This window comes from Rhipicephalus sanguineus, chromosome 9 (assembly GCF_013339695.2).
Source record: "Rhipicephalus sanguineus isolate Rsan-2018 chromosome 9, BIME_Rsan_1.4, whole genome shotgun sequence".
Lineage (NCBI taxonomy): Eukaryota > Metazoa > Arthropoda > Arachnida > Ixodida > Ixodidae > Rhipicephalus > Rhipicephalus sanguineus.
In genome coordinates, this window is record NC_051184.2 from 128006227 (window position 1) to 128150405 (window position 144179).

General features: G+C 47.4%; 1 protein-coding gene across 1 annotated transcript; it reads right to left on the reverse strand.

Annotated features, from left to right (window-relative positions):
* Positions 1-86217: 86217 nt before the first annotated feature.
* LOC119405846 (uncharacterized) lies at positions 86218-87561 on the reverse strand. Its single transcript, XM_037672676.1, has one exon. The coding sequence runs from the start codon at positions 87559-87561 to the stop codon at positions 86218-86220; it is 1344 nt and encodes a 447-aa protein (XP_037528604.1).
* Between the last annotated feature and the right edge of the window lie 56618 nt (positions 87562-144179).

Here is a 144179-nt window from a genome sequence, read left to right on the forward strand (position 1 = left end):
GATGGGTAGTATCCCAGCCTGTCGAAACAGTTCGCCAGTGTGAGCATCATACGGTAAGTTGAAAATGATTCTAATATACTTCTTTTGTATCAAGTACAGTTTTTGCAAGTTCGTGTTTGTTGTAGTCCCCCACACCAAAAAACAATACGTAAGATTTGAATAGAAAAGAGATATATAAAGCAAGAGCTTTACCCTGTATGGTAGCACCGTTTTGCCACTGTACACCATACCCACTACGCGCGATAACTGCCCCAGCACACTTTCAACATGCAGTACATATTGCGATGGATGCCTTATTAAATGCTGAACACTTTTTGAGGCGGCTTCTTGTTTATCTACGAAGCCCACGTGGCGCAATCGCGCTCACAGTACAACGCTCAATACCGGCTATAACAAGTATTGGAAGGCTCAAAACCGGGTTAAAATGAACGAACGAGGTGTAAAAGAATATAATTAGGGTAACTAACCAAGAAGTAATCGCGATAAGTAACTTAAAATCGTCAAACGCTTCGGAAAGATGCGACTTACTTCCGTGCCGCACAAGAGATAGTGCCACCACCTCGCCAAAAGCACGGCAGGCCCTCCCACGTGCACTTCGCCGACGCTTGGTCTCTACATCTGAAGGGAAAAAGAACCTGGCGAAACTCGCTGCAGACGATACGACTCTCTACTGCAGTAACAAGAAGGAAGTGGATATGGCGCATCAAAAAGCATTAGGCATGTTGCACAACAAATTTGCGAATCTTCCTAACAAGCCGCCTTAAATCGTGCGGGGAAAATCTACATGCTCCCCTCCAACATAAAGGTAATTGTCAGTGTGGTAAACGGACCCGTATGAACTCCACGAACGGGAACGCTGCGTGATCGTTCTAGGCACTTCCTTAGCCTTCACAGTAGTGAAGCTCCATGTCGTTTTAGGGGACGAAGCTCCTTAGGGTGCGGGTCTGTCCCTCCTATGTGGTATGTAGTAGTTGTAGTAGTAGTAGTAGGTTGCCACGCATAGTGAGATGTATCCTCTCCATGTGATAAAGATGGCGATGATGACTGATGACCATGAAGAATAAGCGCGTTCCAGTATAGTGGAATGTAAGCACTACACGTGATAACGATGGCGCTCATAACCATGAAGTATGAGCGCGTTCAAGACCACGCATTCTCTTTCTGCCATGGATGAAAACTATCGCGAACGCGCTCTCGCCCTCGAAAGCCAAAACGGCAACGCCGACAACATACGTTTCCCTCAGCTTAACGTCATATATCAGGACCCCCGCGTTTGTGTGTCAGGTATGATGATCGAGTGGGCAAAATTTACGGGGATTGACGGTTTACCAGATTTCCTCCGGAGCTTCGCCCACTCATCATCATTCATTTCGTGGATATGGCGGGAAGTTTTTAGAGCCCAACTTTTAGGCGCCCATTTCTGCGTTCAGCGGCGTCGCCGTTGTTGTCGCCGTCGGTGACGTAACCGATAGACATGAAAAAATGAAAAAAAATACCCAGGATCGAGTAGTATTTGAACCCGGACGCTCTGCGTGCAGTCGAGTATTCTACCAGAGTTGCACGCTGGCGCTTGAGACTGCTTAGCAAAAAGACCCTATACAGGCGTAATGTCGGGCAAGGAATCACATTAACCTATATAGTATAGTGTGGCAGAATAATAAACTACCAAGCAGTCATCACACGATGCTAATTGAACAACGTGTGTATGGTTTACTGCTTCCTACCCACTGCAAAGTGCTCAGCCATAATTTTTCACCGCCACCAGCGACATCCAGCATCAATAAAGTGCACATAAGACCTTACACATGTGTAGTGGCTACCTCGCTTATCCGCAGAAAGATGAATATTGGCGTGGTGGGTGCTGTCGTATTTCACAAGAGCCCACGTATATGCACGAAGTGAATGATGATGAGTGGGCCAAGCACTGGGGATCATTCTGTAACCGTGAATCTCCCGCGAGATTGCCCGCTCACGCATGTACATGAGTGACCACGCGTGTGTGCAGTTATTTACAATGTGTACTGCTTTGTGGTCCGTGAAATGTAGTCAATGGTTCTTCGATCGGTTCTAGCCTGAACTTGGCAAAGGTGAGGTCGCGTGGCGCCGCGTCCGAGAACGGTCTCTTTTGGGAACATGAGCGCGCTACGCGAACTTAGTAGTCGGTTTTGCGCATATGATCACCTATTAATCGATGCGCGTGTTTTCGAACACGTTTCCATTTTTAAACCGTATGCGTGCCATGCTCGCTCGGTAGAAGGTTTATGCAAACCTGCCTTGCAGCTGCGCTTCGACTGTGAACTACGGCGGACGGATGGACATTGTGACGTCTTAAGGTGCTCCACCCCTCAAATTTTGGTTTATGGCGTAGTCGATATTTTGCGGAAAGTCAAAACTACAAACACAGTTTCCCTTTCCCCAACACAAAGATGCGCTCAGAATTGACATTAGGCAGTATCGTAACTGTCTGTGACTGTTTGAAAGTAAGAACGTTTTCGTTTGTATTAATTTCTTGCATGCTCGAACTGAAGGGAGCATTTAGGGGCGCAAAACAGACTCATTCAGCATATGATGAAACAATTTCTAAATAGGGGGTGGGTGCTCGAGCTCGAGCACCCACCCCTGTTTACGAATTTGTTCATCGCAAGCTTCCATCTTACACTTCCTGTCATTTAGCATATAAATTTTTACACAAAATTCGCCCAAGAAACTGCGTGCGAAACATATGCATGAATAGTTAAAGCTGTAGATAGGTGTGTAAGTGGTACCGCTCACTCAAAAGTTTGCGGAAAGTGAAATTTCCGAGAAAGCTATATTGCCGGTTTTTTCGAGAACATAGCTTCCAAATAGTGTTCTAGGTCCTAGTAATTCTTGCAGCCTGCGCAGTTTGCAGTGGAGCCCACGTTCCGCAACGTTTTGTTTACGGGGTAACGATAGTTAACGGATGCCGCCATGAAGGAAGGAATAAATATGTAATGCTAGCCGAGTTGGAGACTCATGAGACCGAAAGCATGACAAATCCTAATAGCGGGGCTGTTTAAGCTCGGAGAAGCCCTGTTAGTTGAGAACACCGATTACCACCATCGTGACCCGGCACGCCCTCTCTTCTTCCTCTTTATCTTCTGCGTTTCTCCAAGAATAGTGCGCCGATTTGTCTGGCTTGCAATGCAATTGCCCTGATGGACGAGAGAGCGAGTACAGAGAGAAATAAAGAGATAAAAAATTGGCCGCGTATCTGCATGCTTTGCTGTCGTCTAAGGACGATAGAAGAGGCGCTGCGTGAGATATGGACGACATCTGGCCATACGTCGGGAAACATGAGTGCGTCGGGAAACATGAGGCGAAGATCGGCGAAGATCGGCCAGCCCGAACACGCGGTTTGGCGCGAAGCGCTGAAGCAGAAGAAACGTCCGCACTCAACGAGTACTCTCCACACACTCTTTTATTATTGAGACGCCGCCTGGGTAAAACAGGAATGCCAGAGTGGCGCCCCATGGCGTTCGTACAGTGCAATGCAGAACCGAAACCGAAACACAACAATGAGCTCGTGCAGAGGGCATGGAGGAAGGCAAGTTTCAGCGCAGTCGAATTTTCAGCGCAGCTTAAGAAACTAGGGTCTTTAGAATTAAGTATGTATGCATTTTCTGTTAAAGGAACACACCACCTAATACTTACCTAGTGATGTTGCGCCTCATATATGCGTAATGTTTGCTTTTTGATCGACAATATACACAAGTATGAACCTAGTCAGCCGTTTAAGGTGGCTGGCCCTTGGGCAAGTGGTTCAACTTTGGCCGAGTGGCTGAATCGAGTGACGTGGCGACAAACAGAAAGACAGACAGACCAAAAGTTCTCCGTTTAAGTATCCCAAGAAAGACTATCGTCTTTAAAAGAAAAGCAAGAGCGAAATTCATGGCGAAAATTTTCTTGGCGAGGCGGGATTCGAACCCTTGTGCTCACGATCTTAAGGCGAGCATCTTAACCACTCAGTTATCCAGGCACGCTAGCAGAACAAGTATTTATAGAACCACACGATTTCGTTGCTGTGGGCGAGAAAACGAGAAAACAGAGAGAAAAAGTCAGAGGGAGAGAAATGATTGCATATCGATGTAAAGTATACATTAGGATTAATGGTGGAGGGAAGTGAGGGTAAGGAGGAGAATAAGGATTAGGGTGTGGCGACACACTGCGCACAAACCGGCGCAGATTCCGCCTCGTCACCAGGCCCTATGTGCCTCTGTCCCAGCACCATGGTCTTTTCAGCCAGCTCCACAACCTCAGCCAGCCCGGCAGACGCGCCTCTACACGCCTCGTGGCTGACCGCTATGTCTGGCTTTCCAGTGATATGAGGGTGAAGAGGGAGGGGGGCAACACGAGAGAAAGTAAATCTAGCACGTCCTTGTGTAGTATATTAAAACAAAGAATGAAGAAAGAATGTCAGAGTGAGGAGAAGGAAAAGGAGGAGAGGAAGGCCACCAACTCCGCTATTTCCTTAGTATCTGCACGAGTGTCCAACCTGGACACCTGTGTGTAGCTACCCCACTTGTTTATTCTGCTCCGTTCATCCAATCTTACTGCGTAGTCATCAGTCCACGCTTCCCTCGGATAGAGATGCCAGCGCGCTGGTTAGCTGTAGTTACGGTGTCGCGCGGCGGGTAGCGGGTGCGAGATGCGCGCAGATAGCACGTACTACACTTAGAAATGAAGCTGTCTGGCGACGCTTTACGACCTTGAGGGGAAGAAGTATTTCGAAATATGTTGTCTGGCTCACTTGCGTCAAGCTTAAAATACAGTGGTATGTTGTCCCTTTTGTGCCCATGTCTTATGTCGGGTGACAATAGATGGTGCAACTAAACTCCAATCGCGTCGACCTTGTATGCGTCTGTTCAAAGTGTCAGTGAGCCCACGAGTAGTAAAACGGTATGTGCTAATTCTGACTGCTACTTATTATTTGTGCAGGCAGGGGTGGGATGTTCTGTGTGGCTCCCGCCATTGCTTGCGCCCCACAGCTTATTTGGCTAATTAGGTGGTTTATGCAAATAAATTTATTTAAGCTACTTCGCATACATGGGTTTTTCTTAGGTAGCTCGCACTTCCAAGCCAACCTGGACTTAATTAGCTATTTAGTTAATTAGCACTGTTTGCCTTACCCTTAGAGCTTATTTATATTAATTAAGCTTCGTTCAGTGAGATAAATCAAGCTCGACCTCACAAGCTCCACAAAGATCTCAACACGACTTAATTAAGGATAATTAGCTTGCTTATGACTTATTTGGTTTATAAGCACACCTTCCTAAAATATTATAGCGCTACCTTTGGCGAGGGCAAGACAGAGAAGTACATCACAGGAAGTTCATTCATATACTTGTCTGTCTTGTCCTAGAAAATGTACGCTATAATATTTTAATTAAAAATGTATCACCAACTAGCCCCGAAACCTGTTCTGGTAAATGCTTACCTTCTTTCGTGTTACCATACTGAACAGTGCTTAATTAGACGTGGCTATGATTACCATGGCTTATCTAGGCTCAAGTTAGCCTTACTTGGCTTGACGACGAGAGTGTGTGCCGGCTCATGACGACTGTTTTCTTTTTACGCCCCATGGACAAAGCTCGAGCATAACAGATTTCTTGTAAAAACTTTTCGTCTGCGGTCGAGGACGAATTTTTCGCCAGCTTCCAAGGCTTGCTATTTTTTTCAAAACTATGTGCGTTTCCTTGTAGCTTTGGGATACAAAGCGGTTGACGCCGACTTTCTCTTTTATAGCGCATATGAATGGGCGCAGTTTACTTGCACCGAGGACCAGCAGCAATTTCAGAGTGCATGTGTTACGCGATTGAAATCTGATGGCTAATATTATCACAAATGTCGATTTGAGAATAGCGTCGCAAAGTATATTTTCCGCACAACGGAGTGCAAGGATGGGCAAAGATACATTGAAATTTTATCGCGATACGATACAAGATACTTGGGCAAGAAGTATTTGGGATACAGACAAAAGATACTTCGGTAATAACTGTATCTGATACAATTATAGATCAATACCAGGCAATCAAAATTAACCTTGATGACTTTCTTACAATGCCACCTCTCCAAATAAGTTGTGTGGTCAGGGGGACACAAAGTTAGATCGTGATTATCGCTGTCAGCCGCGCAGCTTACATGCAACGACGGACTTTTTATTGGCTGCAATGAGCATGCACGTTTGTATGGAAAATTTAGAGGCAGTCGCTTTTCTACACAAATCAAGGTAAAAAAAAATATTCTAGCATATCTGTGCTCCGACATATCCAACGTTTAATTGCGGTTCGAATGATTACGCATGCAAGGAAACGAGGATGGGCGCAAGGTTTCTCGGCTATGTGACACACAGTCAGTCTTTCATATCGCCAGTTAGTAATAAAAGGGTAACTGTCATCTTTGCATAAACGCCGCACGAAACTTCCGCGGTACTTTGGGGCGTTGCTTTGCGCCAGTCTGTATATTGTCTTGCGTGCGTAATCGTGCGAACCGCAAATAAACTTCGCGGCCGGATATCAAGGGGCACGGATATGCTTGAAGAACTCTGCCAAGTCGAAATGAGCAAAAACACGACTGACTAACTTTTCAATACAAACGTGCCCACTTACTACTAAAAAGTTCATAATCAGATAATTGGGCGGCTGTCAGCGATAATTATCATCCTACGTTTTGTCCCCCTAGATACGTAACTTTTATGGAAATGTGGTCTTCACGTGCCTTCCCATGGTGAATGTTAGGAAAATCATAAAGCTTAATTCTGATCACCATCTATGTCGTTGCACCAAATGTATGTGCACAAAATTATTTTTATTGAACATTTCTTAACTGCGACCAGCTTTCTTTCAGTTCAACTAAATACCTACAGGTATCTCAAAAGTTTTGTACTTCTTCCTCAAAGTATATTACTTCCATTCCAAAACAACTTATTGGGGTTGTTTTAGGTGCTTAACGTGGCATTTGTTTATACACTGAGCTGTCAGTGGTTTTTGCTTGTCGCTTTCATAATAGAAAGCTAGGGGCTGCCATAGAATTACAAGCACTTCAATAGGAAACCTCCACATGATGGTGCAAATACCGGTGTGTTGTACCTTGTCCATAAACGCATATCCGTATTCTCTATACCGGATCACCGGGTAGGTGTACATCATCCAGGACTGTTAGCGACATACTCACTAACGTGCAGTCTTTTAACATTTATTCTTCTACGACATGACATGTGTTGAGCTAGAAACGTTTCAGACGCAGTGTATAGTCGCACGAAGAATCACAGGACACCATCGCTATTCAAACTCTTGCCACTTACAGCTTCCATCCCATGGTGATTAGTAACAAAAAAAAATTGAGGAGGCCTAAAAAAGGAAAACAAATCTAAGTAAAATAGAAAGGCGGCTACAAAACTATCACATTGAATAAGAACAGAGACACGATACAGGCGGCACATCTAATAACCATGACAATTAGGCATAAATTATCCTCAACTTACCTGCGAAGGCTAGACAACAGAAAACTCATTGACTATAGAAAATATCATCAAATAGCTCATTGGGAAACTCATAATAAAAACGGCGCATTTAGTATAACAATTCTTCTCGAATCTTCTTCTTAACGTCTCCAAGATGGTTTATAATAATTTCCGTTGTAACTAACCTCAGTTTCGCTATTTTACGAAGTAGTGTGCAGAATTTTTTATTACTGTACACTCAAGGCACCCCCGTGTTATTGTATATCTGTCCTCAACATCGTCTTGACATAGCAGTAAACTCGAGTAGAATGTAAATAATCAAACAGCTGCAGATATCGCGCAGACAGTTAGAAGTAAGAATATGGCCAATATTTTCTTTCGGCAGCACGTTACAAAAGACATATAGCTGTGAGAGACCTGAGTAATGTGTGTCATTCAAAAGAAAGCCAGCTAAGGAAGCCCTAATGATTTTAAAAACTATTTGAATAAATAAAGCGGGAAGAAAAAGATACGGTACGCCAAGATGTTTTCTGTTACGTAAATGCTATTTTTAATTACATCTAGCATCGGGTACAATAATTGTTAAAATCTCTTTTTCGTATAAGTCAATCTCATCTAATATGTAAGTCAAAATTAGATCAAGAGATCATTCAGATCGCTGATGTGTGAAAGCCACGAGACGCAGAGCAACCCCATTCTTCGATCCTTAAAGGGACACAAAAGAGCAAAGCGATTTTTCTCATATTAGTAAAGTGCTCGTTCACGATACCAAATACACCACGCTTGCCGCGAGAAGACGCTTAGACAAAATGTGGGTGGTGACGCCACCTTGAAGTTTCCGCACCATTCACCGTGACGTCACCTGTTTTGACGGCGTCTACTAGGGACTACGTAGTTACTAATGGGTAAAAATGAAGTACATTATCCTCTGAGGGGGCCATAGTCTTGACATACTAAGTATGGGGTAATTTTGTTGATCTAATGGCGCCAAAATACGATAAATACACTTTGCAATCCGTGACGTCACACGGGGAGATTTCGGCGCGAAATTTAAAATTGAAACTTTGAACTTGATTTTCTCCTCCATTAATAAACCTATGATGGTAAAATTAACCACATTAGAGTTCTCAGGGCACAATTAATCGATCTAAACCGATTCATTATTTCCATTTATTGTCCCTTTAAGACATCGTAATGAAGCACCACGCAAGAACTTTGATAACGACTCTACAGCGGCAACGAAATTTGCGTGAAAGACGCTGCACGCATTGGAGTACGCACCACAGCAAGTGTCACAGCACTGACGAAAGTAAAAACAAATAAAATTAGGAAAACAAAAGGTCAGCAGGGCATAGACGTTCGCGAGCTTGGTTTTGTCTGAGACGGCGCGAGCACCACCATGTGTCTGTGCTCCACCAATGGGGACGCGGAGACACCTTCGCCTAGGCTCGCTAGAAGACTCTGGCGGAAAGATCAGAGAATGTTACCGCGTTTAATTTTATTCAGGTGACCTCGTGCCAACAGTATCAGTATGAGAAACTGAGTTCAGCCATGGTTTCTTGTTTCGCACGGGGGTGTTGCGATGCAGTATCTTGTATCTTAAGATACACGATACATTATTGAATGTAACGGAAAATGCAGATACTGATACACGTCTTGCGAAACGTATCGCGATACAGATACAAGATACCCAACGAGTATCTAAGATATTATCTAAGATACATGTATCTTCGATACTGCCCAGCACTGTCGGAGTGTATGAGGACAAGGCGTGCAGAACACAGAGCACGGTCAGTACAAAATACATATTTTCGTCACGATATTGCTTTGTGTAGGCAACGCTTCATTTCAGGAGTCTCAAACACGCGGCCCGCTGCTCTCTAAGGCAAAACTACCCAAAAGAGCAGTAACGGAGCTTAATAGGCGCGCGCGATGAACGAATAGACCCTTGAGGAGCAACTACAGAGGGATGCCTGCTCTGTGCAAACCAGTTAGTCTGCGAAGGGACAAACTGCATGGGAGATGCAGGCCGTGCGCATAGATTGGTTCGGTGTGCAAACCGTTGTCAAGAAAACTAACCGTTTTCCTCGTGCTTGGGTCAGTCTTCCCACATACGTTCGTGGTGGCGTGTCGGCGGTTTTCTCGCACTCGGAGAGTTCGACGATCTAGGAACTACGCCGTGGTGCTTTTGATATATACGTACGAATGGATGAGCATGAAGTGCTGGTTTTGCGTTTCGCCACATCCATGTAGTCTTGAGCTAGTCCCGACACGTCGCGATGCCCAGCTGTATACCTCTGGCGTATTCACGGCACTGCGTTGCCACTGGCTGGGAAGGGCGGCTGAGAGGACAGTAGGCTTATCGGATGCCTGATTTGAATGTCACTCTGGGCACAAATCGGCGCTGGATTCCTTCACATGTAAGTGATCGCACTTTATTCTGTACCTATCGCGTGCGCGAAACTGATCGTGATTGCCGGCATCGGACTTGATCGTGTTTTATATCGCACGCACGAATTGTACCACGAGCGCCGGTTTGGGCGTCTGCTCGCCTGTGCTTTGGAACCACCTGGACAACGGCCGCCAATGTCGTCGGCCGCCCGGACGCTCGCCCATAGAGCATTCGCTGTGGTGTTGACCTGCTAGCTCGCGATATTGGGCAGATGCACCACCGCTGCTTTGCGACTCGTCGAAACGCATTGCGATCGGCGGCAACGAGCTCCATTGTATGTATGTTGCACGCTTGAAATGCACAGGCTTGGTAGGCGGGTGCTTTAGCTCACCGACTTTTGCTGCGCTTCCGAACTCTGTGGAAATATGGCGAGGAAGTCGTCATAACCGTTGAATTCATCGACACTTGCCCGCAAGCATCTCGGCGCCGTTCGTGGCGGAGGCTTCGAGTTAGCTCGCTTTTCTTCTCGAGATTCGTTGGTGGCAGCGGCGGTTGACGGGCTTGCTCGAACTGTACCGCGCCGCTCGCAGAAAACTCGCCGACTCGTTGATGGCAGGGTGCTTGGTGGCGCCTCGTGTCTGCGGCTGCCGCACTGGAGCTGTTGCGCAATGTGGCTCGAAATTCGTCTTTGATGATGTATGGCATCACGGTGAAATTATTTGCATGCCATAATTTAGACGTGTCTCTTCATTGCACCTTGCACGTATTTTTCATGTGCGTGCCTCTCCATCCTCTCTGTCACGTGTGACTAACTATTTGCAATCTTTTTGTGCTTTGTAGGATGCAGCCGTCGTCCGCAAAGTGCATGATACCGTGTGCGCTGGCGCGTGCAATCCCAGTCATCTATCGTTTCCGTTGCAGCAGTTTCACCAAAACGAGTGTACTATATATGCCCCGCCACGGTGGTCTAGTGGTTACGGCGCTCGACTGCTGACACGAAGTTCGCGGGATAGAATCGCGGCCGCGGCGGCTGCATAGTCGATGGAGGCGAAAATGTCTGAGGCCCGCGTACTTAGATTTAGTTGCACGTGAATGAACCCCATGTGTTCGAAATTTCCGGAGCCCTCTACTACGGCGTCTCTCATAATCATATCGTGGTTTTGGGACGTTAAACTCCAGATATTACTATTTTATACGAGATATCACAACGCGGCTGGAGCTGTACTGGATATTTTCAAGTGAATTACATAAAAGAAAACTGAAACTTCATTTGTATAGAGAAACATAAAGTGTTTTACTGCGTTACTTTTGTTTTTCGTTGTTGCATTGACTGCAAAAACAGTGATACACGCAAGACTAAATATTTCCTTCGCGTGTTCTTTTTTCGTGCCATATGTCGTTCACCGCGGAGAAATACATGCGAAAAAAAGTATTAAGCACTGCGGATAGTAATTGCAGAAAATCGTCCCTCAGGACTAACGGATTATTGGAACTGGGGAAAAAATTGGCCGCGTGTCTGCGTGCTTCGCTGCAAATGCCGTCGAAAGATGATAGAAGAGCGCTGCGTGAGATATTGGTGCAATCTGGCAATACGTCGGGAAACATGAGCTTGAGCAGAGGGTTTCCTTCCTCCGTGGCAGAGGGCGTTCGTCGGCGCTGCATAGCGTCACATTTTTAGCGCAGCCGCATTTTCAGCGCAGCTTAAAAAACTAGGGCCCTTAGAAATACGTATCTATGTATTTTCTATTAAAGGAACACGCCACCTAATATTTACCTAGTTATGTTATGCCTCAAATATGCGTAACGTTTGCTTTTTGATCGACAATGCACATAAGTATGAACCTGCCCACCAGTTGAAGATGGCTAGGCCTTGGGCAAGTGGTTCAACTTTGGCCGGGTGGCTGAATCGGCTGACAGACAGACAAACAAAAAGACAGACAGACAGGCCAAAATTTCTGCGTTTATGTTCCCCAAGTAAGACTAGCCTCTTTAAAAGTTCATCCCAATGGACCATGTGAGGGGACCGACCGTTTGTACGGCGAGGTGAAACTGCGGGGACTAGCGGTTGCCCGGTAAGGGGTAAATGTGAGCACTGAATCTTGGTCCATTGAGGTAATCTATGCGGGCTAACAGTTGTGCGGTAAGGTGGTAAGTGTGAGGGCTAATTGTTAGTCCATTGAGGTGACATGTGTGGACTAACTTAGCTGCCTGGGGACTAAGGGCTAGACCCAGTGCCGTTAGTCCTTAAAGGGATTAATGGTTCTGGCAGCCCCATTAGTCCCCAAAGGTACGAACCACACACCCTTTTAACACAATTTTGCCTTAGATTGTAGAATATATAAGTGACCACAATGTTCTGCTTTGAAGACCATGATAAAGGTAGTAAAGCCAGAAAAACAACAAATGTTGTACGAATATAAGCTGGCTTACTTAGAGTACCTTGTGTCCGACTTGTCATCTCTCTGTGATCACAAAGTTGGCGACTGAGACACGGACAGAAGACAAACAAGATTAGATACACAAAGCGTTGCTCTTTGTGTGTCTAATTGTGTCTCTCTTCGGCCCGTGTCTCAGTCGTGCAACTTTGCGTATTCTAATTACAAACCAGCAGGTGTTAGTGAAATACATTTATCTGATCATTTTCTCAGCGAATTCCACTTTCGTGATGCTAAATAAGACGGCGAATGGTTCACGGGACACTCTTACAACTAAAAAATCAATATACTCCTAAAATCCCAATAGCATCTTCCAATCCCAGCTCGTGGTTCATCTCGCATGCCAAGCAGTGCATAAACAATAAAAAGAGCTAGTATTCAAAAGCCAGTTTGTCGGGCGCTGATAGCGATTGAGTAGAGTACAGAAAGCGTGCGAAGCTTTGCGGTAAAGAAATAGTAATAGCTAAAGAGACATTCTGTGTATACTAGCCATGACGTGCAGGCAGCCAGATGGGACGATAAGAGGCGCGCGCAGACACATAAAGGACGTGAACATGCATATCTGCCTCCTAGAAATAAAAGCTTTGTACATGCTTGCGGTCTCTTGTTGAACACGTGGCGGCTTCTTGGGTACCACCGGCGTCCATTGGGACCGCCGGGATTTTTAGTGATGCAGGGTGTGTAGAACAAGCATCACTAGGGATGGGCCGAGAAGACATACTTTCATGAGCAAGGTCTCCTACTGCTCCGTCCTGAAATTCTGCGCCGGAATCAGAGGCGAGTTAATTTTGGAGGACCTTAATTAACATTCCCAAGTAATGTGAGAAAGGGTTGGCTGTCCTCCACACCACGGGTAAGCACCCGTTAATGCGGTTGGGTGGATGGCATGTTTTAAACGCAGGTGCAGATATATGTTTGTCTGCAGGCGGCGCCACTCATGCGCTTCTTTAACACCTAGCCGAGAGTGGGGCGGGAAGTATCGCCGTCGGTGTCGACGCTGGTGTTCTAGGATATCCCGAGGAGTGTGGGGAGCCTGGAGAAGAGGACGGGTATCGGGACGAGGGACAGTCGCTCGGTGAGTAATGGATCGAGCTGCACTGTACGTACTATCGTTACCCGTTTCTGCTATTCCGGGGCACCATGTGATGCAAACAGAGGCGTACCAACTCGTTCGCGAGTGGGGGGGGGGGGGGGCTGGCGTCGCTCACTCTGTCCGCCGTATATATATATATATATATATATATATATATATATATATATATATATATATGGGTGATTCCACGTAAGATCGAGCAATCGATGGCTGGTCGACCTCTCGAATTTATTGCAAATATTTATATATTATTGCCTGATGAGTGGAAAGAAGAGATCCGCAATTTTTTTTGCCGCCAAAAATTTTTTCGAAGCACAGGAAATCAATAATGACGAAGAGCTGGAATGAAGCGCTCATCCGCTCTGCTGTATTGGCCAACTTTCGTTCTGAATTGCACAAAATATATTAAAGTCAGATGGCTGAAATTCCTTTAACTCAATATATGCATGTTTTTGCTTCTGCTCAGGTATTTTTAGTTTTGATGTGTAGTGTAGATGTTTTTATAAAAAACCTCAAAATTGGCCCAGGGAACGTTATTCTCTATACTATAAAGGTTTTTATCTAAAAAAAGTACGTTCTTCGCATGCTTATCTACCACACTGCCGAATCTTACATTTATGTAACGTTTCAGTAAAGAGATGATCGGGCTAAGTAAAAGAAAACACCGGACAATGGAAACTTCTGACGACATTTAAAAAAAACCATTTTTTATATTTCTTAAACTTTGTCCACTTATTCTCCTCTACATCAGCTTTCATGATCATTGAAAACATGTTGCATAATGTCGTTGCACTAATAGTTACGACCCCTCCAATGAGACCCTTAGGCAAGGATTGGCAATTCCAACTTCTTGCCCAGCAGGTGCATAAAATAAATGCAGGCAGGAATGAATTTCTTTATATTAAAAGGCCAGCAGGTACCGAAAAATGTGTCCCCGGCACTGAACACGTTAATTTTGAAATTATTTCGTCACTGCAGCAGCCACGAGCGCGTTGCTACCGAGCAGGCGCGCGCGCGCCCGAGATGCTCGTTGTAAGAGCTCGGCGCATTGAGAGCTCGTGTGTGTGTGTTTGTTTGATTTGAGGCGATTTTTGATATTCATAGAGCTGATCAGATGACTTGCTTTTGAAAACTCTGCTGTTAATCAATGAAGAAGCTGCAGAAACAGATTGTTCAGGCTGGGCCGCGCCACAACACAGCAGTGTTTAATAACATTTTGTAAATATTACCGTGAAGTTTAAAAAATACACCCAAATTCTGAACATTGACCATTGTTTATCTGCAGGAAAAAAATAGAAATTTCCTTGCGGGAGGCAAGGACTAAAGGCTAAATAGCCTGACCAGGTCTTGACCTCCTTGTATAGTCTGCGTCAGTGCCACATCATACACATTTACGTATCAGTAACATACACATATACAAATAAGTGACATATTATACAAATATTATACACATTTCAGTAGTATGACATATTACTTGGTTTAACATGCTATCATATTCATATTTTTTTTTCATACACATACATTCACAACGTGCTTACTTCTGTACGCATGCACAAAAATGTTCCACAAAAAACAGGCTTCATTCTACATAATATACATTCGGAATATAATTTTCATAAAGTGAAGGCAACATTGGAGTCAAACGATTCTGTTTTAGTGTCATTGTTCACAGCAAATAAAAAAAAGGAATCAACTAAATATATAAGTATTCCTAAATGTATATTCCTATGGATCTACTATGACGTTAGTCGAAAGAAGAGATGCTTTATGATGACATTTAATTTTTTTTTACTTTTCAGCGTAAAGTCTATATCCGATTCATGAAGGTTTAGCAAATGTATAATGCTATAATCAATAGCCTCCTTGCCATAGTTCGTGCGTGTTTTCTTGGATTTGCGGGTAGAATTTCTGAAGCCGTATTTTGTTGATACAATGCGTGGGAAGGTATCCTGTAGTTTATGCTTATGAATGTGTTGCATCAGCTTAAGATTATACACTTTCCTAACAGATAGCATTTCATATTTAAGAAAAAGCGGCTGAGTGTCTAGGTCCTTGGGATGACCTTTATATTTTTAATTATACGGAGCATGCGCTTTTGCAAGATTAATATTCTGTCGTAATTGGTCTTAGTTGTTCTCCATACAAGCATTCCGTATAGAAGTTTGGAGTAAAACATGCTATAATACAATGCTTTAGATAGCCATGAAGGGAGGAGGAAAGCGATCTTACTCAAGCACCCTACAGAACGAGCTAGATCTGCCAAGAGACTACTGACGTGCAGGGTCCATGATAAGCGCTCGTGAAACCAGACTCCCATCTGATCATCCTAGCATTCCATCAGCAAACTTCCCAGTCTTTGTTTGGCGTTGTAGATACGATGAGTATGAAGAACCTGCTATGACTCTAGTACCTTAAATTCTCACTTAATAACGCGACAGCGTTAAAGCGCTCGTTTCGCGGAAATTCCGGTGTCGGCGTCGGTGACGGCCACGTTTGTTGTGGGCGAAAAATTATCTTGTCCGTGACCGAAAAAGTGAAAAGACGCAAATTTTTGGGTCCATGTGCGAATCGAACCCACGCCGTCTGTGTGGCAAGCAGGCGTCCTAACGCAGAGCCACGTTTCTTCTTGAAACTGCTTCGCAAAAAAAAACGCTATATGGATGTTACGCACTGGGAGATTTTTCTGACGTATGCAATATTGCGTGGCAGAAGCGTAGAATCGCTCTAGGCGTCAAAACATGTTAATCACGCAACGAGTGGGTGTTTTAAAGGCCCACCCATCACAAAGCGCTTAGACATTTGTAATAATCATAAACAAAAGCAAAAACATCAACAAAGTGAACAGCTGCGTAAGTTCGCGTATTGGTTTACGGACGCGTAGTGGGCCCTTCATTGATTAGCAAAATGAATAATTATGGCGTAATGAGCACTTCAACAACTGTAATTGCAGTAGGCAACATAGGATACTTTGAAACTGCCAATGTTACGCGCACACTCGTACGTTTCCTCACAGCATGGTTGAGGCGTACACCAAGAGCCGAAGCCAGGCTACCAATTGAGAAAGCGATGCGCACGAGGCCCGATTACGCTGTCTCGTTCTACTCTTGAAGGCGAAGCTCAAGCGCCCTGCAAGTTTTTAAACACAACACGTGGCTGACAAAGCAAGGTACTTCGCAGAGTCTTCAGGATAAGGCGAGTGCCAATTTCTTTACTGTTACAGCCCTCTAATATAAAGTCTTTCTTCAGAAGAAGACCGAGTTCATTCGATTAACACTTAAGCAAACCACATTAAGCTGGCTGTGTATAGTTATCAGATTATAAATGACTACGAATTTATATACTAGGTGTCGTTCCTTGCCCTCCTACTTTTCTCAGCTTGTGTGGGGGGTGGACGGAAAAGCGGTGAAGTGGTCCTTTACTCCTCCCCTCCGGTTCTTCCAATTAAATAGCCTACGTTAACTGTGTAAGCTCAAATTTTCTAGTTAAAAAATATGGGCGATTATAACGTTAAACTACCCGCACTGTTTCCTTCCTTATAGGTCATTCTGGTAATGGTTGGTCGAAATTTTCTGGGTTATGCTCACAGCGCCCGCTCGTAAAACGACGCAACAAATGACGCGTAAGTGATCCACCGCCTAATTACCACGTACGCATGAGTGCGTAAAAAATAATAATAATGAACTATTTTCAATAGGGTGTGGTTCTTCGCTATTCGTCAAAAATTTTCATTCTGCCATAAAATCGCCTCCAATTGTTACACGACGTCACAAGTCTGCGAAAACTCGCGGCGTTAAAAGGAAGTCTGCACAATAAGCAGCATGTTACTTTGCTGCCCTATTGCAAAAGCCGGCGCCGTTACAGTACCCCCAGCGTGATACCAGTACGTTTCTTGGCGCTGGACCGCACTGGGAACACTGGTACACGCTCGAATTCACTGGGACTCCGGTGAAAGCACTGTGAAAGCGTTGGGTCGCACTGGTAGAGCCACTGGCTTTGCCGCTGTGACGCTGGGGCTCACTGGGAAGCGCTGGAGATGCTGGAATTATCACTGGCGTGCGCTGGCACATGCTGGAGCCTGCACTGTTCTGCCAGTGCCGCGCGCTGCTTTCAGTATCGTGCGCGGCGGAATGCTTTGGTATCGTTGAATATCGAATGTCTGATTCTATGGTACCGACAGATGCTATCCTAAGACCAGGGGATGCGCACTATTTTCATGGTATACGTGATATGATATATATGTGAAATCACGGTCACTTTTAATCTTTCCCTGTGGAATGGGGAGAAAAATATGTTAATAACCCAAAGCAGCCAACACTGATCATTTTGCTTTCTACCAGGCTTTTTTTATTCATGCAGTACCAATAACGTCGTTAATTTTTGCGAAGCACGTACGTATAGCAGCAATGAATACACATTTTGTGCATGCCGCGATATATATTTATATATATATATATATATATATATATATATATATATATATATATATATATATATATATATATCAATTTTGCCTCCGTGATGTGTTGCGGTAATGACTTCATATTATAATGTTTATAAGTCTGGAGGCGTTGGTCTGAACATACAGAGCAAATCGTTACATCGCCGTGCAGTTGGCAAGAAGTAAATGAGCGCTGGCTTCGTGACCTCTCCCAACGGAGGCCAGAAAAACAGCTGTCGTTCGATATCGCCACACCGGAAACGCATCTCGGGCAATTCTTGCACTTCCACTTACTTCAGCTATACGTTAGGTAACAATTAAAAAGGTTTCGAGGCTAAAATGCAGAAACTTCAACCATCGCAACTCATCTGCGCCGAGATCGTTGCTACCCAGTGCGGCTCCCAGCGAGGGTTAGGCCTAGCGTACCGGCCGAGTCCGTCTACATGCCACAGGCGCTTCTTGGTTTAGGCACACGCAATTCCAACGTGTAAGAATTACTGTAAAGTATAGTCTGGACATCCGCTAACATAAATTAACTATTTTTTCTTGAGTATGGTGTCCGCACAAGGAACGATGACCATCGATGCGACGCGCTTTCAGCAACAAACGCAGGCTCACCGAAAGCAGCCGGCCGCACTCGCCGGTACTTCCCTGACTCATACGTCACAACACAAACCTGTCAACCGGTACGCGTTAGTGAACTAACACACCGGCATCTTTTTTTTCAACTAATCGTATTTGTTTTTGCGGAGCGGTTTTATAGTTGTAGGTATCGATAGAACTGCAAGTCAGAATACAGACACGCCCGCCCCACAGTAATATCGTCGCTCGCGCGAGAAAACTACTCAGAATGAATTCATGTAGGCGCGTGTTTATCGAACGAGTCATCATAAAGCTTCTGTGCATGTTCATCATTAGCAAGGGCGAGAAACGGCTGTTAAAAATCGGTAGTAACAGCCGTCAAACTGTACCCTGCTCCTCGATCCATTTGATATGTTTCGGAGTTAAAAAGAGAATGCTTAAAGAAACCTAGCGCTCTTCCCATTTTGGGCATTTCATTCGTTGCCGGCCACCGTTTGTTTGTGCGTAATAAAGAAGCAAGCGTGATTTGGAAAGGAAGGTTGCGCCTTCCTTGAATACGCGACACCGAAATATGAAACAAAACGCTGTCTTACTGTACTGACTAGCCCTTTTACAGCGACGTTGACGTGTTTCAGCGTGGTGCATTGGTAGAGTACTCGTTTGGTGATTCAGAGGTGGCGAGTTCAAATCCTGGTGGAGGGGTTTTTTTTTTTCATACGGTTCTTTTTTTTATTGCACTGATGCTTTCTATACAATTTTTCTTTACTAATATATTTAAGCAGGAAACGTAGGGACCGCCGTTTTAACGCTGTAGAGCCGTTTTGCGCTTGAGTACCAGCGCCTCCCAGTAAAACGCCGCTCCAGCGGCCCAGTATACAGCGCGACGCTGGGCCCATAATCAGGCACGGCACTGGACGCTGGTACCCAGTGGCGCTGGGTTTTGCAATAGAGTGAACAATTACTCATTTTTTTTTGGAATAGCCAGACAGTGTCTCTCTCTGAACGTAATGTAAGAAGGCTGCCCGCCAATCACATTGGCAGCCGCTGCTTATACCAGCGGGCGCCATGGATTCATATGTGTACGATAGATAGTGTGAGTTGTAATATAACGATGCTGAGCTGTTTTTGCGCGTCTACAACTCTCTGTCAATTCATCGTTGCTGACAAAGAGGTAGAGAGAGAAATAAACATTATTAGGAACAGACGCAATCCTTTTCAGGTAGGCAGCCATTTTGTCCAGAAAACCGTGGACGCTGATCATTTCCCTGGTGAGGTAGATCAAGTAACGCAGCAAGCTTGAAAGCTGGGCTTCTCAATTTACTCGAGTCCACTGCCTTCTTACAAGCCGCTACGTTCGCTCCAGGCCACCATATGATAAGCCAAGTGAAGCAGGCTAATCGGGGACTAAAGTTGGAATCTATTTTAGCCGTCCTGGCTAGGCACTACTAAAATAATGGACACTTCTGCACGCTCAACTCACAGCAGCTTGAATATGGAGCAGTAGCGATGCTATTCGTTTTCAAAGAACTGAATTTTCTGAAAGACGAGAGCGTTTTATCGGGCTATAAAACGTTTACTCGTTCCCGCCCATATTTGCGACGCAGATTACTTAAATTTCAGGCCAGGCAGGACAAAATAAAATCATGACAGATTGCTGCAATGTTATAGAGCCCCTGCTGAGCGATAGCCTCCTCTGCAATGCTCGAGCGCAAGACGCACGAGTGTGGAATATGCTGCCCGCACCGCAGGTAGCCTACAGTGCGTCGTCGTGACACGGAAGACAGTCGTGAAAGCAGAATCGTAGGACAAATTTTATTACAAAATTACGTTATTGCTGCGTTCAAGTAAGTTTGCCTGACTTGTTAGTTTCCTAGTCTGCAGCCGCCAATAACCACTGTCGAAAGTGGGGGGGGCTCCGCCCCCCTTGCCCCCCCGGGAGATACGCCTATGGATTCAAAGTTCCTGGCCTAGTGTTGCACCTAAGAGGCGGGCGACGCACGCAGGTACACGGCCGTTAGTGAAATAACGACACGCTATTTGCGCGTCCGTGAGGATATAAGGTCGCTGCTCCATAACGTATTTGGTTTTTATGGCGAGAGCTGCCGCCAGGGCTATCGCCGTGTTCGCTGAGCTCGTCTTGGCTGAAGCGCAGGTGAACAAACCCGGGCTGTGCACCGAGCCAACAACGGCCAGCGAGAAGCCATGGGTGCCGCAGCGGGCGGCGTCTGTTTAAATCGTGTCTGGGTCCGTTCCGAACTGTTTGTGGAGTTGCCTTGCTCTCGCGTTGCGACGCGCTCGGTGGTTCAAGGGATTCATGCTTTTCGGTGTAGGAGCAATATAGAGTTGTGCACGGATACAAGAGGAAATGGGCACCAGATCCCCGTCGCTGTATTGGGGCCGTACTGTATATCCTAAGCCACGTAAGATTTCCCTACCCGAGGGCCTGAAGCAAAGTCTTTCTCGCTGCGAAATGAGGACTGCGGCCCTAAGCTCCTCGAAGGTGTTGTAGATCCCAAAGGCAAGAAGCCGATCTGTGGATGTTCCGTTTGGTAGACCGAGGGCAGCCTTGTAGGCTGTACGAATGAGGATATCCGCTTATTCAATCTCAACCATACTGATTTCTTGGTAGGTGAGATTGTACGTTGCCCTACTAATTGCAAAGGCATGGATTATGCGGAGCATGTCCGCCTCTCCAAAGCATTCGCGATGGTGCGTGACTCTGTGGATCGTGCGTGCGATTTGTTTAACAGTCGTGCGAAGAGTTTTAAGTGTGTGGACAGGGTGCCTTATTTCCTGTACCCAGAGACCATGTATACGTGTTCGTGGCACCTCTCGTATCATATGGTCACCCACCTTCAGTGCAAATGGTGGTTTACCTCGGTAACCCCTACCATGTACCCGAATTACTTCTGATATTTCCGGGGAGCAGCTCATACCGCTGCTCTCCGCAAAGAGGTGCAGTGTTTGAGCTGCTTCTTGGAGAGTAGTTTCCTTGTGGTCGAGAGAGCCACGGGTCGCCCAAAGCGTTATATCGTCGGCGTATAGGGCGTAGCCCAAGTCTGGTATAGACTCGAGCTGGCGGGCAAGGCCGGCCACCCCAATAATAAACAGTAAAGGAGATAATATGCCTCCTTGAGGCGTTCCCCTATTGGGCATGTGAAAAGCCGATGATGTAATGTCTCCTAAGCCGATTGTTGCGGTGCGATCAGTGAGAAAAGAAAGGATATAGGAAAGAAAGAATATATAAAATCTTGCAGGAGATGGCCCATGGTATCAAATGCGCTTTTTAGGTCAAGAGCAACCAAGTTGTGTTCCTTGCCCCAGAGAATGTCGCGCATTACTTCGTACTGAAGCCGAAGGAAAACGTCCTGTGTTGAAAGGCCGTGGCGGAAACCATACATGTGGGCAGGGAAAAACCTAGATCCTCGAAATAGTGTGATAGGCGGGTGTGAATGACTTTCTCGAAATGCTTGACGAGACCAGTTACTTTGTCAACCAGCTATTTCGCTTTCAATGCTCTTTCAGTTACATTTGAAGACGTATTTGTCTGTTACACAAGGCACACAGGTTAAGCACAGAAAACAAATTAACTCCCACATTTCGTTCCAAATGTGTTATCAGGCAAAACAGACACCAAAATACCATGCTTGCACTAAGCAACATAGAGACTGGCTCAGTGAATAAGTTTATTCCCTTTTCTACATTTCTTGATGTTGTGCTTACTCCTTTGCCTCGTCAAGCAGCTTCTGCAGAAAACCGTTGTGGAAAACCCTCACCACTACATCACGGTATTTCCTCGGTGACACTAATTAAAGCGGGAACAGAGATGAATTTCTCCAAGGGACCTGAAAAATATTTAGAAAGCATCATTAATAATATAAATGCTTTGTTTAGGTAATCAACATATTGATGCGTCTTACACTGATTCTTTCTGACAATAGACAATAAAATACATACTATAGTGAGTCCTTCTTGCAAGTATGGCATGTTGTTGGGCTAGTTGGTTCATAGGTACAGCAGACACGTTTAAACTGGGCGAAGACACACGTTAGAACACAGAAATAATCACACACACAAAGCGTACGCTGTGTGTGTTCTCTGCGCTTATGCTGCGTGTTTCTATGTTCTAATGCGTCGTCTTCGCGCAGTTTTAACGTGTCTGCTGCACTTACAACTAAGTGACAGTAAAATTGCACTACAAATCACTACAGCTGGTCAGGTATTACCGGCTGTTATATTATTTTGTGTCGCGAGCTGCCGCGAACGCAAGAGTGTCGGCATTCCGTGCGGGGACAATAGGCAGCTTTAGGATAGCGTAAACTAAGTTAGCATTTACGGCCCGATATTTCCGTAACTTAACGGGAGCCCGCAAGCGATTAGCGTACGACGCATGCGCAGCTTCGCGAAAAGCTAGAACAAGGGTTTGCGCACGCGATTGATGCGCGGCCGCGGCGGCTGTATTTTTGACGGAGGCGAAAATATCTGAGGCCTGTGTACTTAGATTTAGGTGCACGTTAACGAACCCCAGGTGTTCGAAATTTCCGGAGCCCTCCACTACCGCGTCTCTCATAATGATATCCTGGTTTTGGGACAGTAAACCCCAGATATGACTATTATTATTGTGTGCGTACGCCATTCTAAGACTGCCTAATTACTTGCCCTCGCAACAGCTCGGCAGCGTTCGCTTGATGGTAGCTCTTGAAAGAAATCCTATTAAAACCACACGTGGGTTAGTTTTGTCGGCAAATAACCTTCCCCTCGCAAAATGAACGCGCATTTCGCTAGACCGTGCTGGACAAGAGAAAAAAAAGCATGACGAAACCACAGCCTGAACTTTCGAACGTTGCAGCGGCAAATAAAATCCACATTGGACGATGGCGGCAGCCAGCCAACGGGGATACACAGCCGTCCAGTTGCCGCTCGCCCTGCAGTGCCGAACACCCCCCCCCCTCCTTCCCTTCCGCCTGCCCCCGGAAGTCCCCCGGCCACATTATATCACCCTACAGGGGCGTATTCTGAACAAATTCCCGTTATTTCAGACGTAAAAACTTATGAGTGCACAAGGGTGCTAGCATAGTTAGTGTTCATTATTGCATTACCAAATATCACAAAATAAACAATAAGAAAACATCGGCAAAGTCAAGTCATCGCGCCTTACCGATTCCCAGTCACAACACAACCCGGGGGCTGTAGCAATAATTTTTTTTTTAAGTTTTGGTATTACAAGTGCAGTGACGATTGCTAAATACATGTGTAAGACGAGCGCCTTTCTGACGAAAATATTATTTTTGCTTTCAGTTTTACGGCGGGTATTGCGTCCTGCTCACATATTCCAGCACTTTATAACAGTAGCCATTAAGCCTTTCAAAACGTTGTGCGGGAGCAGGTTCAACACAACTGCAAAAACATTGAGCACCACCGTATTCAATATCCCTTGGCAATAATGCTCAATGTGCGCACCAGTAGCACTCACAGCCACCAACCTTTCTCAAGAAGACATGCTGGAAGCGTACATATATCGACATCCGCCGGTATTCAGGTCATGTGACGAGTATGCGTTGGCTGAACATCCTCTTTGCGGGCATGCGTCGGTCTAGAGGCAATGAGGTGTGTTCCCGATGTGCACGAACTGTCACGTCGATCTCCATGCCACAGCGCACGTTGCGAGAAACTATTCCGGCGCTGTTCATCGATGATGATCTCCAACAAAGAAATCGTACTTTGGAAGCTGGCGGCTGCTGCTCACTTAGTGTGCCGCGTACCGCGCATCATTTAGATTCACTAACCTCCGCCTAAGTCAATGACGGCAACATAAAACACACAACAAGGGCACGCACAAAAAGTCACGCCATATCCACGAAGTGAATGATGTTAGAGGAGCTTGCTCATAGGTGATCGGGTAACCCCTGAATCCTCCGTACAAATTCCTCTATCGTCACAGCCGTTCCAACGTTTCGAGAAGTCGGTTCCAGTGCAGTCGCGCTGCAGAAAACGTCAAGAACGCGTAGGGCTTACCAAACTGGCGAATCATAGCGAAGAGTTCTTTTCGAAGGTCTTGCCAGTATTGAACCGTGTAGGGTATGCCCCGCATCAACGCCAGGTTTCTGTTGAGTACGTCGTGGAGGAACTCGCGTCCACCTGTCTCGAACTGCTGCCACGTGAATGCACTGGTGGCGGCGTTGGTTTCAACGTTGTGCCTCATTACTTTCATCGCCATGTAGAGCACGTGCTCCGGTCCTACTCCACGGCGATCGGTCCGACGGATCTCGCTGCTCGCCTTGTCGAATGGTGTTGGTCGAGGCCCGTGATTTGACGAGGTACGCCGAAGTAAATTTGTGGGGAGGACAGTTATTCGGCGTACCTGTCAAAGAGCAGCGAGATTGGCGTTTGACCTTCGCCGGGTGCCAGATGGAGACTGTGAGTGCCTGTCGTTAAACCGCGCAGTTGTTGCTGTTCTTTTTCTGCGGCGCCGAGAGCACGCGCCGAGTGTGCAGCGGTTGTTCTTCTTGTTCGGCGCCGAGAGCACGCGCCGAGTGTGCAGCGGAGTGTGGCTCTACCGGGATCACTGAGAACTAGCAGATACGGTGCGATGGACAAGGCGGGAGCATAAGGAGCCAGCTCCTAAAATCGACCGCATAAGCACAAGCACAATCACCACGGCATGACCTTGTATGCAGTGCGCCGTGAGAGGACGACAGCACGACGCCAGTGGCCACGGCCTGAGCGCCTAATCAAATTTCGCATCTGACGCTGTCGGACGTGACCTCATTGCAACCATTGAAACAGCGCCTATAGCGAACGTGGCCTCTGAGACCGCAGTAGACGTTGTTCTTGGAGGCAAGGTTGTGAGGCGCTACTACCGCCGCCGCATGCTCGCAGCGAGGAGGAGGTAGCTGGGACAAAGCTGCTTGGCTGGGGTTTTAGGACGTCCCAAATCACGATTTGATTTTGAGAGACGCCGTAGTGGGGGCCTCCGGAAATTTTGACCACCTGGGGCACTTTACGTGCGCCACAATCTAAGTACACGGCTGTGCTTTGCACTTTGCCACGGTCGAAAAGCGGCTCTCTGCTCAAGCCGTAAACTGTTTTTGCAGTACAGTACATTGTCAACCTGTTTACGCGAGGTGACACGGTTGCATCATGCATTTCGTGGACGTTTTAGATGCGAACCAGCTTTTGTGCTGGGCTTTATTGGCGACCGTCCGGTTTCTAAAACCTACCATAGCCACCTGTAACATATTGAGCGCGCGCTCGCGCCAAGGATAAGTGTTGTTCGTCTTGTTCTTCGACCGCCTTGATGATGATACGTGCAGAGCGCTTAGGGGCCCGGGCTGCCGTATGCTGTCCTAGCTTGGCATAACGCAGACAAAACCACGTGTGCTGGCACGCGATTGCGCATTCGAGCCTGTGCGAGGGGCTGGGTAAGACGCTGTGGCCTGTCCCCCTTACACTCTCTCAGCAATCATGTGATGTCGTCGGCTAACGAGAGTCTACAGACGCGCGATGAACCAACGTGTTGTATCCTAGTCAGAACGCGCTGGCACGCGCTAGCGCGTTCGGGCCTGTGTCAGGGGCTGGGTAAGGCGCTCTGGCCTCTCCCCCTTACGCTCTCTCAGCAATCACGTGGTCGCGTCGGAGATCGAAATTCTGCAGACGCCTGATGAACCCACGTGGCGTGCTCCAACAAGAGTTCGGGAGGAGTAACATCAACAGAAACTACAGTGAATTTATGGTGTGCTCCACATGCAAGGACACGTTAACACCGGGCAAGGTGCCCGTGATCAATGAAACTTTAAGTCGACCCATGCGCTCCTTCGCGTCCCCAGATGATTCCGTTTAGTGGGAGATGGTGAAATTTGATTCTCAACGTTTACTTCATTAGCGCATATGATGTTCACTTTCAGCCTTATCGCAAATGGGAGTGAACCGCTAGTTTCCGTGCGAACGTTAAAGGGGCCCTACAACACCTTTCTTAGTTATATTGGAATGGTCTCATTATTGACGTATGACTCTTCACGAGTCATATGCCGCAAAAATTTTTCGAATCCGTCAAGTCTAAGTGGTGTTACCAAATTATTCAGATCACGTTCCGCAGCTTTCTCCTTCAACTCAACGCCGCGAGAGCGCGGAAAGCTGCGCGGTGCGTGAAGGGAGCGAGGGCGGAGGTGCGAGGAGGCGCCGAAGAGTTACGTCAGCGCCGGCGGCATTTTTTTTTTCTTCATTTTTTTCTCTCTGGCGTCTCGACGCAACCACGTGGTCTGTGGCGCCACTTCCGGTCGGCTTGCGTGCTCGTCGTCGAGCAGAGGCCATCGCACCGTGTATCGCGCGTGCTTGAAAACTGCGAGTCGGTTTGGTAATGTTGGGTGTGCACCTCGAACTGCCGTAGTGTTTTCATCGCTCTGCCAACCATGGACGCAAACCTGCGTGCACGTTTGGAACGAATGACAGCTGAGATAGGTTTCGACCCACACTCCGATACACCGCCTCGTCGCACTGCTCGCGCTTGAATTGTATTCAACGCGGCAAAGCTGCGTGCACCCTTCTCCCAGTGGCGGTACTTCGATGCTGTTTGCTCTTCGAATGCGGGCCCACAGCGAGTGCGGGCTGACAACGAAGAACTAAAGATTAGAAGAAAGGATCTTGGGCCATCGGGCCGGCGCAGACCCATCCCCCGGCTGTCTGCAGCTACCGTGAAAATGCGAGTCTGCTTGGTTGCTGTGTCGCGGTTTCTCGGGAACCTGAGACTACGGGGAGGATACGTCGAGGTACGGCTCGATGACATACTGAACAGACACCGAACGGGACTCTCGCCATACAGCGAACACAGGTATCCTAAACTAGCCGGCGCCAGCTTTGTTATCGGAGAAATGCTGCACCGCTGCCTCGGTCGGTCGTGAGAACGTGCCGACGATGCAGTTTCCAGCTGACGAGGCTACACTCGAACGGCTGGCACTCTCAACGGCAACCGGCGATGGTCAAAAGCACAGAAATATTCAAGATTTCGGCACTGCGCATGGTGAAGAAAACGCAACCACGCAACTATCTGCAGACGTGCTGTCGGTGAGACCGGAAGTACTAATATTAATGTTTGTTCGGTGTTTTAACGGCATAACACAATATAAACATACATATTATCTACTTATTGAACTCAAAATTAACAACGAAGGTAATAATGAGGGTGTTATCGTGATTATAACATCAGCCAATGGTGGAACTGCCGACAATCGCGTCATATATTGCGGACTAATACATCATTTGCCGAGAGAAGAGGAAGCGATTTTCAACTGATTTTGAGAATTTATTGTAAATTCCAGGCCGCTCGCATCGCTATTATATTTGGCTCGCGTGTTTTCGGGAGCCTCGACTACCGATTGGCAGCGCTTTTTGACCCTGCTGTAAAAGTGTTGCAGGGCCCCTTTAAAGCGCAACACACGTGGTCTCGGGTGGGTGCATCCAACGGAGCCCAAAAATTAGCTGCTGTACAGTGATCATTATTTCTACTTGTTCTTCGTGCTCGAATTAACATTCTCAACTTCGAAAATTGTATTACAATTGAGAAATATTTTAGCATTGCACTCTTGAGCATTTTTCATGGACCACCAAGTTGGCGCCGCGCGAAGTATTGTAGTGCAAGCGCAATCAGTGCCAGAGGCACAGTTAGCTGCGCGTCGTCTGCTACGGTTTTTTCCACTTCCCCGCGCGCGCTCTGGTAAAGTGCGCGCAATCTATTTCGCCGCTCGCGGTGAAAAGGGAGGAAGCGTAAAAGGCAGGAACCGTAACTCCGCCTCTGGCACTGATAGTACTTCCGCCGAAGTTCATTGCGCGGCGCCAGTCGTGGAGCTCCGCGGAGAGCGGCCTCCCGCTCCATGTTACCTCCAACGGTAGTCTCGCCGTACATACATTTTGATTCTAACCTGCAGGCTAATCCTCGTGTTGAATCATCGGTCAACGAAAATTAGGTTGTACTCGTTGCAGCTTTGTGACATCTTGTGTATATAGATGAGGCGCCCTCAAGATTTCTGTTGATACTGAAGTATTGTTTTTGTTTCATGACACTTATCACATAATGTGTTAAACCTCAACATGACCGCTGTTGCCTTATAGTGCACCTATTTCGCAATTTCTCATCGACTATGGGATAAAATATTCGCTGTTAATTCATATTGAATCATGCTATAGCGAAAATAGTACACAATTCGGCCAGATGTCCTGGTACCACTAATGTAAAGCATGACAACTAAAACAATATTACATGAGTGCAAACTCGCGCCTCGGTACACATTGAAAATGAGGGAAACGGCAGTCTATACCTCGCTAATTGTCGGATATGTGAGGCTAAAAGCCACATCAGTACTGCCTGCGAGGCGGGATCATTTTATTTCTAATGCTCATAGTCGTCGTTCTGTTTGGTTGGCGATGTTGCTGGTGACGGCAGCGCCGGTATAACCGCAAGCGAAAACAGCACAGCGGGTGCCTTTACCTCGGAATAACGCTGGTCTTTCGCTCGGTGTAAATATAGTTTCATAGACAATACAGATTCTCTAGTCATTCCGCGAACCAGATTTTCATGGCTTCGAGGAACACGTTTCTGTTGGGTGCATGTTGGAAGTTGCAAGTCTAGCGTCGCCAGCACGAAGGCGGCGGCGAGAAAATGACAGCAGATTAGGTCGTTCGGTACGCGAGCAGACACAGTTAGAGGATCAGAGACGTATTTAGAAACAAAGCAAGAACTTTTTTCTACTGGTATTGCAGCACAAGCCATCTAACCACAGCATTTACAGGAACTAAGAAACGTACACAAATATCAATCAATAAGCTTACAGGTGACAATTATCACAAATTTAACACATATTGGAAGCAATCATGGGGACTGTACATAAACGTTAACCATCGAAATGATTACAGCTTACAGCGGCTAAATATGTGAAAATTGGTAAGTATCAACAGATGAAGGCATACTTGAGATAACCGAAAGCATTGAGGCCATGATGTTCGGATGCGAGAAGTCACAGACGCTTCTGGCAGGACTGCGATGTCGGCGGAGTTGCAACGCTGATTTCTTCGAGAGCTAGTGCTTAAAGGGGATCTCAGGAAAGCTGAGCCATGGCTGAACTGGAAACGGTCGCTAGCGTTTCGTTTTACAGCCTTCCCAATGCGTCTGTTCCCACCTCCCGCCGCAGCACCGTATTGACACTGTGACCCTTCCATTGCTAGCCGTCGCGTTGGCGACTGCGGTCCACGCAAAATTAGACGCACAGCGGAGAAAAAAAAACTAGTAGGTTTTCTATGTAGGAAGAGAGAGAGGAAAGAGGGTGAAAGTTCCGTGTACGAATAGAACCGATGAGCGAAGCTCCTTAGAAATGGGACGCAAACGATTATGCTGCCGGCTTTCATAAAATCACGTCGAAGTCTGGGTCAGTTTGTACATGACGCTGAGGCACAAACCAGTCAAAAAAAACGCCGGACAAGGGGAAGAAGTGACACACACAAGGACTGGAAAATCCTTGTGTGTGTCACTTCTTCCCTTTGTCCGGCGTCTTTTTGTCTGGTTTTTGCCTCGGCTTTCATAAAGGCGGTAGGGTGAGGTGAGCGTTTGCTGCGCTCGGTGGCGAGGAATGGCTGAGCGAGTGGGTGTGCTGCGCGCGCAACGTAGAGAGGGAGAGGGGTGCGAGCGGTGATGCAGTGGGGCGCTTCGACGGCGGCGACTGAACGCCGCGTGCGGCGTTCGGCGCGCGCGGCGTTTTATTGTCTTTTTGCACCGGCGCCGGGTGGGGAGAGCATCTGCCACTATATTCGACAAAGCGCGTAGTGCGCTAGAATGATGGTTGTCATTTGATAATCCACAATAAATTTGATGAAAGTGAAGATGACCATTACAACCAGTTGTGCACAGAGCCTGTTTCTTTTGACCTCGAATTTCTGGTGCGCTAGAAGCAAACCGCTCAAGTACTAAACATTTCCTCTTAAATCACCAGCCACTGCAACCTAAAGCGATGGTTAAGATAAGCGAGCTTCGACGGCGATGGCGGGATGCGGGCCTAATGAGCTTCGCTCCAAATAAAATCGTCACAGCCCAAGCAGAAAGCAAAAATGCCTATAGCTACGGCAGGGTCACTGGGCCGCTCGCGTTGCGCAGTGGCTCTTACAGCGGAGGAACGCTACCTTTGCGTTGAACTCGATTGCGAAGGCAGTGAGACGGAAGGCTTGTGCGCCTTTCTAGTCCGGCCGTGGTTGAGCTAACTTCACATTCATGTCCCGATGCCTACGTTGCAGACGTGAATTACGCGTCTCTAATAGACCATGTCTAGAAGGCCAGCCGATACAGAGCCACTCTAAAAGCTTCTAGAAGGAATACGTGTTGATGATCTGCTTCTCACTATCTGGACACGTAACTAGACCGATTGACAGGACGACATCCCACGCCTAAAAACCATTCGTGTCCTCAGATTATCTCCCTGAAAATATCGGGACCCCGACATGGGTTCAGTTATGCGCGTTTCATTGTTACAAACTCCGGCAAGAAAATACATTCGCCACGCCCTATATTAATCATAGGAGCGTTCTCAATTGAGTGAAAGTGCAACCTGTTAGGGAGATTGTATACGGATGCCCAGCTTTTCCTTTTGAAAGCCCGTTTCTATGGCTATCATCTGGTGCGTCTCGCTGTCTATAACTGTTTCGGGGTACTCGCGGCCTTCAACGACCCTTTCGTCAGCGTTGGTACAGGTACGACGGATCAAACCTCGGCAGCGAAAGTTTGAAGAGGAACAGCCCTTACAGCACTTCCCGGCTCTAAAGAAAACCCTGCGTTAGTCAAGCGGTCCCGCCAGTCAGCGGGGGAGCGCAGCGTTCGCTAATCAGCGGGCTGCCGGCTTGCAAAAATGGCAGTCCGCGACAGGGCACGTCCGCATCCCTGGCAGTGATGTATTCAAAGTCACGTCGCCTATTCGGAAGCTTTTACATAAAGAAGAATAGCCAGAGAAGAATACTTCTGTCTAAAGGCACTGTGCGTATAAAATTGTTGACTATGTTGCCGTGTCCGTCAGCAAATACTGGCGGATACGCACGCTAAATACCGCATCTTGTATGCTTCCTCTTATTACTTTGGATAACAATTTGAGTTCCCGCTGAACTATTACGGGACCCTCTGAATTATTGTTAAAGCTAAATTAGGAAAGACAGTGTTGACTTTGAGCCCAGGAGGGCGGAAATGTTCATTGCCATACAGACTCATTCATCAGTTCTCGCGATTGGCTGCAGCACTCCGTGTTCCCTCTAATCGTAAAACAACGGTAGAAAAAGTGGACGAACCAGGAGTTCACAAGGTACGTTCAATGAATGACTCGCTGGACATAAAAGGGCTAAAGACAAGATTTAGCAGGGCGACCACCCTATCCACGTAATTCATTGAGACATTAACACATCACACGCCATCCCGAAGTCTTTCAAACGTGGTGGTTTGCCGTGTTAGCTCCACAAGTAAGTAGGGGTCCAAAACCCCTGCTTCAAAATAGCCGTTGACCGAATATGAGGTGTGCCGCCTAAACTGTGGTACAAATATATGAACAACCTGTCAAATCAAATCAAATCAAAATGTTGTATTTTATTCGGGTGTAACTACAAGAATGCGTACAAAAACTTGGAACATAGCCTACGTGGCTAGTAGTTGGTCCAACAGCCAAAGTATATCAAGTTTAGCAACGGACATGATTGTTCATGAAATTATTGGTTCTATACATATGCGAGTTCTAACGATGTACATGTCTACGAAAGAAGGAGTGTTGCAATCCACAAGATAATAAAAACGGTTTACAACAATGTCCAAATTACGCGTAGTTTCCATTTCTAGAGCCACAGTATTCCAGGTTACAGCTCCGAGATATGCTAACAATGCTACATTCTAACTATTCTAGCCATCAGGTCCAGCCCAGAAAATAACATGTCGGAAAAAGCGGCATGGGCAAAGCTTGATCATAGTAACATTTGCGTCATTTATTATTTTGAATGTAAGGCGGAGGTTATGAAATAGCAACGAAGAATATTTATTTAAAGCCGCCTTTATGTAGCTGCTATGTAACAATATTGTTCGTACCATCTGCATCGTTTGTTGATTCACATTTCGCAAAAACAAGGTTGCATGAATACTCAGTTCTCATGGTTATCCTTTTGTCTCTAGTAAAGATAACAAGTCACAAGCTGAAGGCTATATGTTTATTGAAGACCCCGATAGTGTTACTGTATCCAGTTTGAAACGCATCATAACATCGTAAGTAGACTTTTATTTTCAAATATTCGGTAGTTCCGCATACGGTTGGAATAGATGTTATGCGAAGCATGCGGCGGGATGGTGAGTGTGGCATAATTTTATACATTGAGCGAAAGTTTACGAAATCACGCCAAAGGTATGTACAAACGGTATACGCATAGACAATATTTGAAGAGTCACACATGTGTTATTTAACCAGCTGTTTACAGTTGCGTAACGATGGCAACAGTAACGTGGATATTAACAACAGCAGACGCGGTAAGCTGTTACGTAGTGCTTATACTTGTCCGTTATGATGGAGAACGCACGCACGTTTTACGAACAAGCATGCATGTGTGGAAGGGGTTTTTTAGAGTTCTCAGGTAGATGGTGGCGAGCGGAATGTCTTCGTTATTGTAATTGATGTGTGTACGCAGACCTCGCTGATTCCGCTGATTGTGTGGGTTCCTTGTCTGGCGGCCAGCGAAGTGGGATGCGGCCTATCTTGAAGTTGTGCATCGCCGTGTTCATATATGTTCCCACGCTACCGCATCTGCAATGAAGCTGCTTGCTGTGCAGCGCACAAAGGGCTCATTGCTCCAGGTTTCAGAAAGTACTAACACGTCAGTTTCTTTGAGCAGAAAGTCTTTTTCGACGTCGTGCACGTGCGCGCGGACGGATTTTACGCAGAAAGCGGCGAGCCTGAGGCGATTCTTGTTGTTGTAGCATCCAATGAAGGTGGTAGCTTACCCCAAGGCAAGGTCAAGAGACCTGTTTGCTAGCCGGCTCATGCCGCCGACAGACTTTCTGTCGATAGAGCCGGCGACTGTCTGTCGATAGGCTGGTATCCCTAGAAAGTGCTACGTAAATCAACTTCAGTGGTTGGCGCTTATCCTATCCCTAGACTACCTGGGCGTACACGGCCCTTTCTGACTTATATGTACCTATGACGTCTACTTGCGAAAGGGGACACTATGTCCTCTTACACCACATAATATTCCGGCGTATATCGTGGTTGTGGTGGCTTGCATTACCACGGACACACATTTGAATCATATTGAGGGATGTGCGGTAGTGATGTGCTTCGTCCTGGCTGGGACGACAATGCCTACCGTGGAAGTCGCAAATGGCACAGCCACACGAAGTTCCTGTGTTCGTCACGCTCGATGTACCGCAATGTGCCTATGTTTCCATTAACGAGGCCGTCGCTTACATCTATGTTCACCGTACCATATACGGCTTGCCGATGCTCAGGCAAATTGAGGCCGGCAGGCCACTTATGTCTCTTGCTTTCATCCTGCCCACCTTGGTCAGGGCATCACTGTGTCCCTGCTCCTTCTTAATGGCAGTTATGTTATTGCCTGCAGGATGACATAGCCGTTCTCCGCAGCGTTCAGGCGACGTGTGTTATAGCTGTTGACGTCCGCATTGCCGTAGTATAGGCACCGGCGCGGGGCGAGTCTGGACTGGTGGCGCCTCTTTCGGTAGATACGCGGAACAAATGGCATGTGAGTGCCAGAAAGGAGCAGGCGCTTGCTGCGGGTACGCGGTGCTGGATGTTGGCTGCGCTTCATTGTACTCTCGTCGCCTGTGTCCTGCGCTGCCGAAAGGCCCCGGGAACCAAGCCCGAGCAGACAGGCTGCGCTTTAGGCTGCACAAACCGCAATGCAAACATGGATAAAGCTGGGGAGAAGATCCAGTTCCTATGGTTCCCGTCTGTAATCGCCGTCGCCGACGGCCTTGTTTGCGCACCGGCCGCCAACGACGGCCCTCGTTGCGTCAAGCTACATGAAGTACATAGACTGAAGATAGCTGTTGAAATATTAGAACCGGCGACGTATCGAAAAGAAAAGGAAAGCAAAACGGGAACAGGAGTTTGCAAGATGTACAACGAAGAAACAGCATGTATATTCGCCCAATTGCGTAAAGAAAGCCCAAAATCGAATAGGAGACGTAGGGTATCCTTTTCAAATGTTGGGAGACAATGTTAACGTGTAGGCAGAATGAAAAGGTACTAAATATTTGGCAAATCCCACGCCTTGTGGAAATCGGTTTCATGCGAACCACTCAGCGAGTAGTTCTATGCTGCATTTTTTTTCGCGTTGAGCCAAGCGTTACGGGGTGGATCGACGTGTCTTTGTAAGTGCAGTAGTTGTGTACACATCGTGGTCTTACCAGGAACGTCAACTACACTGGCGTTGAAAGGGTAACTTATGGTCTGACGTAACATCAGCACCCACGTTACAGCACATACGTCAGTATTTTCGCAGTGAAGTGCACTTTACTGTGCAATTATGTGAACATCATACGTAACTTTCGTTTGCGTATTCCCCCGGGCTCGAGAAACGCTTGAATATAGCTTGCTGAATCATATAGTAATACAAATGTAACGTTTATTACACTGCTATAAAAGCAGAGCGAACACTGGAACCACAGACGTTAACCTGACATGACGCCTGCATCATAGGTGTACATATGTAGTGTTTATTGCATTGTTATAAAATTAGATAGCCAGCACCACAACCACAACTGACGTTGCACCGACATTACGCCTGCGTAGGGTGTTTTTCCAAAGCAGGTTCTAGACCTGGCGTGGCTCTGTGGTAGAATACCTGACTGCCACGCAGAACCATTGGGTTAGATTCCTGCTGGGATCTTAATTTTTATACTCTGCAATCGTCGGGTCAACGCTGACGTTGTCGGTTTTCCTTAACGCTCTCGCATTTTAATTACCAATGTATGTTCTCGCCGTTCCTGGGTAGATATAAACTATCAGTCACCTGTGGCGCTAGACCATATTAGAATTCCAGCATTTAAATCATCAGTGGAATAGTAAAGTATGTCAATCACGAGCAATAGAAGTCGCAATCACAAGACTACGTTGTCAAACTCCCTATCTAAATTTTTATCTACACATAGCTGGTCTGGCAGCATCGCCTAATTGTCCTTTTTGCGGAATACACGAGACAACGAAGCACTTTCTCATTTCCTGCAAGAGGTACTCTACCTTGCGCAAAAATACCTTAGGTGTTGTTTTCCGTCTGCTTAGATTAGAATTAAATGAACAAAATGTACTGTCCTTCGGGGCTTTTTCTCTGGGCCACAGTGACGGGAAGATTGCTGATGCATTGCAGGAGTTTCTTAAAGGTTCAAAAAGATTTAGATTGTAAAATTTACCTTTCCAAAGTATTATTTCTATTTTCCCCCAAAATTATCGGTTTTATTGATTCAATTCTATTCTATATTATTAGTAGTAGTATAATTTTAACTCTAATTCATTTATACTTCTTTCGTATTAATTAAACAAAGTTTGAACTTCAATTTCAATTTTTCCTTTAAAAACTAACCGGTTCTTGGCCAATCCCCCAGTGTGGGTATGAGCCACAGCTTCCAGGCTCTACTCTACTATACTCTGTACCTGTACACCGATCCCCGTGGTAAACGGGTATGTGCCACACGCGTCCGGAGGAAATGGTTTGATGACGTAAGCGACAGGATTTTCACTTTATTCGTGCCATGAACAGACAGTCATATTCGTCAAATCCGCTTACCCTCCCATGCCAATTTTGGTCTACACCACATTAACGAAGCGATCACGAGAGCACCCGGACGTAGGCGGCTAGATAAACAGGTACCTTGATAGAAAAGCTCAAAGTGCCTAGGGTTCGCTAAGAAATGCTTCGCATTTAAAAAATGAAAATGGTGCTACTTACATCTAGCTCGACATCGTAGCTTATCGCGTTAACCCATATATGCCCACTGTGCTACATATAGAACGCTTCTTTGATTCACTCTTACATAGCTATTTCTTTAGCTAACGACTAGCGCCACCTACAGCACACCAAGGAGGCCTTATCCTCAACGTCTACAAGCCTAGACAATGCTTGCTGGAGAGGAAGTGCACGTAAAATGCCGACCTCTTTCGCCGGGCAAACGCGTGCTTTGCATGAATGACTTCATGAAGAAAAAGAACTGCAATGTTGGTGTGCACGTGAAATGTTTCGAGGCATACCACACCAGCATATAGCGTCCCTAATGCCCAGTGTCTTATATATATATATATATATATATATATATATATATATATATATATATATATGTCGAGAAAAGATGATTCTAGGTCCGGGTAAATATACGCAGTGAAACAGACGCGCGTACGGAGCGATTTATTGACGTTTCGGCCGCGGGTCCGGCCTTCATCAGAATACAATGCATGGCATGAGTCCAGTTTATATACGTGTGCATATCAGAAAGAAGAAATGAAACTTACATGAAAGGCGATATATTGGCTTACAAAAACGCATGTCACTCGCTTTGAGGTGCACCTGATACATGTGTAAAACGATTACATTTTGCGGGCACGCCGTTTATAAGTACGAAACATGAAACGCATATCATGGCATGGAGCACGACCGGTAATAGCAAGGTGCAAAAAGAAACAAATATTTAAAGATAACCAGACAAAGAGCTATACACAAGACGCTGTTGAATAGGTGCTGCGTAACAAACTGATACAAACGATATACTGAGCAACTCGCAGTAACTAGACAAAGTGATACAGATTACGCAGATAGGCAACTCAGTCTTCCTACGTTTTCATTCAGACCAGAGGCGACGGTATCAAACTTATAAATGAGGAATGATTCACGGGCTTCTCTATCATAATTTGTGCGGAAATTAGATTCGAGTAATGTGACTTGTAGATTTTCAAAAGAGTGGTTGGGGAGGTGCACGTGTCTTGAAATAGGCAGGTGGGGCAAGGTGTTAGCATGAGATTTATGATTGTTAAAACGCAGTCTAAAAGGCCCTTCTGTTTGCCCAATGTACTGTTTTTTGCATAGCACGCATTCGATCATGTATATTACGTTTTTAGTGTCACAATCGAAATTGCCTTTGATACTTAAAGAAAAGTTCGAACCTGTACTAGTGACTTGTCGCGATGTGCACATGTATGGGCATACTTTACATCGCGGTTTTCGGCAAGGATGGCATCCGATCGTGTCAGGACAGTCTTTTTTCGATGATGATGCTGCTAGTATGTCTCGGATGTTTTTAGCCTTGCGATACACTGCTTTAGGCGGTTCTGCAAAAATGGTTCTGAGGCGTTCGCTTTGCATTAAAATACTATGGTGCTTTCGTAGCACATCAGAAACACGCGGAACTGACGCCGAATGAGTGAGGACAAGGTTTGTCTGGGATGAGGGAGTCGATTTCTTTGTCGTGCACAACAGCGTTTTACGATCATGCATATCGGCGCGTTTTATTGCGTCGTCAATTAATAGTGATGGGTAATTTTGTTTGACGAGAGCGTCTTTTAGTGTTCTGCAATTTTTGTCAAACTCTGATTGTTCGGAACAGATTCTTTTGAACCGCAAGGCCTGACTATAAGGAATGCTAGTCTTGCAATGTTTCACGTGGCTACTATCAAAGTGCAAATACTGATACCGGTCTGTGGGCTTCCTGTAGAGGGCAGTGGATAGCTTATCATTTACTGCTGAAATGCTGACATCCAGGAAGTTAATAGTAGATGCAGAATACGTGTGCGAAAATGATATTGATGGGTGAGCATCGTTAAAGTCAGATATGAAGGAAAGCAACTCCTGTTCACCGTGTGGCCAAATAAGAAAAATATCATCAATGTAACGTTTATAATAAAAAGGTTTTAGCTCGCGGGATTGCAAAAATTTACTTTCAAGCTGGCCCATAAATATATTGGCGTAGTTGGGTCCAATCCGCGTACCCATTGACGTGCCGCTAACCTGGACGTAGTGCTGTTCTTCAAATTGGAAGTTATTTAGCTCTAAAATAAGCCTTAGCAGTGTCGCCAATGTGTTGCTATCGATAAGTTTATCGGTTGATACTGCTTCGTAGGACTTGGCGACAGCCGCGATTCCGTGTGCATGAGGGATGTTAGTGTATAAGGACGCCACATCAAGTGTGACCAAAAGAGAACCTTGAGGAATTGTGAGATCGGTTGTACCTGACACAAAGTCGGTAGTGTCCCTTACGTAAGACGGAAGTGATGGTGGGATACAACTAATCAGAGAATCAACGTAGCTGGACAAGTTTTCAGTGACAGTACCTACACCAGAAATAATGGGACGGCCGGGGTTGTTTATTTTATGTATCTTAGGCAAAAGGTAAAAACGACCTGGGATCGGACTTAGGGGAACGAGAGACTGAATTACGTTGTCAGGCACCTTTTTGTTTTTGACAAGATCTAGCAAAGTGCTTTGGACAAGAGATTTGTATTGTTCTGTGGGATCATGATCCAGGTGTTTGTAAAACGTCGCATCGGCAAGCTGTCTTTGGGCCTCTGCTGTATAATCGGACTTGTTCATTACGACAACGGCACCACCTTTGTCTGCAGGCTTTATGACGATGTCGTTGCGGGAGGACAGATCATCTAGTGCTTTCATTTCCCTGGCGGACAGGTTGCGGCGGAAGGGTTTTTTGTTTTGATACACTTGCAGTACATCTCGTTGTACTGCTTTGATGTACATATCTAAGCATCTGTCGCGTTGTGAAGGAGGGACCCAACGTCTGCCGGGAGGTAATGCGCTTTTCGAATCGTTTGTATTGGGCCGGTCATGAAAGAACTCGCGCAAGCGTAAGTTGCGGGCAAAATTATCTAAATCTTTAAGTAGTTGAAATTCACTGTGTCCGCCTGTGGCTGGACAGAAATTAAGACCACGGCGCAGAACGCTACACTCATCAGCTGTTAGTACAATGTCCGAAATATTTACTATATTGTTCTGCTCTCGAACGGAACATTTCTCGATAGAAGGTGACAAAGTGTCGGGGTAAGCATCTACAGGTTTCGTTTGTAAAAGGACGGGATCGCATGTGTCGTTCTGGCTTGCAGAAGGGCACCACACACCATCACGGGACAGTTTCTTGGCTTTTAAGGCGTTAATTTCAGTACGCTTTTTAGATGCGAATGCCTCTAGCGCGGCGGATTGACTAGACGACAGGTTTAAACTCGCGGAAATTTGATTTTCTTGGTTCATGAATTTTTTGCTGGAAAAACGATAGTGATCAAGGGCAACTTGGGTGAGTTGTAGTGAAGCATCTCTTAATATGTTGTCCCACCTATCTATATTGCGCTGAGACATGTTAGACAGAGCAGGTTTTACCATGATACGGAGGCCCTTTGGTGCAACAGACGCGGTTAAGTAGGTGTTCAACGTATCTACATGTAGATCATTGCGAATTCGTTTTTCTACAACTTTCCTTAGCCTTAAAAATTCCTTTGAACAGAGATACGAAATGTTGTTACCGGGAGACACAGTCTTTAGTCAATTTGCCGGTCCACGCTCCACAGCTTGCGAGCGGCTGCGAAGCTCGTAGCGGCGACCACTGGTTGAGGGGCCTGTAGTGTCCTGTGCTGAATTCGAATGTCCGGCTGACGAAGCTCTCGTAGCGGAGTTTTTCGGGCCATTTTTTGAAGCAAACTTGCCGCGGTAGTCCTGCGTCACTCGATTGCGCTGCGCTGGTGGCGTCTGAGGGGAACGACGATTTCTTGTTTGGTCAGTCATAGGTGCCGGGTCAGACGACTCGCACGCAACGGGCGGTCTTCCTGTGCAATGCTGAGGTGGATTGATGGGCACACTGTCTAACCAGGAGTGGGACGTTGCACTGGACGGCTTGTAACAGAGATGCCGAATGTGGCTAGCCATGAGCGAGACTCCTTCAAAGTTTGGATGTAAGCCGTCGGCGGCCAGCACGCGGTGCGGAGGCAACCATTCGAACCCGTGGTCCAGGAAGGATACGAGTCGAGAGCGGTTGCACAGATCCTTTAACATAGTGTTAAAATAACACGCTTCTCGGTTAAAGCAACGAACGAACGTAGCACTGGGGTACCATCGTCGGCGGTTCATTGTCCTTGGTAGTATAAGAGTGGCGTAGATCCTGGTGACTTCAGGACGTTCCTTAGCAATACGGTTAACAACTTCACAGTAGCTGTCGAAAGCTTTTCGTGCTGAGACTCGAACTATGTCATTGGTACCTACGTGTAGGACGATTCTTGTGGTGTTCCGAGGCACGAAGTCCAATAGAGCTGGCACGTCGGAAATTAGTGCACCACACTGAGACACAAATGCTGGAGTATCGCTGAGCGTTGGATCGAAGTACTGATAGATATATTTCGTCTGGGAGTCACCAACGACAGTCAAGGATGGTACACTCTTTGGGTACCTCCAGTAGACGTGCTTCGACGCGGTCTGCTCCGGAGCCATTGTTTCAGTATGTCGAGAAAAGATGATTCTAGGTCCGGGTAAATATACGCAGTGAAACAGACGCGCGTACGGAGCGATTTATTGACGTTTCGGCCGCGGGTCCGGCCTTCATCAGAATACAATGCATGGCATGAGTCCAGTTTATATACGTGTGCATATCAGAAAGAAGAAATGAAACTTACATGAAAGGCGATATATTGGCTTACAAAAACGCATGTCACTCGCTTTGAGGTGCACCTGATACATGTGTAAAACGATTACATTTTGCGGGCACGCCGTTTATAAGTACGAAACATGAAACGCATATCATGGCATGGAGCACGACCGGTAATAGCAAGGTGCAAAAAGAAACAAATATTTAAAGATAACCAGACAAAGAGCTATACACAAGACGCTGTTGAATAGGTGCTGCGTAACAAACTGATACAAACGATATACTGAGCAACTCGCAGTAACTAGACAAAGTGATACAGATTACGCAGATAGGCAACTCAGTCTTCCTACGTTTTCATTCAGACCAGAGGCGACGGTATCAAACTTATAAATGAGGAATGATTCACGGGCTTCTCTATCATAATTTGTGCGGAAATTAGATTCGAGTAATGTGACTTGTAGATTTTCAAAAGAGTGGTTGGGGAGGTGCACGTGTCTTGAAATAGGCAGGTGGGGCAAGGTGTTAGCATGAGATTTATGATTGTTAAAACGCAGTCTAAAAGGCCCTTCTGTTTGCCCAATGTACTGTTTTTTGCATAGCACGCATTCGATCATGTATATTACGTTTTTAGTGTCACAATCGAAATTGCCTTTGATACTTAAAGAAAAGTTCGAACCTGTACTAGTGACTTGTCGCGATGTGCACATGTATGGGCATACTTTACATCGCGGTTTTCGGCAAGGATGGCATCCGATCGTGTCAGGACAGTCTTTTTTCGATGATGATGCTGCTAGTATGTCTCGGATGTTTTTAGCCTTGCGATACACTGCTTTAGGCGGTTCTGCAAAAATGGTTCTGAGGCGTTCGCTTTGCATTAAAATACTATGGTGCTTTCGTAGCACATCAGAAACACGCGGAACTGACGCCGAATGAGTGAGGACAAGGTTTGTCTGGGATGAGGGAGTCGATTTCTTTGTCGTGCACAACAGCGTTTTACGATCATGCATATCGGCGCGTTTTATTGCGTCGTCAATTAATAGTGATGGGTAATTTTGTTTGACGAGAGCGTCTTTTAGTGTTCTGCAATTTTTGTCAAACTCTGATTGTTCGGAACAGATTCTTTTGAACCGCAAGGCCTGACTATAAGGAATGCTAGTCTTGCAATGTTTCACGTGGCTACTATCAAAGTGCAAATACTGATACCGGTCTGTGGGCTTCCTGTAGAGGGCAGTGGATAGCTTATCATTTACTGCTGAAATGCTGACATCCAGGAAGTTAATAGTAGATGCAGAATACGTGTGCGAAAATGATATTGATGGGTGAGCATCGTTAAAGTCAGATATGAAGGAAAGCAACTCCTGTTCACCGTGTGGCCAAATAAGAAAAATATCATCAATGTAACGTTTATAATAAAAAGGTTTTAGCTCGCGGGATTGCAAAAATTTACTTTCAAGCTGGCCCATAAATATATTGGCGTAGTTGGGTCCAATCCGCGTACCCATTGACGTGCCGCTAACCTGGACGTAGTGCTGTTCTTCAAATTGGAAGTTATTTAGCTCTAAAATAAGCCTTAGCAGTGTCGCCAATGTGTTGCTATCGATAAGTTTATCGGTTGATACTGCTTCGTAGGACTTGGCGACAGCCGCGATTCCGTGTGCATGAGGGATGTTAGTGTATAAGGACGCCACATCAAGTGTGACCAAAAGAGAACCTTGAGGAATTGTGAGATCGGTTGTACCTGACACAAAGTCGGTAGTGTCCCTTACGTAAGACGGAAGTGATGGTGGGATACAACTAATCAGAGAATCAACGTAGCTGGACAAGTTTTCAGTGACAGTACCTACACCAGAAATAATGGGACGGCCGGGGTTGTTTATTTTATGTATCTTAGGCAAAAGGTAAAAACGACCTGGGATCGGACTTAGGGGAACGAGAGACTGAATTACGTTGTCAGGCACCTTTTTGTTTTTGACAAGATCTAGCAAAGTGCTTTGGACAAGAGATTTGTATTGTTCTGTGGGATCATGATCCAGGTGTTTGTAAAACGTCGCATCGGCAAGCTGTCTTTGGGCCTCTGCTGTATAATCGGACTTGTTCATTACGACAACGGCACCACCTTTGTCTGCAGGCTTTATGACGATGTCGTTGCGGGAGGACAGATCATCTAGTGCTTTCATTTCCCTGGCGGACAGGTTGCGGCGGAAGGGTTTTTTGTTTTGATACACTTGCAGTACATCTCGTTGTACTGCTTTGATGTACATATCTAAGCATCTGTCGCGTTGTGAAGGAGGGACCCAACGTCTGCCGGGAGGTAATGCGCTTTTCGAATCGTTTGTATTGGGCCGGTCATGAAAGAACTCGCGCAAGCGTAAGTTGCGGGCAAAATTATCTAAATCTTTAAGTAGTTGAAATTCACTGTGTCCGCCTGTGGCTGGACAGAAATTAAGACCACGGCGCAGAACGCTACACTCATCAGCTGTTAGTACAATGTCCGAAATATTTACTATATTGTTCTGCTCTCGAACGGAACATTTCTCGATAGAAGGTGACAAAGTGTCGGGGTAAGCATCTACAGGTTTCGTTTGTAAAAGGACGGGATCGCATGTGTCGTTCTGGCTTGCAGAAGGGCACCACACACCATCACGGGACAGTTTCTTGGCTTTTAAGGCGTTAATTTCAGTACGCTTTTTAGATGCGAATGCCTCTAGCGCGGCGGATTGACTAGACGACAGGTTTAAACTCGCGGAAATTTGATTTTCTTGGTTCATGAATTTTTTGCTGGAAAAACGATAGTGATCAAGGGCAACTTGGGTGAGTTGTAGTGAAGCATCTCTTAATATGTTGTCCCACCTATCTATATTGCGCTGAGACATGTTAGACAGAGCAGGTTTTACCATGATACGGAGGCCCTTTGGTGCAACAGACGCGGTTAAGTAGGTGTTCAACGTATCTACATGTAGATCATTGCGAATTCGTTTTTCTACAACTTTCCTTAGCCTTAAAAATTCCTTTGAACAGAGATACGAAATGTTGTTACCGGGAGACACAGTCTTTAGTCAATTTCATTTAAGTTTCATTTCTTCTTTCTGATATGCACACGTATATAAACTGGACTCATGCCATGCATTGTATTCTGATGAAGGCCGGACCCGCGGCCGAAACGTCAATAAATCGCTCCGTACGCGCGTCTGTTTCACTGCGTATATATATATATATATATATATATCTTATATATACAGGGCGGCTTGAAAAACAGTGTTGCGTTTACCTGGCAGTAAATTAAAAACTTGTGCTTTCTTTTGAGGGTGGAAGTACACTTCTTGTGACAAAAAAGTATTTGTTTTGTCATTTTTGTTGAGTTCGGGCATATATGGGTTAAGCTTCGTCTGCGGGGCGCACTTGCAACGTTATTTGCACTCGTTGTCGCCTTTATATTCCGTGATGTCGTGCACGTGACCTGCATCGTGCAAGTGGAGGCCCTTTTCTAGAGCAGACGCATGAAAACGCGTACGCCAACTGGACAAGTCTTTGAAACTTCAGCGCAAAAAAACTGGCAGTGCCATGAGTGCACTTGCGCTGTCAGGACTCGCCTTCGCGCCAGGGACCCTCCATACAATAATGAGGAACAGCGAGTTCGGCATTCAAAATGCAAATATGCTTATCTTACATCGTGTCGCCAATCGGGCCTGCCTCATTTGCAGTCCCGAAAGGGAGGAGGCATCGTGCCCCCTCTGGTCCGCCTCCGAACGAAAACAAACGCGTACAAGCACAGGACCACGCAAAGAAGTTGACTCGTTTGATGTTCCGACAGCGCTCGTCGGTGTTTACATGAGAGGAACACCGTGTCATTATTTCTAGATGACTTGGTGGCCATTAAAGGCGTCCACGTCCGGAAATGACTGCGCGGGAGTCTGCCTGAAGGCAGACAACGGGCCCCGTTGCCTGAACACATGTTCGAGAGTCGAACGCTTCGTGCATTGTTCAAAAGAACACTGTTCCTGCCGCTTCTCTTTGCCTCTCGGCAACAGAGGCAACAGCATACAGCTTCGAATTGCTCAAAAAAATAAAAACGCCGCCCTCCTCTTCGAATACGGGACGAAAGTAGCAGAGCCTGCTCCGCGTCGTCTGCTTCACATGCCAGTGCTGTCCCTGCCGCCGCTTGGGGCGCTTTTCGGGAGAGGCGTACGCCAACTGGACAAGTCTTTGAAACTTCAGCGCAAAAAAACTGGCAGTGCCATGAGTGCACTTGCGCTGTCATTTTTTAAATATTTGTTTGTTCGGCCACCACGTGGCTGAAAGGTGCACAGGTGCTTTGACGTGTAACGTACTTGCGGAGTTTTGTGATATCATTTGGCTTTAAGTGTATCTAATCCACCGTGTGAACGATCTATAGCCATGGTCAAAAAGACCGTAAAGTGTTCAGGATGCGGAATGGGGCGGAAAATAGAGGTTTGTGAGGATGAGACGACAGAGACAGCTGACGCCAAGTGTAAGCAATGCGAGTTAGAGGCGAAAATGGAAATAATGATGGCCGCCCAGAATGAGCTCATGGTGAGAATCTCCGAGCTGGAGAAAGCGGTAGCGACAGAGCGGGAAAAAACGATGGCTATGGCGGAAAGGCTTAAGTCAGCCGAGGAGGGATTAGCAAAGGTAGCCATGCCAGCAAAGGTGGCAAGCGACAGCGGCAACAATGGGGCATCGACCCCGACAGTGGTAGGCGCGAAGGGGGAAACAGGTTTGGAAAAGACAGGTGCAAGGGTCACAGGACCCACTTTCCGCGAAGTAGTCTTGGGAACGGGAGGGGACAAAACAACAGCAGTAGCACGCGCTAGTAACGGGGCCAGTGGCCAGGTGCGGGAGAGTCCAGCAGAAAAGTCGGATCACGTGATAATCGCCGGGGACTCGAATTTAGCTACATGCGCAGAAGCAATCGAGGAAAGGGTGAGAGGCGACAAACGAGTTTTAATAGGGAAGTTCCCGGGACATAGGCTGGGATCAGTGATGAGACAAGCTAGCGCAGAACTCGCAACTAAGTCTAATGGACGTAACCTCGTGATAATCGCGGGAGGTCTAAACGACGTCTTGAGTAAAGAATCAGCCGAACTAGCAACCACATTGGCGAAAGGGGTCAATGACATGCGCGCCATTTCCCCTCAGGTGCAGATAGTGGTATGCACAATACCGGAAGTACCAGTGCGAAATATCAGCTTGCAAAGAGCGGTTGTCGTCGCAAACAAAGAGATATGGCGAATTAGTCGAGAGAAAGGCATCGAGGTAGTGGAAATAAACAGAGAGGTGCACAGGTGGGGTGGTTTTCGAAGAGACGGAATACACTTCGATAGGAGGCTTGGCCATGAGGTGGGTTGGCGTCTTGCAGGACGCGCAGTAGCTTTTTTGGGGGGCACGCGGGCCCTTCGGTGCCCAAGGTAACTTGTAATGAGGAAAACAACCAGGGGGACTCTTTGACAGGTAGTATAGCGAAAAAACAGAGAAAAGGTAAAAGAAGGGAGAAGGCGCGTGTTGCAATTAGTTACATTAACATGCAGGGTGGCAGAAAAAAGGCAAAATGGTTGGAGATTGAGAGACAGTTAAACAAGGAACAGGTAGGTGTTTATGCGGTTACAGAAACACACCTTAGAGACTTGGAAGAGCCACCACATATTGAAAATTATGTTTGGGAAGGATGTAACAGGATCACATCAGAAAGGAGAGGTGGGGGGGTTGGAATGCTAATTCATAGCAGAACAAAATGGGAGAGAGTGAAACAAACGTGTTCAGAGCACATATGGGTTTCGGGCACAGTAGGTGGAAAGAAAACGTGGCTAGGTGTAGCTTACTTGTGGACGGGGAATAACTGCAGAGAAAAGAATCTGGAGATAGTGAAATGCATAAGCACCGATATTAAAGAATTTGGTCATGATGCCGAAATAATCCTTCTAGGGGACATGAACGCTCACATTCATGACCTTGACGGATATTCAGACACCAATGGCAAGTTATTGCTAGATCTCTGCGAGCAACATAGTCTTGAGATAGTTAACGTGGGGCCTAAGTGTGAGGGGCAGATCACGTGGGAAGTCGGAAACAGGCAATCGAGCATTGATTACTGTCTCATGACAGAAGGAATATATGACAAACTTAGAGACATGAGAATAGACGAAGAAGGCATTAACAGCTTGGGTAGTGATCATAAACGCATAATATTACAAATGGGATATAAAACTGAAAATAAGAACATAGAATCAAAGTTTGGCAGCTCGTATCTAAATGACAAACAAATAACAAATATAGCCGCAAGAGTCGAGGAAAAAGTAGACGAACTACCAGGCAAAGACTGGAAGTATAGTGAGCTGCTACATGTAATCACGAAAGAAATGGAAATAGAGAAGAAAACTATTTGTTGGAAAGGAAAGAAAAAGCCAAAAAGTTGGTGGAACAAAGAAATCCGGGAAGCGATCGAGATGCGACGTCAGGCATCACGGGAGCACAGACAGGAAAAAAAGGAGAAGCGGCCACAGGACGAAGTTAACCAAATATGGGAACTATATTTAGAGCAAAAATCCATTGTGCAGAAATTAGTCGAGGCAAAAATTAAAGGTGAAAGTGAACGCTGGATGACAGAGATTCGCGAAAAGAAGAAGGCCGCGCCTAGGATATTTTGGAGCCACCTAAAAGCGCTGGGTAGGAAGTCTGTCACAATGCAACAACATATGGTAGATGAAGGAGGCAATAAATTCGAAGGATATGAAGCGCTAGGTTACATTCGAAAGATAACAGCCGATTCGTTTAAAAAGGTCCCCCAGGGGATTCCCCCGGTGAGTAAAAGTACGCAAAGGAGAGCAACCGACGAAGATGTAGTACTAGAGAATTTCAATTGGAAGAAGGCCGAAGGAAAAATTCCTAAGCGCACTACTCCGGGCTTAGATGGGGTTCCCGTCAGCCTCATTAACGAACTCGGACATAACACTAAAGAAGCACTGCTGAAAGCCGTAGAAAAGTGCTTACAGGAGAGGGAAATACCAGACAGTTGGCGAAAAAGTAGAATGAACTTAATCTATAAAGGCAAGGGAGAAAAAGATAACATTCGCTCGTATAGACCCCTAACAATTACATCGGTGCTATACAGGTTGGCGATGCAGGCAGTAAAATTAAAAATAGAAGCGTGGGTAGAACAAAATGATATTTTGGGAGAACTTCAGAATGGATTTCGAATCGACAGGCGGTTAGACGATAATCTGTTTGTTCTTACCCAGTGTATAGAAATATCTAAATAGAAAACAGGCCCTTATACGTAGCTTATCTAGATATCACCGGGGCGTATGACAACGTTAATCAGGAAATTTTGTGGGATATATTGAAGGAAGTGGGCATAGGTGACGACTGTGTACAGCTTTTGAGAGAAATATACCGAGAAAATACAGTTTGTATAGAATGGGAAGGAATAAGTAGCAAGGACAGCGTTGAAATTAGCAAGGGGCTGAGACAGGGATGCCCTTTGTCCCCGCTGTTATTCATGCTGTACATGGCGAGGATGGAAAAAGCGCTAGAAGGTAGCAACATTGGATTTAATTTGTCACACAAACAGGTCGGAGCGATGGTTGAGCAGAAGCTTCCAGGTCTATTTTATGCTGATGATATTGTCTTATTTGCGGACAGTCAAGATGATATACAGCGACTGGCAGATATATGCGGAAGGGAGGGTGAGGCTCTAGGACTAGGATTTAGTGCAACAAAATGTGGATTGATGATATTCAATGATCACGGAGACCATACGGTCTTAATACAGGGCCAAAAAATACCGAGGGTAAGCGAGTACAAGTACCTCGGAGTATGGGTAAATGAGGGGGATAGATATATGGAGGTACAAGAGAAAGCATCGGTAGCAAAGGGAAAGAGGAATGCTGCAATTATGAAGCACAGAGCTTTATGGGGATACAATAGGTACGAGGTGCTTCGAGGGCTGTGGAAGGGTGTGATGGTTCCGGGGCTTACATTTGGGAACTCAGTGGTGTGCATGAAGTCAGAGGTGCAATCAGGAATGGATGTAAATCAAAGGACGGTGGGCCGCCTCGCCTTGGGCGCTCACGGGAAGACGACAAATGAGGCGGTGAAGGGTGATATGGGATGGACAGGCTTTGAAGTGAGGGAAGCGCAGAGCAAAATGAGATTCGAAGAGAGGCTGAGGAAAATGAAGAAGAGTAGATGGGCAGAGAAGGTTTTCAGGTATTTGTATAGAAAAAGCGTTGACACGCAGTGGAGAAAAAGAACTAGGAGGCTCACCAGTAAATATACGGCTGGCAGTGCGGGCGATATGACAACAAGGAGCATTAAGCGGAAGGTCAGAGAGGCGGAGAAGACTTATTGGATGACAGCGATGGAAAAGAAGCCGGCTCTGAGTAACTACCGAAAAGGAAAAAACGAAATAAGGAGGGAAAGGTTTTATGATAATTCAAGGGGAAGCGCTTTACTGTTTGAAGCAAGGTCGGGCTGCCTGAGAACGCGTAGTTATAGAGCGAGATTCAGTGACGAAGAAGAACTATGTACATGCTGCGGGGGAACTAAGGAAACGATGGAACATGTACTGATTGAATGTGGCGATATTCACCCAGGTATACGTGTGGGCACGAGTCTACATGAAGCCTTGGGTTTTAGGGACAACAATGGAAAGCTGAACACGCCCGCGATAGAAATAAGTAAGAGACGGTTAGAGTATTGGTGGCAGAAAAGTAGAGATAAAGTACAAAAATAAATAATTGGGGGAAAGGGGGTTATTCTGTCTTAAGAGGCAGAGAGATGGACTGTGAATTTATATTTTTTGTTATAATAACATAGATTTAATCAATGTAGATAAGGCATTAGGACAACATGAAACAAGGAAGTTTTTTTCTTTTTTTATCCTTCGAGCCTGGTGGCAGACATGTCACCGCCCCGTTATAAAGGGGACGCTCATAGCATCCATCCATCGTAGCTGGCGCCTTACGACGGCCGCCCGGTGCCTATAGGCGTATGCCATCAGGGCGCCCAGCGGAGGCTACTTCGCGTGTCACGAAGTTGCTCCGAATCTATCTGACCTCATCCTCGGTCGGCATGAGGCCATCGCCCAGCCTTATATGAAATGAAGCGAATACTGCGTCATTCTGGTGGCCCACGTGGACGAGTGGATGGCAGTCGAGCCAGCTCCCTCACTTGCCTTGCGTTTCAATGTGTATGTTCGCTGTTACTGTGTTGACTCAGATTGGGAATCAGTTGTGGCGCATACCCGCATTACATGCACCATGGTATGGGGGTATGCGCCACACGTGACTGAGGGAAATAGTTTCATGACGTACGCAGCAGGCGTTTTGCGTTATTATTGCGATAGCAATTATCTGGACACAGTCGGCTGATTTTCGCCGTCGTCGTCATGTCCCGGATATGTATATATATATATATATATATATATATATATATATATATATATATATATATATATATATATATATAAAATGTGCAAAGACGAATAAACGAGAAGAAAAAATTCCCCAGCGCGCTGCGTTAGACAACTCAACCACGCGCCTTGTATGTGCCGGCGAAATGACTTCGAGCTAATTATGTTCACCATTTACCACTGGTCGTACGCAGGCCTCGGAGGAGGTTGAGCGTGTTTTCTATCACGCCACGTTCCTACATTTTCTTTCAATTTGAAAACTGCCTTGAGACGCGCACGACAAAGTGGCTCCTTTCTGTACCCACTCGTGATGTGGAACGAAAAGAAAAGAACACCGGATACACCTTGCGCTAGACGCCCCCGTGTGACAGGCCACGCAGAGGGGTGACTCCACGCGCCGCAGTTTAAAAGAAAAAAGATACATCTAAGAGCGTCTTATTCTCCATCGTCGACACGCAGTCTTGGTCAATCCCCCACAGTGGCTATGTGGCATAAATTTGAGTAAAAAACAAACAAACAAATATTGTCGACACTTGCAGCACGTTGCTCAAGCACAAAAACGTAACGATTGTAACAGTTGTTAGTTCAACCTCGTCCGGTGTATACCTAGGCATTCATTTCGGGCGTCCATTGTGCTTCAGCGGCGCGCTGCAATTGTGTGGCTGCTTGTCGTTCTTCGTGGGACATTACGATTTCTTGCTATCGCATTCATTGCTTCGCCCTTGCGGCGAAACTGACTTTTAATGTCATGACCAATGATACGTGTTAATCCTACACTGGTCGACTGTTATACAAATCTGATATATTACATGTTATGGAGACGACCAGGAGAGTGCCAGGACGTAGGCGGCTAGTTATATGCTTAGATAGAAACGGCGAAAGTGCCTGAGGTTCGCTAAGAAAGTATTCGAATGTAAACACCATTCGGCCAGTTTGTAAAACCAATCCTCAAGTAGTTAAGGTTTCAATACTATGCCGCAGAGGCTTAGGTTCTTACCGTGAAAAAAGTCTTCCCATATCGCAGTGTAAGAAGCAGCGTGTTAAGCCTCTGACCATATAATTTGCCGCTAAACTGCTGGCAATACCTTCTTGCGTTCTAATCACTCTGTCTCTTTTGAATGAGCAAGCATTTCCGGGCCAACTAATATGAAAACCTGTTGGGCAATCAGCCCGTCACTTCAAACGAATTGCTAGAATTTAATAACGCATACACCAAAATAATTTTGGTGTATCCCGACTGTCTTAAGCACTTGACTCTACACTAGCGCTTGCAGGAAGGGCTCATACCAGTGCCAATTGAATGTATTGTATGGCAGGGCATAATAGCATTTAAAGGAGGCCACATTTACATAGGGCTGTGTTCAAGCTCGATGGGGCGACAACTACATCTGACTTGACGGAGTGCACAGATCAGTAAAAGTCCAACTTTGTGCAAATTTATTAACAAGATATTCCTGGCGTATTTCAGTAGTTGCGGTAAAGACCTTTTCATTAGGTCGATCGTAACGCTGCCACCCGCTAGAAAGACTATCAATACGCCATGATGATGTCACCCGGCAACGACGTTCTACGGGGTAGCAACTTAGTACAAGCGCACGAAATACAAATAAATGGTACTATACGTCATCAGGAATAAATAGCACTAGTCGCCTTGATACGTAGTCAGAGACGCTAAAACAACCGCAGATTAGCCTCACACGCTGAGACAGCATTGCGGGTATGTCGTTTTTTTTTTTCAAAATATATTTTGTATTCTGAAAAGCCGTGGCATTTTAGCACGTAGGGTGTCGTGTTACTAAGTTCGACGATGCGGGTTTGATTCTTGACCGCGACGGCCCCATAACCATAGGGGAGAGAAGTAAAGGACACCTGTCTGCTTTGGCTGACGTGCGCTTTAAAAAGCCCTAGGTGGCCTAAATTAGTCCGGAGTCTCATATTACGGTATGGGTCATAATCAAATAGTGGTTTTGGAATGTAAAACCCGAGCAATTATTATTAGCCTTATATTTTGAGAAAAAAATACTGATCTGCGTCTGCCTTCAGAAGGAGAGCTTAACCCTTTTTAAGACTGTGGTATACACTCCGTGCACTGCGACTGGCAGGCCACCGCGCGGCCGTCAGAGAAGGCAGACGGCGAGAGCCCAAGCAGAAGCGAACGCTTTCCCGCGCCCGCTAGCACGCAGTTGTACGTGTTTTTTGACGCAGTCATGAACTGCTGCGCCGTCGGTTCTAACAACGGGTACATGTCGTGCCCCGCGGAAACGATGTTTCACCGTTTCTCAACTCGTCCGTGCTTTATTGGGCAGCGGCAGAAGTGGATCACGGCTGTGCGACGAAAAAAGTTAGCTTGGTTCCCGCTCCCTCTGCCGTCTCGGGTTCTGTGGTTTTGTTTTCCTTGTGCCTCTAGCATCAGTACATTTCAGCCATGACGGAACAAACTGGGAGCCCTCTCGGCACTCGAAGATATGCAGTGCACATTTCGTTGGGGTGTGCCGTCCAAGGATGTGTTATCCCCGTGGTACGTGCCAACGACATTTCCTGACGACTATCGTAAGCGGTCCGTGCTTCCCGAAGGTAAGTTTAGAGTCAGCGCTCGGGTCGTCGTAATGTTTCTTCTACGTCCCATGCTTTACGTTCGCGCTGTTCCTGCAGACATGATTTTAGTGTTGGCGGAAGCGCAGCTGTTCAAGTAGAGATGGGCTAACTGGGAGTCGATCCCCTTCCGCCGAGATGTTGAGGGAGAAAAATGTCAGGTGGGTGCGGCTCTTAGGAAAGATCCTAGTAATAAAGCAGAAAGACTACGGCTGGTGTAGCCCTACGGCACTCGGAAGCTTCGAGAGGTCATGGTCCGGAAAATGTTAATATGGATAAAAAAACAGTGGTAAACACAGGACACAGTGAGAGGAAACGACGGGACACTCACTGTGTCCTGTGTTCACCGCTGGTTTTTTTTATCGATTTTGACAATGTACACTAGCCCAGTCCAACTCCTTGGCACCGAAAATGTTTGCGCACCTCTGCGCTAGAGCGTAGCTTGGGTTACACCATAGTTTGCGCAAATTATAAAAGCGTATAGTGAGCTCGCGCAGACGAGAGAGCCAAAAGCGCAAGCACTTTAAGTGGTTGATACTTGTAGTAAACATCTCTGTAATCATTCGGCGTTGATGAAACGAAGAAAGTTTGCAGCATGTAGACAAATGTGCGCATGGAAATAAAATCGAGGCTGTTTATTTTCATCTTAGATCTGGCCGTCGTTGCAGTTTTCTGCGACCGCTATTGCGACGGAAGCGCAATGTTTGTTTCGGAAAGAAGCATAAACAACGAAAGAGGTTGTAGCGAATGAGGGAGACTGATGGTGGCTGAAGTGACCGTGCCGTCGTGGGCGCCACATCAGTTTATTTCTCGCCCGTACTTCAAGCTCTTGGCATGAGCCGCGCGAGCGCCGAGGTAGAAACGATTATGATGAACGATGATGATGCTGGAATAAGGTCGTTGCTACGCGCGACAGTTTTAAGTAAAATACTCGGTGGCTGCGAATCGACATGACACGAAGCCACCAACATATAACCACGCCGCCCAGCCACTAGCCGTAGTTTCCACGGCGAGCGGCCGTGGATATTTCTAAATGTTCTTAGCATTTTGCAAGTACACGGGTAGTGGGCATGCACCAATAATGTTCTAAGCTTGAAAGAATGAGAACTTACATCGATAGCTATGGAGTAAGCCTCTTGTTTGACGCACGCCTGATGCACGCATTTAGCCGTCAGTGCTGACGACGCTGTAGGAAAGCGTTCACCTGCGTCAAAAACGTGGCCGCTCTCGTGCAAGTTTTCCCCTTTTTTAATGGTAGCATCGCGGAAGAATGATCCCACTACGATATCTTTAAATCCAGCTCGAAGCACTAACGCGCCAGCCACGGGCGCTTGCGCCGCCATAGCTGTCAAAGCAATGAAGCACTCTTGTCTGCTAAGGCTCTCGCCTTTGCACGCTCGCGGCACCGCAAGTGGCGCTGCGTGCGTCTTTCAAGGCGCCCTCTATAGGTCCCGAACGGAGTACATAGAAAGAGTGATATATAACTTTATTAGGCCGAGCGGCAACCAGCCCTAAGCCTAAATGGCGACGAGTAGCCAACACGCCCTGTCAGCATTGTCAGCCAGATGAACGGCCAAGAGTTGCTCTTCCGGGTCCGAGGTAAGGTGTACGGCCTCCCATTGCTCCTCATATAGTATTTTATGGCTTCTTTGAGGCACCAGAGAGGAAGCCCACATGATGTGTTTCAGATCCGTTCGTACCATGCTTAAGTGGTATTTTCAATCAATCAATCAACCAATCAATCAATCAATCAATCAATCAATCAATCAATCAATCAATCAAAGAAATTTATTTTCACCAAAAACAAGAATATTTACGGTGAAAAAAGGTGGCCGGGAAAAAAGCTGTCCAATGACAGTTTGACAAAGCCCCACCACCCATCGGCGGTGACACGACAGGGTACAGCACTGATAAAAGTGAAGAAAAAATGCATATTAATAGTTGCTCAGAATTACACATTCGTACCGTAGTGCATTCATTACGGGCGCAGGTACACTAGTTTGACGAGGTTTTATAAGAAGAAAAAAAAAGTGGAAGAAAAATGCAAATAAATATACTAAGCACTTCAAGTACGTTAAAATGTACAATGCGCACTTATGTACAGATATGCATGCGCATAGTATACACACACACACACATATATATATATATATATATATATATATATATATATATATATATATATATATATATATATATATATATATATATATATATATACATACAGCATATGAATAACGAAGGAAAACACAACTTGCGAAATACGTGTACACTCCAATATTGGAAAAGGCAAGTTTGAATTGTTACGTGAACAGACCTCTAATTTCTTTTTTTTGTGTGAAATAAAACATCTGTTCCTTGAGTTTCGAGGTAGTTTAATGTTCTTGGGACGGTCTTGGATGCGTTGCGTTCCATAGTGTGTGCGTGAGAACGGAACGTGCCAAGGCGGTTGATATCGGACATGACAGGAAATTACGTTTTGTTTAAGGTTCCCGAGTTTAAGAAATGTGTCCGATTTCCCGAGTGCTGCCTTTTTGTAGCAGCACATCAATTTGTAAGTATATAGATCCGATATTTTCACTATATGGTGCAGTTTGAAAAGAGGGGCGGTATGTTCTAGAAAGGGAGCATTTGAAATAAGTCGAACCATTTTCTTTTGTAACACGCTCAGTTTTGACATATTAAGAGCTGTAGTTTTACCCCATACCAGGAAGCAGTGACATAGGTGGGAATTAAAAAGCGCGTCGTAAAATAATCTCTTTATTGTAGTTGGCAGTATGTGTCGATGACGGCTAATTAGTCCTACACACTTAGCCAATTTCTACGTGACCGCGTTTACTTGGTCATTCCATGACATGTGCTCGTTGAAGATGATGCCAAGTATTTTAACGCATTTTTCAATGCGAACAGTGAACGGACCTAGGACAAGCTCCTTAGGTACTACAGCCAGCGCTCCGCGAGCACGATATATAATACACTTAGTTTTGGCTTTATTCAATACAAGGCTGTTTGCCTTGCACCAGTCATTCAGCTTCGCGCAGAACGCACTTGCTTCAGCTTGAATGCTACATAATTCATGGCCTTTAAAAAATACGGTGCAATCGTCGGCGTAAATGCTGAAGTGACACGTGGTGTTTAATTTCATTCTATCATTAATGTAAAAGAGTAAAAATATTGGCCCTAAAATGCTGCCTTGTGGTACTCCACAAGAGATACGCCGCAGACGTGATCTGTGAGTGCCTATTTCGGTAAATTGAAGTCTTTCATCTAGGTAGGAGCGAAGAAGTTGTGATGCAACTCCCCGAAAACCATAGCATTCCATTTTCTGTAAGAGAATAGCATGATTGACACGATCGAAGGCTTTGCTAAAATCGAGATATAGTCCTACTCTCAATGTTTTGTTTTCTATGTTTTCTAATATGAGCTCTTTTTGAAGCAAGAGTGCGTCCTCTGAGGAACGATTTTTTCTAAATCCGAATTGATAGGTAGTTAAGAGATTAAATCTTCTACTAAAGCTCTCGATGCGGGTATTAATAACTTTCTCAAGGCCTTTCGAAAAAACCGGCAATATTGAGACTCGACGGTAGTTGGGGAAGCTATTTTTGTCGTCTCCTTTATGAATTACTGTGACTCTAGCAACTCGCATGCTACTTGGAAAAACACCACATGAGATTGCTTTGTCAAATATGTGTGCGATGACAGGGGCAATCAAATCTAGTACGTATTTAGCGGGTTTGATTACTAATCCGTCAGCATCAGGGCTACGACTGTTCCGAAGGCCGTAAAAAAGGGTAATCACCTCAGAAACAGAAGTAGTCTGAAAAAGAAAGACTGTGATGCTCTTAGAACATCTACAGAAGTAACCGGGGAAGTATCAGTGCTTCCTATCTGTACAAAAAATCATTGAAACTGTTCGCGAGTGTTTCGCCGCTTAGTAACACATTATCAACCACCATACTGTCAACGGCGTCTGATACTGGCTTTCTATTCAAGAGATTATTTAATTTTTTCCAGACTACGTCACTCTTTCGTAGGCAGTCATTGTCGAAAATTGTTCTAAAATAATCTTCCTTTGCTTTCAAAATAGCTTTGTTCAATTTGTTTCTAAAACATTTCAATTCCCGCAGCGTTTCGCTGTTGCGCGTCTTAAGGAATACCTCAAACATCCTGTTTTTCACGTTGATTAATTTTAGCAAGTCTCGAGTGACCCATGGTTTGCGAGCTCTCTTGCACCCGTGATGTGTTTTAACTGGGAAGGAAGCGCAATAACACTGTTTAAATATGTGTATACACTTATCGTACGCATTATTCACATTTGTAAGGGCCGTTACCTCACACCAATTGATGAGCAAAAGTCTTTGCCTAAAATCCTCAAGTGTACGTGTTGATATGTCTCGGCATGTTTTCTTTTCATTTCGTTTTTTAAGCGTTGATTGCTGTTCAAGTATTAGCATGATAGGCAGATGATCGCTCAAATCGGAGATTATGACGCGGGAAAATACGTTTTCAGCAACTGTGTTTGTGATGAACAGGTCAAGCAAAGATGTGGATGTAGGGGTAACATGGGTTGGCGCAGTGATTTCATTGCGGAGCCCGTTACATTGCAGTGTGAGCAGCAAGTCAACAGCAGGCGCTGAATCTTTCAATACATCAATATTCAAATCACCACCTATCGTTAGGCTATATGCATTGTTGCTCGCAAACGAGAGCAGTTTGTCGAAAAAACCAAGAAACTCGCGTATGATACCCATGCGGTGGTCGATAAATAACCCCAAACATTTGGGAGTCTCAGTGTCATCATCGTACCATGTTTCGGTAAACATAACTACATTGAACGCCGTATTACCAGAACAGATAAATGTCATTATGTCATCACTTTTTGATCTGATTGATCTAGCGTTAATATGCAAACGTTTAACCGATTTACTGGTTTTTATATCTGCTGTAATTTGCGCAACGTGCGCAGGGAGAATTCCACCGTTCGCCATCGTTCGGACGCAGCAGTGATGGTTAGAACGTCACGGGATGTTACGCGGTGATCTTGACAAGATCGCTTTCGCGCTGAACTAGCAGGACAGGTGATGTGTCAGTTTGACGAGCGTAAATGGATCCGTTTTTGGACCATGCGTATTTCCACCCACATTCGCGCTTGCGCGCAGTCGTCTTTCCTAAGAGTTTCTTGAGATGTGGGCAGAGGTGCTCATTAATGTAAATTGGTGGGTCTTCGGGGGCTTCTCCTGATGATGACAGACCAAGATGATTGTTGGTCAATCGCTTCTTTCGTGCTTTCTCTAGCACTTGGTCGCGCTTGCTCCGCCTTTGAAATTGTACAATAATGTTAGTGTTCTTTTTATCTCTGGTGTTTACTCTGTGGCACACTTCTATATCAGCACTTGTGATAGCTTCGCCAACAGCATCACCTAAATTCTTCAGGACATCTGGAATGCTTTCATTGGGACTTTGCAACACGCCCTTGATTTCCAAATTTCTGTTTCTGGAATATTGTTCGGCTTTGACCAGGTTTGCTTGGCATTCACCAAGATTCTTTTCAAGCAGGTTTACTCTCTGGTGAAGTTCTTCGTTTTGTTTTAATAAAGCTTTGTTTTCAGCAACCGCGGGTGTAACCAGACGGTTGGATTCCTCGTAGCTTTTACTAAAGAATTCCAGGCTTTTCTTTATTTCCTCCAGCTCCCCGTGAACTTTGCGTTCCTCTGTGCGCATGTTTCTTTCCATAGCTTCTTTGAACGTTCTAAACTCTGTTTTGAGCTCTTCCTTGAAATCCTGAAGAAATCTTACGTATTCTTTTGACATAGTGACTACGTAGTAACTCTAATGCGGTACACTAGTACAAGGAACACTAGTATAATGCACTGGTACAATAGTAGTGGCAGTGGTGGCAGCGGTACAGCATCAAAACAACCGTGGAAGTGACGACAGTAAAGTTCTAACCTGGAACACGGAGAGGATGCGATCAGGTAATGGCCTTAACGCCACCGCCAAATCGCCCTATCGGAAAAAACCGCCTCCCAAACCGCGTCCCAATTTACATTTACTAAGCAAAGCCAAGTAACCAACTTGCAGTCAAGAGGCAGTAATTTGTGTTACCTCAATAGTTTCGTGTTTTTGAACTCCCGGGCTTCATTTTGCCTGGCACTGACCTAATCCACTAAAGCTAGCTCTAAGCAGGCAGCCGTCGAATAGGTAGACTGGAATATATACAATGTCTTCATTCTTGATTGTAGAGGAGGTTAAATTCGCGAAAATGGCGGCACTCAGTCTGATTTAGGGGCAACTAATAGCTGTAGTCGAGATATCGCGCTGGTTGATGTATATGCCAGTCGCAGGTCACCTTCGGGGGCGATACGTTAAAAGAACAAACTCATTGTAGTGGCTACCTCTGGCTAATAGAGAATCATACATGACTTACTAATCACAATAAAGGTTGTAGCCTCTCACAGAAAGAGACTATTGCCTTTTTGCTTATGGCTTCACCACCCTGAACTAACTAAAGTAGAGCAGGACCACACATGCGAAGAACTCACCAGAAAGCTCAAGTTGTTCGATGAGGAACAGGCCGACAGCAGTGGCTCTTGTTATAGTGCTTCTGTTTCGAAGTGAGAACGCACGTGCTCACCGAAATGATGAGTGAAGCACAATACTGCACAGTATGCACAAGTTTGTTTAAGGTGGTCGTTCGGGCGGATACGACGACGCTTCGTCTAAAGACCTGAATAGCGACATGCCTCCGGTCTAATCACGGTCACGTTTAGAATAACATTTCACGGGAAGTAACTAATAATTTATTATTAGTTACATGTCTAGTAAAACGATTTGATATGTGTGTTTGCTTCAAGTCCCCCTTACATACAGGTATGAATACAGAGTGGTATGTCATTATAAAGGCAACCTCACCGTGACATGCGATGTAACCTTCAGATTGTAAATTTAGAATTGCCTTGATGAATCCTTCAGGGGACCTACATAATGAACTGGAGGTTTATTAGATGCGAAGTATCTTTAGGCGGAGTTCAATCCGGTGGTGGTGGTGTGCGGCGTGACCACCCTTACTGCGCATGCGCATACCCTCTCCCCTTCCCCTCTCCACTCGCCCTTTCCCTTCCCCCTCTCCCATAACCATCTCCACTTTCCATCTCCCCTTCCCATCTCCCCTTTCCCTCTCCCCTCCCCCTCTCCCCTCCCACACACCACTTACCCTCTCCCCTCCCCCTTTCCACTCTTCCTCTGAAACGCGGGCTAGACCGCTAGACATGCAGAAATTCTCTCCTGGCAACGCCGCGATGAGCTCCAGCGCATGCGCGTCCCCTCCTCTTCTCTCTCCTCTCCTACGCTGCCCCCGTCTCGCCCGCCTGTCGACCGCGTTCCCCGCTCGCCCTGTGAGAATTAACGGCCAGGCTAGATGGAAGATACGACGCGCGTAGCGTCCCTCTTCGCGTTCCACGACGCGAGGTCGGTAGGTTGCCCAACGAACGCCAACGGAACGCGATTGTGCAAGTGCTCCGGCTTCGCATCGCCTCATGGTCCCCTTTAGCGGGAGATGGTGTAATTTTTAGTGGTTGATGTGTTAGATTGCGATCCGGATTTAGTGTTTTGATTGCGATCCGGATTTAGTGTTTATTCTGTAAAAGGGTACTCGCAAGACGTGTACCCTTTTTTAGAGTAAGCGAAAAAACTCGGGATCTTGCACAATTAACCGGAAATCAGTCACGAGACAAAGCAACAGGAACATGTTCAGTGCGCTGCGCGGCTGTTGCAACGAGCCGCATTTTTTATTATTCGCTTATCTTACACAGGCAATCGTACAGTGTGTTGCATCTGTTGTCACCTTTGCTGAAGAAAGTAATAAATCCGATCTAAAGGTAACCAATTTTCTCTCTGCAGTGCGCTTTCTGCTTTTGCGTATGTGTTTGTCGCGTCTTTACCTGAATTCATGCTCATGCTTACGCAAAGGTAGAGATGGGTCGCTTCATCAAAATAAAAATATACAATGCTCTTATGCCACTTATTTTTATTGGAAGTGCCGGCTGTGTGCTAGACTTTAAACGGTGGGCGTTGGGTGGATTTTATATACATCCGACAAACATAAATGTTTATGTTTTGCATTTAGAGTCCGTTTGAGGAAATATTTGGTTAGTCTCAGTCCGAGTGAGCTCTAAGCACAAAATATATTTCTTGAGTGAGTGTGGGTGAGCTCCAGACCTCTTTGCTGACCTATCGGTATATATACATCACTGCAGCGTCACTATCATTCTTATGTCGGCTCACGTTTATAGTCTCATCGACTCACACATCCTTCAAAGCCCTAGAGTGCAAATGCCAGCTGAATATTTATTGATCAGAGGCGTGAGAGACAGAAGTGGGGGGGGGTGCCATGTCCTGCCCCCGAAAGCTCTTTCACAGGAAGTGCTGGATAGAAATATTTCGTCTGAGTCATCGCTTTCAATAAAAATGTTCTTACTGGATTGAAACCACTGAGAAGTCATATTTGAAGGTACGAGATCAGAAGGCTCCAAGTAGAGCACCAATTACGCGACATATTGGCGTGAAAGAGCATTGACGCCATAGTAGATAAAACCAATTATACGATAACAGACTCACGAGTCGACTCACTCAGACTCTGATAGAGCCGTGAGTCTGAGTCTGAGTGAGTGCGAGTGAGTAATAATTTCTTGAGTTTGAGACCCTGCGAGTCCGGCTGAGAAGCTTTTCAGCGAGTCTGAGTCCGAGTGAGTCCGGTTGAGGAAAAGGTTCGTGAGTCCGAGTCCGAGTGAGCTCTAAGGGCAAAATGTATTTCATGAGTGAGTCTGAGTGAGCTCCACATTTTCTGCCGACCTATGGTCACGGGTATGCCAAACGTCGGTTTTCCTTGGTGCGTAGCGCTGGCCGACAGGAGGACGGTGTGTCGGCGGCGGTGGCGACGTTAAGCGGCTGTGTGGCGCCTTTACTTGGGCGACGAGAGAGAACGTCGCGGCGGTCTACAGCAGCGCAGCTCATGGCTTGTGGCTGAGGATGTGGCTGTTCGAGGGTGACCAGGGACTGCTGGATTTCTACACGACCGATGTCTTCGATCGAGTGCCCTTGAGGCTGTCGTGACGGTAACAGCTTGCGCAGTTCCTCCCGCATGATCGCTCGGATCGTTTCGCGCAGATCGTTGGAGCCGAGGGCATGTGCAGCTTGGCTGTCTTGAAATGCTCGGCGACTGTACTGGCGCGTTCCCATTTCTAGCGTCGATTGTCGTTGCTTCCGAGACGAATTCGTGAACTCTCGATGGGGGGGTTGCGCATATGCCCGGCGAAGAGCTCCTGCTTGAGTCCTCGCTAAGAAAGCGAACTTTCTTTTCTTCGGGCATGACAGGGTCTTTATGACGGAACAGCCTTGTCATCTCTTCCGTGAAGAGCGCTACATTCTCGTTCGGCATCTGCACGCGGGTCTCGAGCAGAGGCTCAGCCCTCTATTTGCGAACGACACTCGTGAATGTCGTGAGCAACCTGGTGCGAAAAATGTCGCACGTTGTCAGGGCTCGTCCTTGGTTCTCGGACCAGGTACGAGCGGCGTCCTCGAAGGCAAAGTACACATGTCGTAGCTTGTCTTCGCAGGTCCAGGCATTGAAAAGGGCGTCTCGGTCGTAGGCTTCGAGCCAGCTTTCAGGGTCATGACGACCCGCGGAAGGTTGGCGGCTCCTTGGGCTGCCGGAGAAGCATCGGCGCAGGCTGAACGAGGTCGGTCATCGTCGCTGCGGTCGATGTTAGGATCTGGGGCTGCCTGGTTTTTTCAGGAAGGAGCCCGTACTCTGGCTGCAGTCCCTTCTGCCTGCGGGTCCCTTCTGCCTTCTGCCTTCGAGTGGGCAATGCGGGTTTTCTTTGCCATCGTCCTCGTCGCAGCTTGCCTGGCTTTGGGTCAGCGCTTCGCGTAGGCGTCCAGATCATGGAAGAAGCAACACCTCCACCAGATGTCACAGTGTCGTGGCGTCGGCGAAGGCAGCAGCCGGCGTGTCGAAGATGAAACTCTCTATTTAACCGAACTTGCGGCAGGGAAACGAAAAGTCAAACTACAGCAATACACACTATACACTGATAGCAGCGAACAGAGCGTCGGCTGTCAAAAAACTGCCCAGCGGTAAGGCGTGTCGGCATATATACATACCGAATCAAACATTCGAGCCTTGTCGCTGGCGGCCGCGCTGGTTCCCAAAATGTGAATTTATTGTAACGGGCTGAATAGTCCGATGAATAGGACAGGAATGAAGACGATATCGAAGCCCCTGCAAGCTGGGTGCCAACTTATCACCCGGTGATTTCATTGTGTGTATATACATTGTAAATATAATATCCCTGTAACATCTTGGTGGAAGGTGCTGGATACTCACTTCACGAAAGACGAAGCTTCGCATCGGACGCCTAGTTTCTTCTTCAATGACAACTGGAGTCAGCAATGCCTACCCTTCACAGACTACTGTGCATTCTCCAACCAGCCCTACAACCCTCATATTGGATCCCCATTGAGACCCAGGTACCTTTTCGGGCACCTGCGTTGTCGACGTAGAAGTTTGGCAAAGCCACACGAGCGTGTGGGCGCACGTATGCGATGGGACCCACCCTCATGCTGGACGATGCCATTTTCTATTTAGGAGACACCGCCAGGGTCCGGTATGGAACTCGCGAGCAAGAGCTCACTAGCTGGAATTTATGCAAATAAGCAAATGCTTTCGGATTAATTTCGCAGGCCTGTGGGACGTCAGCGTTCCAGCCAAAAAGAGTTCGCGCCTGGTGTTCACATATGCACCGAACGCTACCCTATGTAGGACGCGCTAGCTCTGTGCCGCAAAGTGGAACATGAGCCCATATCGCAGTTGTCTGAAGCAGATAAGATTGCCCATGTCATAAAGGGTGATGCATTTCACCTTCTTGTATTCAAGAATTTACCTATTGTACAAGACATCATTTCTGAATGCTGGCGCTTTGACGAAGCTAAGAGCCGCCGTGTTCTCCACTACTTATCACGCCTACCTAGCATAGCTGTTACGTCCACCTGCTAAGACCCCCACCTGCCTTGTACGGAACGTTTCAGGGCCAGGGATGTTGTGCGCGTTGTCCGCCGGTAAGTGGAAGCCGCGGCTCCACTCGCGTCAGCAATCCTCAACTCCAACAAATGTCACACAACCGCCTCCCTCATCCAGACCGCCGTACGTCAGGAATTGGCCAACGTCGGCTTGAACAACAATTGCTTTATTCCTCCACCTCATTACACTCCAAGGACTCCACCTGTCACTGTCGCATCCAACCGCTATTCTTCTGCTCCCGCACGTGATCGCAACCCGCCATATTTGCGCACAATACAAGATCGGCCAATATGCTTCAACTACAACCATGTAGGCCATATTTCTCGTCACTGCCGATCTTAGTCTAACTCGATCCCATGACTTTTCCTTCCTTCCCATCGCCTACCTCCCGATTATTCGATCTCATTGCCACCAACACAGCCGATAACGCCTGTCGACACGTCTGCCCACTTGCCACAGCCACTCACCTTCGCCGCAACGCCGTTTTTCCCACTCGCACCCATGTCGTCGATTGCTCCAAGCTCCTTCCGGCGCTCAGCTCGGAAAACTGATGGGAGCAGCTCTTACAGGCGATGCAGAAATAGCGTCCTCTGTTGACCCTGCCTGCAAATTCTCTGTTGACCATGCCTGCACACCGGAAACTTATTAATGTAGACGTGGACCATGCACCATTTACGACTCTACTTGACACTGACGCGCACCTGTCTGTTATGAACGCTGACCTTCCAGAACCCCTCAAGAATGTCGTTATTCCTGCCCCAATTCATGTGGTCCGAACTGGCGATGGTGGAACTGATGCCGTAATTGGTGTAATTTCAGCTCGTGTGAGCGTCACCCGACATCACACATCAGTTGTTTTACGTCTTGGAACAGTACCCTCACGACCTAACTTTGGGACTTCATTTCTTGTGAGAATATTCGGCCTTGATAAACTGCTCTGCTGGCGCGGTGCAACTCGCTCTACATACTGCTGTTCATCCTTCCAGTTGCCCTCGAATCTTGCTCTGTTCTGCAGAACACATTTGTCTTCCACAACAGAGAGTTACGTAGGCGTCTCACCCATCCCAACTGTACCACATGGCGACTATATTGCCTCCCCCACTCTTCACGTCCTGGTTTCAAGGTCGTTACCATAACAGACAACGCAGCCTGCCTCACCGCTTGTGAATTTTTGCCTACGTACACATGTTCTCTCTCGTTGCATATCACTCGCGGAAATCATGTCGGCGGCAGACTGCCATATTTCAGCTGTAGGTGACGACAGAGCTTTGTGTGCAGAGAACCTTTCACGTACTACTTCATCAGAACAAAGTGCCCTAACGTATATGATTGCGCCCGACTTACTGACCCAACATTCTTATGAACTGCGTTGTCTCCTTGGATCCTTTTCGGCCATCTTCGACATTGACGACCGCCCTCTCCATGAAATATCCGTTGTTAAGCACGTATTGACGGAGACGATGCAAGAACAATCCGTCAGTGACCCTACTGCGTCTCTCGTACTGAACGTACATCATCTAACAAGAAATCGATAAAATGCTTTCTCGAAATATCATCGAGCCTTCCTGCACTCCATGGGCGTCCTCTGTTGTACTTGTTACGAAAGAGGACAACAGCTGGCAATTTTTCCTTCATGAGGAAGGACCTCTATCATTTACCACGCATTGACGATGCGCTAAGTTGCCTTCACGGCACACAATATTCTTCTTCCATAGACCTCCGCTCCGGGTACTGCAAATTGCTTTAGATGACAAGGACCGTTAGAAGACGGCCTTTATCACTTCCGCGGCATTTACCAGATTAAAGTGATGCCATTCGGTTTATGAAATGTGACCACTACGTTTGAACGTAGTATGGATGCCCTTCTACATGGCTTCAAGTGGTAAATATGACTCTGCTACATGGATGACGTATCGTTTTCTCCATCCTTTTCAACGAACCTTGAACGGCTATCGAAGGTCGTATCTGTCTTCCGTTAAGCTGGACTGCAGCTAAATTCGGCCGGGTGCCACTTCGGCCGTCGACACCTCATTGACACCTGCGGTGTTCGTCCTGATCAAGATAAAATACCGGCAGTGAAATTTTTTGCAAGTACGCTGGCAGTTTATTTGGCGTCTGCTCTTACTTCCGTCGCTTTGTCAAAAGCTTCCCCGATGATGCGCACCCTCTCACTCAGCATTTCAAGAAAGACGCTGCCTTCTTCTAGGGCCCCGAGCAAGCAGATAAATTATCCCACCTGGTTACACTGCTTCATCTATTCTCGCTAATATTGACGTCTCAGCTCCAACACAAGTACATACCGATGCAAGTGGCCATGACATCGTGAAGTTCTGGCCTAGACACAAGGTCGAGAGCGCGTGGTTGCCTATAGCAGCCGCCTTCTTTCTCTAGCTGCATTGAAGTACACAATTACTGAACGCGAATGTCTCGCGCTCGCTTTGGCAGTCTACAAATTTCGCCCCTATTTTTAGGGCCGACCATTCGAAGTCATCACTGATCACCATGCTTTGTGCTGGCTTTTCTCACATTAGGACGCTTCAGGCTCCCTTGGTTCTTGGGCTTCGGGCCTCTAAGTTAAATTCCACTACTCAGTTGTGACAAAAAATCAGCCGCTTCAACCAACATGCCGACTGCTTGTCCCGATTTCCTGTCAACACACCAGAGACTTCTACCGCCACCGTAGCTGCTAACGTCATCTCTATGTCCGCTTTTCGCGACATAGGAATCAAACAACTGCGGGACACCTTCTTGCACGATATAATTCAAAGTCTAGCCCCGATGGCGTCTGACCATTCTCTTCATTTGTTTGAGATCCACGAAGGTGTATTGTACCGTTGCAACATGCGTCCTGACGGCCCCCGCAGACTACTGGTCGTTCCCCCTCATCTGCGTAAGAGTGTTCTCGCCCAGCTTCATGATGTGCCGACCGCCGGTCACCTCGGCGTGTCACACACTTGTGACAGAGTTCGCCGGCACTTCTGGCCTGTTCAGTATCGAGATGTCTGCCGTTATATTGCTACCTGCGACCTTTGTCAACGACGGAAAAACCAACCACCAATTCTGCCGGACGCCTTCAGCCACTCGATACACTATCAGAACCATTCTACCGTGTAGGTGTTGATCTTCTTGGCCCCTTTCCTACGTCTGAGGCCGGAAGAACTTGGAGGATGCTTCAGCTTCGCATTCAAGAGTACAACACGATAGCGTAATCGAGCCCTCTGCACATCGCCTTCTCAAGTGCAAGCATAGCTTCGGTTCTCGGTGCATGCCTCAGGCGTGCCGTAACGAAACGAACGACTATGCGCGTAAAATTGAGGGTTCCAAGATACCCCAGAACGCCTATAAGTAAGATTGTTAGGTGTACCAACCAAAAGGCGTACCAACGCAGCTGTTTTGTTGATGTTTTTGCTGCTGATGACGAATAAATACGTCTGAGTGCTCTGTAATGGGCGGGCCTTTAAAACGCCCACTCGTTGGGCAATGCACATGTTTTGACGCCTGCGCGATATCACGCTTCTGCCACTCAATATTACACGCGTTAAGGAGACTCCTTCCACTACAAAATATTCATATAGTGTTTTGTTCTGAAGCAGCTTAAAAAATTGGCTCAAAGCTTGCACTAAGCCACGCATAACTCGATACACAGCGATGCTTAGCGGTCCCATGCTTATTTATTGCTGTTTCGGGGCAAAACTTGGCTGTAGCGAGGTTGAACTTGGCTTGAACTTGGATGTAGCGGGGTTGAACCACCCTACCCTAGTAGCGAGGTTGAACTCGGCTGTAACGTTGTTGACCTTGTGATTTGACGTAGCTGCAACTTGACTGTAAAATTGTTCAACTGTTGCTTGAAGTTCGCTGTAGCAGGGTTGAACTTCGCTGTTACGGCGCATGAGACCGGTCAGCTTCTGGCTAGGACCAATCTTCGTCGTTCGAGTGGAAGAGCCGGACGGCATCGGGCGCCTTCCTTCGTCGATGGCGTAGGCCTTCCATCCCTTCGAGGTATTCTCGCATCCGCCGTTGCATTTACCATCACCTAGTATACTCGCGTTGTACTTACTCGGAATCTTTGGTTCGACTGCCGCTTCGCAGCCATTTGTAGAGTAGAGTAGAGTACATCCTTTAACTGAGCCACACACCCATGCTGGGTGATTGTTGTTGGGCTAACTGTTGCCTTCTTCAATTTTAGTGGGCCAGTGGTCAGTAGTGCGATTTACCCAATTTCTGTGGCACATACCCATTTTTTATGATAATTTTTTTGGTTCGTCGGACAAGGAACGATTTGCCAAACAGCTTCGCTGTTAATAGCGTTGCAAATGGAAAGTCAGCCAGAATGGCATATGACATTAGCGAGGTGCTTATCCTTACCGCTGTTTTAGCGTATAATAGGAAAAGGCCTTTACTTGATGTATTCGCTATAGAGATGATTGCGCATTTTATTGTGCCTTCTGTTCGTCATTGTGTCGCGATAATAGCATAATCAACATATTGTCGCGGTGCAGCGTCGACAAAAGACAACACCTTGAGACAGCGAAATAGCGTGTTCAAGTCAGCTGAATAGGGAAACCGTCTTCTTCGTCCTTGAATATCCACAGCCCCACTACGGTGTCCGTTAAATCCCCCCATCGTCGTTGTCGTCCACATGTAGTATACACACGTCATTTGTCTCCCTCAAAGAGCATCGCCCCGATGCTAAATCAGAAATACAGTTTTTTTTAAAAGCTCAAACAGTCACTCGCTGATATATGGCTTCATGCGCACAACATGCACGAGTTCCGGACGTTGCTGGCGACGCCTCGTACAAAAGGGACTGTTGGGAACGACTTCGTAAGTGACATCACTCAGTCGTCGCAGTACTCGGTATGGTCCGAAGTATCGCCTTAACAGCATTTTGGATAGTCTTCTTTTCCATATAGGCGTCCAAACCCATACTCTGTCGCCGACATGGTAAACGACAGTTCTACGGTGAACATTGTAGCGGCCTACGTCGTAGTCTTGCTGCTGGCGGATGCGCAAATGCGCAAGTTGTCTAGCTTCTTCCGCGCGTTCCGTAAACACTTCGGCGTCCGTGTCAAAGTCTTCACATGCGTGTGGCAACATGGCATCCAACATAGTCCGTACCTACCGTCCGTGAACGAGGCTGAACGGAGTCATGCGAGTAGTTTCCTGCTTGGCCGTGTTGTATGCAAACGTAATATACGGCAATATTTCGTCACAATTTCTGTGCTCAACATCTACGTACATTGAAAGCATGTCTTCAATCGCATTGTTTAGACGCTCTATCAACCCGTTCGTTTGTGGGTGGTAAGCGGTGGTCTTACGATGAGTTGTTCCACTCAGCATCAAGACGTGATCCAAAAGAGCTGCCGTAAATGCGGTTCCTCTATCGGTGATCACGACGGTTGGTGCACCATGCCTCAGTACAACACTCTCGATGAAAAATCGCGCCACCTCTGCCGCTGTACCTCACTGGATAGCCTTTGTTTCGGCATAACGGGTGACATAATCAGTCGCGATGATAACCCAGCGGTTCCATGCAGTAGAAGTAGGAAGTGGACCCAAAATATCCATTCCGATCTGCTCAAATGGTCTTCGAGGGACCTGAACAGGTTGCAGGAGGCCAGCTGGTTTAGTCGGGGGTGACTTCCGTCGCTGGCAGTTGAGGCAAGTACGAACGTGGTGCTTCACGGCTGTGGTGAGTCTTGGCCAGTAATACCTTCGCCGAACTCTGGCCAATGTTCGCGTGTACCTGAATGGCCAGAAGTCACCTCGTTGTGGCATGCTTGAAGTACTTCGGTGCGGGGGGCTGCCGCGATGACGAGCAAATAGGTGGATTCAGTAGACGAAAAGTTTCTTTCGCAAAGCACTCTGTCGCGTAAGCAAAATGATGACAACACTCTTGCGAAAACCCTGGGTGCCTTTTGAGATCTGCCGTCCAAGTGAATATTTAGGCCAAGCAACTCGGGGTCTTCACGTTGATGCTGCGCAATGGTGGTCGTATCGAGAACACCAAGGAATGCTGTTTCCTATTCATCGGGTAGAGCAGCCGACTCAATCGGTGAGCGGGACAGACAGTCAGCGTCCGTATGCCGCTTCCCCGACTTGTGCACGACCGTCATATCGAACTCTTGCAATATCAGACCCGAATGCGCTAGTCGCCCGGAAGGATCTTTAAGATTTCTCAACCAACAAAGTGAATGATCGTCGCTAATAACTTTGAAAGGACGGCCATATAAATACGGGCGAAATTTCGTAACCGCCCATATCACGGCGAGGCATTTCACGGCGCCCATATCACGGCGCCCATATCACGGCGAGGCATACTCAGTCGTGGAGTAATTCGCCTCTGTGCGTGTTAGCGTTCTGCTTGCATAGGCGATTACTCTTTCCGTGCCATCTTGCTGCTGAACAAGCACAGCTCCCAGACCTACATTGCTGGCACCCCGCATGGGCGTCTGCGCAAGCAGGCGTTTGGTGTGTAGCGACACCACGGACCCGAGCTAAGGGGGGTCTCGACCCTTCCCACGCCTAGCCGTGCGTGGCATTGCCGTGTCCGGGGAAAAGGGGATCCTGGGGGTTGAGCCGACGCCGGGTGATTGGGCCTTTAAGGCCCCCCGGCAAAAGCAACACACCCCTTTGGCCCTGGCTTCACGTAGACGGCACCCCTGGGCTGACCCACCCAGGGGAAATCGGCAGTCGCCTTTTCCTGTCTCGCTCTCCCCTCTTCTTCGCCTTTTCCTCACACTTTTCATCTGTCCTGTCCTCTATAGCGGTGGTTATAGCGCTGGTGTACAGCTGGCGCAGGCAAACTTGTCCTCGCACATTTCCTGTCGCGTCCCCTTGTTGGGCTCGGTGGTGGGTGGTTGGCACCGCCGCCGAAACATAACGCGAATGCTATGTTAAGCACATCTTTTTCGAAATCCGATCGTACCCTGAAAAGGGTACGGACCGAAGAACCTCTCCAACTCTTTTCAAAGACAGATGAACACTTTCCGAAGTACACGTTATTCACAGTGAGCAGTCAGACGAAAAAGCGAGAACGATCTCACCCTTTTTGGTGGCAAGAAGCTTAACTGAAAAACTGGGACCTGGTTACAAGGCATCTAAGATGGCTAGTGGCGATCTGCTCCTTGAGCTCAAAGATAGAAAGCAGTATGAAAACCTCTCTCAGCTCACATCATTTGGAAGTATCCCTGTCACAGTCACCCCACATAGGTCCATGAACACCGTTCGTGGTGTCGTCTCAGATGAGGATCTGTTGCACATCTCCGAAACTGAACTTCTTGACGGATGGAAACATCAAAACGTCGTCAATGTACAAAGAATTAAAATAAGAAGGGACAACCAAGAGAAGGTAACCAAGCACCTAATACTGACATTCGGATCGAGCGAGCTACCAGAAACCATAGAAACAGGCTACACAAAACTTAGAGTCCGTCCATACGTTCCAAACCCACGAAGATGTTTTAACTGTCAAAGGTACGGACATAGCTCTCTAACATGCAAAGGACAACCCACTTGTGTCAGGTGTGCCTCTAAAGACCACATGTCAGACAAATGTGAGGCTGCAGCTCACTGTGTGAACTGCGGTGATGACCACCCAGCGTACTCACGGTCCTGTGCTGTGTGGAAGAAAGAAAAAGACATTATTTCATTGAAAGTGAGAGAAAACATTTCTTTTAGGGAAGCCAGAAAGAGATGCTCACCATTCCATGGCACGACTTCTCACCAGGCCAGGCCACATCTCACCAGGCGAGGCCCGAAAACCGAACTGCCAGCTCGCGGATGCGGGCATCCAGTGCCTCGCAAGAGGCAATGGACACGACGTCGGCACCTCAGTTGCCTAAAGAACGGCGCGGTTCTTCCGACCGTGCCAAGAAAACAAAACAGCTCATCAGGGGGCCGGACGGAGGTCCTGCCTCCTGAAAGAGAAAACAATGCACGTGAACACTCACCAATTTGTTCCAGTACATACAGGACCATTTCATATTTAATATGGAGCCACATATAATACAATGGAACATAAGAGGCCTTCTTAAAACCCTCGATGATATACAGGAACTTATACACAACCTTAGTCCAAAAGTGCTGTGTGTACAGGAGACACACTTAAAATCGAAGCACACGAATTTTCTCCGCCCTTACGCCATTTTCCGAAAGGATCGCGACGATGCTGCGGCGTCATCAGGTGGCATAGCCATTATTGTAGACAGAAGCGTAGCGTGTGCACAACTAGAGCTTCAAACAACCCTTGAGGCAGTTCCCATCCGAGCCGTTCTTTTAAACAAACTAATTACCATTTGCTCACTTTACATACCACCACAATTTCAGCTCCACAAACGGGACCTAGAATTATTAATCGCTGAGCTACCACAGCCATATTTGATTCTTGGGGACTTTAATGCACACAATGTCCTGTGGGGCGACTCTCGCTGTAACGCCCGAGGACGTGTTATTGAACAGCTTCTTTTCACCTCTAAATTATGTCTCTTGAACACGAATGAGCCCACATATTTTAGCCTCGCAAACAAATCATACTCCGCCATAGATCTTAGCATTTCGTCGCCCTCGCTTTTAACCTATTTTAAGTGGAATGTTTTTAAAAACCCTTACGGAACTGACCATTTCCCGATCATCCTGAGTGCACCAACTGAAAACGAACCTATTCCGCAGGCGCCTCGGTGGAAGGCTGACTCAGCCGATTGGGAACTTTACCAAACCCTGACGCACCTGTCATGGGCTGACATGTCTGCTCTAAGCATAGAAGACGCCGTAAATTACTTTACAGCTTTTTTAGTTCATGCCGCTTCCAAGTGTGTTCCTGAAGCGAGTGGTGCAGGATCAAAACGCCGGGTTCCTTGGTGGTACGATGAATGCAGAAGAGCGCGAAGAAAGCAAAACAAAGCATGGGGTATGCTGCGCGAATCTCCAACAGCAGAAAACCTCGAAAACTCCAAGCATGTGAAATGACAGGGAAGGAGAACGCGCCGACAAGCGCGGCGAGAGAGTTGGGCAAAATTTATAACAAGTATCAACTCTTACACAGGCGAGGGGAAGTATGGAACAAGGTAAAAAAGAGTCAAAGGCCAACAAACATGCTCACTGCCCTTGGCAAACACCCAAGGAGAAAGCTTGGAAGACCAAGCTAATTTTTTGGGCGCACACTTCCAACACACATCCAGTTCATCACACTACTCTCATACATTCCATAGGTACAAAGCACAAATGGAACAACAAAAGTTAGAACGAAAATGTACAAAAACGAAGCATATAATCAACCATTCTGCTTAGCAGAACTTCTGGCATCACTAAACAGTTGCACTAAGTCTGCTCCTGGTTCCGATCGAGTCATATATAAGATGCTGAAACACCTGCCCTCCGAAACACAGAAAACCCTCCTTTCCTTATACAATGTTATATGGACCTCTGGAGAGATGCCATCTACTTGGAAGGAGGCCATAGTCATTCAAATCCTGAAACAGGGAAAAGATCCATCCTGTATTTCCAGCTACCGACCTATAGCATTAACAAGTTGCCTAGGCAAAGTGTTTGAGAAAATGATTAACTGCCGCTTAACACATTTCTTAGAATCAAACAAGCTGCTTTATCCATATGAGGCGTTTTTTTTCGAAATGGGTCAAATCCATCCAAAGAGAATTTGAGAAAACGACAAAAATTTCCTATGCAAACTAAATACAACGCTGTCAAAGCTATTCTATGATATGTTTTACATGTCGGCTAGGGGAATTTTCTGGCCACAATCAATTAAGAAATATGTAGCGGATTTCACCAATATTAGCATGATAACTTTGGATTTGGCTCATTTCGAATTAAGACATGGAATTCCATGCGGTATTCTTGAAAAAACTTTATTGAAATTCGGGCAGTGGCACATTCTTGCTTCGTCGGCGTCGACATTGCTTCTGTTCACGCTGTCGTCGACGTCTCGGGATCGATCTCTCGCCGATCTCTTCACTTCCATCAGAATACATGATAATCCAGCTCCGAAAGGGCAAAAAAAAAACTTGCACAAACACCCAGAAAACAGGCAGAGTAGTCAGGCTAGGCGGGAAATCACACGGAGGCTTCCACGTTCGCCGAATCACGTGATCGCCGAAGCGCTCTACTATCGGCATACTGGATTTGATTCATTTCGATCCATACAGCGCATGGATCTGGCTCAATTTCGTTTTGAAACGGGATCTGTGAGCACACGTAGCTGTTGGTATTTGACTCATTTCGTTCCGGTCTCTCTTTTAGAGGAAAGTTGAGAGAATGTACTTGCCAATGGAGCAATATTTTAGCTAGTTTCGGTTTCTGGATTTAGCCCATTTCGAAAAAAACGCCACATATCAGTGCGGCTTCCGAGAAGGTCGATCTACCACTGACCACCACGTACGTATTGAGTCACAAATTCGCGAGGCTTTTGTCCACAGACAATTCTTTCTCTCATTATTCCTCGACATGGAAAAGGCATAGGACACGACATGGAGCTTTGGAATACTGAGAGACCTCTCACACTTAGGCATACGTGGCCGGATGTTAAATATAATCGAAAGTTATTTGTCGAACCGCACATTCCGTGTTCGTGTGGGCAATGCGCTGTCACGACCGTTCGTGCAGGAAACGGGCGTACCACAAGGTGGTGTGCTTAGCTGTACGCTTTTTATTATAAAAATGAACTCGTTGCATCTTTCCATCCCACGAACGTTTTATTGTACATATGTGGACAATATCCAGATAGCATTCAGATCATGCAATTTAGCGATTTGTGAGCGGCAGGTTCAGCTTGGGCTGAACAAGGTGTCGAAATGGGCAGATCAGAACGGATTCCGGTTAAATCCACAAAAGAGCACCTGTGTTCTCTTCTCTAGAAATATAGGCCTCCACCTGATCCCGAAATTGACCTGCATAGTCAACGGCTACCTGTAGAGGCGGAGCATAAATTTCTAGGATTAATACTCGACTACAAGCTCACATTTATACCACACATCAAGTATATAAAAAACAAATGTATAAAAACAATGAATATCCTAAAACTACTGTCACGCACTGCGTGGGGTAGTGACAGGACGTGCCTGATGAATCTGTATAGAAGCCTCATCCGCACGCGCCTCGATTACGGGGCCGTTGTTTATCACTCCGCGACACCAAGCGCATTGAAGATGCTTGATCCTGTCCACCATCTGGGCATTCGCCTTTCGACGGGTGCTTTTCGGACAAGCCCGGTAGAAAGCCTGTATGTGGAATCCAATGAGTGGTCACTCCACTTGCAGAGATGCTACATGACTTTCGCATATTTTCTCAAGGTGAACGCGAACAACGAACACCCCTCAGACTCCACTATCAATGATCTGTCCAGTTGTGCCCTCTTTAAGAATCGTCCGGCGGTGAGACATCCCTACTCACCTCGTGTGAGGGGCCTGGCTTAGGAAATTGATGTGCCACTTCTTGAACACCGTCTGATGGCTCCCGCTGTGCATCTCCCGCCGGGGCAGTGGCAGGTCCTAGATTGTGTTACATCCTTCGAGGAAGTTACAAAGCACGCGCCTATCGCACATATCCGTACGTACTTCCTCGAACTGCAGCACAAGTACACTTGTCCGGAATTTTTCACCGATGCTACGAAGTCTCATAGTGGTGTGTCCTATGCAGCGGTCGGCCCATCGTTTTCGGATGTCGGCGCTCTGCACCCGAATAAAGTATCTTTACAGCTGAGGCTTATGCGATATGTGTGGCTGTTAAACACATTAAACATTTAAAACTACAAAATGCAGTTATATACACGGACTCCCTAAGCGTCGTAAAGGCTTTCAAAACATTGAAAAGACATAAAAATTCTGTCCTTGTCTCACTGTGTCTCACTCCGTGTCTCACTTTTCTCACTGTTATGCACTGTCTATGCACTCGGACAGCACGTCGTGGTGTGCTGGGTGCCAGGGCACCGCGAGATTCAAGGAAACGTGTTGGCGGACCAATTAGCTGCATCCGCCCACGACAACGCTGCCGATACATCTATAGCTGTCCCTGTTCTAGACCTAATACCGTTCCTAAAACGAAAGCTCAGGGCTTACTGGCAACGCTTATGGGACAGTGAAACACAAAATAAATTGCACTTGGTGAAGCCATACCTAGGACACTGGCCACCCATATCAAAAACACGTCGTACAGATGTCACATTTTGCAGACTTAGAGTAGGACACACACACAGCACACACGCACACCTTCTATTCGGTGGCGACCCACCGAGGTGCGATAGATGTGGTGGGCCACTAACAGTGCTGCGCATACTCGTACAATGCTCAGGACTGGAGTCTTACAGGAAAAAACACTTTGCATTATTATACCAACAACGCATACCACTTCATCCATCAATGCTAATAGGAAATGAACCTCTTTTCAAACATGAAGCTCTATTAGAATTTCTAAAAGATGTAGGGACTTTTAACGTTATATGCCCAGGGACTCCGTAGCACGGCCTCTCAGCAGAGGGTGCTGCCGCGGTGTGTACAATTGAGAAAGCACTGACCTCCCATCCCTTGGAGTCAAGGGTATCGACGAGGTAGCAGTGCTAATGCCACACTCTGTCACTTTATTACCACGATCGCTTATCACTCATCTTAATCACGCATGTTTCACATCACTTTCATGATTTTAACAATTATATATTTTTACGTACCTTTAGTGCGCATAATTTTAGGCCCTTATACAGCCACTAAACACCATCACTGATCACATCGTCTGTCCAATGACCTGGCGCTCTTTGGCCATCATTGGTCCTTGCGCCATTAAATACCATATATCATCATCATACATTGCTGGCATCCGTGTGAAGCATTGTAGGGGCTCTCTCGTGAAAGTGAGCAAGCGATGGAGGCGTTCGTAGTCGCTGGCGTAGATAATTAACAGCAGCTTCCTGTTCGGTGTTCCACTCAAAGGCAACGTCTTCTCTCGTGAATTGAGTAAACGGTGACGCAATGCGTGCGAAATCTGCGATAAACCGCCGATAATACGCACAGGGGCCGAGAAAGCGCCTGACAGCCTTCTTATGGGACGGTACGGGAAACTGTGCAATGGCTGTAATTTTTTCAGGGTCTGGACAGGTTGATCTTGGCAACACGCTCCTAGTGCTCAAGCCAGTCGTCAACGTCTTCATGGGGACCACCACTAAAGTGATCGGGCACCAATGGCTGGAAGAATGTTACCTTGGATGGGTTCGGAAAAGAACTGCTGTGGGGCAGCTGTTGTGGGTTGGCGTTGGCCATTGGTAGATGTAAACGGCGCCTGAGTGAAGGTTCCTGCGAATGGGTGAGCTCTGGAGCGAGGCCTCGCAACCGCCGACTGAAGCGATGCACGGGAGTCGCAGTAGATGATGATGCGGCCGGGCTGGATGAACGGCTCCCAGTGGGAGTGTGGAGCATCGGGCAGGCTTCCGCTCCGGCACCTCCACCAGTGTCGCGGTGCAACGCGAATAAAGACAACACTTTCAGAGAGCGAAACAGCATGTTCAAGTCAGCTGAATAGGGAAACCGTTTTCTTCGTCCTTGAACATCCACAGCCCCACTACGGTGTCCGTTAAATCCCCCCATCGTCGTTGTCGTCCACATGTAGTATACACGCGTCCATATTATCAACGTTTTTTGCGTAAACTTTACAAAAACGAACTGAAGACGGCGGTGAAGGACGTACAAAACATATCAGCGGAAACTAAAAACTGTTTAATGCGTAGATGAATATGAAATATATACAGTGACTCCACGCGTGCGCAGAACTGCTGAAGCTACCGACGCCCCCTGTCCTCGACATATTAGTTGTCCTCAACATATTTGTTCTTTGTCTGTATTGAATTGCGTTCAAGCCTCATTTCTATGTTGAATAAATACCATAAAATAAATAAAAATTGCGTGGCTCTGTGGTAGAACACCTGCTTGCCACGCAGATGGCCGGGATTCGATTCTCACTCGCACATGATGAATTTTGTTATTTATTTTATTTGCAACTTTCTCGCTTTTTTGGACAAGGACAAGATCATTATGTTTCGCTCACAACCAACGACGCCGTCACAGACATCGACGCCTGAATTTCTGCGAAACGTGCTTTTCAGTCTATTGCGTAGTGGAGGTGGATTGCAGTAGCCACCGCTAATGCAACCCGATACGCGATCACACGGGCTCTTTCAGCAGCAACTGTCGTTGCCACATTTGTCCTAGAGAACGCCATTCTACACCATAGCGCCCCTCCGCAGCTCCTCACCGACCGAGGCAGCTACTTCCTTTCCAAAGTGGTTGATGACCTTCAACGTTCCTGCACAACTAAAGAAAACTTTTAACTGATTATCATCGGCAAACAAAGGGTCTAACCGAGCGCCTCAATCGAACTCTTCCTGACGTGCTCTCCATGAATGTCTCCGCCAAACATTGCGGCGGGACACTAAGTTACCGTTTGTCACATTTGTCAATAATTCATGTTGACACGACATACCTGGGTTTTCTCCATTTTTTTCTTTTGTTTGGCCGTGACCCTACGATACCTTTCGACACACTCCTCCCGGCCAGACTAAGGTATACGTCGGAGTAGGCGTCGGAGTAGACGAATGCCCAAGAGGCGCGCCAAGTTGCTCGACGCCGACTAGCGGACTGGCAGGACAATCAAAGGCACATATATGACTTGCTTGAAATGCGAGCGCTTAACGTAGACAAGCACGTAAAAAAATAACACACGGACATGCGCTTGTTTATGTGTTATTTCTTTACGTCCTTGTCTACGTTAAGCGCTCGCATTTCAAGCAAGCAGAATGAATCACCAACTAGCCCAGTCAGCCATTTTTGCATATATGACGGCTGCCATCGTGACGTTCACTATGCACACGGCGAGCTGGTTCTGCTTTGGTCCCACTCGCGGTGCCTTGGTCTTTCGGATAAGTTACTTCCACTTTACTGCGGCCCTTGCCACGTCTTACGCGAACTGGCCGACGTCACCTGCGAAATTGCCTGTAGTGACACCGCCCTCGTTCCCCCTAGTACTGACATAGTGCATGTTACGCGTCTCAAGCCACATCACTCGACTTCTTCCTCATTAGCACCGCATTGAGACGGGCGTCCATGCGGGCCTCTAGACGGGCCTCAAATTCAGCTTCTGCACTCAGTATTGCCTTGGGTGCCGCGGGATCACTCTCTATAGCCTCGGTTACGGGGGGCGAGGGGGAGTGGTAGGCTGTTTTGATTACGATTCTAGAGATGACTTGACAAGAACTTTATTGAAGGCCTGAGGAACTCGAATCAAGTTGATGGCTCCGCCCACGATGGGACTGGAAGTTCAAGTTCCATCGCGATGTCGTGGGCCCTCTAGACGGCCTGGAGTTGGGTGTGTAGATCGCCATGCTTCAGGGATTCCTCCCATTGCTCATTCGTGAAGGGTGGAGAGGCATTCTAGAAGCGCGATTTTTTAGCAGCATCTCAATTTAACCATTGAGAGCTGCTATCTTGGTTTGCTCGGCACTGCGTGCTCCAGAGGGGGAGGTGGGGGCTGCCCTGCCCGTACCGCGCACTTGCGTTCCGTGTTTTCCAGCGTTGGCCCAAGCCCTGGTGTCGCCGCGTGGTGGCGTTCTCGACAGTTTTCTTGTGCCACCGAAGGGTGGCTGCGTTGGCGGTCCTTGCCTACTTTTCCGGTTGATGGCGCCGCATTCTCGGTGAAACAACCAGGAGGACTCTTTGACAGGTAGTATTGCCAAAAAACAGAAAAAAGGTAAAGTAAAAAGGGAGATGGCGCGTGTTGCAATAAGATACATAAACATGCAGGGTGGCAGAAAAAAAGGCAAAATAGAGATTGAGGAGCAGTTAAACAAAGGACAGATAGGCGTTTATGCGGTTACAAAAACACACCTTAGAGACTTGGAAGAGCAACCACATATTCAAAATTATGTTTGGGAAGGGTGCAACAGGATTATATCAGCAAGGAAAGGTGGGGGTGTAGGAATGCTAATTCACCGTGACGCCAAATGGGCTAGAGTCAAACAGATGTGTTCAGAACACCTCTGGGTTTTGGGCACAGTAGGTGGAAAGAAAACGTGCCTAGGGGTTGCCTACTTGTGGACGGGAAAGAAATGCAGAGAAAAGAATCAGGAGATAGGGGATTGCATAAGTGGGGATATTAAAGAATTTGGTAATGGCGCCGAAAGCATCCTTCTAGGGGATATGAATGCCCACATACATGACATTGACGGATATTCAGACACCAATGGTAAGTTATTACTAGATCTCTGCGAGCAACATAGTCTGGAGATAGTTAACACGGGGCCTAAATGTGACGGCCAGATCATGCGGAAAGTCGGAAACAAACACTCAAGTATTGATCATTGTATCATGTCCGAAGGAATTTATTACCAACTGAGAGAAATGAGAATAGACGAGGAAGGAATTAAAAGCTTGGGTACTTATCATAAACGAATATTATTACAAATGTGATATAAAACTGAAAATAAGAGCATGGAATCATAGTCTGGCACCTCGTATTTATATGACAAATAAAAAAATTTGGCAGATCCCACGTACCGTGGGAATCGATGTTATGCGAAGCATGCGCGGGATTGTGACTGTGGCGTAATTTTTCACATTGAGCGAAGCCTTACGGATTGACGCTAGAGAAATATGATATACACACACTCATATGTTGAAAAGTCGCATATCTGTTATATAACCAGTTGTTTACAGTAGCGTAATGATGGCACCGGCAACGTGGGTGTTACCAACACCACACGCGGGAAGTCGATATGTAATGCTTATATTCTTCAATGCTAAATAGCGCGAATCCGAACAGGACAAAGAAGGAGCACAGACGCACAGGACAGACGACTCGCAACTAAGCTTCCCTAGATATATACACAGCCGAGTGGCTCGCGCAGGCCGGCACACTGCACGTACGGTACAGTCCCAGTTACAGTTGTAATGCTTATACTCGTCCGTTATGACGGATAACGTGCGCACGTTTCATGAGACCATGCGTATGTGTAGAAGGGGTTCTTGACAGATCTTGAACAAGGTCATCATCACTGTGATCAGTGAGCACCAGCAGCTGGACCGGACTTGTTAATCGGATCCTTTGTGATCGCGGTTATGAGGAGTCTAAGTGTAGTGAAGCGCGAGGTGTAGTGCAGCTGGTGGAAATTTTGGACGCCTCTTACGACGCAGTGATCTATGATGCCTCCTGTCGTGGACATGGCAGCGACGTCTTTTGATGCCTTCTCTACATCCAATCCGTCTTTCATGCAGTATAAACCAAGCGTTGTTGGGTCTTGATAAATCAATGTTGAAGTCACCGGTAATGATGAGAGGCCTGGTTCTTCCAGCGGATATATTTTAGGAAGCATTGACGCTGGTTTTTGCGTAATCCACGTTGCGGACCACGTGGACGAGTGGATGGTGAGTGAGCGTCCTCCAGGTGTGTTCTGTCTTCAGTTTCCTTACTCTTCATGCGTCTGCTACGGTGGTGTAGCGGTTAGGGTGCTCGGCTGCTGACCCGAAGTTCGTAGGTTCGATCCCGGCCGCAGCGGTCGCACTTCGATGGAGACAAAATGCTAGATGCTCGTGTTCTGTGCGATCTCGGTACACGTTAAATAGTACCCGATGGTCAAAATTTCCGGAGCCCTTCGCTACGGGGACTCTCATATCATATCGCGGTTTTCGGACACAAGACACCAATAATTATTATCATTTTCCTTGCGTGTCTTGGAGTGTATTGGCGGTTGCTCTCTTGGTTGAGACTCTATCACCTATGGCACATACCCGCATAACATTAACTCTGGTCTACGGGTATGTGCCACACGTGACTGAGAGAAAGGGTTTCATGACCTACGCGACAGATATTTTGCGTTACTCATGTCGTGACCAGTGAATCGTGCTCGTCATACAATGATCCCCGGCTTTGCGAATTTTGGTATATTAGAAATTATGGAGACGACCAGGAGAGCGCCCAAACGTAGACGGCTAGATAGATAGATAGATAGATAGATAGATAGATAGATAGATAGATAGATAGATAGATAGATAGATAGATAGATAGATTGATTGATACGTGGATAGAAACGGCCAAAGGGCCTGAGGTTCGCCAAGAAATGCTTCGCATTTAAAAACTAGGACCATCTCCCCGAACGGAACCCTGATGGGATGCGAAGCAGCAGCGGTGCGCACGGCGTTGACCCGGTTGAAACGGGCGTCGACGCGGGCGCTGGACGAACGGTTTGAAGTGAAACTCGGTGTAGCGTGTACTCGAGTAAGCGATTGTTTGAAACGCAAATACACGGGAGGCGGGTTGGGTTTCGTGTAAGTTTCATTAACGCGTTTGGCAAGACTTCGTAGTCGTTGTGTCTTCAGTCGAGACACGGGCGATGGACCGGAGCGGGCGCGCGTTTCGCCTTGACAACCACGGGTGAAGCGAGAGAGAAGTGACACGTTCAGAGGTGTTGCGAGTGGGTGGAGCAGGCGACAGCTGCGAGCGCTACGGTGAGCATGCTGCGGGTCAGGGACAGAGTGACGTCAGCGCGCATCTGCGAGGGTAGCTTGCGCGGGGAGCGTGACGTCAACGCAAAGCTGTGGCGTGACCTACTTGGAAACGCTCCAACACCTACGGCGAGGGGAACGCGTTGCGGTGCATTCGTACGGACGCACGTAACGTACGGCGTTACGCACGTGGGTCAAATATCTGCTTCGCATCTAATAATAAATATAGCCGCAAGAGTCAACGAAGAAGTAGGCAAAATGCCAGGCAAGGCCTGGCAGTATAGTGAGCTGTTACATCTAATGACGAAAGAGATAGGGAAAGAGAAGAAGACTATTTGCTCGAAAGGAAAGAGGCGCCAAAAGGTTTGTGGAACAAGGAAATCCGGGAAGCGATCGAGAAGCGGCGTGAAGCATCACAGGAGCATAGAGGGGCAAAAAAGGAGAAGCGGCCGCTGGACGACGTCAACAAAATATGGGAAATATACTTAGAGAAAAAAATCCATTGGACAGAAATTGGTCGAGGCAAAAATGGAAGGTAAAAGTGAAGGCTGGGTGACAGAGATTCACGAAAAAAAGGAGGCCGCGCATAGGATATTTTGGAGCCACATAAAGGCGCTAGGCAGGAAGTCTGTCCCAATGCAACAACATATTTGAGATGAAGGAGGAAATAAATTGGAAGGGTACAAAGCGCTAGGATACATCTGAAGGGTAACAGCCAATTAGTGTAAATAGAGCGTCCAGGGGTGTTGCCCGGTGAGTAAAAGTGTGGCGGAAAGAGCAACCGAGGAAGAGCTAGTACTCGAGAATTTCAACTGGAAAAAGGCCGAAGGAAAAATTCCAAAACGCACTGCCGCGGGTTTAGATGGGATTCCCGTTATCCTCACTAACGAACTAGGACATAACACGAAAGAAGCACTGCTGAAAGCCGTAGAAAAATGCTTACAGGACAGGCAAATACCGGCCAGTTGGCGAAACAGTAGGATTAACTTAATTTATAAAGGCAAGGGAGAAAAGGACAAGATTCGCTTGTATAGACCACTAACCATTACATCGGTCCTATACAGGTTGGCCATGCAAGCCGTAAAATGAAAATAGAAACGTGGGCAGAACATAGTGGTATTTTAGGAGCACTCCAGAATGGATTTCGAGTTGACAGACGGTTAGACGATTGAGCTGTTTGTTCTCACTCGATGTATATAAATATCTAAAATAGAAGATATGGCATTGTACTTGTCTTTTCTAGACATCACCGGGGCGTACGACAATGTTAATCAGGAAATTTTGTGAGATATATTGAAAGAATTCGGCATTGGCGACGACTGTGTACAGCTTTTGAGCGAGATATACCAAGAAAATACAGTTTGCATAGAATGGGAAGGAGTTTGTAGCAAAGAGAACGTTGATATTAGCAAGGGGCTGAGACAGGGATGTCCTTTGACCCCGCTGTTTTTCATGCTGTACATGGTGAATATGGAAAAAGCGCTAGAAGGTAGCAACTTTGGTTTTAATCTGTCACACAAACAGGGCGGCGTGATGATTGCGCAGACGCTTCCAGGATTATTTTATGCTGACTATATAGTCTTATTTGCTAACAGTAGAGATGATATACAGCAGCTGGTGGATATTTTCGGAAGGGAAGCTGAAGCTCTAGGACTAGGATTTAGTGCAACAAAATGTGGATTGATGGTATTAAATGACCCTTGTGATCATGCGGTGCCAATAAAGGGCCAAGAAAAACCGAGGGTGAACGAATACAAGTACCTCGGAGTATGGATAAATGAGGATGACATGTACATGGAGGTACCGGAAAAAGCCTCGGCAGCAAAATGAAAGAGGAATGCTGCAATAATTAAGCACAGAGCCTTGTGGGGATACAATAGGTACGAGGTGCTTCGAGGTCTGTAGAAAGATGTAATGGTTCCGGGGCTTACTTTTGGGAACTCAGTGGTGTCGCTGAGGGCAGAGGTGCAATCGGGAATGGATATAAATCAATCAACTGTGGGACGCCTCACGTTCGGTGTTCACGTGAAGACGACAAATGAGGCTGTAAAGGGCGATGTGGGAAGGGCAGGTTTTGAGGCGAGGGAAGCTCAGAGCATAATAAGGTTCGAAGAAAGGCTAAGGAATATGCAGGAAAGATGCGCAGAGATGGTGTTCCGTTATTTGTATAGGAAGACTGTGGACACACAGTGGAGAAAGAGAACTAGGAGGCTCACTAGTAAATATACGGCTGGTAGTGTAAGCAATATGTCAACAAAGAGCTTTAAGCGAAAAGTCAGAGAGGTGGAGACGATTTACTGGACGGCAGCTATGAAGAAAAAACCGGCTTTAAGTAATTCCGAAAGGGTATTTTTGCCCTTTCGGGAGGGAGGAATTTTACAATATAAGGAGGGAGGCATTTTACGATAATTCAAGGGGCAGCGCCTTACTGTTTGAAGCGAGATCGGGTTGCCTTAGAAGACGTAGTTATAAAGCGAGTTTCAGTAAAGAAGAAGAACAATGTACATGCTGCGGGGAAGATAAGGAAATGGCGGAGCATGTTCTCATTGAATGTGGAGATATCCACCCAGGTGTATTTGGGCACGAGCCTTCATGAAGCCTTGGGTTTTAGGGATAACAGTGGAAAGCTGAACACACCCGCGATAGAAATAACGAAGAGACGGTTAGAGTATTGCTGGCAGAAAACTAGAGAAAAGCACCAAAATGAATATTTGAAAAATATAAGGCCATTCTGCCGTAAAAGGCAGAGAACTGGGCTGAGAATTTACTTGTTTTTCCTGTAGTAAGATTGAGGTAAGTGAAGTAGAGACATTAGGCCAACATTAAGAAAAAGAAAAGAAAAATGTATATGTATGCATATATGCTTGTGCATATGTATATATACATATATGGTTTCGAAAGAATGTTCCTGGCTATTGGTTTTATTATATGAAATAAAACTAGTCACAGTGAAAAACATAACATTTATTCTGAGCTTTCGGCCGGGGACGGGCCTTTATCAGAGAAGGCCGGTCCCCGGCCGCAAGCTCAGAATAAATGTTGTTACGTTTTTCATTGTGACTAGTTTTCTTTCATATATATATATATATATATATATATATATATATATATATATATATATATATATATATATATAGGGAATGAAGAAAGAAACTACGACTTTCGTTGGTTTGGCACTGTATATTTTCACTAACGTTTCGTCTGGTGGACCAGACTTTGTCAAAGTCACTTTGACAAAGTCTGGTCCACCAGACGAAACGTTAGTGAAAATATACAGTGCCAAACCAACGAAAGTCGTAGTTTCTTTCTTCATTCCTTATTCTATCGGGGTCCGCGTGATTCTTTTCCCACTACTATATATATATATATATATATATATATATATATCTATATATATATATATATATATATATATTGTGGGGTTCGCCGTCCACACCAATGAAAGGCGCTGCTCGTCGGAGTCGGGGTGGCTCAAAAAACCATTTATTAATAAAACTTTAACCTTAGGGCAAGAAGGGTAAAACACAAGAACAAGCTCAACCAAGTTCGAAGCACAACGTCCGCGCCGGTCCCCCTATCCTTGGCCCCAGTGGACCGCACGCCGCGCACACCCACGCAACTCACGGCAGTTCGCCGGCCACTCCCCCAGGGCCGCTCGCTGTGCTGGTTTATAAAGCATTCCCGCATGGAGGCACATGCGCAGTGGCGCTCGTCGCTGCTTGCCATCACCGCCGCTGAAGGCGAGGGCGAGGATTGTTATCCGCGATCCCCACACATTCCCCGCCTCAAAAGTGAAAGTTCGCGATGATAGTCTACGCCGATTTTTGTCTTTGTGGCCTTTCACCACCGTCGTTTGGGTCTCCGTGGGTACCGCCTTTTCCGGTGCATTGCCCAGAGCCTTGGCCGGAGCCCTTACCGCTGCCTTTCCTTGGCCGCCTTTGCAGCAGCTGCCTTTGCTTTGATGGCGGATGTCTTGCCTTCCTTGACCATGGTTCTCGTGGCTTCTTGCGTGGTTGTCTCGGTTGCGGTCGAGTTGGGAGTGGTCGTCGTCGCTCTCGTCGCTGCCCTCGTCGTTCTTGCCGGTAGCCACTGCACCTTCTGCTGTGCCGTTCTTTGCTTCGACAGAGGCACCACGTCTTTGCGGCCCTGCTACTTCATCGCCTTCGGTACTTAGTTCTCGGGCATCGCTCGCAGCCTCTTCCCACAACACGTCCATAGCTTCACCTTCCAATGCATCTGCCAGGCTCTCTGCCTCCACCACTCTGTCGTTTTCCAAGTAGTCCTTGTCGCCTTCTTCCTCCTGTTCTCCTTCCACGGCCTTCTCTTCTAAGCATTCTGCACATTCTTCGGCCTCACCGGAGCAGACACCGGTCCGTTTATCGACGAACTCGACATCGTCGAGAACTTGGGCGGGTACACCTGCTCCTACGTCATCTCTATCGCCACTCACGCCTTTGCTCGTCGAGGCACCTTCCACGTTAGCCGTGAGCCAGTGTTCGAGGGTCTCCTCGTTCTGCGCCAGTGTGCTTCCTCGAATAGCTGGAATCGCCGGTTCCTGACCAGCGGCTGGTCCTTGCCCGCCATCTGCGTTCGAGTCGGCATCCCATGCGACGTCGGCAGCTGTGGTAGGTGTCGAAGTCTCCGCGCTCGTACTCCCTCCAGTCGCAGTGGCTCGGTCCACCTCGTCCACGTTGGCGTCCGAATCGTTCTCCTTGCTGCCGACAGTCCCAGCCTGCTCAGCCCCGCAACCAGCGTCCTCGTCCGCTCCAGCCGCTGCATAGCCCACAGTCGGGACCGCAGCGCACCTCGCTGCCAAATAGGCTGCGGACGCGGCGTCTCCACGCGCCGCGCAGAACGCTGCCGACGCCAGGTCGAGGCGCTCCATCGTCTCAAGAAGATTCTTGAGAGCAGCCTCCATTCTTGTCGGTAGCAGACGTCGCCGATTACACGTTGGGCGCCAGTTGTGGGGTTCGCCGTCCACACCAATGAAAGGGGCTGCTCGTCGGAGTCGGGGTGACTCACAAAACCATTTATTAATAAAACTTTAACCTTAGGGCAAGAAGGGTAAAACACAAGAACAAGCTCAACCAAGTTCGAAGCACAACGTCCGCGCCGGTCCCCCTATCCTTGGCCCCAGCGGACCGCACGCCGCGCACACCCACGCAACTCACGGCAGTTCGCCGGCCACTCCCCCCAGGCCGCTCGCTGTGCTGGTTTATAAAGCATTCCCACATGGAGGCACATGCGCAGTGGCGCTCGTCGCTGCTTGTCATCACCGCCGCTGAAGGCGAGGGCGAGGGTTGTTATCCGCGTTCCCCACAATACATATATATATATATATCTATATATATATATATATATATATATATATATATATATATATATATATATATATATATATATATATTGTAAAGGCGTTTATTGACGGCTGGATTGACGGCGACGATGCACGACAGTCACGACGAAGCGCAGACTCTCACGAGCACGAGGAGCTCTTCGTCTCCGAGAAGAGACGAAGAGGGCGACCCACTAGAAGGCGCTGAAGAGGACGGCCCATTACAACGTTCCAATGCTTCTCTACAATTACCCCGGGTACGAAAAGGGAGCCGTCCGGCGACCTAGCAGCTGGTCACTATGAGCGGGTCATGGTAGGGCTTGAGGCGCTCCACGTTGACAATGTCGCGCCCTCGACGGCGCATGTCGGAAAATGGGTCGATGGGTTCAATCAGGTAGTTGACCGGGGATGTGCATTCGACGACACGGTAGGGGCCTTCGAATTTGGGCAGCAGTTTCGAAGAGAGGCCAGTTGCAGTGGTAGGGACCGAGAGCCACACGAGTGCTCCAGGTAGGAACGTGGGTGCAGAAGTGTTGGTCTCACCGCGGATGCTTTTCTGCCGCTCTTGGTCCTGCGTAGTAAAGGTCTTCGCAAGCTCGCGACACTCCTCAGCAAGTCTGGCTGTGGCAGAAATAGGCGCACACTCAGATCGATCCGGCTTGTATGGAAGGATTGTGTCGATTGTGTGCGACGGGTGCCTGCCGTACAATAGGAAAAATGGTGAGAAACCAGTGGTGCTTTGAGGGGCGGTATTGTAGGCGTAGGTGACGAAAGGTAGAATGGAATCCCAATTTGTGTGATCGGCGGCGACATACATCGAGAGCATGTCGCCGAGCGTGCGGTTAAAGCGTTCCGTGAGCCCATTCGTCTGCGGGTGGTAAGCAGTAGTTTTGCGGTGAACAACGTTGCACTCTTTGAGGATGGCTTCGACGACTTCCGACAGGAAGACACGGCCTCGATCGCTGAGCAGCTCCTGGGGTGGAGCGTGGCATAGCATGAACCGGCGGAGCAGAAAGGAGGCTACATCGCGCGCTGTAGCCGCTGGGAGGGCGGCAGTTTCGGCGTATCGCGTAAGGTGGTCTACAGCGACGATGGCCCAGCGGTTACCAGCCGAAGTCAGAGGGAGTGGCCCATACAAATCGATGCCAACGCGCCCAAACGGCCGGTCAGGGCAAGGTAAAGGCTGCAGACCTGCTGGTGACTGGTGCGTTGAAGTTTTGCGGCGCTGACAATCGATACAGGAGCGAACGAACTTCTGCACGTAGCGGTACATGCCTCGCCAAAAGTACCGTTGGCGAATGCGGTGGTATGTTTTCGATACCCCAGAGTGCGCACACTGCGGATCAGCGTGGAACGATTCGCATATTTCAGAACGCAGACTGCGGGGTATTACTAGTAGCCACTGGCGGCGGTCGGCGTTGTAATTGCGTCGGTGGAGGAGGTCGTCGCGAATGGCGAAATGGTGGGCTTGACGACGCAACGCGCGAGTGGATGGTGTTGCCGAAGGATCAGTGAGCAAGTCTAGCAGTGAAGCGATCCATTGATCCTTGCGCTGTTCGGTAGCGACAGTGTGAACGTCGATGGAACAAACGGCATTGTGAGACATTGAGCTGTGGGTATTGTCGTCAGGCAAGGGGGAGCGCGAGAGTGCGTCGGCGTCAGCATGCTGGCGTCCGTTGCGGTACAGCACGCGGATATCGTAGTCCTGTAGGCGAAGTGCCCAGCGGGCGAGGCGGCCTGATGGATCCTTCAATGATAACAACCAGCAGAGTGCATGGTGGTCGGTGATGACATCAAATGGGCGACCATACAAATAAGGTCGGAACTTCGTAAGGGCCCAGATGATCGCCAGGCATTCCTTTTCGGTGACGGTGTAATTGGTCTCGGCTTTGGTGAGCGTACGACTTGCATATGCCACGACATATTCAGGGAACCCTGGTTTGCGTTGCGCAAGAACAGCTCCGAGGCCTACACCGCTGGCGTCCGTGTGTACCTCCGTTGGGGCCGTAGGGTCGTAGTGGCGTAGTATGGGAGGAGACGTCAACAAACGACGGAGCTTTGCGAACGCGTCGTCGCATTCGGACGACCACGAATGTAGGGGCCCGTTACTTCCAAGGAGCTTCGTCGATATGATGGTGGCAAAGTTGCGTATGAAACATCGAAAATAGTAGCACAGTCCTACGAAACTGCGGAGTTCTTTGACGGACGTTGGTTTGGGAAATTCGGCCACGGCCCGAAGCTTGGCCGGATCGGGAAGGATTCCGTCCTTGGACACGACGTAGCCTAGGATTGTCAGCTGCCGTGCTGCAAATCGGCACTTCTTCAGGTTCAGTTGGAGGCCGGCGTTGGTCAAACGCGTCAAAACATGCCGCAGACGTTGAAGATGCGTAGAGAAGTCCGGAGCGAAAACGACGACGTCGTCCAGGTAACACAAGCACGTGTGCCATTTCAAGTTGCGCAGAACGGTGTCCATCATGCGCTCGAAGGTCGCGGGCGCATTGCACAGACCAAACGGCATGACGTTGAACTCGTACAAGCCGTCGGGCGTGACAAAGGCTGTCTTCGGTCGAGCGTCATCAGCCATGGGTACTTGCCAGTACCCCGAGCGCAAATCGAGAGATGAAAAGTATTCTGCTCCTTGGAGGCTGTCAATTGCGTTGTCGATTCGCGGCAGCGGATAAACATCCTTGCGAGTGATCTTGTTGAGCCGTCGGTAGTCCACACAGAACCGCACGGAACCGTCCTTCTTCGCAACGAGAACAACGGGAGACGCCCATGGGCTGTCCGAGGGCCGAATAACGTCGCGTCGAAGCATATCGTCCACTTGCTCATTAATTACCCGACGTTCTGTGTGAGACACGCGATATGGACGTTGCCGCAGTGGCGGCTGGGCGCCAGTGTCGATGCGATGCGTAACGGCGGAAGTGCGGCCGAGAGAAGTTTGAGCGACATCGAAAGAAGAGCGAAATTCGTCCAATAGGCCCAGAAGCTGGGAGCGCTGGACCGGTGTAAGATCGTCAGCAATGGAGGACCCAAAGACATCAGCGGGTGATGAACCAGACGTCGAAAGAGCGCCGAGCGTACTGCAACTGCGGCAGTGCATTTCATCTGGTTCGTCCATAACTTGTGCGTCTTCGAGGGGTTCCACGCTGCCGAGACATTCCCCTCGGACCAACGTAACACTGTACGGAGATGGGTTGATAACAAAAATTGACGTACTGCCCTGCGTGACTTGCACGGTCGCGAAAGGCACCAGCATGCCTTTCCTCGTGCAAACACGGTCAGATGGCGAGAGAAGTGCAACGGTGTCGGAGAGACTGGCGCAGTACACTGACACCGCCGTCGATGAGTTTGCAGGCACCTTCGTGTCGTCTTTGACAAGTACCTTGCCCGCAGCCGACGGACTGTCTGCCGGCGCCAATTCAGAGAAGGGTGAGAGCTCTATTTCGGCTGGTGCGCAATGAATGACGGCGTCGTGGCGGGAGAGAAAATCCCATCCTAGGATGACGTCGTGAGAGCAGGCAGGAATTATGATCAATTCGACGGCGTACAGAGCATCCTGAATAATGACGCGAGCTGTGCACACCGTTGTTGGGTGAATACTTTGGGCGCTGGCTGTACGGAGGGAGAGCCCGGAAAGCGGCGTCGTCACTTTTCGCAGTAATCGGCTAAACTTGGCGTCCATGACGGATACGGCGGCTCCAGTGTCGATAAGGGCAGATGCGCGAACACTGTCCACAAATACGTCAATCACGTTCGAGGGGCTTCGCTGAGGGCTTTCGCAGTTCGATAGCGTCGCAGCCCTTGCCTCGTGGACTGCGACGACTAGTTTTCCTGGTCACGTGTGACCGGCCGTGGCCGCATCGGCGACAGTGATCGGCGTCGTGGTGACGGCGAACGGCGGGTAGATGGAGCTGGGCGAGACGGCGGTGACATAGGCGGCGCTTGGTCATAATAAGGGCTGCTTGATGAGCTGGTCAGAGTTGATGCGACCCGAGGCGGCTGCACGCGATTGCAGTAGCGTGCGACTTGACCGGCGCAACCGCACGCAAAGCAAATGGGACGGTTGTCGGAAGTGCGCCAGCGGTTCGCGGGTCCCATCCATGTCGCAGAACGGGATGGACGAGGCGGCTGCTCATATGAGTGCATTGTGGGCAGCAGTCGGGGCCTGGGGACGACGTCGACGTATGTAGGCGGCACAGCCGCGTCGAAGGCCTGTGGTCCGAAGACGGCTTCGGCGTAACTCCGCGGGCCAGTCACAGGAATCGCTGGGGGCGGCCTGGCTACAGCTTGCGCGTAGCTTAGTGGTGCAGGCACTAGAGGCGGCTGGTGGTATTCGGGAATGACCTCCGAGATTTCTTGCTGAATCGCTCGGCGGAGAGGAGGCAGAAGCGTAGTTGGCGGCTGGTCAACATGCTGCGGTGGAGTGAAAGCCAGTAGAGAGACCTGGCGGGCAATTTCCTCACGCACGAACGACTTGATTTCGGCGAGCAAGGTGGAGTGGTCAGGAATTGCCGACAAGCCTGCGAGATCAGCATCGCGTGATGGCGGTCGATGGGTCATCAAGCGCTGCCGGCGCAGCTCCTCGTAGCTTTGGCACAGGGTAATGACCTCTGCCACTGTGCGAGGGTTTTTGGCAGCAGCAGCAGCATAGTGGCAGCAGCATAGTGAAGGCATCGTCGTCGATGCCTTTCAGAACATTCCTGATTCTGTCAGACTCCGACATGCTCGCGTCGGCTTTCTTGCACAGGTCAAGGATGTCCTCGATGTAGCTCGTGAACGATTCCCCTGCCTGCTGAGCTCGTTCACGTAAGCGCTGTTCGGCTTGAAGCTTACGAACGGCAGGGCGGCCAAACACGTTGACAATGGCGGTCTTGAAATCGGACCACGTCGGGAAATCGGATGCATGGTTGTTGTACCACATGCCTGCCACACCCGCGAGGTAGAAAACCAAGTTGGTCAGCTTGCCTGCTTCGTCCCATTTGTTGGGGACGCTCACACGCTCGTAGATCGCGAGCCAGTCCTCGACGTCGGTGCCATCCGCGCCGGTGAAGACAGGAGGGTCGCGGATACGGGGGACACCGGGACAAGCGGTCGGGGCAGGAGGCGGCGTTTGCAGAGCGGCGTCTTGCGGCATGGTAGATGGCACGGTACGGGATCGCAGCTCCAGGGGCATCGAATGGAGACCGGAGTTGTGGTGACGGTACAGCACTCTCCACCACTTTGTAAAGGCGTTTATTGACGGCTGGATTGACGGCGACGATGCACGACAGTCACGACGAAGCGCAGACTCTCACGAGCACGAGGAGCTCTTCGTCTCCGAGAAGAGACGAAGAGGGCGACCCACTAGAAGGCGCTGAAGAGGACGGCCCATTACAACGTTCCAATGCTTCTCTACAATATATATATATATATATATATATATATTGTTACGTGTTGTTGTAGCCAACTGGATGACGAGGAAGAAAGCCACACGGTACGGGCAGGCGTACTACAGGAAGACGAAGAGGATGAAGTGAAGCTGAGGCGACGGTGCCATGTTTGTGTTTGAAATATAGCGTTCTTTTCTGTTGTGTGGACGTCGTGTGGTGTCAGCGTTACATTTGGTGACAGCGGTGGGATGCGAGCGATGGATGGACTGAGGGACGAGTTGGTAAGTTCCATGGAGGAAGCGCTGGAGGAGCTGGACCGCAGGCAGCTGCACAGGTTCGAAGAGTTTCTTCGGTGTGTTTTGGGAAAGGAAGTGCAGTGTGCTGACGATAACATAGGTGAAACGTCAAAGGTTCAAGAACGGGGCAGCGTTGAGGAGCAGAGCATTGTTGACGGAAGCACTGGTCTGTGGGAGCGAGGGGGGTCAGATAGCGGAGCCTGTGTGAGAGTGCACGACGATGGGGAGAGAGAGTATGAGGTGGCGCCTTCGCCGTTGGTCGAGAGCTGTGCTGTCAGCGAGTCTATTGAGAAGACATCAACGCCATCACAACAAGGGCTGGAACCAGATGACGAACAGCCCAAAATTCCTTTTGCGGCCTCTTCTCAGCAGCTCTTCATCGTTTCGGCGGAAACTACTCAAGGTAACTTCCCAAGTCAAGTTAATGATTGCAACAGCCGAGACTTGCTGCTGTCCACTACTGTGACAACAGTTGCCAACGAGGATAGCGCACGGAGGTCCAAGCCGTCAGACGGGAGTCTCAGTGGGATGATGACGGAGCGACAGCAGGATGCCTGCGGTAGCGGTGAACCAGTCAAGGCGCAGCTTCTGTCGCAATCTGCACCAATTTCCTACAAACCCTTCGTTCAGAAGCTGTTGTCACAGACGCGCTGCAATGACTTTCTGCTGGACCCGCGCAGTGAGTGCGTGTATGCGAGGAGCCCAGGTGAGGAGCATGCGGATGCCACACAACTGAACGAGATCTATGGCGGTGATAATTCCAAGCTGAGAAACTGCTTGGTAAGGAGGACTGTTCACTTTTACAGCCGTGTGAGCGGTGCACTCATGCTTGACCCGGACAACCATCTAACCGTAGATACTGTCGCACTGGGGACCGAGAACAGTCGCACGCATGATTGGCAGAGCTACGCCGACGATCTCAAGAACGTTCGGCGTACGCAGGAGCGCGAACACGAGGCGGCGGACACTGTCACTAACGTTCTGCCCATGGACTCAACGTCATCTGTTACATACAGCAAGGTGGCTCGACACCGCAAGGAAAGACCGCTGCGCGTGACTGTCCCGTCAAAGAGCGCATTTTCGAACTGTGGTCTACTTATACGACAATAATGCAGTCATTTGCTAAATGGAACTGTCAACCTTCCGAGGAAGGGTACAACCTTCTCTGCCAAGCTGCTCCGCCACCAATTATCGCCCCGTTCCCCCCCCCCACCCCCGGAGGAAAGATGACGAGGAAGAAAGCCACATGGTACGGGCAGGCGTACTACAGGAAGACGAAGAGGATGAAGTGAAGCTGAGGCGACGGTGCCATGTTTGTGTTTGAAATATAGCGTTCTTTTCTGTTGTGTGGACGTCGTGTGGTGTCAGCGTTACAATATATATTTATATATATATGGGTATAATACAACGGAGGCGTTGTCAACAGTAATATAAATATTTAATTCCCAACAGTTTCGGGAGGGGTCCTCCCTTCTTCGGGGGATGAGTTAAAACTGATGTCGAAGTTCGGTCTTGCTTCTTGCCGCGTCGATCTCGCCTTCAAGGACATTTGAGAAAGTGGGGGAGATAGATTACGAGAAAAAGAAAGAAAAGGGAAAAATAAAAAAAAAACAAAAGAAGGAGAGAGAAGAACACCGACGATGTCAGAAAACGAGGCGAGGAAACGAAGAAAAAAACGCTGTGAATGGCATGAAATCGTTGAAGGTGTTTCTCGGTTCGCGTCGGGCGCAGGGCCAACCAAAATTGTTGTCGCGGAGGGCAGAATGAGGCACCTGAGGGAAGAGCGTCCCCTTAATGGGTCGGCATACCGCCTTTCATCTTCGCCCGCTCCCCGTGAATAGGCTCCAAGTGGTGGAGGAGCGTAAGCACTTTACATTGTACAAGTAGTGAAAAAACATGAACAAAAAATAAACAAAAAAGGGGAGAAAAGAAAAGCAAGAAAGTAAACGACACTGCACTCGTACGAGCCAGTCAAGAAACAGGCATGGTCACAATTATGATTCCGTGTTGCCAAATTCATTTCGGCTTATCTCTCGGAGGCAGGAGAGTCTTCCAGGGTCCTCATTGATGCCGGTTGTTAATGTTCTAAATTTAAAGATCAAATATGCCTCACGTTGTTCGCGCGCGCGCGTGTTTTGGAAACCGGACTGTAAAAGAGTTACGCTGATATTTTCAAAGCTGTGGTTTGGTAAGCGCAGATGTCTGGATAAGGGTAGCTTCGGCAGTGAAGTGGCGTGGTACCGGTGATTATTAAACCGCAGCCGAAATGGCGTGTCTGTTTGGCCGATGTATTCTTGCCCGCAGACGTTACAATGTAACATGTATATCACATTGCTGGAGTCACAATTTAGGTTTTGGGTGATGTTGAATTTGAAATCTGAGAAGCTTGCCTTTGATTCACGCGTTGTGACCATGTGTGGGCATACCTTTGAACGAGCTTTTCCCCAGGGGCGGCGCCCTGGCTCAATTTTGGCGGGGTTTGTTTTTGCTCTGACAAGAATGTCCTTCAGGTTTTTATCCCTGCGGTACACCACGCGAGGTGGCTCCGCGAAGATGGAAGTCAGTCGTTTGCTTTGCCTAATTATGTTGAAGTTGCGGGAAAGTATGTTGTTAACTCGCGGCAACGATGAGGAGTAAGTTAGTACAAGATTTGTTTGGGAAGTTGTTTTGGATACTGTTTTTGGCTCCTGAATTATGTCATTCCGGTTCACGTTGCGAGCACGTAGTATGGCATCGTCAATGATGTCTTCGGGATAATTTTGTTGTGATAGGGAATTCTTTAGGCGTTCTGCGTGTTTGTCAAATTCCTGCATATCGGTGCATATTCTTCGATACCGGTAGGCCTGACAATATGGAATACCCGTCTTGCAATGCCTTGGATGGCTACTGTTGAAATGTAGGTACATTTGCTGGTCTGTAGGCTTTCTGTAAAGGTTTGTTGAAAGGCGTTCATTTTTGACAGAAACAGTCACGTCCAAGAAGTTAATGCTAGTTTTAGAAATGCTATGCGTGAATTTAATTGATGGGTGGAGCTCGTTGAAATCCCATATGAACTGTTGAAGGCTCCCCTCATCGTGGTTCCATATAATGAATATGTCGTCCAAGAATCTTCTGTAATACAAAGGTTTCAAGGCGCGCCCCTCAATAAATGGGATTTCAAGAGATGCCATAAAGGTGCTCGCAAAGTTCGGGGCCATTTTTGTGCCCATTGCAGTGCCACTGACCTGAAGGAAGTGCTTGCCATTAAACTCAAAATGGTTATGGTTTAGTACAAGATCGAGAAGTTTAGACAGTACCTCGACACTTACACCGGTCGATGAGTCAAAATTCACATACTCAGAAACCGTAGCCCCAATTCCGTCGCGGTGGGGTATGTTAGTGTACAGTGAGCAGACGTCCATGGTCACCAGGAAGCTATCAGCTGGGATGTTGAGACTAGAAGTTCCGCGGATGAAATGGTTTGTGTCGTTTAGGTAAGAGGGAAAAGTCGGTGGGATGTTTTATCAGGGAATTAATGAATTATGATATATTTTCTGTTGATGTACTGTTACTGGATACTATCGGACGTCCCGGATTGCCTGCTTTGTGTATTTTAGGGAGTAGATAGAAGCGACCGGGAACAGAATGGGCCGGCAACATCGCTTTTAGCATTTTGGCGGTAATTTTCCCCTCCCGGATGAGAATATTTAGCGTTGCTTTTATCACACTCTCAAATTCGGGAGTCGGGTCTTTTAAAAGTTCTTTGTAGAAGTTTGTGTCTGATAACTGTCGCTCCCCTTCTTTTAGGTAATCCGATGAGTTTAGAATTACTATGCAACCCCCTTCATCAGCAGGCTTGATGGTAATGTCGGCGTTTCTTCGGAGTTCATCGAGTGCTTTTAGTTCTGACTGTGATAGGTTGCTGCGAGATGGCCGATTTTTTTCGTACGCCCTGATTATATCTTTTTGGACAGCTTATATATACATATCAAGGTGTTTGTCCCTCTGCTCACTTGGACACCACAATTTGTCACCACCAATCAATCTATTCTCGCCTGGACTGTCTTTCCGATCACGAAATTATTCACGGAGGCGGAGATTGCGCGCAAAGTTATCGAGGTCCTGGTAGAGTTCAAACTCATTGAATCTACCGGACGATGGACAAAAGGCTAAGCCCCTCGATAAAAGTTGAAGCTGCGTGGGTGTAAGCATTGTAGTGGACAGGTTAAGGACACTGTTCTCACGAGTTTCTGAGTGCGCCCGGCTATCTTGTGGCGCGTGAGTGTCAGCTCCATGTTCGAGAGTCGGGCCGGTTTGGTCTAGTCTACGCTGTTGTTTTGGTTGTTCATTTTTCTCTTCATTGTTAGGCTGATGTGGGGCAGATTTCCGGCCTTCTTGTGAAGTCCCACTCCTATTTTCTGCATGCAGTTGAGCAGTGGAAGTTCTACTATCCCGTTGAAATTTGCGCTCTTTTACTTTTGAAATTTCCTCTCTCTTTTTCGACTCGTACTCCTCCAATTCTCTTCTCTCATGCTCTCCGAGATGAAACAACAATTTCTGCGAGGTCTCCGCGACACTGTACTCGGCAGCCTTACGCTCACTGCGGTCCGCAATGACCTGCGTCAATTTCAAGGACGCTTCAAGTATGATTGCTTCCCACTTCCTCTTTTCGGTTTCACTTAGCGTTGACATTGAGGAGGTGCAAGCTAGGCGGAGGCCCTTAAGTGCAATTTGGTGAGATAAACATTTGCTTAATTGTTCCGCATGTTTTTCGTATTTTCGTTTTCGTACTTTTCCTAATCGAGAGAAATAACTGGGACCATGCGTGTTTGACACCGGCCGTACCTTTTGCGCCCTTGTGTCAATTGGAAGTCGCCGCCTTGGTCGTCGCCACGTACGTCCTCCTGGTGTTGTAGCGCCGCGCTGGCGGGAGCGGTGATGTTGTGACTGCTAGGGCCCTGGGTGGCTCTGTGTTCCTCGGCAGTCCGTTGTTGAGTGGGCTGATGACCGGAGTTGGGCGTGCAAGGGGTTGGCGCTGCTCTCCATGCCGCTGAACTCCTTCGGAGCTGAACTCTGGTGTGTTGAGCCAGCAGCGCGACTCCCTCGAAGCTCGCGTGTAGGCCATCTGCAGCCAGGAAACGTCTCAGTGGGAGGGCTGAGGATCCATGTTCCACGTAGAAAACGCCGGCTCCCAACATCCCGCAGTGGCAAAGACGACGGGCCTCTTTGTTGAAACGCTGCACTTCCCGATTGAACCAGGACACGAAGCACGAGTTCGAGTCACGACGTCGGCGATTCGGTGCACGGGGTAGTGGTAGGCTTATGTGCACCGTTGTAATATCCGAGCGCACCTGTCTCACTCGTCGCAACGCTTCCCTCAACGAGTCCAGTGATTTCGAACATCCGGTTTTCACGATGTCAGTGGTGCCAACATGAAGCAACAACGTCTCCACATTCTCCGGCAGGTACTCCAATAGTGCAGGCACATCAGAGTACATGGCACCACCGTATGAGATGAAGCACGGAGTGGCTGGATCGTTCGGACTGAAGTGCGTATGAACATATCGCATGATGGAGTCTCCGATGACGGCGCACTTGGAGGGGTAATTTGGGTATCTTCGCGACAAACGCTCCATTGATGATGTGCTGGCAGCCATGGTTCAACGTAAGTGTAGATATGGTTCAATGGGCCAGTTATTTTCGGGTAATGGGTATAATACAACGGAGGCGTTGTCAACAGTGATATAAATATTTAATTCCCAACAGTTTCGGGAGGGGTCCTCCCTTCTTCGGGGGATGAGTTAAAACTGCTGTCGAAGTTCGGTCTTGCTTCTTGCCGCGTCGCTCTCTCGCCTTCAAGGACATTTGAGAGAGTGGGGGAGATAGATTACGAGAAAAAGAAATAAAAGAGAAAAAGAAAAAAAGAAAAAAAGGAGAGAGAAGAACACCGACGAAGTCAGAAAACGAGGCGAGGAAAATAAGAAAAAAAAACGCTAACTGTGTCTGGCATGAAGTCGTTGAAGGTGTTTCTCGGTTCGCGTCGGGCGCAGGGCCACCCAAATTTTTGTCGCGGAGGGCAGAATGAGGCACCTGCGGGAAGAGCGTCCCCTTAATGGGTCGGCATACCGCCTTTCATCTTCGCCCGCTCCCTGTGAATAGGTTCCAAGTGGTGGAGGAGCGTAAGCACTTTACATTGTACAAGTAGTGAAAAAACATGAACAAACATAAAATAAAAAGGGGAGAAAAGAAAAGCAAGAAAGTAAACGACACTGCACTCGTACGAGCCAGTCAAGAAACAGGCATGGTCCCAATTATGATTCCGTGTTGCCAAATTCATTTTGGCCAGGGTGCCGCCCCTGCGGAAAAGCTCGTTGCAAGGTATGCTCACACATGGCCACAACGCGTGAGTCAAAGGCAAGCTTCTCAGATTTCAAATTCAACATCACCCAAAACCTAAATTGTGACTCCAGCAATGTGATATACATGTTACGTAGCAACGTCTGCGGGCAAAAATACATCGGACAAACGGACACGCCATTTCGGCTACGGTTTAATAATCACCGGTACCACGCCACTTCACTGCCGAAGCTACCCTTATCCAGACATCTGCGCTTACAAAACCACAGCTTTGAAAATATCAGCGTAACTCTTTTACAGTCCGGTTTCCAAAACACGCGCGCGCGCGAACAACGTGAGGCATATTTTATCTTTACATTTAGAACATTAACAACCGGCATCAATGAGGACCCTGGAAGACTCTCCTGCCTCCGAGAGATAAGCCAAAATGAATTTGGCAACACGGAATCATAATTGGGACCCTGCCTGTTTCTTGACTGGCTCGTAGGAGTGCAGTGCCGTTTACTTTCTTGCTTTTCTTTTCTCCCCTTTTTTGTTTATTTTTTGTTCATGTTTTTTCACTACTTGTACAATGTAAAGTGCTTACGCTCCTCCACCACTTGGAGCCTGTTCACACGGAGCGGGCGAAAATGAAAGGCGGTATGCCGACCCATTAAGGGGACGCTCTTCCCTCAGGTGCCTCATTCTGCCCTCCGCGACAACAATTTTGGGTGGCCCTACGGCCGACGCGAACCGAGAAACACCTTCAACGACTTTATGCCATACACAGTTAGCGTTTTTTAAATGCGAAGCATTTCTTAGCGAACCTCTGGCACTTTGAGCGTTTCTATCTACGTATCTATCTATCTATCTATCTAGCCGCCTACGTCTGGGTGCTCTCATGATCGCCTCCTTAACTTGGTGTACACCAAAATTTCCATGGGAGGGTAGGCGGATTTGACGAATATGACTGCCGGGTCATGACATGAATAACGTTAAAATCCTGTCGCGTACGTCGTCAAACCCTTTCCACTAGACACGTGTGGCACATACCCGTTTACCATGGGCCGCGGTGTACCGGTATGTGCCACAGGTGATTGACAGTTTTTATTTAACCAGGAACGGTGAGAACAGACATTGGTTACTTAAATGCTAAAGCGTTAAGGAAAACCAACATCGGCAGCGCTGACTCACCGAATGGAAAGAATGAAAATTAGGATCCCAGCAGGAATCGAACCCAAGCATTCTGCGTGGCAATCAGGTATTCGACCACTAAGCCACGCCAGGTGTATAAAATGGTTTGGAAAAATAGCCTACGCAGGCGTAATACCGGTTCAACGTCAATTGTGGTTGTGGTGCTGGCTATCTAATTTTACAAGAAAGCAATAAACACTACATGATACTCCTACAATATGTACTCCTACGATACAGGCGTCATATCAGATTAACGTCTGTGGTTCCAGTGTTGGCTCCTCTTTTATAACACTCTAATAAACAATACGTTCGTATTCCTATGATTCAGCAAGCTATATTGAAGCATTGCTCGACCCCGGAGGAATACATTAACGAAAGTTACATATGATATCCTCATCACCGCACCGTAAAGTGCACTTCGTCCACCAGAACGGCGCAGTGTCTTCATTTCTTACAAGGCTGGGCGATGGCCTCATATCGACCGAGGATGATGCCACATTGATTGACAGCCGCTTTGTAGACTAGGCTACGTAGGCCACATACGCCCAGGTAGTCTACGAATGCGACAAACACCATCCACTGATGTTGATCTACGTAGCACTATCCACGCCTACCAGCCTCAACGGCCTATACCTCACCAACGCGATGGGTGGCTTCAGGTTCCGACATGTCGCCGGCTCTGTCGACAGACAATTTGTCGACGAAATGACCGAGGCATCCACGAATTCCAACAGCTCTACTATACCACATACTTCACTACACATGGACCCCGCGTCACCACGATCCCGACCGGATCCTATAACAAGTCATGACCAGCTGCTGGTGCTCACTGATCACAGTGATGATACCCTTGTTGATGAACTGTCAAGAACTTGCACACATGTACACGGGTTCGTGAAACGTGCGTGCCTTCTCGGGACACATATAAGCACTACATATCAGCTTACCGCTTCTGGTGTTGGTAATACCCACGTTGCATACCCAACCGTAAACTGGTTATATAGCACATATGCGGCTCTTCAACATATATATGTGTGCGTATAAAATTTATACAAATCTTTAGCGTCATTTTGTAACGTGTCGCTGAGTAAAAAGAGTTACGCCACAGTCCCCTAGCAGCCGCATGCTTCGCATAACATCGACTCCCATGGTACGTGAGATCTGCCGAATTTTTTTTTTCTTCTTTTCCTCGCCTCGTTTTCTGACTTCGTCGGTGTTCTTCTCTCTCCTTTTTTTCTGTTTTTCTTTTTCCCTTTTCTTTCTTTTTCTCGTAATCTATCTCCCCCACTCTCTCAAATGTCCTTGAAGGCGAGAGAGCGACTCGGCAAGAAGCAAGACCGAACTTCGACATCAGTTTTAACTCATCCCCCGAAGAAGGGAGGACACCTCCCGAAACTGTTGGGAATGAAATATTTATATCACTGTTGACAACGCCTCCGTTGTATTCTACCCGTTACCCGAGAAGAATTGTCCCATTGAACCGTATATTCACGTATATATATATATATATATATATATATATAACAATAAAGTGCTAACAAAGGACCCGGAAGTAACAGTTCAAAAAAAATCAAGCACGTAGGAAAAATTGTTCAGTAAAGGACTGACGTTTCGGCCGCGGGACCGGCCTTCGCCGTAGGCCGGTCCCGCGGCCGAAACGTCAGTCCTTTACTGAACAATTTTTCCTACGTGCTTGATTGTTTTTAACTATATATATATATATATATATATATATATATATATATATATATATATATATATATATATATATATATATATATATGAATAAAAAGAAGACACACGTCGAAAAACAGAATGGTTTCTTTACGTTTCGGCCGTGGGACCGGCCTTCGTCAGAATAACAGAAGTGACAGTGTCACTTCTGTTATTCTGACGAAGGCCGGTCCCACGGCCGAAACGTAAAGAAACCATTCTGTTTTTCGACGTGTGTCTTCTTTTATTCATACTATTTACCGGCGTCCAAGAAGTTATTCGCTGCAATTATATATATATATATATATATATATATAAATATACATATTTTTCAAACCTGGTGGCACACCTGTCACCACCCCATTATAAAGGGGACGCTCATAGCATCCATCCATCCATCCATGCTGTCGTCCCTGCTCGGTGACTCACCGGGGGAGACAAGATGGCGTCTCTTCTTCTTCGTTGCCGATTTCTTTTTTGCCCCACCCTTCAGGCGTAACATCTTGTGTCTGCGGAATTTTGTCGCAGAATCCCGCGAGTTTGTTGCATGTCCACCAACACATGCAGAGCATCGCGGAACACACTTGTAAAGAGCCCGCAATCCCTCCACAAGCGGGGCTCGTTGAACGCAGAGGCTGCACGTGTTGGGCTGCGTGTTGGGACAGGCATCCGCTCGGTGGCCGATGGCCCCACACAGACCGCAGGCTGGAGTTGTCCAGTAGTAGTTTTGCACTGGGATGAGCATGTTCTCATAGTGCACAAAACGCGGTTTCACCTTTCCGGCGAAGGTGACCCAAGCTTTGTTATAGGAGCTGAATTTTCTCACCTTGACGATGGTGCTTTCTCTCCATTGCACATGTTCTCGAAGCGATTCAGTGGTGTCCGAGTCGCTGACGACGATGACGCCGTGGCAGACATCGCCTCCGTCTTGTCGAAGGTATCCGTGTAGCGGAATCGCCCCATGCTCGGTATTGACAGAAACCTCCCCGAGGAGCCGATCTGCCGCCGCCGGGTTCAGGGTGTGGATCAGTACGATGTTTTGGTAACGGAACGGCAGAACCGTGACAGACTGCCAGCTCAGGCCCGAGGTAGGCCATAAAGGCGGCTCTGTAGCGCTTCTACGAAAGCCTTTGTGAAGCGACATGTGTTCGCCTGGCTTGAGCACGACGACGATGTTATGTGAGCCCGGTCTTGGAAATGGGCGAGGCTTCCAGTTGGTAATAGCCTCGCCTTTGCTTCCGACACGGCGCGATGCAGCAGGCTGCATCTTGCCGACCGGTGTGCCGGAGGTCTGGATGGCATTGGGCCACGCTATCTTGGCTGGAACGAAGGCGTGATGCGCGACCGCTTCATTCAGGGATTGCTGCCGAAAATACGGAACAGCGGAATTTTCGTCTTTACATATTGAAATTGTGGTCCAGCCCATGCCGCCTTCGGGATCGTATCCCCTGAGGAAGGACACGGCGGCCGTCGTGTTACCTCGGGAGGCCGGTACTTCGGCAGTACTTCTGCCATAAAATATTCAATCAGGTAAAATCAGGTGTTACGTAAGGTACCGTGCTAGGGCCAATCTATATCGGCAACGATATAGGCAACCACCTGTCATCCCCAATCAGACTTTTTGCAGACGATTGTGTCATTTGCAGACAACCAACTAACCATACCGATGTGACTGCACTGCAGTCTGACATAAACTTAATCGCCCGCTGGTGTTATAATGGCAAATGGAAGTTAATGTCTCAAAAATGAAGTACATTCAATTCACGAAAACTACCAACCTTGATCTGCATTGTTACATGATGAACAATATGATAGTTAAAAATGGGTCTACAAAAAATACTTAGGCGTCCATATCACACACAACCTCTCATGGAATGCTCATGTTGAGACAATAACTAGTAAGGTTTCAAAAGCTCTATCATTCATTAAACGTAACTTGCACTGTGCTAACCACTCCACCAGACTTCTCGTGTACATTACTTTAGTTCTCAAAAAATGGAATACGCCGCCCTTATTTGGAATTTCAACCAGCAGTACCTAATTCATAAACTTAAGGCCATACAAAACAAGGCAGCCCGCTTTATCACAGGGAAATATTCACGGGTCTATAGCATCAGAGCTAATAAAACGTCATTGAAATTACCTGCACTAGAGTAGCGTAGGCTTATCGCACTGCTGTCTCATTTCCAAAGGTTTATTCAGTGATTCATACTTCTTACAGTCACAGATTACCAGCTCATCGCATTTTTTTACGTCTGAATCATGCATACAAAATACAAGCCATGTTTGCGCGCACTAACTTCCTTCGTGACTCACCACTGTTTCTGGCAATTTATCATTGTAATAAACTACCAAACGATGTTATAACATTAAGCGATCACGACACATTTCTTGTAACGTTCCTTCTGGGAACTAATACATAAAAGAATTGGCCTAGATCAGGCGGGTGTCGTCCGCCATTTTATTCAAAACTTCTTCCTCCTTCACTCTTACGCTATTCCACTTCATCTGCTTCCGTGCGCCTATTGCAGACCGCTTCATTTCTTAGACAATTAAAGGAGATGTTGAATATCCAAGTGTAAAATTTTGTTGCTTTCTTTTGTTTAGTTTAGTTCCAATATTACCTGTATTATTGCATGCCTTGTCTCATGCCTTACTGAGTCCTACATTGTATTACCATGTTTTCTTCTTATGCAGACTTGTGCTTTTTGGATCTTTTTTTTACAGTTGTCTATAAATCTTTCTTTTATAAAGATAACCCTATAGTATTATAACTACCCCCCCAGTTTAATTCCCCCATAGGCCCCTCGGTTATATGAATAAATAAAAGTGGGCCTACCTGGTGAAACTTCATTTCAACGTGGTCTAGATGAGTTGCTGCGTCGATTAACGTTGGTCTTGTTGGAGTGCAGAGGATTGAGCCGTCGCTCTGCCGAATATCGACGGAGCCGATACGCCGCACGTCTTCCTCTGTCGCACGCTCGCAGCGTCTCCGCTTTCCACAATTACCCACATGGTGCCCAACCTAGAATTTTCAAGACTTACCAGCGCATTCAATAGTGGTATTGCTGGAGGGGGATGTACCGCTCCGTCCCGAAAAATGTGGGCACTTGCCGCGATTGCCAGCGCCGGAAATCTTCACCCTGCCTCTCGCCCACTTGTCTAAACCCTTTAACCTACCCTGGAAGGCCCTTCGAGTGTATAGGCATTGATTTGTACGGTCCTTCCCGGTGAACGCTCCTTGAACCCGCTGGGTCATTGTGGCATTTGATGAACTCGAGCAATACACTGTGACTGCTGCGCTTCCGGCAGCTACAGAACGCGGCGTTGCCTCCTTCCTGTTTCGTCAATTTATCCTACGACACGGCCACGCCAGGAGCTGCTCAGTGACCGCTACCGTGTCTTCCTATCCAACGTAGTCGAAGCTATTCTTCAAGAACCACGTGGTTCATCGCACGATTCCGGCGTTCCACTCTGAAAGTAATGGCCTTACAGAGCGCTTCAACCACACTGCTTCCAGCTGCGTAATCTACAACCACACATATTGGGACGTTAGTCTCTCTCTTGTCATCTACGCGCACAAGACCGTGACTCAAACCAACACTGACTTGACACCCTATTTTGTTCTGTACGGTCGGCACCCCCCACACATTATAGGCACAATTGTACCAACTTTGCATCCCACACTCCCGAACTTTGCATCCACAGCCCGTCGCTCCGTCACCGCCCCCGATAAGAAAAAATGTACAGCCCTGTTCGATGTGCTTAAACGAAATGCTTCCCCGCAGTTGGGTTTTCGGGACAAAATGTACATGGTTAGACATCAGCGGGCACGGAAAATCTGAAGCAGATGCCATCCCCTCACCACGATCTATAGTACTCAGTTCTTTTTGCATTTGCCTTGTCTGGCTGGCTGCATTTATCTATCACATTATCTAAATCGTGCCCCACCCCAGAAGTAGTAGGCATTTCCAGGTGACGCAGAGCTTGAGTGGGTCCTTTGAGCACTTTTCCTTGTTCAGTCTTGATCGTGTGAGCCCGCACCAGTCCAACACCACCAGAGTAAACTTCCGGTATTCGAGCAAGTGACCAAAAACACCGATTCCTTCTGTCGTCTTGGAGTAGTACGACATCGCGTAGCGTTTAACTTCGGTTAGATTATTGCGGACACCAACGTAGTGACCGCAATTCCAGGACATACATCTTACTCCATCTATGCCACGCAATATTCAATAGCTTTAACGGTACTCTACCTATCGTATAACACCATTCCTGATAATCTGAGGCCAGGTTGATGTTTCACATGGGGTGGCGTGTGGATGATTGAGGATTAAACTCCCGACGAGAACATGATCCAGGCACACTGATGAAGTTTCTCCTGCCTGCGCGTGTCTGTATGCGAGAGGACGGGAGTTGACCACAGCTTCCTCTCGGGGAAACGAGCTGGTCGTTAACAGAGAAGCATGTGCAGATACCCCAGAGCATCGTGAGACGATATGCCACTCTGAGCTATCGTGTCGACGGAAGGATGAATCGCAACATTAAAACGTAAGAGCTGTTTATTCGCTAAGTAGCAGGAGCGGTCGAGCATACCGATACCACGCTCATCTGGGGAGCCGAGGAATAAGCTTTGAAGCTTGGCTGCCTGTTTTAGTAGCCACCGAAGATGACACTTACCTCAGGTGGCGCAGTGCTGGCGCTGTGGGTTATCGGCAAGCGATGCAGCGTGTAGCCTTGTCATGCCGAGTTGAAAGATAGCCAGGTGGAGGCTGCGTGGGAAGGTGCGCACAGTGCGTCTCCACACCACCATTGGATGATTTCGATGGTCCCGCTCGTGGGCACACTTAACACACTTAACACGGCCTGGATAACACTAAGTCGCTTAAGCTTGACAGCGCTGCTATTGTTAGAGTATACTTTGAGAATGTGGTTTGTCGGTAGATTCCGTCACCCCTCACGCAGTTGGCTGGAAGACTAGCAAGAAAGAGAAAAAGAGGAGACCGTTAGATGACGAAATAACAGTCGCCCAAGCAGATCACTCGGTGATCATAATATGCCATGGAGAGATTGGGTAAGAACACCCAAGGCAGTAAAACGTGACTCCAGGCTCCCCGCGGCGTTTCCTTTAGCCAGAGTGGTGCTCTGCATTTGGGCTCTGCCGGATTATGTTGGGACAATCCCACTGTAAATACCTACCTGTGTAACTGTGCATATATATTTCATATAAAGTTTTGTTGTTTGCTAACCAAGGCTGGTCTCCATCTTTGGGAAGAGGTACCAACAACGAGGAAACAGTTGAGACACATTCCACTCCCTTCTACACTGACAGCGGCTACGCCAGCTGGGAATGCTCTGCTCTGAAAAAAATAAGTGGAGAAGGTTATTTACTGGCGCGGCCGAGCAACATCGCAGCAATGACGGCAAGGAACGCTGTCCGTTCCAATGAAGATGCTTCTGCGCGATGACACTAGAAAAGACCTTCTCTCATTAGGCCTTCGGCCAGTCAAAAATCAGGCATTCAGGAAGCAAGTCATTGAAGCGAAGCAGGTGGTGGTCCGTCAATCATCGAAGCACGTCTGCGGTCCGGCAACATATCAAGTGAGGCCGGTCGAAGTCACGGATCTGGGAAACCACAAGACGTGACAGCAGCGAGCGGCAGGTTCGGAAGAAGTAGTGTGTTCTGGTGTGCTCTTACGCTTAAGGGGCACGCTGCATTTTAGCGTCGTGTGTTTGCTATGGACACGAGGTTTGTGCTTTGAACTCAGCCAGGCGTGCGCCTAGAACTAGTCTCGGGCCGGATACGACAGCGGCGTGACAAACGTAGGAGGGGATTGTGCACGGGATACCCAGAGATCTGACCGTTTCAGAATTCTCACGCCACAGTGCATGCCGCAGGAGTTCGGATTTGAGAGAGAGAGACAGTCGCAAATGATGAGCGGGAGCTCTCTAGGGAGCGAATTGAAGTTCGGCAAGAGGGATCTGTGTAGCGAGCTCAGACGCTATTCGAAGGTGCTCGCAGGGGTGCTACATTAATTTCCGACAGAGGCCGACGCTCCTTTCTGTTTTGAGCCCGTGGAGGCCGTGAGAGTGATCTAGAAGCGCACGAGGTTCTCAAGGATTGTGGGGTGCGACTTGTTTATCCAATGGTATCGGAAAGGGTGTGTTTTTTTTCAAGCGGCTTTCCCGGCACAGCATAAATATTACCAGGTAATCATGGACACCGTGCTGCACGAAACCGAGCTTTCGGCACAAGAGAAACTCTAAAGGTAATTGGGGTCAGTGAAGCGTGTAAACGAAGCGTGGAGACTTCTTTGAGCGCGTCTAGAGAGCTATCTAGAGTTTTACTCTGACGCAAGAAGGGTTTTGACGTTCGCGTTGTTTAGTTGAGCTTCTTATTGCCGACCAATTAAAGCAAAATTTATCGAAGGGATCCTTGCGGTATGAAACGCTCCATTATTAGGTAAAGTGGGCCAACGCCCCAACAAAACATCTTTGCTGAGCACTTTTGAGCAAGCGCACGGTGACGATACTGAGCTCAGGCAGACCAAGCAAAAGGCGCTGGAATCCCAAAGGGCGAGCAGTTCAAACATTAATCACGAGACAACGAATGGCCGTGATACGGGAAAGAGCCAGGGTGCGGAAGGAAATTCGAAGCCTAGGGGTTACTGCAGTTGCTGCAGTCACTATAAGCCTAAGTATGCCCACTGCAGGGCAAAAAGCCTCTCCCATGTTCCGCCAATCAGTCCGGTCCTGTGCTTGCTGCTGCCACGTCACACCCGCAAACTTCGTAATTCCATCAGCCCACCTAACTTTCGGTCTCCCTCTCGTGCGTTTCGGTTGTCTTGCAATCTAACCAGTTATCCATATGACGAGCGGTTCTCTTGCAGACGCGCTACGCGGCCTGTTCATTTCTTTTGATTTCGACTATGATATGCTTAACACCAGTTTGTTCCCTCATCCACTCTCCTCGCTTCCTGTCTCTTAAGCTTACACCTGTCATTTTCCTTTCCATTGCTCGCTCCGTCGTCCTCAAATTAGGTTGAACCCTCTTTGTAAGCCTCCAAAGCTCTGCTCCGTTGGTAAGTGTAGGTAACGTGCAGCTGCTATATATCTTCCCCTTGAAAATAGTGGTAAACTCTCATTCAAGATATCTTTATTTTGCCGAATGTGCCTGCCGAATGTGCACCGCGCCTTCCTTATTCTTCTAGTTACATTAATCTCATTTCTTCCGCTCCGCGATTACCACCTCATTCAAGCCATTGTGCTGATAATACAGGGACTACATAAAGAGAACAGGATCCCGTCCTCTTTCTGTGGCCCTTGTATTATCAGCGCTATGGCTTCAATGAACGTGAAAAACCAACTACCCCAAAAGTCTGTTCTCTTGGTTACCACCTGCCCTAGGTAGACGTATTCCTTTGCAACTTCCAGTGCTTCGCTGCCTCTCGCAAAGCAATGTTTCTTCCGAGAGTGTTGCACAGTACCTTTGTGTTCTGCGCATTTAATTTGAAACCAACCTTTTTGCTTTCCTTGTGCAATTCAGTTATCATAACTTGCAATTCGTCCCCTGGGTTACTCATTATTCCAACGTCATGTGCGAATTGCAGGTTAATAAGCTACTCCCCACTAACTCAATAATAATATCTGGGGTTTAACGTCCCAAAACCACGGCCTGATTATGAGAGACGCCGTAGTGGAGGGCTCCGGAAATTTCGACCACCTGGGGTTCTTTAACGTGCACCTAAATCTAAGTACACGGGCCTCAAACATTTTCGCCCCCATCGAAAATGCAGCCGCCGCGGCCGGGATTCGATCCCGCGACCTTTGGGTCAGCAGTCGAGCGCCATAACCACTAGACCACCGTGGCGGGGTCCCCCACTAACTCTTATCCCTAACTCTTCCCAATGTGTGCCCTGCAAACCTCCTGTAAGCACGCGGTGAATACCATTGGGGAAACCATTTCGCTTTGCCTTACACTGTTTATTGAAATTATGTCGCTTTTTATGGAGGACTATTGTGGCTGTGGATCCGCTGTAGATTTTTGCCAGTACGTCTATATAGGTTTCCTCGACATCCTCATTTCGCAGTGCCTGCATAACTGCTAATATGTCGACCGAGTCAAGCACCTTCTAATCTATGAAGGCTATATATAGAGATTGCTTTTATTCCGCGCACTTTTTCATCACCTGAGTCTAATAAATCCAGCTTGGTCACTTGGTTCATTGAATTCCGTCTTAATCATATAAGCTATCATTTTTGTAACTAGCTCGTAGATAATAGACTTTAAGGTGATCGTTCTGTAATTTTCAAGTCCTTCTCGTACCCTTATTTATGGATTAAGCTTATGTTAGGACTATACCAAGATTCTGGTACCTTCACTGTCTAGAGACACTTCGTACGCAGAGTGGGCAATTTTCCTAACATAAGCTGTCCACCGCCTTTTAGGATATCTGATGTTACCTGATCCTTATGATAAACAGCGCAGAAAAGCACGGTGACGGAAAAAAACACACAGGACAGCGCTTCTGCTGACTGTTCTCTTTCTGCCGGCGTGCTTTTTTGCGCTGTTTGTGTTAAAGGGGTACTGACACGAATATTTTCAGTTGGCGTTTTTTTGCGTCAAATGAAAGTTCAAGACCTCAAGATCCTAGAAAACGTAGTGCTAAGCGCGAGTTCGCCCTGAAAAAGTAATTACAGTATGTTTTTAAAAGCTAGTTTCAGTTCCTACTGTACCCAGACATCACAACACGGTATGAGCTTCTCGTCACGCGCTCGCACAATATACAGTGACGTTTCCACGGCCGCTCCGCAACGTGGCTCCGTTGGTGACGCACAAGCGACCATTTTGGAAGTTTTGATGACGCACAAGCTGCCATCTTGGAAGTTTTGGTACCTAACGTCATCACAAGTAGCCAGACTGCTGCGTGAAGTCACCAGAATTTGTACTGCAGCCTGACGTCATGATAGTGTCGATGTCAGTAGGTTCGCCATGGAAAAATTGACTTTCATATCAAATTAAAATACCTTATCAGCATTTTCTGAGCTTGAAACTTACTCAGAACCGTCTCTGCATAAATGAGATATGTATGGCGCAGTAAACTCGCCTTCGAAAATGGTGTCAGTACCCCTTTAAGTATGTACAATCAACTAGCCCAGTCAGATAATGAACTATCTGACCTGATCCTCAACAGCAGCTTTGCCTCTTTGCATTAACTCCAAGGCTTTCCTCACTTCCCCTGTTGTTGCTAGCGAAATGTGCACTTCTTGTGCTCTACTACCACTTGCATTATCGTCCTGTCTGCCCCGGCTACTGTATATATCTCTGTAAAACTACCCCGTTACTTCAACTATCCTATCCGTATTGGTGGTGAATTTTCCTGCCTTGTATCTTAGTGGAGACATCTGGTTTTTGCCTATGCTCATTTTCTCTTCACCGCTTTTGGACACATCCATTATGTAGAGCATGCTCAATTCTCTCCATGTTATACCTTTTCACGTTGGCTACCTTGAGCCTATTGATTACCTTCGAAAGCTCTGCCAGTTCTATATTGTCTGTTGTGTTTGAGGCTTTAACGCTTCGACATTTTTAAATGAGGCTTTTTCTCTCCTTGGGCAGATTGCCAGTGTCTTCTCTAGTGACTGTACCTCCGACTTCCATTGCACACTCCTTAATGCTCAAATTGCATGACTCCTATCCGACTTCCATGCACTGCGCCACCGCTTATGTGGGCTTCCTCGGTTAAGACCCTGAATTCATATACTTTCCCTTTGAGTGCTAGCTCAATATTAAATTAGCGAACCCAATGCACTTTGAGCGTTCCTATCTATCTATCTATCTATCTATCTATCTATCTATCTATCTATCTATCTATCTATCTATCTATCTATCTATCTATCTATCTATCTATCTAGCCGCCTACGTCTGCGTGCTCTCGTGATCGCCTCCTTAACTGGTGTGGATCAAAATTCACATGTGAGGGAAATATAATTTCACGTGTATGATTGCCGGTCATGACATGAATAACGTGAACATCCAGTCGTGTACGTTATGAAACCTTTTCCTTCAGTAACGTGTGGCTTCAGTCGCCTGCGGTGTACGGGTATGCGCCACAGGTGATGGATAGTTTATATCTGCCCAGCAACGACGAAAGCATGTATAATTAATTGAAATGCTCGAACATTAAGAAAAACCGACATCCGCAGCGTTGACCTCGCGAATGCAAAGAAGAAAATTAAGAATGCAGGCAGGAAACGAACCCAAGCATTCTGAGTGGCAGTCAGGGATTCTACCAGAGTCACGCGAGGTACAGAAACTCCCTCTTGCTTCTTGTTTTATTTTGATGTTTTCGGGTTTGACCCGCAAGGACAGTTTGCAACGCTCGACGCTGACCGCGCAGCAGTGTTCGAGAAGCTTCGCGATTGTTGTAGATCACTTTGCTATGATGACGCGCAGGACGGCAACAGTGTAGATTATTCCAGAGGTTGCGCGACCACCCAGTGATAAGACTGGAAAGTTCGATGCGTTATGTATAAAAGGCAGCGCGTCACAGCCATGAGCAGTTTTTCGACGGCCGATGCTCTGTTCGCCGCTATCAGTGTACAGCCTGCATTGCTGTAGTTTGACTTTCAGTTTCCCGGCCACAGGTTCGGCCAAACATGGACAAGCCGACTGTTACCGTCGTCGACGTCACGATCACGTGACATCTGGTGGAGGTGCGGCTTTCCTGATGCTCCAGACACTTACGAGGAGCCGGGAACCAAGCCCACAGCGTGAAGAAGACGTCGAAAACCTTGTGCAACAGCGAACTAGCCTCAGGCTACAAGGCTTCTAACTAGAATACGGTCTCCTACACGACAATACCAATACCGCGAGGACGAAGACGAAAGGCACCATGACAGCCACTGTGCCGCCTGCACCGACTCTGCTCCGGCAACGCAATGAGCCGCCAACGTACCGCGGTTCATCATACGAAGACCCGGAAATCTGGATTGAAACATACGACCGTGTCACCGCATTTAACAATTGGAGCATCGAAGACAAGCTGCGTCACGTCTACTTCTACCCGGAAGACGCAGCAAGAAGTTGGTTTGAGAATCAGGAGCCCTCACTTCAAGCCTGGGACCTTTTCCGCAGCGCCTTCCTACACACAATCACGAGCGTCGTCCGCAAGGAGAGGGCCGCTTCTTTGCTGCAGACCCGGGTGCAGCTACCAAACAAAAACGTGGCCCTCTTCACGGAAGATGTGACTCTTTTCTGCCAGGCTGACGCTGCGATGCCCGAAGAGAAAAAAAGTTCGCCTGCTTATGTGGGGTGTTAAACAAGAACAGTTTGCGGGACTTGTCCGCCACCCGCCCACGACGGCCGCTGAATTCCTCACCGAGGTCACGACAATCAAGAAAACGCCTGAGATGCGAACGCGGCAATAAACCGCATCTTCTTGGCCACAAGCTACGCCGACGTTCAAGTGATGGGGTCCGCCAACCTGCGTGAGACGATCCGATAAATCGCGCAAGAGGAGCTGCGGAAAATTCTACCTTCATCGCAACCTCAAGTATATTTTATCGCCGAAGGCGTGCGCCCGGTCATTCAGCATTCAATGGGCGCGGCTCACCTAGCAGAGCCACAGCCGCAAGCTATAAGCTATGCTGCTGCAGCCCGCCTTCATGCTCCTCCTCAACGCCCACACCAAGACGCCACACCCCCGCAGTACCGTCGCCAGACGCCGCCGCCGCCACTAACGCCAACCATGCACCTGTCGGCCAGTGCTACACCCCGAGGAAGCCCGATGTGTGGCGTGCCCCCGACTACCGCCCACTCTGCTACCACTGCGGAGAGGCTGGTCACATCTACCGCCGCTGCCGCTACCGTGAGATGGGCCTTCGTGGATTTGCCATCAACGCGCCACGTCCAGAACGAGGGGAACGGCCACGGACATCGTCGACTACCTCGCAGGAGCGCACTGGGCTCGCCGACAACGTTCCCGATCGCAATCGCCATGCCGCTACGACTCTCCCCAACGCCGCCCATAGACTGTTGCAGCGCGGTGTCGGTCACCTAACCCGTATCCGGAAAACTAAGGGCAGCAACCAAAGGAAATACGGTTGCTGTACGACGAACTACCGAAGATCCTCCGCAACCGACGACAATGCCACGACGATGCCCTAAGAACACGACGCAAACCGGACGGAGCCCTCACGACGAATCTTCGCGGCCCGAAGACCTGACGATGTAACGTCGAAACAGCGGGACAAGTCGACGAAGCCGTGATCCGACGCCACGACTTAAACGCAACGCAAGACGAAGAATTGGCGACCTCGACGTTCTTGTCCACGGCCACAGCGTCACAGCTCTCGTCGACACCGGAGCCGACTATTCTGTCATCAGTGGACCATTTGCCACGAAGTTGAAGAATGTGAAGACCGCCTGGGAAGACTCCAAAATCCGGACAGCTGGAGGTCACCTAGTAACGCCGGTAGGCGTCAGCTCAGCGAGGGTCTCCATTAACAACCGAGCTTTTCCTGCAAGCTTCGTAGTTCTACAGCATTGATCCAGAGATGTCATCTTTAGTATGGGCTTCTTAGACCTTCATGGTGCAGTCATCGACCTGAGATCCAAGTCGATAACACTATCTACAGAAAAAGCATTACCACCGCACACGCCACTAGGAAAGCACGCCTGGTTTCCCACCCACAAGTTTCCCGGCCACAAGTTCGGCCAAATAGAGAGTTTGATCTTGGACAAGCCGAGTGCTACCTTCGTCGACATCATAATCACGTTACAATATCGGTGCAACGTAAATTGTGGTTGTAGGGCTGGCTATGTTCTTTGATAACAAAGCACTAAACACTGCATATGACACTCCTGCCATCGAGGCCTCATGTCAGGTTAACGTCTATGGTTGCAGTGTTGGCTGCGCTTTTATAGCCGTCTAAGCAAAATTACATTGGTATTCCTATATTCAGCAAGCTATATTCAACCTTTGCTTGACCTCGGAGGAATGCGCTAACGGGATTTGAGTATGATATTCACGCCATGGCACCGTAAAAATCACTTCATTTTAATAGTACTCCCATATGTGGTCTGACGTTACGTCAGACCATAAGTTACCATTTAAAAGTCAGTGTTGTCAACGTGTCTGGTAAGCCACAACTATTACGCTTACAAAAACACGTCGATCCACCTTGTAACGCTCGGCTAAAAAGCCTTAAAATGCAGCATAAAACTACTCGCTGACAGCTTCGCATGAAAGCGATTCGCTGAAGGCATGGGATGTGCCGAAATCTTGCCTTTTTGCGTATCACTTTCTGCCAATCCTTGCTCAAGTTTACGTGAATTCGAGACCCGCTGAAGCAGTACATGCACCAAAATAGAACCCTCTGCGACGTCACAGACAGCCGACGGCATCGTTTCCCGGTGTTAAAGGGGACAGCTTAACGGTGCGCGTTTCGGTGGAAACGTTCGGGGACAGAGTACATGTGGAGCTTTTTTGCTGACTCTCGTTTTTTCTGACGTTAGGAAACTGGTCCCGCTGTTGTGGGCGTTAGTAGGTCATCTGGCGGCACGATGGGATTGCCTGTTTTCCGAAGAAGCTTTGAAGTTGCTGAGCGAAGGGTGCGCCTTTGTTGAGGCAATCAACGGTCTTTCAGAAGTAGACGCCGAAGAGATAGAGATAGAGCATGAGCGGCTGCACGCCGAAGCCGTGTAGCAGCATGACGACATAAGGACTCGTGAGCAGTCATCAGAGCGTCACGTGACAGATGAGGTGTTCATCAGAGAGTTGTTCATCAGAGAGCTGTAACAAGTCGCAATGAGGGCATTCAGCAGGATAGCAGCATGTTGTCTGACAAAACCGAAACGGTTAGCGTGCAAGAGAAGTCTTCCTCGGACGAGTTCCACAAACAATAGCAGGGGGACTCAACAATAGAGGAAGCTTGGGGAAAAGCGGGGAGAGGAAAGGGTGGCATGTTAGAAATAGACGGATGACTTTATTGCAACGTTACTGTGCTATAGCAGGCTGTAACGCAGTTGGTACTGCCCGAATGTCTGCAAGTAGAGGTTTTCGAGGTGGCCCGCTGGTCAAGCTAGGCAGGGCATTTTTGCTAACGTATAGAAAGCTGTAGGAATGTAAAGTTGTTATTGGTAACGCAGAGAAAACAATTTACCCCCGCACACCTACCAACATCACGGTTCCCAGAGGTGATAAGACTGGCGCTGGGTGGATAGCGTCCCCATAGAGCCTTTGACGAGCCCCAGATATGTTTTGAAACAGGTTAATGCAGATGTAGCTAGGCCGCTCACTGATGCAATGAGGCCACTTCAGCGGCAAATAACCTGGTCTGCGGAGGCTGATGGGGCGTTTCGATGGCTTAGGTCAGCAGTGTGAGACAGCAGCATTGATAAGACCATATTCTAAAAGCCATTTTGGATTTTGAAACACACGTCCGCAGCCGTTACTGAAGCCTGCCTGTCGCAACGCGTGGACAACGGCACTGATATGTCGATCGCGCTTGCGTGTCGCGGGGTTTTCTCCGATGCATACCCGCAAGTCTTTCAAGTCACCTAATATCCGAGAATGATTGGCCTCTGGCTCTTCGAGTCAGTTACCACTGTGGCATGCAATTATGTGCGTGGTTATGTCGGTAATTGTAGTTCAGTGAACTCTTATTGCTCTCCTTTGTTATTTTGCTTAGCTATTGCACCCGTCTAGTGCTTGCTTAGAGGCTCTGGCCGAGTAAATACTATGCGCATTGTAGAACCGCCTTCTGCGAGCACGAAACCGCTTATAGCGGCCACGGGCTTGTGTGAGCTTCTGGCGGCTTCCATTGTTCCTTATTCAATTCTATTTTATTGTATGCCTTCATTTTCGTGATCAGTAAAGAATGCGGCGGGGACCAAACGCTTGCGAAAAGGTATCCGCCCCCAGATCAAATTCTGACAACGCTTAACAGTCTCTTTTGTAACATACCGATCTGATACGCTTGGCTTAACGGCATATTTAGCTTGGCTCAAATGCATATTTTCAATATGCGCATTCATAATATAGGCATATTTACATAGCATTCACAACTCGGGCTCATAAATCATCGAAATATGAATGCACAATGCTTGTTGTCTCTAAACTCAAGCCATATATATAGAATGGCCACACATTATATCACATGGAAGAAATCCTAGGTAAACAAAAAAACCAAATGTATTAGGTGTATAAAACATTTCTTTTAGTTATCTCACAAATTACGGGAAAGAAAAAATGTAAGATATTTCTAAGTAGTAAGGATTTCATTTGCTTTTTAAATGTGAACGAGAACTATTGGTAATTAGGTCGGGCTTCTGTATTGCTTAATTGATAAATACTTTGATGTGAAATTGTTTTCCGTTGGTCGTTCTTGTTTGTGGCATGTGGAGGTGTGTGCATCGTAAAGAGTACATTAGAGAATGATTCTGATTGATTTTATGTTACAGCTTCTGCACGTATTTATATTGCATCATATTTGAATACTATACGCCTTGTGCACCGCCTATAGAGGCCCCACTGATAGCCGCCTAGCGGGCACCGCTGTCAGTACGTGCGGGAAGCCGAGCAGACGACAGCGCTTTGCACAGCTTTGCTGCGAGGAGATGGATGAAGTTCGCGGCTGCTATTTCCCTTTCGTGCGGGTGCCAGACAACAAATTCTGCGCTGGCAGCTGCAGGAATGGCACGGTCCTCTACGAAAGTGGGCTTGTACACGATGCTTGTCACAAACGAGCGCTTAACCCTCTATTGCATGAATTATGAAAAAGTCGCTATAAAATTATTTTTTCAGCTTTTATTATTGATTGAATGTACCTAGACGTATACAAAAAGTTTCAGAGTTATAACGGCTTTATTAATAAAGATACAGCTTTGTGCCAAATATGGCACACCATGAAGATGGCCGAGCAGTCTTGCTGCCATGGGGAAAAACGTAGCATCATGGACGATCGTCTTTTTAGCGCGATGTGTGGAATGAAATGAAACAGTTGTTTGCTGCGTTCAGGCACAGATGAATGTTGCACTTCTTGCATCTTACTGACGACTTCTTTGTGCAAGATGGCCGCTTACATCTTTGTCTCTTCTCATCAAATTCTGGCCAATGGCCGACTTGGTCACATCGGATGTCTATGGGTGGCATTGCGGCAACCGGTTCCCGTGCTTTTTTGGCTTGAACCTGGATTTCGATGTCTTGACTAGAAGGCCTTCCTGGTCGCGTGTTGGGTAGGCACTTGTTGTGCGAGGCAAGGCATTCTGCAATTTCTATTTTGAATTGAGCCAGCGGTAGGACTTCTTTCTTCCCAAGCTGCTCCTGCACCCTCCTGTACAATAGCCATGCTGCTACTACCGATAAGTCTAGCATATGCGTGAAAATTCGAAAGTGCCATTTCTTCGACCTGATATGTATGCGGTAAAGTCCAAGCAGTGAGTCCAGCAGGTCCACCCCACCCATGTGTCTGTTGTAGACCTTTACTACGCTGGGGCAATCAATTTCGCGAAACTCCTTGGCAGAGGTAAACCAGCGCTTGGTCTTTTGGACTGGATCTCTCCCAACAAAGCTCGACAGAAATGTCACGGCGCGGTTATCGTACCAACGCACACACGATAACTCCACATCATATATCGTGGTTGTGAGTTCCTCAGAAGCACCACGTCCTTTACATTTCAGTTCCTTTTCGCTTTTCAGGCGACAGTTTGGTAGACGATTCGCCCTCACCGTACCGAGCGACAAAATTCCATCTTGTGATAGAGTGACCTGCAGCTTCGGGCTATTGAAGTAATTGTCAAAGTAGACCTTGTGTGTCACGTTGCGGGGAACAGGGTCGCAGAGCCTGACAGCAACGTTGCCACTTGCGCCACAATCAGGTGTGCCATCTCTGACGACATTTTCTTGCCCGCTGTATAGCTCAAAATTATATGGAAATCCGCTGACGCCCGAGAAAACAAAAATTTTGTAGCCCCACCGATGTGGCTTCTTTGGGTTATACTGCTTCAGGCCACTTCTGCCTTTAAAAGCACAAATTTGTTCGTCCACGGAGAGATTTTCCTCAAATGGAACTGTCAGACAGCGATCTCTAATGGTCGTCAGCAACGGCCGGATCTTGTGCTGTCTGTCATAACCATCCTGTCCTTTCGGAACCGCAGTGGTATTGTCAGCAAAGTGAAGAAATGACTTCAGCTCTTCCCATTTATTCACTGGCATCAGGCTTGCAACTTGACGCACGTAGAATTTCGGGTTCCAGTACATCCGGGAACTCGGAAGACGAATCACGGACATCCACAGTAGGGATCCCAGGCACTTCTCCATTTCTCCTTCCGTAAGTGAAAGGGGCTTATGTGGGCGCGACTGCGTGGCATACAGACGTGTCTGTTCTGTCATGGTGGAAATCAAATCTGGTGTGAATATATGATGAAAAAAATCATATGGCGTTTCCAGTGCCAGTACAGAAGTAGGGACATAGCTGTTCCCTCTAAATTCCGATGCCACATCATTCAATGTCATGTCCCTATGCCTCCAAATTGGTCTACAGACTTTGCTTTCATTTCTTTTAGTCGTCACTTTAGGGGTCGCATCCGAGTCAGAATCGCAGTCTTCGCTCTCTGCGTCAGATTGGCCTTTGCCACAAGCAGCAATTGTCGTGGTTTGTACATCTGTAAAGAAAAAAAAATAATCTGTAGAAAACCAGCGTTACCGAAGAGTCGTTACGGCAGTTGGAGTTGCCACTAAAATATAACAACGGCACCCAGTAAAGACAGCACGAAAATGTCAGAACATTTTTAACGAAGAGAAATGCGCGACTGTATTGATGCTTTCTAACAACCGGCGTGTCCAGTCGATGGGCACGCGCCTTCCGACCGACGCGGCCCATCGAATGGACACGCCGGTTGTTACAAAGCATTGAACACTTGGCTACTGCTACGTTAGGCACGCCGGAGTCCAATCGTTAGTGGATAGAGACACATATAAGATCAAGATGAGCAGTGAATTAGCAGATGATCAAGGCTGTGTGTTAGAGGCTGCTGTTAGCACGCGAAGTTTCAGCGCCGGACACCGATAGCAAAGCGCCACATTGTAAGTCGCTGATAAGGGAAATATTAGTGCTTACCGCGCAGGTAGTCATCATCTGAGTCGGAGAGATCCGAGTCTTCACTGCCAGATGGAATATCACAGGCCGTGGTCTTTTCCCGAGCTTTGCGAAGGCCGTAGAACGTGGACGAATTCATGGCGCTGCCGTGCTACACCTTTCCCGCACAACACCTCTATACTTTCCCGCGCAAATTACTAACTGTAACGTGTGGTGCTGAGCCGCACTTGCGGAGGAAATCGAATAAACTAAATATGAGCTTCAATTGGTCGGATCCAAGCTCGGAGGCTACGCATTGCTTGTACTTGTTTTGCGTTTCACTGAACAGATGGCAGCACGTTACCATGTTTTGTCTTTCAAGTTCATACTGTGCCAAATATGGCACATACCGATTTCGGGTTCTCTGCTGTAGTCGCGGATCAAGTTGAGAACACCAATAATGGGCATGAATTTATGAGGCCATAGAATATGTGAAAATAATTTTTATATGTTTGTGCGGTGAAAATGTTATTAGAAAAAAAATGCCAATTGCTCGTGTTTTCCCACTCCGAGTCTCACGTCGCTTTCCAAACTTCACTTCACCTCTGTTTTGCGTATCGCGCAGGAGATATGGAATCACTTGCCCATAATAAATGCCCATAACTATGAGAATTAGTCCGACGGTATCACACTCTCAACTGGACATCTTACACACGCAAAAAAATGGTAAACGGTATGTGCCAAATATGGGACCTCATGCAATAGAGGGTTAACTAAGCGCACGTCGCCAATTTTGAACGACGGCATGAAAGCCTGGCGCCGACGGTTCGTGCACGACAGTGCGCGCGCATAAAAAAAACTAGTTTAAAAAAGCGCCGAAAGCGCGCCCCTTACCCTCTCCGCAGGAGACGCCACCGACACAGCCAACGCACGCTAAAGATCGGGATATTCGAGAAAGCAAAGCAGTGCCAGCGGCGCCGTCTGATTCCGCAGACGAATCGGTGAGAGGATCTAGCCCTTTTCCTACCTTTCGCTGTGCTACGCACAGCCGAATCATACGCACCTTCCCGAACCAAGGCGCGAGCCGATACAGGCAATGCAAGCGCGCGGCGACGGAGCCAGTCACTGAGGAGCCAGTCAGCGAAGAAGTTATGTCATTCTGGTGATAGCATCGTTCACTCGACCGCAGAAGACGTGCTGTTTGATGATGTAGTGATGTGAGTAAAGTATCAAGAGATGACGGCGCGGGAGCAGTGACAAGTTTTGAAGAGGGTCGCCGAGGAGATATGTGATGACCGACTGCGGAGGAGAACGAACGTCCGCGTGGAGTGAATTGTCATGCCGGTGAATATGAAAGGTGCGTCGCAACTTTGGTCGGCTACCAGTGTGAACGTGATCAAGTGCATCCAGCGTGCACCGATATGGCAGAACGAAAGCATTAGAACAAGAAGCGACGTGTTTAACTCGAGCAATGACGAAGCGGCTCGCCTTTGCCAACGAACAGCGGCGATCCATTGCTTCCGTCGCTCTTGCAAAGGACGCCTTGCGGTGAGTAAAACCGTGTTCCGGGCACGCTTTTGTAGGTGTTTGAGCACTCCACTCCAAAGCAATTGTTATACGACTTCCCTTGAAGTTTCGGCCACCGCACATACGACGATCGTTGCTTATTTCACTACGGAAACGTGAACAATGCGGAAACACACGTACAACGACGTAGGAAACCATGGCGGTCGCCTGCTTGCTTTCCCGACAGTAATGACCGAGTTCGCCGCCTATGGCGCTTCCGTCAGCGCGCACTAGGCGTATACCAAATATGCAGGAATCACTGAAAATCGCACGAACAACAGCAGTGTTTTGAGGTCTATCAACGAACTTGTGTAATTTACATAAATGCAGGCAATTTTCTTACGTAGTCTTAGAAGTAATAAATAGTTAGATTTGGTGGTAGTACCCCATACTAATGCTCTATGACAGAGTTTCGAATATTGGAGTGGGTTATAGGGCAATATCTTTACAAAAGTTCGTACATATTGTGCTATTTTATGTATCGTTCCTAACTTTTCGATAGACCATTGGCGAAATGACTTACGCGGCAGCTCCCGGACAAATCATCTTTTAACTGCACTCCCAGAATTCATGTTCTCTTTTTCTGTTCACGATGAATCCATCAAACATGACAGATACCTTATTATTCATAGGTCTGAATAGGATGTAAGTTGTTTTTTAAACGTTCAGTTGTAGTTTATTTATGCTAAGCCAAACATACCCTGACTTAGGTATTTATTAACGGTTTCTTCTCATTCATGTAAGTAATTTGATGCAAAAGATTGCAGTGGCATCGTCTGCCTACACAACTATCTCTGTTGAATTACGAATATCAATTATGTCATTTTTATGAGCAAGGGAAAGCAGCGGGCTTAATTTCGATCCTTGCTGTACAACTTGTTTATTGATGATGAATAATGATGATGATACTGCTTCGAAACTGACACTTTGCTTTCGCTCCATTAGGTTAATAATTATAAGTATTTGTTGCACTCATGATGTGATAATTTATCTAACTTTTATAATATTATTTCATGCTAAATGGAGCCAAAAGCTTCCCCAATTTGAGAAACAGACATAAGTTAAAGTATTTCTTCTCAACATTTTTGAATATTTTATGCTTGATATAAAACAAGCGCTCGCTCCGTGCACTTCTGTTCTTAAAACCCGTACCGGCTTTTCGCCGTAACGTCACATTTTTACAAAAGTGAAGTCATTCTGTGTTGAATTCTTCGTAGATTTAGCCCTTGAATTTGGCAGCGTTTAAAAAGCAATCGGTCATTGTATTTGCTATATCCACACGGCACATATGCTTTCTGTTCAAGAGTATTCTTTATGGCGGCCTGACAACGGTTTTCCTAGAAGTTATTGTGATAATGACATCCCACAATCGTTTGGGTTCGCTCTCAGTCTAACGAAAAACGTGCGCATAGTACATGCCTTTCGCGCTTTTCATTTTTTTTGTCAAGCTATTACAGAATTTTTGTAATGCTCTCAGCACATTTGGGTCGCGTGTTTTGACGAAATTGTGCGGTGCTTCGCGCATTTTTTTTCTTTATTTCTCTTTGAGATTGTGATCAACCCACGGTTTTCGCGTGTTTTTAGACTTTCATTTTAAGTAAGAGATCGCAAACGAGCGGTCATATCAAGCCGCATTTTGTTTAGAAAAGTAGTGTATGGAATATCCGCATAATTAACATTTTAAAAATCTCTCCGATCCCAGGTTCGAGCGAACTTTTTATACTCATATAAAAAGCGTTGTTCATTTTTGTTTATTTTTCAATGTAGCCTTCGAAAATTGACATTTCTAGATTACGCTGTGCAAGCGCGGCAAGAGAAAAAACTCGTAAGTGATCGCTTATATCGGCCGATAATATACTTGTGTTAATGTCATTTGTGTTCAGGTTTCGACATGCAAACATCAAGCAGAGTTTCACTATGCCCTGTTATTCAAAAAGTGCATTTATATGGTTACTACAGCCGTACGTGCCATCGTAGTGCGCAGTTAAATTATCCAAAAATTTTCGATGGCCATATCAACATTTATCTCACTCATTAACAAAAATGGCTCGCTATTAAAGCATATATATTGCAGCGAAATTTTAATGAATTCACACATTCTCTTTTGATCGCCCGATGGAGGCTGGTAAATTACAGAAACCGGCAGGTCGGAAATTTTTAAGGTTAGGCATTCCAAGTAATCATCAGTAACTGAGAAATTTATGCGACTTTGCCTGACACACACTTTTACATAGATAGCTAGGTCACCACGTTCCCTTCTATGACGCCCGAACGTATGCGATGCACACCCATGAACAGCTGACGCTGGGCCACAATCTGATAGCTGAAGAGCATTATCTCAAGCTTGGGATTTGTTTCCTGAAGCAGAACACCAATATCTTCTACCTTGTTTCTGATGCTTCTCGAATTTATATGCAGAGCGGATAAAGCATTAATTCTGGTATATGGAATGCTGAATTTGTCAACGCTGCAATAAGTTTCTTCTTGATAAGTGGTCATGATTAGGAAAAGCAACCAAGACAAAGAAATTATTGCAAAATAAAGTTGCGATTGAAAGAGTTGTGCACACAAAAATTCAGCATTCGCTTCCAGAGGCGCTCACATGCGTTGCAATTTCGTCGAGGTCATTTTCATTGCAGATGCGAACCGCTTCTGCCCTTCGTCTTTACGAGCGAGAATCTTCCCTGGCGATGTCCAAACGAACTTGCACCACTCTATCGCAGTGCTTTGGCAAGCAGCTTTTTGTTGCGCAGTGTTGTATGCTGATTGACGTAGACCCGCTCACTTCACTGCGAACCAAGCGCATCATATTCAATTTTGGTTTCCTTGATTTCTTTAATATGCCATTCCGCTTGTTTCTTCTGCAGATATGATCGACGATGGTACTTATTTATTTATTGGTAAATTTATTTATTTGTTGATACCGTCAGGGCTTACAAGAAGCATTATATAGGGGAGCGGCTAAGGAACATCGATACACGTAAAATATATGTGTAATACAACGAATTATAAAGGAAAAAAACAATATTGCAACGGAAGGAAATTATAATAGTGTAGGCAAATGAGCACTAATGGTAACGAACAAATGTATTTATACATCAGCATAACACGCAAGATGATAAAGCAGTGATAAACAGAGAATGAAAGTGCGGGGAGCATAGAATGGTCGGGGAGCATAGCACTAACTCACATCAGAAGAGGGCGACGTTGGCTCGTAGTGCAAATGTTGAAAGTAAGGGAAGTAACATTCTGTGTGGGAAGGAGGAGGCGTCAACTGAATTGCTCAACATATAATATACAAAGACTTCACATGAAAGGGAGCTTTACCTGCGCTCAAAGAGGGAGCTTCCAAAAGGTAGTACAGTGTTTACACAACAGTATTCGGGCAGCCGAGAAGTTGATACACCATGTGTTTCATCAGGTGAGGCAGCAGCTTTGTCCGTTGTGCCACTGAATGCGTTTTCGCCTCACCTCGATAGAGACTGTGTTGGTGTGGAGGAGCAGATCATTCAGGCGCGTTCAAAGCGGTGCGCGTGGTTCGAAGGCCTGCGCGCCAAGTGTCATAATTGGCACGTGATAGCTGCGTTTGCTTTCAAAGCATGCAAGGTGTTTGAATTGGCCGTCTTCCCGCATCCTTTCATTCGGAGGCGCGGACGTGTGTCTGTGCTGTTGTTAGCCTCAAAGGATGTGAAAGACGCCATTGGTTTCGTGTGGGGCGCGATAACTTGAGTGTCGTGTTTAAATTACTGACCGTTGTTTTCTCGGACTTTCACTTAAGACTGAAACAGTTTTTTTTGTTGACGATCAGCTATGCATTGTCAAGTGATCTGCCATTTGAACTCATCGGGAAGCATTCCAACTTTGTAGATCATTGTTTGGTGGCCATGTGTAGTGTACTGTGTGTCATTGTTACGCGCACATGTATCGCCTTTTCTTTACTTTGCACGATAAACAAACGACTTGAATGGGGGCCTCTGTGATGTGCGCGCATAAGATTCATGGTGCCTCTGTGTGATGTGCGCGAAGAGAAACACGACGACGACAGTGGAGCTCGTGCGAAAGTGCGTGAGTGCGGCGAGGGTCGAAGAAGAGCAACGCCACCTAGACAGAGGAGCCGAAGAAGAAAAGGAAGCCAGACGGTGTTGGGCGTTCGACGCAGTCGGGTGACCGGGCCCGAGTGTCGACGCTCTGGGACACGGTCCACGAGTTGAAGCTGCGAGCTTCACGTGGCCGCTGACGTCCTCCGCCTCCAACTCTTTCCTTCGGCAAGACTCCACGCTTCTCGTCAGCCTCCACAAGCCGTCGCTGGCCTCTTTGAAGCCATCTCGCGCTCCTCGTCACTTCGCCACGTCTCCTCGCATCGCGCTGCGCGTTCGACTCTCCGAAGGGTGAGCCTGCGTCGACTGACTCTCGCTAAGACGCTTCCCTCATGTTCAACTTTTGTTAGTCCATTTCTTTTCTTCTTTTGTGTACCTTGCTTGCTCTTGTCTTCTTGTGTCACCTCCATGTTTGTATAAAGTGCGATTCGTTCTAACCTGCAAGCAGCCTCGTCGGTTTGTTGGGAACGTCCACGTTCCTAACCTAAAGATTTTAAGAATCTCACGTTCTCATCACAGAGGAGAAGTGGAAAGGGTAAGGGAGAGAGATCAGAGGGGGAAAGGGGAAGCGGGAGTGGAGAAGAGGTGTGTGGAGAGGACGTGTGTGGAGAGGATTTACGCATGCGCAGTAAGGATGGTCACGCCGCACACCACCACCATCACCACCACCGGTTAAACTCCGCCATAAGATGCTTCGCGCATAAATATCAACGCATATCCACGAAGCGAATGATGATGAGTGGGAGAAGCACTGGGGATAGTTCGGTAAGCGTGAATCTCCTGTTTGTCCTTTTAAATGCGAATGCATTTCTTAGTCGGGCTCTGTCAGGCGTCGGTCGGTGTCCGCGCGCCTCTCCGCTATCACTCCCTCTCCCATAGCAACAGCTGCGGGCGCGCGCGCTTATCCTCGCCCTAGCAACCTAAGCAGGTGGCGCGGGCGGAGTAGCGGAGAATGAGTGGAGAGAAGGAGCGCGCTCTGGCGTGTCAGGGCGCTCGCATCGCGGAAGCTCGGCGGAGCTCCCGCGTGTGTGGAGAGAGTGTAGGAGAGGGTAAGTGCAGTGCTTCGCCGCTCCTTCTCTCTCCGTTCGCTCTCTCTCCTCCCTGCGCCACCGCCTCAATGCAGTGCGTTTAAAACGCGTTTGTAGCGTTTGTGCTGCCTTGACACAGCCTGAAAACAGCGCGTTCTAAACGCGTTTGTGCTGCATTGAAGGCGGTGACAACATCCCTGAGGTGATTAGGAATGCGAACGCACGTAGGAAGCGTTCGTTGAAAGAGGCGCCCAAAAGGGAGACACTTGAGTGCGTCGATGTGTCCAGCTTTACGCCATTAAAATTACTACGCCGTGTACTGTCGGCGCAAGAAATGCATTCGCATTTCCTCACGATTTCCTTCGGGGAGGTGGGGGGCATTTTTTTAGCCGTTTTGCCGCCGCTTCTGGCGCCGTCGCCTCCGGAGTAGCAGCTTGTCGTCGACGTTCCCGTTAAGCCGCCGCATGCCGTGTCTTCCGTTCGTTTTCATCCATGCCATAAAGAGAATGTGTGGTCAGGAACGCCCTTACATACGCATTCGCACCACGGCGTCCTCTCGTGTATTTTCACTCCAGCGTGCATTGTGCTGTCATATGCTTGACTGATGGGCGCTTAATATCGGTATTTTTTGGTGTTTCACCCTTTTTATTTCGTGGGAAAAAGAGAATGTGTTCTATGAAACGCACCTCCACGAAGTGAATGATGACGATTGGGCGAAGCGAGCTCCTAATGTCCGTAATGTCTACGTTGTAGTCGCCGACTAGTATAAAGGGTCTGTGCTTGTAGGAGATTTATATTCTTCTGTCACAATTATGATTGATATTTGTGTGCTGTTCAACCTTTTTTTTTGTGTCTCACATATGTTACCTGAGCGTTGCGCCATATAATGTAAATTGAGTGGCGCAATGTCACATAAAGAGTCGCTGACAAAGCTCGGTCCTTATACTCACAATGTGTTCGTTGAAGTCGCCAGGGTTTGTGCTTGCAGGTGTTTTATGTTGCTTTGTCGGAATTACGATTGTTCGTCTATAGTAAACTTTTTTATTCACATACACACATGTTTCCACTATGCCAACGGTTTTCTAACCACCATGACGGCGGATAATGAGCTTCGACGACAAAGCTAAATCCTAAGGTCCAATATGTCTACGTTGAAATCGCCGACTGGTATAAAGGGTTTGTGCTTCTATGTGTTGTATATTGTTCTGTCCAATTTATGATTGATATTGATCTATTGTTAACCGTTTTTCCGTGAGTTTACATGGTGCTGTGCCGTGAGCACGGGCAACACCACACAAGACAAGCCGAGGCCCTAAGGTGATTCGCCCCTAAAAAAGTAAGGGTGCTAAAACAGACCCTTGAGGTACGCCTGAGCTTACCGGAACTTCAGGAGAGTCAGTATCATTAGTGGTCACACACTGCCTTCGGTAAGACAGTAACTTTCGAATTCAATTAAAGACCAAGAATCAATAATAATGTCGCAGAGTTTTAGTAAGTGTAAGTGGTGGTTAACTCAGTAAAAGCTTTTGCAAAATCTAAAAATATACACTCTACTATAAAGCCGGCGTCTAAAAATGCGCGAAGATCATTGCAAAATGTTAGTAATTGCGTTTCTCATGAGGAGGACTTACGGAACCCATGCCGACTGTTATGAATAAACTTATTTGATTCCAAAAAAGGGACTAGATATGAGAAAATGACGTGTTCAAATATTTCACAAGGTATTGATGTCAAGAAAATAGGTCTATAGTAATGAGGGTTGTGAGTGTCACCGGATTTGTGAAGTGGAACAACCTTCATTGTTTTCCAGTCTCTGGGTAAGGAGCTGCTGTTCAGTTACTCCTCTTTAGGGGTAGAAACAAAATGACGGACAACAATAGCTCCTCCATCAAAGATCTCTCCCTCTTATTCCTCTATGATTTTTACTACTTCATTGTAATCATTACTTGGTCACACGCCTTTATTTCCAGAGTATTGTCTCTCGTACTGCTCCAGCTCCTCAACTCTTTCTAATAGACTAGCGTTTTTCGCCTTCGAGGAAGTGTTGAATTGGATTTGTTGATATATTTCTTGCCTCAGACCTACAATTTCTGAACTAAGACTTTTGAAGTCATCAAAGCTCCCAAGAAGAAATTTAAGTTCTCTTTCAGTTCACGCATTTGCAACCTTAGGTGACGCATAAAGCTTTCAAAATGTCTTGCAATATCCTTGAGTTCCTTTACTCTAGCACCATATTTACTTCATATTTACATCACATCGCGTCCTTTTCCGAGTTTCTTGCCATATTGATGGGTCCAACGCTACGCTTAGCAATAGTCAACAAGAAGATATTTCAATTGAAGACTACGACAGTGAAATGTATCAGGACATAAAAAAGTGAAACAGCATCAAATTCCATCTTCGGCAGCAGCAGCAACAGCAGCAGTTTACGGCTATGGATTACACAGTGCACAAAATTTTATGAGTCACCAGCCTGTAAAAGTTAGTTCAGCGATGAGTTCAGCTTCTCCGTAGAAGAGCGGAGAAGCTGAGCTCAACGGATCAAGAAGTAGTTGCCTGGCAAAATAAATATACATGTGCCACATATAGCATATACCGGGTTTGTGTCAATGGAGCAGCAGTAAGCATGATAATCAAGCTAACCCTAGACAATCAGGAAAGCTAAGAATAATTAGCTGAACCTTTGCTAACGCTACATTATCCTGGCATAGCTGAACTTTAATTGATGGCGCAAATGTTAAGACAGGAACGTAGAAGACACGTAAGACACGGACAAGCGCACACTCGCAACTAAATTTTATTCTTCCGAAAGCTTAGCTTAATAACCCTCAAGCATGCGCACAACACCACAGAAGCAAAAGCAATCTCTGATACCACCACATGATCAAAACCTATCCACCAAAAAACTATACTCATTTTGATAAGGAGTTATAGAAGGAACGCTGACACACAGATCGCCAGCTTTCTGTATGTACATAGCCTCAGCCAATTCCCTTGCCAACTTGTCTTTGCTTTTCCGCAAAATGCACACGCTTCCCAGTAGTGGTTTACACGTGCAAGGTTTGCAGTGATGCGGCAAATGAGATGCGGTCCCATTCCTTATAGCAGTGGCTGACACAGTCAGACTCTGTTCGGAGAGCACTTCGTCCGCTGGGCATGAAAATTGTTTTCAAACGTCATTGTACCTTGGGAAACGTGTTCACCAAGCCCAAAGACCACACCCGTGCGAACGATCAAAGCAGGGTTGTTTACAAGGTACCATGCGGGGACTGCGATGCCACATACATCGGCGAAACAAGCAGGAAGTGGTCAACGACGCTCAAAGAGCACAATGGGGATGTCGCCAAAGCCACCCATGCAACACACTCCAAGAACGAACTCGTCGAACACTGCTGCACGACGGGGCATGCCTTCGACTTCAGTAATGCGAGGACGTTGGCTCGGGAACAAAGGTGGGGCAAGAGAAAGCTTCTCGAGTCGTGGTTCATCCGCCGTGACAGGTCGGCGTGCAACAACAACCGTGGTCCCCTACCGGATGTGTACAGGGACATACGAGACTAGAAATAGACTGGGTGACCTTCGCTCATTTGGCGCCAGTTCATACTGAAGATGCCACCTGCATAGGTGGCGAAACGTCTGTGTAGTTTTTGTTACATTTTGTTGTGTTATGTGGGAGAATATACTTTTAATCATGAACTCTCCCGGCTTTTGGACCATTTTTGGATTCATACGAGTTCTGTACGGAAGTATTCTTCTTGGCACAGTGAGGGAGTACACCAACAAGTCTACGAAGATTGCGCGGCTAGAATGTCATCTGCGTTTCAACTACGAGTGCTTGAACAACAACGTGGCGCCCAGAAGCCTTTACTGCGAGACACTCGTGGACACTCCGTACGGCCGCAAGCTTGCACGGGACTTCAGCCGCAACTGCCTGAAAGCCAGAATCCAGGACAACAATAAGACGTCGCGTGCATGCGGCAGAAACCTGTCTCGGATCAAAGCTCCATCCCAATAATTTCCATGACATTATCAAGGCGCGAAAGCAAGCTGAGGATTTTGAAAGGAACAAATGCATCGAGGAACATCGCCACAAACTTGCTCTATTGCTACATCATCGTCCGCCGGAGCGTGACAGTTTCAGAGCGGTACATATCCTTTCTTCGAGGCAACTGCCAGACAACGACATCAGTCTGCTGTCAAAAGGCCTGAACTTCGCGATAGCCCCACGGAGAGTGCCGAAACGGGACATTGTTGCGGAGGTTGAGGAAAAGTTGCGGCACATTCACGACGCAACGGGGGTGAACTTTGCTCGTAGCCGAATCGTAAGTGTCCTGGCAAGTGCCAAAAACACTTGTACGAACCTTACCGCTGAGGAACGCGATGCGCTCAAGGATCTCAAGTCAGACAATGCTATCGTCATCCTTTCTGCTGAAAAAGGAAAAGGCACGGTTTTACTAGATCGAAGGGACTATGAGGAGAAAATGTGCAACATCTTGAGCGAATCCTCGCATTTTGTGAAGCTGACCCGTGACCCGACAGCAAAATCAGAACGACAACTGGTGGAATAGTTACGGGCACTGCGCAACGAGGGAAGCATTGATCAAGCGTTGTACAGCCGACTGTTTTCTTCGGATGCGGCCACTCCAACAATTTATGGGCTGTTCAAGGTTCACAAGGAGGGCTGTCCTCTTCGCCCTATCGTGTCCTTCATTGGGTCAGCAACTTATAACTTGTCAAAGTTTCTGGTTGGGTTGCTCAGACCGTTCACCGAGAACAATGGCCGGTCAGTCAAAAACTCTCGGGAATTTGCAACTGTCGTTCGTACGCAGCAGCTTGATGATGATGATGTGATGGTATCTTTTCATGTTGTTTCTTTATTCACAAGTGCCCCTGTTGTCCTGGCAATTGAGGTTGCGGAGGCCCGTTTGAAAGAGGATAGAAATTTGCAAAGACGTACGTCGATGTCGGTGGAGGAGATCGTAATTTTGTAGCGGTTTTGCTTGAAACAAACGCACTTGAGTTTCAACAACACAGTTTACCACCAAATTGAAGGGTGCCCTATGGGAAGTTTAGTCTCCGTCACAATGGCCAACTGAGTGATGGAACACGTCGAAACACGTGCGTTGGAGGCTCTACCTTTTCAGTTGAAACTGTACCGTATGTAAGTTGATGAATCTTTCGTCATCCTGAAGAGGGCAAATCTGGTTGCTTTCCATGAGGCACTGCACGGCGTACATCCTGCCATTATGTTTGCCTATGAAGTAGAGAAGGACAATGCCTTGGCATTTTTGGATACACTTGTCTGCAGGGCTTGTAATGGCGGTGTGAAAACAACAGTGTACCGCAAAAAACGCGATACAGGAGGATTTTTGTCCGTCCACTCACATTACCCGGCCGAGCACAAACGGTCCGTCGTGAGGACTTTCTTGTCCCGTTGCGATGCTGCTTGTTCTGATCAGCACTTGCGGCGACATGAGATGGAAAATGTGGTCGGTGTGTTGGAGCAAAGGCATTATCCGAGGACGTTTATCAACGACACCGTGAGACGTATGCGAGGGGGAAAAAGGAGTGCGGCACGAGAAAACACAATATCCATTGTTTCCATTCCTTACGGTCGGGGCGTGTCAGACTCTGTTCGGAGAGCACTTCGTCCGCTGGGCATTAAAACCGTTTTCAAACCTCATTGTACCTTGGGAAACGTGTTCACCAAGCCCAAAGACCGCACCCCTGCGAACGATCAAAGCGAGGTCTTTTACAAGGTACCGTGCGGGGACTGCGACGCCACATACATGGCGAAACAGGCATGAAGCGGTCAACGAGGCTCAAAGAGCACAAAGTGGACGTCGCCAAAGCCACCCATGCCACACATTCCAAGCGCGAACTCGTCGAACACTGCTGGACGACGGGGCACGCCTTCGACTTCAGTAATGCGACGACGCTGGCTCAGGAACAAAGGTGGGGCAAGAGAAAGCTTCTCGAGTCGTGGTTCATCCGCCGTGACAGGTCGGCGTGCAACAAAAACCGTGGACCCCTACCGGATGTGTACAGAGACATACGAGACTAGAAATAGACTGGGTGACCTTCGCTCATTCGGTGCCAGTTCATACTGAAGATGCCACCCGCAAAGGTGGCGAAACGTCTGTGTAGCTTTTTTATATTTTGTTGTGTTAAGTCGGAGTATATGTTTTTATTCTGAAAAGTACGCAAAATACCAAATCGAGAACGTTAGAACGGTGACTGGCCAAAAACATAGTGGCCACTGTTGTCACAGTTTCTCGGCCATGTAGCAGGCGGAAAGAGGTAAAGCCGATAGTTTCTTTTACGGCGGAGTTATATGCGCATGTGACGTATGGAAAGACTTCGTCCCTGCTTTTGTGGTCGACGTTAACTCAACATACCTGGAAATCATATCAGCTATAGTCTCGTTCAGCCGCTCTGTGAGCCCATCATTTTGGGGATGGGAAGCAGTGGCTTTGCCATCAATAGCACTATGGAGCTGCATAATATATTCTGTAAGCTAAGGCGTAAATGGTGTGAGCCTCTCGGTTATAACCACTGTCGGATCACCGTGGCGGAGTACGATGCGATGTTTAAACAAGGTCGCAATTTACTAGTAGTGGCTCGTTGGAGAGCTCGGGTTTCAATGTAGTGCGTAAGATAGTCCGTAGCAAGAGCAATCCAGCAGTTACCAGCTCTGGACATTGGGAATAGTCCGAATAAATCGATTACAACTTGTCGAAAAGAAATCAGTGGGACGTCAACGGAATGTTACAGTCCGACGGGACGCACGGATGGCGTCTTGCGTCTCTGGATGTCATGACACGTCCTAACATATTGCTTCCCCTCGTGTGCGAAGGTTAGGCCAGATGTACCTTTGGCGTATGCGCGAAGCGTCTGTTTGACACCCAAACGGCCATCTCACAGTGTGGACGGCACAAGGAGGTAGGCGGCTGCGGTTGAGTGAAAATTCAATTTTGGGAGGATGTCATTTCGATGGCCAAACAATGATGATGTACGGGTTCATGTCCTGGGTGGCTCCGATGTAAGGCCCTCTAGGTAGTCGATGAGTGGCTGGAGTTCCAAATCTTCACGCCGCTGTTTACTCACGACGGACGCGTGAGAACGGCAAGAAATGAGCGTTTTTCATCAACGTCGTGTTGCGAAAATTGAAGTGGAGCAAGCGACAAGCAGTCGGCATCGGTGTGCATACGTCGGGACTAGAACACGATCACCGTGTCAATTCAGTGTGCAAGACGGCCCATTGGATACTTGAGATTGGCGAGCCAGCACACCGAATGGTGGTCTGCGACAACTCACGATGTTCGGCCGTACGGATATGACCGGAAGTTGGCAATATTATTTATTTTATTTATTCATTTATTCATATACCCTAAGGGCCCATGGGGGCATTACATAGGGGGGGGGGTAGTTACAATGGTGTAGCGTTATGTTTACAAAGGGAACATTTACACAGAACATGAAAAAAAAAGAAAATCGAAAAAGCACAAGAAGTCTGCACACGAACAAAACATGGTAATACAATGTAGCACTCAGTAAGGCATGAAACAAGGTCTGCAATAATACAGGTAATATTGGCACTAAACTAAACAAGAGATAGCTACAAAATTTTACACTTCGATATTTCACATCTCCTTTAATTTGCTAACAAATGTGTCGTGATCGCGCACACTTACAACATCGCTTGGTAGTTTATTCCAATGATAAATTGCAAGAAACAGTGGTGAGTCACGAAGGAAGTTAGTACGCGCAAACATGGGTTGTATTTCGTATGCATGATCCAGGTGTGGAAAAATGCGATGAGCTGGTTTAATCTGTGACTGTAAGAACGATGAATCACTGAAATAAAGTCTGTGGAAATGAGGCAGTAGTGCGATAAGCCTACGCTTTTCTAGTGCAGGCAATTTCAATGACGTTTTAATTGCTGTTATGCTATGGAACAGTGAATATTTTCCTGCGATAAAGCGGCCTGCCTTGTTTTGGATGGCCTCAAGTTTATGAATTAGGTATTGCTGGTTAGGATTCCAAATAAGGGCGGCGTATTCCATTTTTGAGCGAACTAAAGTTATGTATGCGAGAAGTTTGGTGGACTGGTTGGCAGAGTGCAAGTTACGTTTAATAAATCCTAGGGCTCTTGAAGCCTTACTAGTTATTGCATCAACATGAGCATTCCATGAGAGGTTTTGTGTAAGATGGACGCCTATGTATTTTATTGTGGACACGTTTTCAACTACCATATTGTTAATCATGTAAGAATGTAGCTCTGGGTTGGTAGTTCTCGTAAATTGAATGTACTTCGTTTTTGAGACATTACCTTCCATTTGCCATTGATAGCACCAGCGGGTGATTTGGTTAATGTCAGACTGCAGTGCACTGACATCGGCATGGTTAGTAATTTGTCTGTAAATGACACAATCGTCTGCAAAAAGTCTGATTCGGGATGACAGGTGGTTACCTATATCGTTGACGTAGATTAAGAATAAGATTGGTCCGAGCACGGTACCTTGCGGAACGCCTGATTTTACCTTTATTAATGGAGAGAAAGTATTATTAACAAAAACAGACTGGTAGCGATCAGACAAGAAATTAGCAATCCAATTAGAGATCTTAGGGTTGATGTTCAGGGCGTTGAGTTTCATATTTAGGCGGTTATGGGGGACCTTGTCAAAGGCTTTGGCAAAGTCTATAAATAGAGCATCAATGACTGCTTTATTGTGTATGGCTTCGTGAATATCGGTTATTAGTTCAAACAGTTGAGTTTCGCATGAACGGCCACGCTGGAAACCATGCTGACTTGGTAAGAAGAAGTTGTTAGTGGTTAGACATGTCATAATTGCAGATGATATAATGTGCTCTAAAAGTTTACACGGTCTGCTTGTTAGGGAAATTGGTATATAGTTACAAAGCATAGAGGGGTCACCCGATTTAAAAATAGGAGTGATGTGGGCAATTTTCCAGGCATCTGGTACGCTTCCGTTATCAATTGATTGCTGAAAAACAGCTGCTAGAATGTGAGAAATAACAGGCTTTGTTATCTTTAGCATTTTGGTGCAGATGCCGTCCGGGCCGGGTGCCGAATTATTTGGGAGCCTTTCAATAGCGCGTTCAATACCTTGGTACGAAATATTTCAATCGTCCATGACCGACTCGAGAGTCGTGAAGCTAAGGTCCGACGGAATGGGATTTTCATCTGTGAATACAGAACCAAAAAATTCATTTAGTTCCGTTGCAACGCGTGATGGTGAAAGAAGTACACCATCTTTGGAAATGGACACTTGGGATGACGAAGAAGGTTTGGGGTTAATTACCTTCCAGATTTTTTTTTAGTATTTTCTCTTAAATGCGTTGTTATATCATTGTTAAAGAACTTATCTTTGGCTGCTTCGATTTCAACCTTACATTGCTTAGATTGTTCACGGTAACGTTCCCAATCGCTATCAGACCCCGACTGTTTTGCTTTCGAGTAACATCGTTTTTTTATTTATGGAACGTTTGACATGCAAGTTGAACCATGGGCTCTGGGTTGACGATGTTACTTCAATTTTAGGGATACGCTTGTCTTTTAGTTCAGTCAGCTGCTTCTGCACGAGATGCCAGTTTTCACTAGTTGTGCGCAGCGCCAAGGTGCGCAAAAATTCCAATAAAAAGATGACAGCTGATTCATAATCATATCAACATTTGCCCGCGCGTAGTTGTAGATTACTTTCTTTGGCTTTTCTGGCTTTTTGTTTTCCAATGTATATTCGCAATGAAGCACATTGTGATCACTAATATTGTCTAAAACATTGACAAGTACATGACCAGGCTCGGTAGGAAATACCAGATCTATGATAGCATCACCGCGTGTCGGCAGAGAAACCATTTGTGTCAAATTGAACATGGCTAGCACATCGAGAAATTCCTGACCGTCAGTCCTTCTTGTACCACTTTCGAGAGTACACGCCCGCCAGTTTATGCCTGGATGATTAAAATCACCCGCCAAATATATAGGGGACCGGGGATAACTACATTGTATGAGGCTGAGAGAATCATTCAGTTTTTCATTGAAGTCGGCTGGAGAGTTTGGCGGACAGTAACACACTCCGACAGCACAGGTTACAAATGATAACTGTAGCGCGACCCACAAAATTTCAATGTTAGCTTCTGTTTCAATTATGTGAGCGTGGAAGCTGCTTTTTACAGGGACTAACACACCGCCGCCTCGAGAGACCGTTCTATCTTTCCTAAAGACTAAAAAATTATTCGACAGTGATAGTTCAAAGTTAGCCCCATCGGGGGACAGCCATGTCTCTGTGCCAAGCACGATGTCGGCAGAGCATATTTGCAAAGCCCAACTGGAATGCCAGCAATGCAAGGGACGGCATGCTACGTCAGTGTGTAGACCTGGGCATAAAGCAAGGGCAGAGCTCGTAACAAAAACGCAAGCCGAAGCAAAGACCTCTACGCTACACGCTACTGAAAATATGAAGCATAATTTTGTGCTGTTGCAAACGGCTGTAGCATGCATAGAAGGAGAAAATGTGGCAGACATTGCCGTTCGCGGTTAGACAGCGGAAGTCAGCGTTCATTCATTGAAGCCGGATTAGCGAAAGAAATAGGTGCGAAGGTATTGGGACAAGAAAGGCTGACGATTGGGTCATTCGGAGGAGAAGAAAAGGTCAAGCTAATGAACGTGGTGCTAGTGACTATAGCGCAACGAGAAACACAAAGCACAACAGTGATCGAAGCGTTACAAGTCGACGTCATCTCGCCCAGTTGTATACCCGTTCGAAGTCAGAAACTCAGCCAGAAAATGAAGCAACTAAAGATGCAAGTGGCTGTTTACAGTACCGAGACGACTGCAACAGACTCCGTAGGACTGCTCATCGGCTCAGATTATTATTGGGAGTTCTTCACTGGTAGAACCCGAAGGATCGAGGGCCGACTGATGGCTGTCGAGACAACACTGGGCTGGGTTCTGCAAGGTCCGTCGGAGCAAAGCAAGACAAGATTGACTCAAAATCAAGCAGTCATGGTTCTGAAGGTTGAAACTTCAGAAACAGAACTTAAGCAAGAACTACAAAAATTTTCGCACCTGGAGTCAGTGGGGATCACAAGGAACAGTTTGGATGCCACAGGAGGTGAAATCGTCGAGGAATTCGAGCAAAACATAGTGCAACAGAACGGTCGCTATCAAGTAAGCTTGCCATGGAAACAGAGCGTCAATTTGGAAAGCAACAACGAAAATGCAATGAAAAGACTACAGCAGCTGACTAAAAGGCTGAAGAAAAATGAAGACGTGCTGAGTCGCTATAACAAAGCTATAAAAGAGCATATGAAATTGGGAGTCGCAGAAGAGGTGCAAGAGTCATCAGAACCGAAAAATGCGCTTTGTTATTACATGCCACATCATGCGGTCATTAGAGAGGACCGAGCCACGACAAAGCTTCGAGTAGTGTTTGACGCCTCGTCACACTCTCAAAAGGACATGTCCTTAAACGACACTCTGGAGGCAGGACCAAATTTGAATGAGGACGTGCTGTCGCTGTTGATAAACGTTCGAAAAGAAAAAGTGGCATTAGTTGGAGATGTAGAAAATGCATTTCTACAAATTTCTATACTCGAAGAGGATAGAGATGCGATGAGATTTCTGTGGTGGAAGCATGACTCAGAGGGAAAGCTAATGAATGAAGTGCAAACCTGGCGAATGACAAGAGCAACGTTCGGCACAACACCGAGCACATTTTTTCTGGCAGCTACAATAAAGCACCATTTAAAAGAAGTGGCTGACCGGTTTCCGTATACGACAAGGACACTGCAGAAAGCGATCTACGTGGATGATGCCATTCTGGGGGCAGCAACGATTGACGATGCAGTCACGTTGTACAAAGAGGCAAAGCAAGTGTTCAGAGAAGCAGCGATGAACGTGAGAAAATGGACATCCAATGAAGAGAGATTAAACAAAATAATTGAAGAAAACGAAAAGGACGAAGCGCGCATTGACACTCTATCAAAAGGGTACATATTACTTCTGGGCTTGATATGGAAACACTAAGGACACGATTTCACTCCCTGTTGAAATGTGGGAGTCATTAACAGCTACCACGTACATGACCAAAATGACAGTGTTGCAAGCAACCGCGAAGATATTTGATCCGCTAGGTTTGTTGTCGCCGTTCACAGTACGAGCAAAGATAGGCTTGTAGAGGCTGTGGAAAATGAACGTCACGTAGGACGACCAACTGCCTAAAGAAGAATGTGACAAGTGAGGAACCTCATGCCTGAAGCGGAGGACCTTCGAGTTATAGAAGTTGTCAGATGCTACGCCAGCACGGATCAAATGGTACAAGAGTACAAGCTGCTTGTCTTTGCCGACGCGAGCCCATCAGCATACGGAGCGGCAGCATATCTAATAGTATTGTACGACGATGGAAGCAAGGAATCAAGGCTAGTAACAGCAAAAGCCGCGTAGCTCCAGTTAAAGAGCTAACTTTGGCGCGACTTGAACTGATGGCAGTGGTGGTAGCAGCAAGATTAGGCGAATATGTCAAAGGTCACTTCAACGAAAGAATACAGGAAATACACTGCTGGACGGACAAAATGATTGTGCTTCCCTGGATAAAGGGAACAAGCAAAAGGGATGCGTTTGTTACCAACAGAATAGCAGAAATGAGAAAACACTTCAAGCAAGCTGGTCATTCGTTCAAAGTGAAGACAACCCTGCTGACCTCCTTACACGAGGAATTAACGCAAAGGCATTGATAAATTCAAAGTTATGGTGCCACGGACCCAAATGGATAACGTCACTGGAGACAAACACAGCAAGTATGATTCCGACGTATGCAGAGATGGAAGATCAGCACGAAACGCAATGCCACCAATGCGCGGGAAGAGAAGAGAGTGAACCAATATGCGCAATCGAAAGGTATTCATCATACGTACGGCTTGTAAGAGTGACGGCATGGGTGTTCAGATTCATCGAAAATACAAGAAAAGAACGTCACAAGGGGTTGTTAGCAGCAATAGAAATAACAAATGTAGAGAAATATTGGATACGACAGACCCAAGTACCACTGAGGCAAACAAGGGTAGAGGCTGATCCATAATAATAATACCTGGGTTTTAACGTCGCAAAACCACGATATGATTATGAGAGACGCCGTAGTGGAGGGCTCCGGAAATATCGACCACCTGGGGTTCTTTAACGTGCACCTAAATCTAAGAACACGGGCCTCAAACATTTTCGCCTCCATCGAAAATGCAGCCGCCGCGGCCGGGATTCGATCCCGCGACCTCCGGGAAGGGTATAGACTGATCCAAGCGCTAAGTTCTTTCAAGTTAATGGACAACAAGTCTACCTTGATGAAGATGGACTCATGAGATAAAAGGGACGATTGCAGTTCAGCCAAGAATCAGGCACGTCAAAGTACTACTAAAGGAAGGGCACATCACGGAACTGCTAGTTCGTCACGTGCATCACATGGCATTGCACGGAGGAGTTCAAGCAACACTCGCGCAACTGCGGACCAAGTTCTGGATATTACAGGGTCACCAAGCAGTAAAAATAGCTTTCAAGAGATGCGTAGTCGGGAAGAGGCATAACAGCAGACCGGCCACTCCAGAAATGTCTCCTCTCCCGGCGGACAGAGTAACCGAAGCAGAGCCATTCAAAGTCACGGGAGTTGACTTCACCGGACCGCTTTACGCAAAAGACAAGTACGAGATTGTGAAACAACATGTCCTGATGTTCACCTGTGCGGTAACGAGAGGCGTACACTTGCTGGTTACCAACGACATGTCATGAAGTTTTCTACAAGCTTTCCGGCGATTTACAGCTCGACGGGGGATGCCTGCAGTTATCTACTCGGACAACGCCAAAGCATTCATAAAGGCCGAGAAGAAAATCAACCAAATGCCTGAAGCTATTAGACACGAGGTGATACAGGATTACTGCAGCGGCAACCAAATACAGTGGAAAACGATAGCCGAATGCGCACCATGGTGGGGAGGATTTCACGAGCGCCTCATATAAAGCATGAAGACATCGATGCGGAAGATAATATCGAAAACGACAACTTCGGTAGAGGAGCTACGCACTATTGTTGCAGAAGTTGAAGGAGCACTCAACAATCGACCGTTGACGTACGTATACGGAGAGCCTAACGAGCCAATGCCACTAACGCCAGTAGACATCATAGGCGGACGCCGACAGCTTCAAGACGTAAAACAAAGGCTGTACATTGGTGAAGTTGAAGAAGCATGGCGAAGCAGATGCAAAATAGGGCGAGCTTGGTGGAAGAGATCGCATCGAGAATACATCAAAGAAATTGGAGCTATTGTCAAAGCCATGACGCGGCAAGCAAGAACACTGTCACAGGGCGACATGGTGTTGATTGAAGACAAGGGCCCAAGAACATTTTGGAAAATGTGCCGCATTGAAAAAATCTACCCTGGGCGAGACGGAATAAGAAGAGCTTGTCTTCTTCGGACAGCAAACAAAGAACATCTCAGGAGATCTGTACACCATATATACCCTCTGGAGGGGTGTTTCCAATAGCCCGCGAAAGCTTATCCCATTGCAACTTGGGCGGGCGGGAGCCTATAAAATATCATCATAAAGACGCCAGAAGAGGGAAAAGAAGACTTCTCCCTGGCGCGAGCGCGTGCTACTTCACTTCTTCTAATACACCGTTCTGGTTCGAAGCAGTCACTGGTCTCGATCGTCTTATCAAGTAACAACGGTTAACAGCTGCCAAACACCGGAAGTAGTAGAGACCACCACCACGCATAGGCGCATCTACCAGGGGTGGCGGGGTCAAGGGGGGCGCTAGCCCCCCCCCCCCCCCCTGAGTAAACTTAGGGGGGCAGGGCCCCTCCCCCCACTTTCGACAGTGTACACTGTCAGCTGCGCAATGGGAAACCATGAACTGAGGCGAGCTTTTACTCGTACACAGCAATGACAGGCTGGATGATGTCACGCTTCAGCATGTCACCTTATTGGTCGTCAATTATTGGCATCCGCGAAGATATTTGCCTGCCTTGTCCCATATGAGATTGGCAGTATTTCTAAATAAAAATTACCTGGCGCTCTGTCGTAGACACACGATACGGTCTTTGTCGCAGTGGCGCGCTGGTACCCGTATCGATGCTGTGACTCACAGCTGACGTACGACCGAGGGAAACATGTGGCAGTCAAAGGACGAACGAAATCTGTCGAGGAGGCGTTGGAGCTGTGCGTGTTGAGGAACAGTCAACGTGTCGGCAATGGAGCTGCTGAGGACGTCAGACGTAAGCACCTGCTGCGAGGAGCCACAGGCCACTTCGACGACTTCGTGTTCGGCGGTGGAAACAGTTTGCTTGTCAGTGATGGTTGAAGGGTCAACACCGTGGACACGTCCGACGCACTCTCCACGAAGCAGTGTTACAGGCCATGACAAAAGGTTGGAGACAAGCAGTGTCCTGACACCGTCACGAATTTCCAAAAGGGCAAAAGATAGCGGTAAAAAATTGCGGCGGACGAATATAGAAGATGGCGTAAAAAGTGCGCTCGACTTGGCGATACAGCTGCAGGACACCGTGGCAAGGGCGAAGGATGGTATTGTAACGTCTTCCGCAACAAATAGCTTGTCCTCGGCTTCACGAGCGTGAAATGACGGAGCGTTGCAAAGCACTTCAATTGCCACTTCAGCGCGAGAACAGTCGATGACGGCTTTATAAGCGGATTGAAAGTCCCAGCCCAAAATGACGTCATGTGATCAAGAATGCAGGACTGAAAATTCGACGACGTAGAGGGGATCGTTAAGTACGACGCGAGCAGAACATGCAGCGGTCGGCGTGACGCGGTCTGCGCTGGCGCTGCGAACCAATATGCTGGACAGCGGCGTCATAACTTTTTTGAGCAAGCGACAGAGTTTGGCACTGATAACTGGAACTGCTGCACCTGTATCGACAAGGGCGAGTGCAGCGACGCCGTCCACATACACGGCAATAACGTTCGTCGGTGAAGGGAGAGGGCTTGGTCTTTTCGCGCGTGACGCAGTTCCTGCCTCTGGAACTGCGGCAATTAGTTTTCCCGCTCCGGCGTAGAGGGACGACGGCGCATCGCCGATAGCGAGCGGCGGTTGGCAGGAGGATGGTAGTCGGTATATGAAGACATCTGACCACGGTTCCGAGACACTGAGAACGATGGCCGCGGTGATATAAACGGGTCAGGTTCGAAGGTCTGGTGGTAGGGATGTACTCGACGATGACAATATCGAGCGATGTGGCTAGGTAGCCCACACGCAAAGCATAAAGTCCTAGATGTGCTTGACGGTGGCGTCAGCGAACCATCCAACAACCCGGAGTCGCATCCGGTCCATCCTTGAGAAAAATAAACACGGGAGGCTAGTCTTCAGGATCGAATGAAACAGAGAACCGGAAAGAAAGATATACATGCAGAGAAAGAGAAACATGTTTGTCCAAAAAAAATTACCTACGAGGCGGGGTTCCAACCCGCGTACCTTCGATCCGAAGGTGAGCGTCCTAACCACTCGGCTATCCAGG

Bases quoted from the DNA above. Each gene is read 5' to 3' on its own strand.
- LOC119405846 (XM_037672676.1), bottom strand. From the start codon at position 87,561: ATGGAGGCTGCTCTCAAGAATCTTCTTGAGACGATGGAGCGCCTCGAC.